Below are 106,028 nucleotides of genomic sequence, written 5' to 3'. Positions count from 1 at the left end.
AAGCAGAGATGAAGAATAAACCCTTGAAGAGACCCTAGAGCTGATGTGCCAACCTCAGAATGCCTTCCTCCTGAGTTCTTGAGATAATAAATGCTTGAGTATTTAAGCTACTGTTAATCAAGTGTCATTCACAACCCAGAGCATCCCTAAACGATCCAATTATATTATCTATTGTTATAATAGGTACTTCAAGCTCCCATCATAGTTCCTAACATGACTTGGACCAGGAAACCACATCTCTAAGTACAAAAGGGGCTTTATGAGGGGCAGTTCTTTGGACCAGGCCATACACAATGTAGTTGGGTCCCTCTTTTATTTTCTATAAAGACCTCCTCTACAGAAGAGTCCAGCACAATCAGCCAATGAAGGGCCTTTCATCCCACATGGTTCACAAAACGTTTCTCAGAGGCTCTGCCAGTACACCACCATATGTGCAGCCCCCTTGGCCAGTCCTATACCTCATATGCCTCAAATGTCATAGTAACACCATGTGGGGATTGTGTCCTGGGCATTCTGCTCTGCTTCAATGGAAAAACTTCTCCTGACTCTGAGAACTAGGTTTCACAATTGTCCATAAAGGCAGAGGGGGAGATCTGAACATGTGAGCAAATGCACAGAAAATGCTTAGCAAAGTGGCCAGTACCTAGTGATTTCTCAACAAAAGGCAGCTATTATTATCATGATCGTGACCATTATCATTATGTAACACAGTTGCTGTCGCTTCTAAATGCAGCTCTCCCACAAATGGATAAACATGCCCTGTACTTCTGAGTCTACCCACCCTTTATGGCTTCAAGGTAAGGAGTTGGTGTGGTCCCAGTGCAGGGAGAGAACAGCAGGTTCTGGGAGGTAAACAGGTGCCTGATGGGTAACATGGAAAAAGAGGCAGGACTTAGAGTGACCAGTCATAAGATGAGTCTGGGCCATGGTAAAGAATCACACTGTATCTTTCCAACCTGGGCAAAAAGTCAAGACGAATTTTATATTATTCATCACCCGACTGGTATTTATTGAGGTACATGGCAGGTGCTCAAAACTGTACTGCAAAATTCCCCTTGAAACCAAGGGAGCCCATGGCATATATACTGCAGAGGGGATTTATGGCTTGACTAAAGGCATTCATTCCAGGAAAACACCCTCAGGTTTCAGTTGCTCAGTTTGCTGGAATTCTGACTATGGCACCAAGCTGGAGGATCCTGAAGGACGCACACCAAGCTTCCCAAAGAGCTCTCCTCTAACATGTACACTCAGCTCTATAAACTAGCCACGCAACACATCCGAATGACGCTGGTGTCAAAGCAATGAGCGATCTCCTCGTGTACTGGGTATCCACCCAGCCCCAGTGGGGAGATACCTGGTGAGTAGTCCTATGCAAAGAGCGCAGGACAGCAGCCAGGAGATTTGCATCTCCATCTGCCCCCCTCTGCTGAGTCACTGCACAACTCCAGGCAGACCAGTGCAACTACCTGGACTGCTGATGGCCCATCTGTCAAGTGAGAGGGTTGGATTCAATGACTCCACTGATAGCTAGTTTCTTTTTATTTTTATTAATGCAAGTCCTTGCATGGCAATCCAAATTTACTGAACTACTGATGCTAAGTTATACGAAACTGCACCACTTTAGTCAAGGCTTTTAGTTTACATTTGTCCACCTCAAAGGAGTTGCAACATTAGGTTGGTCAATTTAAATATCGTGACTCCCTGTTGGACAGACACATAATCTTTACACCCAAACGTTAATGCATACAAAGCAACGAGGCATTGTTAAATAAAACAACAATAGTTCCTGCAACTTAGGCCTTGTGACTAATTAAGCATGATTAAAATGACTTCCCACATTCACATCCACGGTACTCGTCCACCATTTAATATCTCAACCAAAATGTTACATGTGTAAAACAATCACTAACATACAAAAATACCAAACCTCTGTATTTGATATTGCAAATACACTCATGCATGAGCAATCAAGGGATTCACAGTGAGAATCCCCAGCTGCAGAAGCCTGAAAATGATTTACAAAAATTGTTCAATCATTTAAAAAACCATTTGAAAACATACACTTCTTGTTGAAGACCCCCACTGTGCACACAACTATAAAATTGTTCCCTATGTAAACAAAAAAGGAAACATATAATAAGAGATTTGAAAAGTCTGGACATTTCCTTCCCAACAGATATTAAAGGCAACATCTTAAAAGTTAAGGCATTACACTGAAAAGGACTATAATATTTTAAAGACAAGTGCTAGATTTTGACCTTGTGCCTTTCCTACAACTCTTTCATCTTCCAAGTCACACTTTTACCAACCAGAATCATTGGCACATCATCAGTGTCTACCAGCTCTTGTAAGTCATTAAATGCGGACCATGCTGTGATGGAATGAACTAATGCAAAGCCTTGTCCATTTTTCATGTACAAATGCCTCATTGCTGTAAATTGTTCTGTTTCTGCAGTATCCAAGATTTCAAGCATACACTGTTGAGCATCTATTGAACTTGCTTCCTATAAGAATCCTATATTGTAGGGTCAGATTTTTCAACAAAAATTCCTTAAACAAACTGGACAGTCAAAGCAGATTTTCCAACTCTTCCTGAGCCAAGAACAACTAGCTTATACTCACACATGGTGCAAACTTGTCAAAAACTACTACCTCTCTCGCTGTCACCAGGTGTCTGCAGCCAGCATCACCCAGCACCTAGCACTCCCTCTGGGTCGCTGCTCCCAGCACCGCGAGGTCCTGCAGCTGCCGCCCGCCGCCACTCAGGCTGGTTTATACGCTTGACTCTCCAGAGACAGTTTACTTTATGTGTCACTGTGGCTAGCCACAGTACAGGGTATATGGTCAAACATTATTCTGGATGTTTCTGTGAGGGCATTTTTGGATGAGGTTAACATTTAATCTGTGAACTTTGAGTCAAGTAGATTGCCTTCCATCATGTAGATGAACACCATGCAATTAGCTATAGCCTGAATAGAACAAAAACTGACCTCCCCAGAGAAGAGGGAATTCTGTAGCAGGTGGCCTTTGCACTTGCACCGCATCTCTTCCCTGGCTCTCCAGCCTGCCAGCCTAGCCTGCAGATTTAGTTTAGATTCACCAAGCATCCACTGTTACTGGAGTGCATTCCTTCAAAAAAAAACCACATTGTGTGTTGTGTGTGTCTACACCCTGTTGGTTCTGTGACTCTAGAGAACGCTGACTAATACATCCCCCTGACTAATACATCCCCCATATACTCCTTTCCCATTCTAAGATTCCAGAAGTCTGTATGGTAGCAGGGGGAGGTTAGGCCCATTTCTCATCCACCTCCCCAGGGCAAGGATGTCAACGTGATCAGGACAACGTCCTCTTTCAGGAGGACTTGTGCAATGGGTCTCCTCTGCACAGCAACAAGTACCAGTAGTTCCAGAACTGGTACACCAAGTACTGTGGGGGTATGGAGAGAGGAAAATCCATACAAACACAGCCAAGAGGGAACCCAGAAAGGGAGGTTATGAAGACAGCTTCACATTCCACCAGTTTTGCATCTTCTGTTGGGATCATCCCAGCTGCCTTCCCCAGTGTGATGAGTGTGATGCCCCAGAGGCAGGAGCAGGGTTCTTACTGGTGACTGATGAGGGGTCACGACAGAGTGGAGCACCTGCTGCCAAGGAGACAGGAGGCTGTATCTGCAAGACACCATTTGGGGGAAAGAAGGAAGGAGCGAGAGCAGGAGCAGGCTGCAGTGAAATCCACCTGAGGACCACAGCAACTCAAAAGAGCCTGCCCACCCCAGTTGTTGTCTGGAAGCCCCTGAACACTTGCACACCTCTGCTTTTACACACTCTGAGCAGGTCTCAGCAGCAGCCTTCAGAGCCAGAGAGGCCACAGCTGGCAGGCAGCAGCTCGTTCTCAGGCCCCTCTGGCGCCTCTGCTTCCCACACAGGCCTTGGATGTGCCCTGTTCTGTCCAAGGTCCTCTTCTCTTCCGTAGACCCTTCCAGGGTGTCCCATTCACACCCAAGGCTTCAATCACCAACCCCACGTGGTGAGCCCCACACCTAGACACCCAGCCCGTCTGCTCTCCGGTGCTCCTGACCAGAGCTCCCCGGGGATGTGAGCTCCACGACAGCAGGCGTGGCCTCCTCTTGTTCTCGGCTGCACCTCGCACCTGCATCAGTTCCTGGAACATAACTAGTCATTAATGAATATCCATTGAATCAATGAATGAACCTTCATCCAGCAGCCTTTAGATATCTCTACTTGACCTCTGGGACTCAGCAAGTATGAAGCCAAACAGTCTTTGCCCCAAAACCTGTGTTCTCCATTTGGTTGATTTGTTCAAAAGTCCAGTTCCTGGTTTAGTCCCCAAATCATCTCTTACCTCCTTTGTTCTGCATTGTCCCCCACTTTCAGGGAGTCTCCACGGTCTATCTTCCCAGGATCTCTTAGCTCTTCAGAGTTCTCTCTCCCCACCTGGAGAAAGGACACAGCACCCATCATTCCTGTTGTATTACAGTCACCTGTTTACTTTTCTTCTTTTCAAACTAAACAATAGGTCATGTGATGGAAAAAACCGAGGTGCTGAAATTTATCTGGGTGTGTGGTGGATGTGAGAGAGGAGGAGAGGGAGGTAATTCCCAGAATCTGAGTGCCCTCTTCTTATTTTGGGAAAATCCTGCATTGAGTGAGAGTTGGTGGGAGGTAGGGCCTCGACTCCCCCTGCAGAAGCCAGTGGGGCCGGACACACCGTTCCCTGCAGTCATAACCACATGATGCAACCTTACCCACTTGGAGGCCTCCACCCAGGAGCTCAAAGCTGGAGGGAGGACAGAGGCAGTTTCATTCAGAGTGTATTCATGCTCTAGCCGCTGGCAGTGCTGTCCCAGCAGAGTGGCACCCACAGACTGCCCTACGGTGGCCCCTTGGCTGTGTTCTCTGCAGTCTGGCTCCCTCGGTCCCTGCCTGTTGACCAAGCCCTGTTCTCCAGCTTCCCATCAATTCTGAGAGGTGACCAGTATCCTTCTGACACATCCCTTTTATAAACAAGTTCAATTAGAGGTGGCTTCTAGTCTGTAACTACATCTCTGACTGAGATACCGGTCTTAGCTGACTAACCCCAGCATCTACCAGAGTGCCTGGTATCTAACAGGTAATCAGTGTGTGAACGAATAAATGAAAGAAGGAAGAAAGGAAGGGAAGAAAGACAGCCACTCTCATTCTTTTTTGGCCTTTGACCCCTTCTCAGGTGGACTTGGAAATAGAGAGAGAAAGGTTGGGAAATTATGGACCACTATATGTATATGAGCCTCAGGGTTTATTTCATTTTGTTTGGCAGTAGAATACTCCTTCTTTACTGGCTGCCTCTGGGAGTCCTTGAGGAATGTGAGAAAATATAATATCCCAAACCTTGATAAATCACTAGTATTCAACATGCTCCAGACAGTAAGTTTATAGCCAAGTTCCAAATTCTAGGATGACAGTGACTATAACATGACTCCCAGTCACAGTAGGGAAAGCCCAAGGGAAGAGAAGAGTAGGGTCTGAGTGACTGTGGAGAGATGCAATCAGGAGCTGAGAATCTGAGAAAGCACATAAATAGAGCCTGTAAAATTCCCATGCTTTATAAAAACCAGCAGTTGGCATCAATTGGCATAAGTTTTCCGAAAACCATACTGGCATTCCCTTTGACCTAGAAATTCCACTTCTAAGCATCTATCTTAAGGAAGCAATTAGAAATATGGATGACTTATGTATAAAAATAGTCATGCTAACATTATTTATAACCAGAAAAAAAACTGGGAGCAATTTAATGTTTAATATTAAGAACTGAGTAAAACATCTCATGGCTATAATGGAATATTAGGCAGCCATTAAAAATAATGTTCACAAAGAGGTCTTAAAGCTATGGGAAAATGTGACATAATGTTATTCATACAAAACCACAAGACAACACAAGATATATGCAAAACCACACATATAGAACTTGATCACCAAGAAAAGTATTCTATATTAGACAAAGGATGGAAAGAAACTATCCAAGTGTTGACAAGGGTTGTCTCTACATGGTAGGATGTGTTTGGATCATCAACCCCTTCAAAGTTTAGGATGACAACCCATGACTTACCAAGACTCACTAATTCCATCGGGACTCTCTGAGCTCTGAGTAGTTCCTATAGGTATATTTGTTAATAGGTCCAGCATCTTAGCACATCCAACACAGAGAAACAGGTACGTGTATCACTGAATTAATACATTTCTAAACAAATATAGAAATATAGGAGCTTCTCTTCACTCAGTAAACAGTAAAACCTTTTTATTAATCTTGGTTTCTCCTTTCAACAACATAACAAAATGTTAGAAAAAAGCTCATATAAGTAATTTAAATATCCTTGTCACCAAACTATTACACAGCCAAGTTCAACAAACTCCGGGTCTGCTCCAGCTTGTTCTGCATTGCACATAAAATAGACTGTTGGTATTAATTGCCTCAGTAGCAATAAGAACAATAACATTTGTGAAAATAATAATAGATCAGGCATCCAGATTGGCAAGGAAGAAGTTAAATTGTCACTGTTTGCAGATGTCACGATATTGTACATAAAAAACCCTAAAGAATCCACTCCAAAACAACTAAATCTAATATCTGAATTCAGCAAAATTGCAGGATAGAAAATTAATACACAGAAATCTGTTGCATTCCTATACACTAACGATGAACTAGCAGAAAGAGAAATCAGGAAAACAATTCCATTCACAATTGCATCAAAAAGAATAAAATACCTAGGAATAAACCAACCAAAGAAGTGAAAGACCTATACCATGAAAACTATAAGACACTCATGAGAGAAATTAAAGAAGATACCAATAAATGGAAACACATCCTGTGCTCATGGATAGGTAGAATTAATATTGTCAAAATGGCCATTCTGCCTAAAGAAATCTACAGATTCAATGCAATCCCTATCAAAATACCAACAGCATTCTTCAAGGAACTAGAGCAAATCATTCTAAAATTTATATGGAACCACAAAAGACCCCAAATAGCCAAAACAATCCTGAGAAGGAAGAATAAAGTTGGGGGGATTATACTCCCCAACTTCAAGGTCTCCTACAAAGCCATAGTAATCAAGATAATTTGGTACTGGCACAAGAACAGACCCATAGACCAATGGAACAGACTAGAGAGCCCAGATATAAACCCAAGCATATATGGTCAATTAATAAATGATAAAGGAGCCATGGGTATACAATGGGGAAATGACAGCCTCTTCAGCAACTGGTGTTGGCAAAACTGGACAGCTACATGTAAGAGAATAAAACTGGATTATTGTCTAACCCCATACACAAAAGTAAGCTCAAAATGGATCAAAAACCTGAATGTAAGTCATGAAACCATAAAACTCTTAGAAAACAACATAGGCAAAAATCTCTTGAATATAAACATGGGCAACTTTTTCCTGAACGCATCTCCTCAGGCAAGAGAAACAAAATAAAAAATGAACAAATGGGACTGCATCATGCTGAAAAGCTTCAGTACAGCAAAGGACACCATCAGCAGAACAAAAATGCATCCTACAGTATGGGAGAATATATTTGTAAATGACATATCCAACAAGGGGTTAACATCCAAAATATATAAAGAACTCACACACCTCAACAGCCAAAAAGCAAATAACCCTATTAAAAAATGGGCAGAGGATATGAACAGATACTTCCCCAAAGAAGAAATTCAGATGGCCAATAGGCACATAAAAAGATGCTCCACATCGCTAATCATCAGGGAAATGCAAATTAAACTACAATGAGATATGAAATACCACCTCACACCAGTTAGGATGGCCAGCATGGAAAAGACTAAGAACAACAAATGCTGGCAAGGATGCAGAGAAAGGGGAACTCTCCTACACTGCTGGTGGGAATGTAAACTAGTTCAACCATTTTGGAAAACAATATGGAGGTTCCTCAAAAAACTAAAAATAGAAATTCCATTTGACCCAGGAATCCCACTCCTAGGAATTTACCCAAAGAAAATAACTTCTCAGATTCAAAAAGACATATGCACCACTATATTTATCACAGCATTATTTACAATAGCCAAGACATGGAAGCAACCTAAGTGTCCATCTGTAGATGAATGGATAAAGAAGATGTGGTACATATATACAATGGAATAATATTCAGCCATAAGAAAGAAACAAATCCTACCATTTGCAACAACCTGGACAGAGCTGGAGGACATTATGGTCAGTGAAATAAGCCAGGTGGAGAAAGACAAGTGCCATATGATTTCCCTCATTTGTGGAGTATAACAACAAAGCTAAACTGAAGGAACAAAATAGCAGCAGAACTCACAGACTCCAAGAAGGAACTAGTGGTTACCAAAGGGGATGGGTGGGGGAGGGCGGATGGGGAGGGAGGGAGAAGGGGATTGTGGGGTATCATGATTGGTGCCCATGGTGTGTGTGGGGTCATGGGGAAGACAGTGTAGCTCAGAGAAGACAAATAGGGATTTTGCAGTATCTTACTACACTGATGGACAGTAAATGCAATGGGGTATGAGGGGGACTCGATAATAAGGGTGAATGTAATAACCACATTGTTTTTCTTGTAGAACCTTCATAAGATTGTATATCAATGGTACCTTAATAATAAATAAATAAATAAATAAGTAAGTAAATAAATAAATAAATAGCTCACTTTGTGCCAAGCATCAAACTCCTTATTTCTTCTAACATTCACAAGAATCCACACAGGAACTGAGGCACAGAGAGGCTGAATAGCCTGCACCTAATCACACAGCTAATAATGGTAGAGCTGGGCTCCAACCCAGGCAGTCTTTCTCAGAGAGCTCTACGGACTCCCTTCACCATGCATACAGTTCTATCTCAGCTCCAGCTATGTCTCCAAGGATGAGATTGTGCTTCACATCCCCCAGCAAATACCACTCTTGAACATCTGCTCTCAGCATCCTGAGATTGTTTTGTACCTCAAAACTGTTTTTTTAAAATCTCTACCTTCGTTTCTCTAAGCATAGTGCTTTGACTTTTTCAAATTAAGAATCTGTACCATTTTCTAATGTGATCCTTGATCACTACTTTTAGCTTTCTTAGAAACGTTTGAAAGTACCAAATCCCCCCCTTTTAAAATGTTTCCAGATTTTTAAAAGCCTACCTAGAGGAAGCAGAGTGAAATCATTACTAACTGCTTATTACATGGTCAAGTACATAATATTATTGTAATAAAGGGAAATTATTTTAACGCGCTAAGAGCATGTGTGCCTAATGGTGGAATTTGTTGGCAACAGTCTGATGAAGAAGATGCTCGGGGTTAGATTGTCTTCTATGGGAAGTAAAAGAAATCAAATAAAAACTAATCCTCATCACTTTTCCAGGGTTGGGAAGTGGGAACCCACTGCAATTTCTACCTAATGACTTAGTCTGCCAGGAATTTGCCTGGTCTACTTTCAAAGGGTTGTCTTCCTGAGTCTCGTTGTGGAGAAAGTGGTGACTCCCAAGAAGTAACTCCAAAACAACAAAACTGAGGTAAGGAAATGAGAGGAAAATGGAGGTAGCATCTAGTGTAATGGAGCTAAATTCCAGCTCTGACGATAAGATGCAGAGAGATATTGTCCAATTGATAAGATGTTATTGACAGACAAAGAGATAAAGGTGTAATAACATTTAGGTTTATGTTTGTAACCATGACATCAATTTGTAAAAATTAATGCCAGAAGGTGGGGTAGTGTGTCCCTCTAGGAAGTGGGGAGGTGGGGCTGGGGAGAGAGGAAATCTATTTAATTTTACATATACCCTTCTTTGCTATTTGAAATCTTAAATCAGAAACATGTATTATTACTATAATAGAAAAATAAAAGGGCCAAAATTATAAAAATGTATATATACATATATATGTGTCCATCTGTCCATCTATGTGTATACATGTCCATACACATGTACATATGGAAACATGAATATACATGAATATATGCACATACATATATACACATCCATCCTTTTGGATATTTTTTTCTTTTGAGGGTGTTCATAAAACTCACATAGGTACCTATTTTCAGACAGCTAATGACACCTTTTATCTTTTTTTAATTGGAATATAGTTGATAGTACAATACTATATTGGTTATATATATATAACATAGTGATTTGAAAATTACATACACTATTAAACTATTGCTGCCTTTTAATCAAGATCTGTATGCTTTCAAAAAGAAAAAAAGTCACTCTGAGAACTTCTAGTCAAAGATCCTTTTATTGCAGGTAGAAAACACCCCCTGCCAGTAACATTTATAGAGTAGCTACAAGTACCAGAAGACACGGTGCTAGGCCTTGAGACACAGGGATGAATAACTCTAGCAGCTTCTAATTAAGATGAGGGACAAAAATATAACTGGCTAACTACATACAACACAAAGGCAGCAAGTGGCAAAACTAAAGAACAATTACTCAAGACTCTGCCAAAAAAAGCCTCCAAATTCAGGTATGAGCTCTGCCTTGTGAGAGAGGTGTTCTGGAAGGCAGAGAACCTGAAGGTACTTCCATTTGTCCAGAGGTTTGGGACCCTAGAGATCCCCCTCAGTTCTTCCTCCCTGTCATCTGGCTCCAGCCAGTTCAAGGTCAAAGCAGAGCCCAGGAGTCCGGATGCAAAGAGAAAGGCTTTCCTGGTCTCTGCTTCATGACCGATAGGTTTTTTAGGAGCCCAAGGGCATTATTAGTCTTCCTAGAGCCTAGACCCCTGGAAGTCTAGGCTCACAAATGAGTCTTATTCTTCCTTATGAACTGAGAGGCACACAAATGGGCCTAAGAGTATGAAAAGTGTGGAAACCTCCGTTGATCAGCAAAACAGCAATATGGTGCATTTTTCACTCATCAGATTGGTAACATTTCTAAAGACTGAGCAAATCCAGGGTGTTGTTGAGGATATGAGGAAAAATGCACACTCATTCACCCCTGGTTGGCTTACAAACTGGCTTAGACTATTAGTAGAGCAATTTAAAAGAATTCAAATACAAATTCTTCAACCTACAACTGCATGAGAGTATAGGGGCAAAATGCTCACACACATGTTGACAAGCACAGAAAATACAAACAACCTAAATGCCCGTGGATAAAGAAATGGAAAAATCAACTGCAACATATCCATACCTGGGAATAGCAGTTAAAAAGAATAAGCAGACCTCTTTGCCTTCTCGTGGATATAATGATAAATGAAGAGTGCAAGTATCATAACAGTGGAGTGTGATATTACATATTTTTAAAGCTATGTGTTGTGTGAATGCAAATGGATAAGAGAGTGGTTGCCTGTTTTTGTTGTGTAAAATTTTACAACATGTATTCATATTTCACATCTTTAATTTTTTTTAAGTGAAAGAAAAATAAAATATGAAAATAGAAAGTCACAAGAATTTTTAAGTCAAAAGTAGACAAGCTGGCTGCCAGGAGCTCTTATTGGTGAATTCAGCTCAGTCCAGGTGCTGGTCTTCAGCCTGACAGGCTGAGACTTGATTATATCATACCTCAGAGTGGTTTAGTCTCTCAGCAGCAAAATCAAACTAACTGAACTTGCAAGAGATTGAGGGAGAAATATCAATTTTTCAACCTCAGCACTATTGGCTTTGGGCAGGATCATCACTGTTGCCTATGATGGGGACATTGTGATATGGTGAGCAGCGCCCCCGGCCTCTACTCTCTAGCTGCTAGTATCACACCACTCCCCACTCCCCCCACCAATGCTCTTCTAACCAAAAACATAGGTATTGCCAAATGATCCCTGTGAGGGTGTTGCCAGAATTGTTCCCAGTTGAGAACCGCTGATTGACAGAGAGAAATATAACTGCTGAGGAAGGCAGACGTTGTCACTGCAGGAAGAGGACATGCACAACCAAACTACAACAGAGGGCGCTTGGAGATCTGGAAGTTAGAACAAGGGCAGTTGTTTTTTTTTTTAATATGATTTACTTATTTGATGGCTTTGACCTGGAATAGGAAAATCCCTGCCGCTGGGCAGTGTTTGGGGTGGGCCCTGCGGGCTGTCTCCCGTCCCACCCACCCTGAGTAAGGGTGCCCTTTCTGATCAACACTTTCTCCCAGAGCCACCAATGTTGTCAGTTGTGTTAATGCTTCTCAAACCTGCCAAGGGCCACACACGCGTGCAAAGCTATGGAAGCAGGCCACCTCTAGGCAGGCAGAGCTCCAAATGTCCCACCATGAGCACAGCATTTCTTTGACACTGTTTCACCTTAAAAGCCCACATGATGTTGACTTCTGCTGTATATCATATTTACATATTTATTTTAACAAAAAATAAATAAATTTTCCAAATCCTAAAGAATAGGGAAGGGAACTTTGGGAAGGTACACAAGTTTATCCTCCAGCTTCCGGCACTCCCAGGACCATCCCAAGACACACAACTTCCAGTTCTTCCTTCATCTTATCTGAGGAGAGTATTTCAGAGGGCTTGGTAAAGGTTCAAAGTTACTTGGGGAACCATCTCTCTCTAGGGTGCCTCCTGCACCCACCTGGCCTCTTCAAGTGTACTATTTACACTCCCATCTTTCCCAGTGCCTGGACTGAGTAGCTCCCAGCCTCTGCCCCAGCTGAGCTCCAGCAACAACATCAACAAGGGGGTGACATGCTAGCCTTGACTGTCTGCGGTGGAATTCTAGTTAGGACATCTGAGTGGCTTATTTTGGTTTCAAGCAATAGACCCTCCTGAGATTTTTTTTTTCTTTCAGAAATTCTCTTACCAAGAGAGAAATCAAGGGAGAAAGAAATGCGGGGGAGGCTCTATTTCTAAATCAGACTTCCTTGGCATTTTATTTTCTCTTATTTAAGGGATTTCATGTTTCAATTGGGGGTGGGGCATTACATAAAGGAGTATATTTCAATCATGGCTCATTTAAAGCATGTATCAAGACTGACTTTTGCTGGGGACAGTGGACATAGGAATATATAAGAGAAAGGAAAAACATAGTAGACAAGGTGCACAAGAAATGCTGAACCTCCTTTGTTAGTTCTGAGGACACGGTGTTGGACCCTGCAGTGCTGGGGTGTGCCTAGAATCTCCTGAGGTTGCAGTCTGGATTTCAGAAATCTCATTTCAGTATCTTCTGGAAACGCAAATTCTTTTCTTGTTCCCATCTCTCCTCTTCCAATCCCTTCTTTGCTGGTATCTCATAAGTATAAAATCTAAGAAAGGACAGAGCTAGATACATCCCTTTCCTCTGATTCTTCCCAAAACTGGGATGGAATTTCATGTTTTGCCATTGCCTTCCTTACCCAATTCTATATGTAACTCTGTCGCACATCTGTCCTTAAATGGTTTTTGAGTAGAACAAGATTTTCTATTTTTACATTTTCCTTTAAAAACCACCAAGAGAAAGGAGCTCTGAATCTTCACCTTTTCTTCCCTCCAGAACATTTTTCAAGGACTCAAATCTCAATCTACTTACTCATCCTCAGGGCCACAACAATGTCTAGGGAGGAAAGACCCAAAGTGATGGCAAACGTAGAGCCCCTTTGAAAGTTAGGTTTGTGGAGAGAGAAATGTGCCGTTGGTTCCTGCAGTTGCCAGGGGAAAACAGTCAGCCTCACTGGGGCCTGTTTATGCAGAGAGGAGGCAGGGAGAGATGGGAGGTCCAGTTCTGGGAGGCTGTGTTCCAGGCTAGGAAAAGTAAGGTCCAGCACCAATTAGTTGGCATGCCAGAACAGAAAACTAATCCAGGCCACTTCAGCCCTGACAGAGAAATCAGGCAGGAAAAGATCTCACCACCATGAGGCCAATAATGCACCAGGGTTAAGGGTGGCTGTTCTGGAGACAGGCAACTTGGGTTTGGCCCCTGCTCTGTCATTGCATTAACTGCAAGTTACTTAGTCTCTCTTTGCTTCAATTTTTCCCTATTTGAAATGGTGGTAATAGCATTGTCTAGTTCAACAAATGTTTATGAATGCCTGAAATATGGCAGACATTCTTCTAGATGCTGAGGGCATGGGCGGGCAGTGGGGAGTCAACAACTCATGTCAGCGCTCTGGGGCAATTTGCATCCTAGAGAGGAGTGACAAGCTCCAAAGACATGCATAGGACAATTTCTACAACAAATGCTATAAAGAAAATAAAACAGCATGATGGGGAAAGGGAGTAGTGAAAATCCAAACTGATATGAATGATGGAAACAACCAGCCACGTGACGATGAGGAAAAGTGTGTCTGGCAGAACCCATGGCAGAGGGTGTTTCATAAGGACTCAGTGAGATAAAGTATGGAAAACCTCAGTGCGGTACCAGACTCCACAACAAATGCAGGCAGCCGTTATGATCCCAACGGCTTGGAAACGTTCCCAGAGTTCGGTCACTAGGAAGCTGGGAGAGGGAATGTCCAGGACATTGGGCAGGAAATTGAAGCCCAAGAGTTGACTATATAACCTCAGCCATGGAGGCTGGATGGGACGAAGGAAGCATGGGCAGCCATGAAGGAGACTGTGGGCAGCTGGAGAGCCCGTGTCCTGTCTTGAAGGAGCAGCTGGGATGCACTCCACTTCCCCCAGTCACCCTGGTCCCTGGGCTTGAGTTTGCCATCAGGGACCCCACATAGCATTCCTCCCAGCTCACCTGCCCGTGGACCTCCCTCTCTGTGCCTGGGCTGCCTTTGCCAGCCTGTCCTGGACTCCCGGGCAGGAGGTGGCCAACAAGTCAAAGAACATCTGTCTAGTTATCCTGTTTTATAGATAGGGAAACAGGGGCCCAGAGAGGTGACAGGAAACACAACTATTCCCTGAAAGTGAACTGAAGACCACACCTCCCTGGGCTAAAAAGGCTGCCTTGTTCCACCTTGGCTCCCTCTACATCTGTGTGTCGCTCAAGATGTGGTGTGCACAGAACAGTAAGAGGAAAGGAGACACCTGCCCAGCCAACCCACCCCAGTGACCCACGGGATCACTGATGTCAGAGCGTGACTATCCCCCATACCTAAATAAATGAAACCACAGGCTTTTGGAATCATTGGAAGTATATTTTGGCAGGTTGTGGGGATGGAGTGGTAGCCATGGTATTATAACTATCAGGAGTATTGAGCAGGGCAAGACGTCAGAGCACAGCCCTAGAAAACAGATCTGGTTAAATAAACAATGCAGTCTTCCAAAGAGTGTTGATGGTATAGCCACAAACACAGAATCGCAGAGGAAGAGGAAACCAAGAGCAGTAACGATGTCCCCTTCTAACTGAAAATTGCTTTCACAATCCTTGTCCCAGACAGTTTATAGAGGAGAAAACCACACCCCAAAAGGTTAGCTGAGATGCTGTGTCTCCCATGCGCTCTGCCCTTGTAGAAGTCAAAGCGTGTGGTATCTGAGATGTCTTCCATTTGTGGGGAGCACAAGGCTCTTGCCATGAACAATGAGGGAGTAGCACAATATGCTCAGCACTGCCCCACGAGGACCTGCCGGTCGGTGCTGCAGGCTTTTGGACAGCCTGTAATTTCTGGATGGCATTGTGCTCTTTTCACCTGTAGGGTTTTGTAAATACTATTTCCTCAGCCTAAAATTCTATTCCTCACTCCTCTTCACACTCCCTCATTCACCTGGATAAGTGCTATTCATTTTGTCTGCTTAAGATTTTCAACTTAGGTATCACCTCCTCCAGGAAGCCTTCTCTGACACCTGTGGTTTGTTGCCCCATCCCTGGTTTGGCAAAAATGCCTCTTAGAGCATTCACCAACCACAGTGTCCTATAATGACTTGATTGTGTTTCTGTGTCCCCGATTAGACTGTGTCTCATGATGGCAGAGGCTTTGTCGCATTTCCTGGCCTCATAAGGTACTCAGTAAGTCGTCATGTACAGAATCATGAAACCCTCTCAGAGATCACAGTGTGGTAGGAAAGCTCATTGCCTGGGGTGTTGACCCACAGCAGACTCTCACCCTGAGAGCTCCAGGCCTCTTATGGCTCGTCCTCTCTCGTTTAGGAATTTCTATCCTCCCTTATTGTCAACAACTCCATGTTAGTCAGATGAGATCTGGATAATGCCAACCCATTCCGGAGCCAGCCAGCTCCTCTCTGCAGACTGGGCACCAGTCCATCTGATTTTCTCCCTTCCATTGGCAGGAGAGGTCCAAAAGCAGCCAGAAAACCAGTCTTGGGAATGTTTGGCCTTTCCAGGCCCTTGGGATTAAAGTCTAAAAATCTGACCCAGGGAATCAAGCTAATAACCCATTCCCCTATTGACTGGGGGGGATTCCTTGAGTTCACTTAGCTACCTTGGCCCACATGTCTCTTCCTGCTTGTTCTCCCTGTTCTTTATCACCATTTGGAGGCTAATTCTTATTTTTGATGGTGACTCTATGTAGAAGCTATGGTGAATACCTTTTGGGGTATATGCCCAGTTTTACATGACTCCTTAGGCCTACCATTTACCGGCATACCTCATATCTGCCCTCTCATTGGTGTTGGGCAGACCAGGATTGGACACCTGAACCCACTGGAGCTGACTGTGATCTCTCATCTAGGAATTGGGACTAAGACAGTCCAACTCAGTCTGAGTTGGTCTCTCAAATGGAGGTGGTGTAAACTGAGGAGCTGTATGGTGGCCTTCTCACAATTGCTTAGTAGACTAGCAAGCATAAGGCTAGTCTGAAGAGAAAGAAAAAGGAACCAGAGGTACTGGATTAAGATGTCTGGATTGGTGTTTTCATTCCTGGTTGCAGCCCATTCTGTCCTATAGATACCTCTTCAACATTCAACAACTATCCATTGAGCACCTACTGTGTGCTAAGCATGAGGCTCTGAGCACTTGTTCTAAGTGCTGGGAAAAAAACAGACATACTCTCTGCCCTCATACAGTATACAGTCTAACTAATCAAATGGTACAAACTAAATATGTAATCACATACTGGTTTAATTGCTATGAAAGAAAAGTACAGGTGATCAAAATATATATATATATATGTAACGGGAAGACCTGACCTTGTCTGGAGATCCAGGAAGGCTTCCCTAAGGGAGCGCCACTTGGAAGAACACGAGACAGAATGGGACCTGTGGACGATAAGATGATTCCTCCACCAAACCAGCGCAGCAGAAGCAGGGCTTCCGGAAAGGAGGAGACCGTGAGGACGTAAGATGAATGGTAACAGAGAAGGTCCTGGGCCCTCCACAGACTGCGGAAGCATAATTCAAGTCTGTCTTACCTGGATACTAGGAAGCAAGATGATACCCGGTCCATCTGATGTAATTGGCTGGGTGGTACCTAAGCACCGGGAGTGTTTAAACTCCTCAGCTGACGCTGACGTGCAGCGATAGTGAGCCACTGACTTGGGGGCCTCAGCAAGAGCCTAGCTGGCAGCCAAACTGTGACTTTATGGCAGTCCCAATCCTCGAAGTGGTGGAACTTCCCCAGCATCATCGACTCACCCATTCCCGTAATCAAATCTTGCACACTGCGCATCATATCTGAAGAGGTCTCTGCCGTGAGGCATGCTGGGAACTTAGACGAGAGAAAGAGAGGGAGACCCTGAACCAGCCTGAAGTGTGATCCAGGCTCATTAACTGGGAAAGAAGAAGAGCTCAGCTTCCAGGGAAACAAACAGGTGTAAGGCGAAAAAAGCGGAGGAGGGAAGATGGGTGGACTAGAGCTCACAGAACTGAGGACAACTCTCCTTAGCCACCTTGACTCGGTGCGTGTCACAGAACACCAGAAATTTAGGGAACAGAAAACCAAGCAAGGGCCAGATGGTAGTGTGAGGTGTCAATGGCTGCAGCAGTGGTGTGCTGGTAAATGTTTAACAACCCATTCTCAGGGGAAAGCCCTGGTTTGCAGCATTTGCCCATTTGCATGGTGTCAATACTCCCACCACAGCCAAGTTCAAGTTACCAAGGTGACATTGCTCAAAGCAGGGTGGGAAGAGATGCACACAGATGTCACTCGGGAACTGGTGAGAATTGGCTCCGCACGGTGCTGGCCACATCAGGTAACCTGAATGAGTTGTGCAGGCTGGGATCATCCAGGAACTCTAAGTATCCAGCTTTCAAACTTGGTCTTTGGCATATGTACTAAATAGCACTTTCTGTTAATTAGCATTATAAATGTTAGAGGGGAAAGATTCTTTGTACTCTACTTTCCCTGCTGCCCAAGGAGGGTGAATCCCAAAGAGTATGTGTCTGGATACCTAGAGAAGCTACCAACAGGGATGGAGGCTATTTAGGGAGGGAGGAGAGATGAGGTCACTAGTGTTGAGAGAGAAACTTTGGGAAAAGAACAGAGATGCTGAAAAAATGGGAAATGTGATCATCCAGATTTCCCTAAGAAATCTTCGATAAAGTCTGTGTTTCACACCAGAACTTTTGGAATTAAGTTTGATTTGAAGGAAGGATCCAGTAAGGTGCTGAGTTTGGTCTCAAGTTTGACACACAGTGAGAGAAGGGGCTGCCCATCGGGGTGCAGTCACATTCAGATTAGATGGAAAAGAACAATAATAACACAACAGCCCCACATGCTGAGCACTGACCACACTGTTCTACTCATTTTACGAACACACTAGACCATTTAATAGCACAACATCCCTCTGTGGGAGGACTGTACAGATGAGCAACTGATTTGAACTCAGACAGGCTGGTCCCAGAGCCGTAGCTTGATTGCACTCTACTACCTCTCATGGTAGTGTATGAATGACAATCTATCTTTTTAGACAAACAGTGTATATTTCAATATAAAACATCTTAGATCTTTGTGATTAGGATGCTTGATCTACAGTTCCGATGTGCCCAGGAGAGCAGGCAACCTGATAGCCCTTTGGGTAAGCATTGCTTTGAAGTGAAATGAAAGCCTTACAGGACTGTAAGGGGGTGGGGGTGGTTAGTCATCAGTCAGGGAGTTGGATATTTACCTCCTGGGACTCCTAAAATCACAACAGAAATGCACTGTGCACCAACTGCATGCAATTCAATTCCACAGACATTACTATGCACCCTTTGAGGGCCTCAGTGAGGAGGATGACAGTCTCCTGTACATCTCGCCAGCCAGGGGGACAGGCAGTGAGTGAAATGGGCCCTTTAACTCAGTGACAGGGAAGTGGGCGCATGGGCAGCAAATAAATACGTGCAGCTCAGGACATGGCACAGAAATCACAGGAACGTCTGGGCTTTGAGGGATTCACACAGGCACAGATGGAGGAGGAGTGAGGGCATGCGGGGAAGGAGAAGCCCAGGCAGAGGTGCAGAGGTGGGACAGACCAGGGCAAGGAGCCAGCCATGGGTACCAGGCGTGAGTGTAAGGCTCTGAATCAGACACTCTCTGGGAGCTCTCAGGCTTCTCCGTTGTTCTATGGGAGTGAAACCATGATAGAATGGTAACAAAATTATTATGAAAATCTGAAAAGTCAACAGGACTATTTTCATTTTGACTAAGAGCATCTTAACATTTAAGTAAAACTAAGCATACTTCCACTAACTTTAATTAATAATAATTAATGAATAATGAACCAATTCATTGGGATTAAAATTTTAAAGGCAGAGTAGAGCTACTCTGCACAGATCTGGGGCACCGTCACATCTCTGCCCCTCCCTCCTGACACCCCATCTTAATTTTTACTTCCTTCCTTGGCTCAGTTCTTGAGGCTCTACATGCCCTCAGTATTCCGGGCTCCCTTCCATGTTGTCCTTTTAAGGATGTACTTTCCTGATCGTGTCTTCTGTCAAAAGATCGTGTCTTTTCTATCTTCTGTGTTCCAGGCCCTTGGAGTCAGATAACCCTAACTGAAGCTCAGGTCATAATGGTTAGTTATGATCTTCAGTGGGAATACATGGGCTTCGAAACCAAAAGTGCAGGTAATGGGAGCATTCCAGGCCAGTAAGAGAGATTGGGGAGGGTCTTCCAATTCCCCTCAAACCACACCTGATTGGAGACTCCTCAGTCCACCTACAGGGCCAGCATTGGTTGGGGAAATTTCTTTAGGAAACCATAGGCCAAATTTCAAAGTAAAAGGTAGAACATGGCTAAAATGTCCTTTCTGCCCTCCTGTGCCCTCACCCTGTTTTCCTTCCTCCCCTGAAGAATGCAGAGATGTTTTTGGAATGTAATTCTAGATCACTCAGGCTATCAAGTTACATTTCATCTGGCACTCCAGGCAGGCTGGCTGAGCCAGCATCAAGGGAGACCGGAGGTGGGGGAGGGAGGAAAAAGCCACAGGGAAGAACTGAGTAAAAAGGAAGGAGACGACAGGAGGAGCTTATGGAGGCAGACCAGGTGACCTGGGCCCAGCAGGTTCACTTCTGAGCCGTGTCCATCTGAAGGCCGAGGGCACTGCCAACAGCCCTATGGGAATCTCCAGCATTTCCTAATTGCCTTGGCCAGAGTCCAGTACACTCATTTGCTAGGCATTTCACTGTTTACAGAGCCCTTCCCAGACAGAATGCCTCATAACAGTCCTGGGACAAGGACTCCTGCTGATAATATCAGCATTATGCAGAGGAGTAAACTGAGGCTGAGAAATCCAATGATTCGCCCTAGGCTGCTCAGAAGGAAAACTGGGACTTCACTCTAGGTCCACTCATTTTAAAGCCAGTCCTCTCCCACCTGCTCTTCTTTCTTCTCCAGTAGCTTGGTCAAATGACTATCTAGAATTCTCTTTCATCCTACTTAGCTGATATCCTCTCAGCATCTACTATGAACTAGTATCTGGTACTAGGCAATATCATAGGACATAAAGAAATGGGAAAAAAAACTTGTCCTCTCTCCTCAAGTTACTTGCAAGCTTGAAAGATTTTGAAATAATGGTACAGAGCTTTCTGGCTTATGCACTTTCAAACAACCGTGAACACCACCCTCCTTCAGAACTTCCCTACAGTGATTCATTCAACAAATGTCCCAAGGCCTGCTCTGTGCCAGGCCCTGTCCTAGGTGCTGAGGTTATAACTAGGTCAGGACAGTTAAGGCCCTTGCTCTCATGTGGCTTACATTCTAATGACGGGTGATGAGTGAGACACCAGAAAAATACACAAGTGCGTGTTGAAACTAAAACAGATGCAAACAGAACTTCTCTTGGGCAAAAACAAGCTCAGATTATATGAACGTCAAGCTGAGCTTCACAAATCAGCCTACAACCTTCTAAATTAATACCAAGAGTTGGTTCTCCATTTACCAGAGCACATAAAAACAAGTCCCTTTATTACAAAACCACATAAAATGCCACGTGAGAGCCCAGTCAAAAGTCAAACTGGGAGGGACTGTTGCAAGACTGAAGGAAAGATGTTTTTGCTAATAAACCGCAGCTCCATCTTCAAGGCCATAATGAATACAGAGCCTGAGAAAAGGGCAGATTCATTCAGGTGGGAATGATCTGGGAAGATGATATTATCATTATAACTTCAGGGTCGAATTGGAGACTCTTGTAAATCAAAATTAAATTACACTTTCAGTATCACAAGTAAGGATTTCAACTTCCAGAATGTCAAAACGTGTTTGTTCACATGGCTTCTATAATTCAAAAGAAAATGCCGTTTGAAGCTACCCCCAGCCCACCCCACAGAAAGTGTTCTCTCTTTGAACTTGATGCACTTGACATCCACTGTTCTTATGGGGCAATTAACCATGCACAGCCCATGAACTCGAACTGTTGTCTTGCATTGTTCCTTATCTCTTCCAGTGGTGAACTTCTCATGCAATGATGATTCAACTACCAACTGGTTTACAAGGAACAGCTCTCACCCTTGTGCTGTTTTAACTTGGCACTATAAATTAGCCTTCATTTAGGCCACAATTCATTGAGTGACTACTACATGTGCAGCACTGCATTAGACACTGGGGAGGTAGCCTTCTTGGAGAATTCAGACTACAGGAAGAGAGAAATAGTAGCCATCATTCAAATGAGTCTATAGTTATGCATGACACATTGACGCAAGTGCAGGAAAATAATTCAGTTCCATGAGAATGGATCACATTCAGGAAAGCCATTCTGGATGGGAAGCAAGGTAAGGATTCTCTAAGAAAGAGGAACTAGAATGGAGATGGGAAGCAGGAAAAACGTATAAAGGGAGGCAAGAGACTTAGATGGATCCTTGTAGAACTTCCCTTAAAAGCAATGGCAAGCCATGGAGGGGTATGCAGCTCAGAGCAATATGATGGGATTTGCACATCCAAAAGGTCTGCCTGCAGGGCAGAGTGGCCTTCTCTAAACATTCTCCAAACATCCTTAAGTTTTGTGTACACACCTTTGACTTACATAAATGTATCTATTGTATATTTGTATATTCATTTATATTTCACAGTTCATGCACATTATAAAACATACAAATATAGAAATTTTCAAAAGGGAGTTAATGATAAAAGAAATCATTTTTAAAGTTTTGTCTTAACAAAATACCAATAATTGTTGAAGCAGAGCAATAGGGCATATGGAGTTCTATTATTATATTTTCTATTTTGTGTATGTTTGAAAATGTCCACAAAGAAAAATTTTTTTTTAAGTCTTGAAAATTATTATGATGACTATATCACAAGTTAATATCTCAAAGCACAATATATACTTAGGGTTAGGTTTGTTACCAACAATAGCAGATGTTTGTCTATACTTCATCTAATATTTTTGATCAGTCTGAATTTGGGCAGCAGCTTGGTGTCAGCCTTAATTAGGCCATCACTGTCTTCTTTATTCATTCTAGGAGGTGAAATGGCTCAGCCATTAGCTTATTGTTCCCTCTTGCTTGCCTTTAGTATTATCTTCAATCTACGAATATGATGCCCAAATCCTTTTAAGTAGCTTGTCCATTTTTTGAAAGGTCATTTAATTAAAACTATTTACTGTTACCCACAAAACAGGCTTCTGGAGAAGATAGAAACTACCGTGCATTGTAACACACTGAGAGCAAATGGGCAGAGGACCTGAATAGACATATCTCCAAAGAAGACATAGACCTGGGCAACAGGTACAGGGAAAGGAGTTCAGTTTCATTTATCATCAGGAAATGCAATTCAAACCATAATGAGACATCACCTCCCACCTGTTAGGATGGCTATTATCAGAAAGATGAAAGGTAACAAGTGCTGGTGAGTATGTGGAGAACAGGGAACACTTGCACACCATTTGTGGAGTGTAAATTGGTACAGCCACTATAGAAATAGTACTAACGTTTCTCAAAATATTAAAAATAGAACTAACCTAAGATGCATCAATCCCACATCTGGGTATATAACCAGGTGAAATGAAATCAGGATCTCAAAGTAATATCTGCACCCCCATGTTCATCACAGCATTACTCACAACAGTTGAGATATGGTAACAACCTAAATCCACTGATGGATGAATAGATAAAGAAAATATGGAGTATATATTATTCAGCCTTAAAAAACAAGGAAATCCTGCCATTTGCAACAACATGGATGTACCTGGGGACTTTGTGCTAAATGAAATAAGTCAGATGCAGAAAGACAAATACTAAATGATCTTACTGATACGTAGAATCTGAAATAGTCAAACTCATAGAAACAGAGAGGAGAAATGGTGGTTACCAGGAGCTCAAAGATGAGGGAAATGGGGAGATTTGGTCAAGGAGGTCAAAGTTTCATTTATACAAGATGGACCTAGAGGGTATTATGCTAAATGAAATAAGTTGAGTGGAGAAAGACAAATACCATATGATTTCATTTGTGGAATATAAAAACAAAATGAAACAAAATGAGCAAAATAGCAGTAGACTCAGACACTGAGAAGTGACTGGTGGTTACCGTGGGAGAGGGGCTGTGGTGGGTGGGTAGGGAGTGGGGGGGGATAAAAGGGCGCAAGTTCTCAGTCATAATAAAGGTTGGTCATGGGGATGCTAGTACAGCAGGGAGATACAGCCAATGATTCCGTAACATCTTCCTGTGTTGACAATAACTGCACTAGATGGGGTGAGGATTTAATAGAATGGGTAACTGGTGAACCACTGTGTTGTATACTTGAAACCAATATAAGATTGTTTATCAACAAAACTTCAATGTAAAAAAAAGGTATTTAGAAGAGTACCATGGACTTAATGCTGGATTGAGTACGGGGCAGGAGAGGGCACAAGAGCACTCCTGGGTTTCTGTTCTGCACCTATGCAAAGAAAGTATATATATTCAAATGCTGAATTACAATAGAACATTGACATAAAATTGAAACCTCTTTGTGCCGTTTTAAAGGATCATTCATATTCCCAGTGCTTATGGTGATATGTTCTCTGCTTGGGTTTCCTAATAGCTCTACTTTAGAGAGAGGACATCAGGATTTTGCTTAGCTAATCTCACTTGTGGGAAGCTTCCAATTTTGAACCCCTAACCCAGGCACAATCTAAGAGACAATACACCTCATGATATTCAAGCTGCACATTCAAGCCTCGGCAGTGTTGCCCACACCCCAGGTGTCTGACTCAGATGAGATGTCAGTCCTTCCCCTCCCACCACCAAGAACCTGCTTCCCCGACAGGAAGCCCTCTATGTGAGGGTGGGCAAAGGTGGATAAAATGAGCCCCTGGTATGCACCAAGCAGATGGCCATCTCCTGTAGTTTGATTGTAGAGGCTCCAGAAAAATCAAGCCCCAGAGTCCAAATTCTGTCTTTCATCCACATGGCACTACTACCTGAGATTCCACACCCCCTTGGAAATGAATTACTTTGCATTAAATATCATCTCCCAGGCATTCTGAGGGTAGTGAAACATTATCAGGCACCTTAATGTGAATGGGTTTATCAAATTACTTTCTCAGTGGCAGGAAAAGCCCAGGTTTCACAAGAATGTTGTATGTCCAGGGAAGATGGAAATTAACATGCAAGAAAGCCCTAAAGCCCTAAATACAAACATCATTGATGTGCACTTGCCACATTACCAAACTTCAAGGGGCAGAGATGCTTCCTCCCTCCCATAAGCCCATTCCCCCAACAAGGGAAAGTATACTGTCCTAAAATACAGAAGGATAATGACAATATTGTTAAGAACTTTAAAAATCTCTAAGTTACTCAGCAATTATGAGTGCCAGGCACTTGGAAAAAGCAATCTCCATGCAAAATATCACTTGTCCCTTACCATAGCTCCATGAGGTAGATAACTATGATTGCCTGTATTTTACAGATGAGCAAAGAACAGATAGTTAATTATTTGTATAAGGTAACACAGCATGACTGATGGAGCCACTATTTATTCAAGCAGGATATTGCAGTAAAGAAAAGTGTACCAAGAATCACTTGAGTTTGAAGTTCAGCTATACCAGTCAATAGCTATGTGAACTTGAGCCTATTTCCTCCTCTATCTGAAGAGGAACCAGACGTCAACAGGCTCCTCCCAGCTCTGACACCCTACGACTCTACTGAGACATAACCTTCTCTCCACCGGTCCTCCCATCCAGCCAGACACTTTCTCTTGAACACAGTTTAAATTAACCACTCTGCTCTAGCTCGAAGGAACAGACGCTGTTTTCCGAGGGCAACCAGGTGTTATAATGGTCGTCTTTCTTTAATTCTTAAGTTAAACTGAAGAAAGTTACTCGAGTGCTAATAAGACCAAATCCTGGGCATTCAAAGGGTTGAGTGGAAAAAGAAATATCAACCTGCTGAGCGGAATGGCCATGTGAAGTTCCGCCGCTGTGTGCTGGCCCTGAGTTGCTGTAACCAAGGCTTGGGCAGGCTGAGCGCTGCAGCTGTTACATCAGCTGCGAACTATTCACGTCTCTCAACTCTCAGAGTTACTCTGCTTTTGGCAGAATTGCCTTCCGCAAAGACACATGACAGATGGCCTGGGGTCCCCACTTAGCACCCAGGTCAGCCATAATGACAGTCCTTGCTACAGACAACTTTTCAGAAGAGAAAGTGCCTTCCTTTATCAACTGGAGTCTTCAAATGGGCCTGCCTCTTGTTGACTTCTTCTCAAGTCTTTTGAGAATCCCAGGAAAATGCCACTCAGCAACTACCTGGCTCGGCCACGGGGTTATAAATCTCAGCTTTGCCTCTTTATTAAGAACACCTGGGCTGAAATCTCAGCTTTGCCACTTAATTAAGAACATCACATATGTTAAGTCGCCTAACACCTCCAAGCCTCAGCCTCCTCACCTGGAAAATGGAGATTATAGGACTTTACAGGGTCATTGAAAATAACAACATAAGAGATTATTTATATGGGAACATGTCTAGTACAGAGTTCACATACATCAAGCATTCATCAAACATCAATTTAAAAATAAACATTTGTTAAATCTGAATCATAAATTGTAAGTCTCAGTGCCTGGAAGAGGAAAGTTAAAGATTTTTGTCACCCAGAGGGAACGATTTTAGAATTCTGCAGCCCTCAAAAGTAATTGAAAATTTAACTCCTTTTATTCTGCAAGTCTTTATTGAGTACCTATTATGTACCAGGTATTGTTCTAGGTGCTGAGGATACAGACATGAACAGCACACACAAGAACTTGCTCCTATGGAATTTATTTAGTGTAAGCTATTTGAAATTTCAAAAGTTTAAATCTCTTTGAGGACAACAGTCATCTTAAGTTGTTAGGCCATTAAGGAAAACCCAGCCTCCAGACTCTAAGCATGGACCCAACAGAGGGCAGCCACATGCTTTTGTAACACTTTTCTTGGTGGCCCTAACAGAGAGCACATTCCCAGGCTAGAGGACTATGGCTCTGACCCAGTGTGACATTTCTTATGTCCTCAGGTATCTTTTCTGGCCTGAATGGACAGCAGTATAGTGTAACACAGTCTTTCTTTACCCAAGCATGTTCCTTATGATATGACTAGATGACCAATAAGAAATCAGTTATTTGTTCACACAAGTTCAAGAAACAATGGATTGAACAAAGTTCAAAAAGTTTCTTTGCTGCAGGCCTTCTCAGAGCCTTCAGTAAGCTACGGTACTGGTGAATCTCAGAGATGATAGTGTGCAGCCTTTGGCCAAAGTGCTGCTTTGACCATAAAACACTTCTTAGTTCCAGAGTGGATGGTAAGTCCAGCCTCCCACAGTACCTATTTTTGGACATGCTGGATTCTTGGAAAGAAGTCAGGAGCCCAGAGTTCTGGTCCCAGTGAGCCACTGTCTCATAGTGATCCCAGGGAAGTCAAATCACCTCCATAGGTCTTAGCAAATGTATTTTGTGCTGTCAAAGTGGGGCAGGAGGGTGATGAAGAGAAGGGAGGGAGCTGGACTCCCTCACCTCAAAGGTCTCTTTCAGGAAAACCAGTTTATCATCTGGAAGGTCACCAAGCTCCCTGGTGTACAGCAGGCTCATGACTGTGTGCGCTGGCCAGTGTGTTCCAGTGGCCCCACAACACTCAAGACCCCTGGGTTTGACTCTGATCATACTTCATCCCCAGATCACTCCCACTTCTTCACCTCAATCCTATCAGCTCTTGAAAGAATCACTCAGTAGCTTGTGTTAGCAGCCAAGTGGAGCCTTAAAGATGCTCCAGGACAAACAAGAAGAGTCAGGCCAATTTCACCTGAACCATTTCTGGAGGACTATTATTAAAAATTATACATATAATATGAGCTAATGTTTTTAACTTCATCAAGCCTACATGCTTGATGTCATTCTCTTGATAGAAGATAGATATGATAATAGAAATATAGACACAGGTACAGATATAGATAAAGGTATAGATGCAGATATAGATAGATCCATCTATCTATCATCCATCAAGAAACAGAGATTAGAGCCTGGAGAAAATATAACAAAATATTAGCAGTGGTTTTCTTTGGATTATGGACAATGGTTGATTACCACTTTCTTATTTAAACTTTTCTACATTTTCCAAATGTCTGTCAGTAAGCATGTATTATTTTTATGATACAACAACAAAACTAACTCCTCCTCCTTTTTTAGAGTCATCTAGCACAGGTCAGCAGATTTCTGTCAGTTTGCCCCAGCAAGAGTCCTCTGCATTCCTGTCTACCATTACCTTGGCTTGTTTCCTGATCTTCAGCACCAACTCCCAAGCACAGAGTTTAATAGCTCTCCAACTGAGTTCCTGGGATTTCCATGTGACCTGCTGCTATGGGCTTATACAAGCCCCAAGGTCTGTGAGTGGCCACGTTGCAGATGTATAGATTCTCCACTGCATGACACCATGGTTACAATGAACATAGATGACAATGTGAATGGCACCGCCTGAGTTGTGCAGTGCACAGTCCATACAACCACACAAGATGGTCCTGTCTGGTGCCCTGAGCCATTGTCTGGATCGTCTAAACATTTTGCTGAGTAAAGTGCTACTCAGAAGAATGGAAGTAGTTGGGCTTGGAGAGCCATATATCTAATTTATCAAAGCATGGGCTCCAAAATCAGATTGCCTCAGTTATACACTGACTCTATACCCCTTAGTGGTTGAGTGACCTCAAAGTACCTAACTTCTCCATTATTACTGTTTCACTTTCTTTACCTATAAAGTGAAATAATACTAGTACTTACTCACTAATGTTGTCCGGAGGATTAAATGCAGTTATTATAAAGCACTTAATAAATTTTGTATCCCATGATAAGTGCTCAATAAATGTTAACTATTATAACAATGATTTCCTTGGAAGTTACACACAGAAACCTAGAGACAAGGTCATCATGCTAATTAAATCTTGCATTCTTAGCTTTTTCTGAGTGGGATGTGTGTGGGGTTCAGGAGGGCAGCAGAGGAGGGGTGAGTTCCATGGGGCCAGAATTGAGTCACGGTGCTCCCCAAGGCAGCACAGGGTTCAGAGAGCCCGAAGGTCAAGCTGAATCAGGTTGGCTAGGGTTGCTGCCTAAGAACAGACACCAACAGCAAAGGCAAGAGACACAGAGGAGGTGGGGGTTATGAAGCAAGGCTGGAGCTTCTGATGGAAAAGGTGCTGGGGCCTCAGGGGAGGCAGAACCAAGGGTCAGGGAGGGGCCCACGAATCATTGCTGGGACCTCCTTGGGATGCTCTCACCATGTAGAGAGTGGATCTGTTGGACCTCCTTAAATAGTGTGAAAGACTTTTTCTTTCTACGGTAATTAGGACTGGCTCCAGCTGTGAGCTTTGAAAACAACTATAGTCACACCTGCTTGAACAAGATAAAATTTCTCACTCAAGTCAAGGTGTAAATGTAGAAATTCCAAGGCTGATCTGTGACCCTGCTACTTCGAGGTCATACCTCCACCTTCTCTAGGTGTGGCCTCATGCTCAAGGTCCACTTGGCATCCTGATCCGGGCAGCGGATGGAAGAGATGAAGAAGGAGGGGTGGGGGATGAGGGGTGGAGTGGAGCACTGCCCAGATTCCCAGAACTCAGTCCACACGGCCACTCCACCTGCACCCAGAACTCAGTCATTGGCACCGCTGGATGCAAAGAAGGTTAAGCAATGTCCTTTTTATTCTGGGCAGCATATTAGCTTCCCATCGCTGTTGTAACAGATTGCCATAAACTTGATGGTTTGAAACAACATAAATTTATTCTCTTATGGTTCTAGAGGTCAGGAATCTGAAACAGGTCTCACTGGCATAAAATCAAGGTATGGACAAGACTGGGTTTCCTTCTGGAGGCTCTCGGGAGAATCCATGTCTTGCCTTTACCGGCTTCTGGAGGTCACCCACATTCCTCAGGCCGGGGTCCCCTTCCACCTTCAAAACCAGCCCTGGCCAAGCAAGTCTCTGTCCCAGGGCCACTCTCTGGGTCTGACTCCTCTGCCACCTTCTTCCCCACTTAAGGATTTCTGTGATTACAAAGGTCCACCTGGATACAGAATCATCTCCTTATTTTAAGGCCACCTGACTACCTTCCTTTATGTAATCTATAACCTTAATTCCTCCTTGCCATGGAACATAACATATTCATAGGTTCTGGGGATTAGGATGTGGACACCTTTGGGGGAGTATTATTCTGCTTACCATGGCAGCCATGACAAAATAAAATTCCATCACTACAGAAGAAAGGCAGGAGGACAGGCCACACTCCCCAACAGGGCTATGATCTCAGAGAGCAGGCGTCACAACCCCTGCCCCCCGGCTCTGCCACGCTGATGGCACAGGAGGTGCTCACTGCGGAGGTCATCCTTTGTCTGCCCGGCATCTCTGAGGGATCCCTACTCTATGTGCAGTCCAGGCGGCACAGGTGGGACAGCCCCCCATCCTCTCCCATTCTGGTGGTACTAACCAGAATTCTCCTGGGTGGAGCGATTGCTTCAGGACATGGGCATGTGAGCCAAGCCAGGTCAACTGTGCCATTGCTGATGCTTGGGCTGGTATTTTGGGAATGATGCTCTCCCTTATTTCTAGGATCACCAGATCTGAGGACAAGTGAAGCTGAGAGGTGCAACTGGCCACCTTTGTCACCGCTGAGAAAAGCCTGCCTGGTACTGAAGCCAACACAGAGGTGAGCAAGGATGTGAAATGGAGAGAAAGAGACAGAGGCAGAGGGAACCTCCAGCCATGCCCACAATCTGAGAAGCACCTCAGAGCTTTTCCCACACGTGGGCCAATAAATTCCCTCTGTTCTTTTATTTTTCCTTAGATTAAGCTGAGTTTCTTTCACTTACAGCCAAGAGTCTTGACTCAAGAAATACTTGTTGGGGCAAGTCATAACTTCTTAGAGCCCTGAATTGTCTCCTAAATCCCAGTTCTCAAATGCTAGAAGTCAGTAATCAAGACTCATGAGACCCTTCCAGCTTTTACATGCCCTAGTAGATATTCAAACATCCTGGCCTCACTTGGCTTTAGCTCAGCCTAAAGGCATCTACAATGTCCCCAAGTCACTTATTCTGTACGGGGTCCTTCCTGGCAGCTAGACTCTTCTTTATGCATCCATTGGGAACACTAACAAATACTCTGGGGTAAGTGGAGACCTCCGTGGCTCTTGTAAGGACATCCACATGGAAACTCGTGGCAGCAGGAAAAAGCAAGGATATGAGAGAGACAGAAAGAACAGCTTTCATTCTTTGAGTGGCAGCTGCAAGAGCCTGCAGTCATTTGTTCTCTCCCACAGCCCAGCCCAGCACAGCTTTTCCTGGCCTGGGTCCCTCTCCACAGTTTTAACTCTTGGTGCTGTTCCAGATGAAAAACACTCCTTGAAATGTTACCTGAAGCAGGAATACCACTTTTAGGGAATCCAGTCATTGAGAAAGACATTTAGGAGAAACAACCAGGCCCTAGCCATCCACTGTCCAGGATGTCAGAATCAGAGCCCTTCTGAGTTGCAATAGGCACAAAGGAACTAATGAATTTTACAAAGCACCTGGGAAGCTGAAATATAAGTGTTTCATTTCAAAATTTCCTGCCAGTAGTGTGCCTGGCTGGCTCAAGAGAGCAGCTGTGGACATCTCTTCCCACACTTTGTTTACCAGCACTTTTAAGTTTTCCCAGGTGAATGGGACCTCTGCTATTCAGGGCTGGAAAGCCTATAAGACCCATCTGGATTGTGATGTCTGTAAAAAAAAGCAACACCCTCTTAGGTCATTCCTTAAGTGAGAAATTAATCCTATTAACCTTGGTATTTTGACTAAAATCACATGTAAAATCCTAGTAATAACTAGCATTTACAGAATGCTTCCCACATACCAGACATTTTACACCATTATCTCCTCTAGACATAACTACAACCTACCATGGGGCCTTATTATCCCCATTTTACAAACCCAGAGAGGATCAGTTGTCCAGGGATTCACTTACAAGATGGTATATGCTCAAAACCAACCCAATATTACTGAATGAGTTTGTCAATAAAAGTACCTAGCAGTTACTCAAAACGAATGGCTCACTGTCAACATATGTTGAGAGTGCACATCCCTGCTTCCCATGGAGCAGCTCCATCTTTATTTATCTTCTATTTGAATCTGTTCTGAGAAAAGTCCCATGGTGACACATAGTTTGACCACCACCAGGGTTGTAAAAAGCGTCCAGATCCTGGGGAGAGAAAAGGCCTGGGATTAAATTATGGCTCACCCACCACCTCACTGTGAGACCTTGGATAAGTCAAATCACTAGGCTGAGCTTCAGTTTTCTCATATGAAAATGGAGCTAGGAACCTACCTTTCTGGAGTTTTGTAAGGATTTGGGGTAATATTTGTAAAGCATGCAGCACTGAGCACACGTAAGTGCTCAAGGTGTAGTGTTAACCAGTAATCAGGTACAATAAATAACTGATGGATCTGAGAAAGAGTGATGGGTCCGATGAATGCGAGGATGGTGAGGGCAGAGAATCCGCTGAAAGAAGGCCTGGGAGAGGGTGCCCTTAAGGGACCGGATGGCCATCAAGGTAGGGAGGAGGCTGCAGAGTGGACAAGGGGCTGTAGACGGAGAATTGAGAGCCAAGGAAGACAAAGGATTCCACTACCAGTGGGCCAAGGCCTCCACACCCTGGAACCCGAGAGCTGGCTGGAGGCAGAAGCCCTTGTAAGACCTCTCTTCCAGCACCAAGACTCTGAGTTGATTCCCATGCAGAGGGACTGAGACCCAAGCAAGTGAACTTGCTCACTTGCTCTTCCATCACCAGATAAACAGCCCCTCTGCCTCCTCCCCGCCCCATCCCCACACAGCTCTCAGGAGACTGAGTAGAAACGTTCTCTAACGCCTCCTCTCCTTGCAAAGCCATGGGAAGGAGGCCCTTTAAAAAGCAACTGTTCAGCCTCACAAACATGTCATAAATTCACAACCAGTTCTTCACATTCTTTGTGTTTTTATGTGATACATCTAATATAGGTCAACCCTTGACTTTGAACCCACGTCTGCTGGGTCCAAGTTACTAAGAAGTAGCTGTTCACAGGAGATTTTATTACTACCTATTACCTTTGTGTGGACTGGGCAGTTGCTTCTTTCTCATTTACCTCCAAGAAAAATATGTTCCCTGATGCACTCAGACAAAACACTGTATATATTTGATATACTTTTTACTTTTCTGAAGAAGTTGCTCTACTTCTGGTAAAATACTGTCTAACCTAGATTTCCTAGTGGCCAGCTAGCCTTAATGGTTTCAGAGTAGCGGCCAGTGCATAGGAACCTACGTCTGTTTCTTTCTCTCAGAATGAATGGGCTCCAGACAAGGGCCGTCTGATTGGGCCCAGCAGGCCCATTGCAAATTCTACCCATAAGATTCATGAACCACAAAATGGGAGGGGAGCCAGCTTGTGATTAACCAGCATTCAACTAGCTAGAACCCTCAGTTAACCAGAACTTTGTACTTGACATCAAAGGAAAGAAGTTAATACTGAGGAGTTAGCTTTAGAAACAAACACCTTCCAGTGTCTGTTATAGCTAATACCTACTGGGAGTTTATGGGGTGCCAGACACAATGCTAAGGAGTGTATATACACTATCTATTAATCCTTACAACCACCCTTGAAGGAAGTGATGTTATCGTCCCCATTTTACAGATCAGAAAACTGAAATTTAGAGTGTGGTTAGGTCACCTGCCCAGTCACACAAGACTGCCCTTGGATCCAGGACTCTGACTCTAGGACCCACAAGGTTAACTTACACCATCCTGTTCTGGAAAATCAGTAAATTCAGGTCCAGTGTTTACACCTTCAACAGAGACATCTAGAACTAAGAAGAGCCTACTCGTGCCTTCTTTTTACAGTTGAGGAACTGGATTCCCAAAGAAAGGAAAGAGTCAGCCTGTGGGCACCCAGCCAGCAACTGAAAGAGCCAGGATTTGAAACAAGGTCAGCCCTCAGGGCAGTACTCAGAGGATGCACCTTCAGAAGGATGGCACAGCCACGTTCCTCAGTTTCCACAGCAGCCCTCTCTGCCATTCCTGGTGCTCATCAAAATAGGACAGTGATATTTTGGACAGATTTTCAACAAGAAAATTTGGAGGGGTGTTAAGTTAGCTACTTAATTAACTTTTCAATTTATCGGTCAAGTAGCAGGATCTAGTTGAAGGTTCCTTTGGGTGTTAGATTCAATAAATCAACACAATAGCTACATTCATTAAGTGCACACAGTGCACCAAGTCCTGACCCATTTACACATTTTAACTTAGCTAATCCTCACACAACTTGATGACATGGACTGATAATATTATTCCCATTTCATAGGTGATGACATTGAGGCCCAAAGAAATTAAGCCTTGCTCAGGGTCCGCTAATTTACCTAATATTTTTATATTACTGTTTCCATGTATATTTTCTTATGTGCTGTCATAACAAGCTTGTACTTCACAGATGAATGAATTATTCTTTTTATCACCTCCACATTAGAGATGCAGGAGCAAAGCTTTGTCTTAGCCCTGTCACTTTCGAGCTCTGTAAGCCTGAAAGCCTGAGCATGTGCTTTACCTCTCTAGGTCCCAATTTCTATAACTTTGTCAGGGTAGAACTGGATTCTCCCTAAGAGGCCCCCGGCTGGAATACCCAAGATAACAGAGAGATGGCCTTGATCTCTGGAATGTACTTCTCCTATGTTCTGACAAACCTGTAGACTCTTGGCTTAAATATGCGGAGGTTGGCATCTCCTTACTGGTTGTGAATAATTATGCAGCTTAATTATCCATGTGTCCCAGGGCAGAGGAAGATGTGTGCATTTTTACACTGGTCCAATCAAAGACTGCTTAATTCAGATGAGGTCTCTCCCATGGTACAATAACTCTGTCTCTATGAGCACCAGATGGGTGATCTGGGGTCAGCTTTCCTTGAGGTGATGTTGAGGAATGACCCAGGGAGTTCACTCATGAAAAGTGCCAGGGATATTAACCAAGGAAAAGGCCACGTGTTTCTCAAGATAGTCCCATTTAGTGTAGAGGGTAGCAGATGGGCACTGCCATCAGGCCACTACTGTCAAAGTTTAAAGCAGCAGGGAAACGCTCCAGTCGCAAGTGCATGTCAAGATCAGAGCCTGAAGATCTCATGTTTTTCTGGGTATTTTTGTTTTATGTTCTCTTTTTCTTAAGGCACTCAATTCTGTTTATTTAAAAGGGCACTATGTTCTAGCAGGATTTGCTTTTAAAATAAAAGGTAAGGGGTAGATAAGAAATTAATAAGCCTCTTGAGTACATGATGACCTGTCATAGCTTGACACCTTACATTTTGAGAGTGGGGAGTAGATGAAAAATAACACACTAAGGCTTTCCCTGACTCAAAAGGTTGAGAGAACTGGGCATTTTGTCAGAAGCTAGCAAACAACTATAATGTATCCCTTTTAGAGAGAGCTGGCTTTCCATCTATTACTAGAATAAAAATTATTTTTTTTCTACCAAATCTTGCTGTCCTAGAGAATTCCCTACTAAAAGTGCTGGGGTAAGGCCAAGCCCACCGCCACTACAGATGCCTACAAGGCTAGATACTCACTTTCCCAGCTTCCCTTGCAGCTAAGCCACAACCAATTAGATGGACCCATAGACTCAATCAGAAGCAGGTATTACGGAGAAGTAGAGCCAATGGAAAAGACACTGGTGAGGCCAGCAGCAGTGTCTGAATCCAGAGACAGGGATGGCACAGTGGTACATTGACAGTGTCCCCTGTTCAGAGGGGATGTCAGAAGTATCCTCAACAGGCTGCTTCTCAGCACGATTTGGGCCTTGGTCCTGGTGGCCATCTTACCTCCCTCATTCCAGTTCATTTGCTAATCCTGGGTCTTTCTGCTGATTCTATGAGCTCTTCAATAGCCTTTTGATAATCTTTTTTTCTCACATCAGCCAGACTTGGTTTCTGTTGTTTATAATTAGGAACGCTGATGGATGTGCTAGTTACCGGACTTGGGCAGATGACTTAATTTCCCTGACCCTCAGCTTCCCCATCTATAAAATGGAGTCATACTCCTGCCTTTCATTTATTCATTCTGCAAATATGTGATCTTTAACTACCTACTAGCTGCTAGGTATTGTCTAAGCTCTCTTGTGTTCAAAGGTTTATAATCTGATGGGAAAGACAGATATTAACAAAACACCACAGAAATAACTTATTACAATTATGTAAGATTCTAGGGAAAATTCATAGCAGCATAAGTCATAATAGCCCCAAACAAGGCAAATATATATCAACCGATGAATGGAGAAACAAAAGGTGGTATATCCATACAATGGAATATTATTCAGTCTTAAAAGGGATTGAAGTATTGATATGTGCTACATGATGAACCCTGAAAACATTTACTAAGTGAAAGAAGATAGAAACAGAAGACCACATAATGTGTGATTCCGTTTATAAGAAAAGTCCAGATTAGGCAAACCTATGGAGACAGAAAGTCTATTCGTGGTTTCCAGGGGCTAGGAGGAGGGCTGAATTGGGAGCGATTGCTAAAAGTGACAGTGTTACCTTTGGGTGGTAAAAATGTTCTGGAATTAGATAGTAGCAAGGGTTGCACAAACCTGTGACTATACTAAGAACCACTGAATTGTACACTTTAAAAGAGTCCATTTTAAGGTACGCGTAGTTTCTCCCTAGAGGGCTCTCACTCTTGTTCCATTCCTCCTCACTGCTTCCCTCTGTGCCCTGTCTCACCTAATGCTGACAGTCTCCCTCAGTGGTGCTCCGAAAGACAGCGTCTGATAACCCTAAATGCACACACTTCTGGCTTAGCAGCCCCTTTCAGAAAGAACTCCCTCTCCCCGGGTCTCTCTAAATCAATTCCAGAAAGGATCCTGATTGGCTCTGCTGAGGTCACATGCCCATCTATGGACTAATCACATGTTGGGGAGAGGAGGCATGAGTTGGTAGAACTATGACTGGCTCAGCCTGGTTACCTGGCAACTCCTGTAGACAGGGAGGTGGACACAGTGATTAACAAGCCCCACCAGAACCATGTGGATTGGGGGAAATTTTCCCCCAAAGGAAGGGAGAGGCTGTTACTAAAAGATGGGATGAGATGGCATGCTTGACAACCAATATCTATCATGCTTCACCATGATGACTATAGAAAATAACCTGTTCTAAGGGCTCCAGAAAAGCCTCCCTAAGAATATTTAAGATAAGACCTAGAGACTGAGTAAAAACTGGTGAAATAAAATCCAGTATCCGAGGAAGAATGCCACAGGTGGAGGGAATACCTCTCGAGATAAGATATGTTAAAATGCATCATCAGCTCTAAATCACTAAGGAATTAAGTTACTACTCCAGGACCCAGGAATCCTGCCTCCCAGACTGGGTCTCTCTCTGTTCTGCAGAGCTGTGGCTTCAAACACCCTCTGCCTCAGGTTGCCTGCAGCAGCTCCATCCTGAGAGCCATCACTGCCGGTGAGCAACGTACGTGAGTCTTGAAGACTCTCCAGCTGTTTGGTATCACAAGCAAAATAAATGCCATTTCATGTCTAATGTTCCAGCCCTCTTCTCACATAAAAGTTGCAAGCAGATATTTTAATAGTTTTCACTTTCATCTAGGTAAGACTGTGCTAAGGGTGATAAGATCAGTTCGAACACACTGCTTGCATCTTGGAACGCTCTGCACAGCAAGTTTGTTTTGTTTTGTTTTGTTTTAATGTTAAAAGGGAGGGTGGGGGGATTGCCAGACTGTGCTGACACAGATGCACAGACTTTATGGGGCTGGAAGAGAACATAAGTCATCCATACGTTCATCTTAAAGACAGGGAAATCAAGAAGTACTAACAGGCGTCAGTGACCTGGTCAGAGCCACGCAGATGCTCCTGTCCCCTCAGCTGCCCGAATCTGGCTAAGTCAGGACACATTTGGTTGCAAATAACAGAAGCCAGTGAAAAGTCCACTGGCAGGGGCTCAAAAATGTTGTCAGGACACACTCTCACTCTCCTCTTGAGGTAGACACTGTCCTGGACTGCCCAGGACTGAGGGCCTTCCTAGGATATGGGACTCTAAGCTTTAAAATCAGGACAGTCTGGGACGAATGGGTCACTCTCGTCTCTTTCTTCAGCTGTGCTGTCCTCTGTGCTTGCTCCAGTCTCTCCATCTGCTTTCCTGCCTGCAGCCTCAGGGTATGCTCTGCCCTCTCAGCACCTCCTACAGGAAAGAGCCTCCCCAATTCCTTTTAGAGAAATGACTACACAAGCCCACACACCGGTCACTGTTCATTGGTATTATTTGATGCCTGAGTATGATGCTTGGAATGGTATTACAAGATATATGTAAGATAACATGCATTCTACATATAAGATATATACAAGATAAATAGGTGACTGATAGGTAACTGTCTAACAAGATGTACAACCCAGGAACTGGGTAACAAGATGGTGCTGGTGGCCCAGTAAGAAATTGTTCCGGAACCTAGATGTCAGATCTAGATGAAATATCTTGACAAAGGCACATTTGCAACCATATAAAGGGATGCTGAAGGAGTTTTGACAGGACTGCACCTGGAGAGGCAGAATCCCATCACCACAAACTCAAATGCATATCCCAAGAGGAAATGGAGTGACTCAAACACCCAACACATCCTCAAGCCTGAAGCCTCCTGCTCCACTTTGCTGAGAATGTCCCCCCATGCTCGTCACAAGAGATTGTGGCATCTACAAGACTGAGGGTCGGTTTCCCCAAGAATGGCTCACCTGGGCCACATGCCCACCTGTCACCGGCAGGTGGGGCAGCCTCTTCCACCAGTGCACATCTGTTAAGTATCAAGGGGGGTGCTGTTGCCAACAGAAGGGGTCAAGGGATTTCTGAGTAATCAGAAACAAGCCTGTCTCCCACCTCTGCGTGCTGCTTAACCCTGCTGACCTGGTATATTAATCTCCCGGCCATTGTGAAGGTGACCCACGTAAATAGTAGAGAATTTTGGGTTAAACATGGCAGAGTGGAAAAGGTGAGGACATGAAGTCAAAAGAAGGCAAGGGTGGGGGTTAAACCTCCTCCTTGTCCCTCACCAGCTGTGCTGAGTATTTCCCGTGTACCCCTCCAGACCCAGCTCTCTGCCCTTCTCTGCCTTGCTCTCCTCTGGAGCCTGCATCATTGGGCTCTCTCACCTTCTAGCTTCTGGTCAGGCTTATCAGTGGGAGGCACAGGGGAGACTGAAAGGCAGGAAAAAAGTGAGATCAGGGCATTTATTCCCCTTGGCACCTTTCTCCCAAGTCACTGGGACTTGGCTTTACCTTTCTACAAAGGCCACAGTTCCTGTCTGGTGGCCGTCTCCTATAGTCATGGCTCCTCACTCCTGGCTCCTGTAAATGCCCCCACCCACTTGCCCCTGTGAGCCAACGGGCGGGAATACTCCTTCCCACTGTATCCCCACTGTGTCCCCACCATCCTTTGTTAGTTTCCCTTACCCTGCCCATACCATTATAAGTTGTCCCTTTACTAAGCTGTTCTCACCTCCCCATCTGAGTGGGCCATCTGTTCCCTGCAGGGACCCCAAGTGATATCCCAGCTCAGAATGAGGATAACGTTTCTTGCCTCTCATGGCAGTTATGGGATAACATATGGAGCCCAACACGTTGCCTGGCACATGGCAGACATTACTGTCTTCCATCATCAGAATGAGCTCCTCCAGCCCACGGACCTCACTTTATTCATCTCTGAATCAGCAGCACCTAGCTCTGTGCGTGCTTCACTCCATGTGCTCAATGAATGTTATTTTATGGGTTGTCAGTCTGGTGTTGACCCTTCTCCCTTCCCTTTGGTTCTGGAAATTAAATAAGAAAAATAAGGTAGCACTTACATCGTCCTCTGGCATCTACCAATCCCAGAGCTTAGAGTGTTGGTCTGCATGTTGTATCTTATATTTTTTCATTGTTGCCAAAGGAACTATTTTGCCAGCCATGATCCAAGTGCTTTCTCTAGAAAAACCCTGCTAAGGAGGAATGCCACATAAACATGGTGGTCCTGCTCCGATATCTGGAGACTTGCTACAGTATTCGGAAATAGCACTGTGGAAGTATTGGTTTCCTCAGCACTAGGGGTCCTAATGCTGCTTTAGCCTTTACAGCTGTTTAAAGCACAAGGAGATAGAGTGCCCTGTCCATGAGGACGGACACACTGGTCTCTACATGTCCCAGCATTGCAGGGCCAAACAGAAGATTCTCACCTCATCTCCAGAGGGCTCTCTATGGCAGAAGAGGATCTTCCCAATCAGGCCCTGACTTGCCCTCCAGCCTCATTTCCTATCTCCCTCCACGCCACCCCTGCCCCAGCAAAACTGAGTCAACGCCTTCTCCCAAACCCCACAGGCACTCTCACCCCTGCAAGGCTTTGCCTTCCGCCCAAATGTCATCCTTCCTTGTCCTTTATCCAGTGAAATGAGGTTTAGCCTTCAAATGTCACCTCTTCTATGGAACCCTTCATGATTTTCCCATAACACAGTAAATTCCTTCCTCCTCTATGCTCCTCTGCTATTTTGCACACAGATACCATACATTATATTTTATTGCAATAGGCCTGTCTCCCAATAGATGAGCATAATCTCTAGCACTTATTAAGTATCTACTATGTGCCTGCTGTTCCATGCACATCTCATTTACTTCTCACAGCAAGTATGCAGTAGGTCTCTAAACTGCAAATGCCATGACTGAAAAGGCGGAGACCATCTGAGTAGGTATTTTGTGGTGCTAGGTTATTGTTTTGTTTTGGGGTTTTGTGCTTGTCTGTTTTTTGGGTTTTTATTTTGCTTTTTTGTTTGTCTTCAGTGTATTTTGGAGAGTTGTTTTTTTTTTTTCTATGCATTTTTTTCTTTCTGTCTTATATCTCCAGTGCCTAGCATTGGCACACAGTAAGCATTCAACAAATACTTGCTGAATGAATGAAAGTCAGTGTTAGTTCTACTTACGGGAACATGCAAAAGCGAAGACTTGAATGAACATGCTCATGGCTCTCTTGCTGTGCCCCGTTTGTGCCTGGTGGACAAAGGCCACCTTCATTCATCTTTGTTTTAGTACCAGATAAAACCTTGAAGAAGGAATAAATGGGTGCTTGCTTACGGCATATGCATATTCCAAGGGATTACAATGATGACAGCTAATTGACAAAAAGGTAGAATAACACTAAATCCTACCACATGAGCATCAACTTTCTCATTTATGACATAGAAATGATGTTATTTGCCATAACTGATGATGGGAAGAAAGTATATCTGCCTAAATTTCTAAAATAAAAGAGACTTAAAATAACCCCTTCCTCTTCTTTTGTTATTATCATTGGCCTGACTTCTTCCCAGAAGGCTGCATGTAAATCAAACATTTGTAGATCAAACTGATTTAAATACTGTAGGAACCCTTACTTTTTAAAGAAACAATAGCTTGTAGTAAAATGAAGACTGCTTCAACAAAATAAATAAAATGGTAATTATATGCTTCAATCTGCTCCTAATTTGTGTCACACAGAGGCCCAGCAGGATTAAATGGTTTAACGTAAGAGATTATAATGAAGGGAGCAATTGAAGAGATATGGATAGAGTTAAAGAGTTCAGGGATTCTACAAGAAATTAGGGCAGGAAGCTGTTGCTACCTCTGGGTCTTTAGGGGCAAAAGAAAGGAAGTGATTTTGCAAAATCAATGAGAGATGAAATAAGGGCAGAGGAGCTGCCTGGCAGCAACCAAGATAATGGAAGGGCTAAAACTGTGGTGCTGAAGCAAAGAGGGAAAGAGAAATAAATCTCTCTCTCTAATCTTTGGCTAGTAACTATCATCAATCAAACCCAACCAGAAACCAGAGAACAAGGGAGCCCGGTGAGGTGGTTTGTAGGGCTCAGCCTCCTGGCACCTGCAGGAGGACAGGGAGCAGGTTGGAGGGAAGGAAAGGGGCAGGATGCTGAGAGTAACCTGCCTGATCTGCCCCTTTGGCATCCATCTTGTCCCTCATTCAGCTAAAGAAACTCATCCCCAACAGCACCGAGACACGAAGTCCAATAAACTGCCGTGTCATGGTAAGGAGATGCCAAGGCAGTCACACTTGCCCCTGGAACCTGACTCGCAACATACCTTTCACTCAAGGTAGCAGAAAGGCGAGCAGAAAAAGCAAACTATGAGAACCAGAAAAGACAGCTACCGTCAAACCTCCCTTGCTGGTCATGAAATGAAAATCACTGATTCTTCTTCCACTGCCTTTCCACCTTCTCCTTTCCCTCAACATCTCAGGTGGATGGAGTTTTCTACCCAACAGGATGAGTCCACCCACTCATTTCCACAGGATCCACTAAGAGCCCTTAGTGACCGTACTTACTGGGCTGTCGGTTTTCCACTAACCATGACTATCGTATATGAGAGGCTAAGAGGTGACCCAGTGAGTCTTCTGGGCTCTGGATAGGCTTTTCTTGCCTTCACTGGGTGACAACAACCTAATTTCCCTTGCTAATCAGAATCAGTCTCTCCAGTCAGTACAGTAACCTTCTTTCTGCCTGTTGGTTCAGTGGCATGAGGAACCTGAAATGGCCAGGGACGATTTCAGCTTCAACTTTAATGGAACTACGTTTCCGTGTTCCCTGGTGGAAACCAGGGCCTCCAAACACAACAATCCAAGATTTCAGGGATGGGAAACCAAAATGTTCTAAGTGGGTTGTTAGGTGTAATAGTTTAAAAATGAGATGGGGTACCAACCTCCCTGCTTGGTTCCAAGACTGCATGTTCTGGACATGGGGGACCACAATATTTACCACATTCTATGGAACAGGAGGCCCAAACTTTTAAGATGTTATTCCCCAGCAGTCTTTAGGAGGTCATTCTATAGCTCTGTCAAGCATCTGAGTGATGGGTTGCACAGTAACATCAGCAAATTTTGTCAGCAAGAACCCAGTACTATATTTCTTTTGCCATAAAGTGAATTCCTTGTTATTTAGGGGTGATACTGGGTAGGATACCACTACAATCCAAGTCCCTCCAGACTACACCATAGCAGCTATATTTACAACCAGTCAGCTATGTCTCTGGTCCTAATTCTCATTTACATAAAAGAAGAATTTTCTTCTTCAGGCCTAGCTGTCCATTCTCTCTGTCCTTACCCTGTTGCCTTCATGCAACCTTTGGGAGGCAGAATGGCATCCTCAGGAGAGCACAAGTCTGGGTCAAAAATCCTGGATTCAAAGCCCAGCTCTGCCACTCATGAGCTGTGTGATTCTAACTATGCAGTTTCCTTGCAAATAAAATAGTGATATTATATGTACCTTGTAGGATTTGGGGCTGAACTAGATAAACCAATATTGATAAAAGTCAGACCCACGATAAGCATTCAAAAAACATGACTCCCTTCCTCCTGCCTTCAAACTTAATTCCACATCTGAAGCATCAATTTTTGAAACTGTTTATAACACAATGCATACCTTAGGGAATTTTATAAAATGCCACCCGTTGAACTTTCTCTGGACTCAGCCTTGCTGCCCTGATGATGCTCATGCCATGGATTTATAAGAAAAATCTACAGTGCTATGCATTTCAATTTTTCATCTCCTACTTTCACACATGGACAGCTCAACATTCTTCTCTGTCTCAATGTTTTTAAATCTGCCAGTTTTAACTAAGCCAAAATCCCCTGTCTGGGCTTACGTCCAGTTTTCTCAGCAAATGATTTCTTTTGGTAAGTCCTAATACTTACAAATCATCCTCTCTGGTCTAATTCAACCCTTGGCCTGAGTGCACACATCAGCACGAGACTGCAGGGACTTGGGAGGAGGTGCGGCAAGTGTGTGTTTGTGTGTTACCGGCCTCTGAATACCTCTCCCACAGCAAGTCCCACACTGCACAGTTATTTGCAAGCAATAGAAATCAACCCTGGCTCTCCTGAGCACAGAGATTTTACTGGAAGACTACCGAAATCCATTGCATTGGCAAGAGGGTATATAGTCATGGAAAGCTGAGGCAAGAATGGACAGAGCCCAAGAGAGCCAGACGGCCAGGACCATGGTAAAGCTGCCGCAGCAGGGTCAGCACCCTTCCAATGACACTGCCAGGAATACCCTCCAACGAGGTGCCACCAGCCTCCTGCCGCTACTCCCCCAGACAGTGTGTGATCAGTCAAGCCTGAGTCACATGCTTGCCCCTGGCTGGACAGCAGGGAGCAAGAACTAGTCCCTTTATGTCCTATGTTTGGAAGTCAGCAATACCTTCCACCAAGGCACAGTGCCTCCCCCTAAATCAGGGGCTAGCAGGTGGTATAACTAGATGGTAAAAGGTATATACAAAACACATTTTCAGCACCCGCCCATTCACTTGTTGGTTTTAGGCAATTTCATCCTTTGCTTACTTGTTTAAAAGAAAATTTATTTTAACTTATTTGTAGTAAGAATAGCACTATATATATTTATAACATTTTTTAAGCCATGTGGAAATGGAACATTTCATTTCATGGTACAGGACTCTGTGCTGTAACCACTGGCAGAGGAAAACCACCTTATTCAGATGGATCAGATAGGTGAGAGCAAAAAGAGATGATCCCTTCCGGACATTGTTCCAAATGGAGTTCCTGCCTCTTCTCTGGGCAAGCCCAGGCAATCAGGAAGAAGTCCTTCCCCAGGGCAGAGGAAACACAGTGTTCTATTCTTGGCCCTGAAACCAATGAAAGTGAGGTCTCAGAACAATAAGATTTAGTCCTCAGCCTTCCATCCAACCATTTTTCATCTTTCACCTGAACTAGAATCTTGTAAGCCCTCCTTGGCACATCCCTTTCTTCAGCCCTTGCATGTGATGGACCACCGAGTCCTGCAGTGTGTGCCTCCTACACAAGCCTCAGGTCCACCCTCTCCTCACCACCCAGCTTCCTGGCTCTGATGTTCTCCATCAGTTAGGACATCCTCCTAGCCTGCCTCCTGTCTCCTGCCCGTGTCTTCCATCCATCCATCGCTCTACCCACCTAGAGATACCTACCTACAGCACAATCTACCCAGCTCATCCCCTGCTTACAGCTCTTCTGTGGCTCCAAGATGTCAGATAAAGCCCGGGCTTTTGACCAGTCCTCACTGAGCCCTCTGCAATGTGGCCCTGCCCCTCTCCATCCCCAGCTTGCCTCACTCTCTGGCTCACACTCTGAACTTACCACACCAAACAGCGCTCCCCTCCTCTTGCCCCGTTCCTCCTGTCTCCTCTACCTGGATGCCCTCCTCTCTCCCATCTTTATCGCCATTTGCTTCATCAGTTTCTATTCATCCTTTAAGACCCAGCTTAGCAGCAGTTCTGAGAAGCCTCACCTGACCATATCAGTTGGCTTAGGTGCTTTATCCTCGCGGATTCCAAAGAAACCCCATGCCAATCTGTCACTGCACCTGCCGCATGGTTTTAGGGATACATACTTATGTGTCTCTCTCCTAATGGCCTTCCACTCCTTGAGGGTAGGTGTTCATCTCTGTGTTCCCTAAGCTGCTTTATAAAAGTACCAGGAACACAACAAGGGCATGATGTAGCCCTACTGAGGCACTGAATGAAATTTTACAGCCTGTAAAGGGATCAAAAACAGAACCAAATACGGCCACTCCTTTTGCTTATTTGACAGGAGGGGAAAAAAATCTAATTTATATACCATCTCTTCAGTAAATACACAATTTGAAGACATTTAGCAAGGGGTTTTATCGAATTCCACTTTTAGGAAAGCAGATGTTTAAAACTAAATTAGCTCTTAAATTACTATCAACAGTAAGCCCTGGTTGAAAATATGATGTCCCTAAGAGACTGAATTTTTCAGGCTGTAGTCAGAATGGAAAAGAAGATGAGCATGCTGTACTTCTTTTTAAATTACTTTCTTATTCCTGAAATGAATGTACTATTGTTTACAAGAAATCATGGGTTCATTTTATTTTTATTGAATCATCTGAGGCAAACAGTAAAATGGTTTTCAGCTCATGGACCACAATTTCTAGGCTACAGCTTAGAAATTCAGTTCCACATACACTGAGACCTCATATGTGCCAGGCATCAGGCATACAGTAGTGAGCAGAACAGATGCACTACAGAAAACAGAACTATGTTGTATGGTCATATGCAAACTATTTTGGCATTGTTTCTGCGGGAAAATAATGGGTAAGAAACACAGATATACAAACCACCCAAGAAAAAGGACAGGACTGAACTCTACTTTTCTATTTCCCAATGAAAATTTGTGATCATTAATTGTATCATAGAATCATACATCTCTATAACACATGTGTATATAAAAGTGAAAACTGAACACTGAACACTTTAAGTGACTTCTTCAGGTTTTGGCAAATCAGTAGCTAACTCAAATAAGGAAATACATTTAATGTGGTTCACAAGCCACTTCTTTAATCACTAGATTTGATGAGTCAAAATACTAGGTGATTATTGCAATTTGTCAAAGTATAACAGGCAGCACATCTGCATTCAATAGGATGGTCAGGTCAAGACTTACAAAGGCACGTGATTTTGCAAATCTGCTGTTTTTCTAGGATCCTGCTTGGTTTTGAAGAATAGCCAAGAAATCCTTTTTTTTGTACTCTTTCAGCCAAACTCATTGATGAGAAGTCCTGATAAAATCCAATCACTGGAATGTGTAAATCAGAGGATTTGAATTTTACTTCCAAAGATACTTTTCTCAAGGACATTGCTCAATACAGAGAGAATAATAGAATATTCTAACCCTACTCCTTTGGTCTGTTAGTGCCCAATTCCCAGGGCTGCTAACTAGCTCTATGTTCTTGTGAGGCTCTCTTTTTTGGGCCTTCTTACCTACCCTTCTTATAGGTAAAAGGAGGGAACTGGCTAGGTAACCTCTAAAAGTCTGTTCAAGCAGATCCTTGAATAAGTGGTTCACATATCTAAGCCTCAGTCTCTTCATCTATAAAGTGGGGATAAAAATACCTACCGTGCAAAGTTATGAGAACATTAGTGATAATAAGTAAACCACCAGACACCAGGTCTAGATGAATTTCAGTCCAAGCTATTTTTTCACATGAGAAATTGCTGAACTAAAATTGGCTATTCAACCTTTCAAGATACTATTTGAAAGATATAGATAGGCTGGTTTTAACCAATTCAGGCACTAATACTATATTTTAAAGCTTTATATCCATAACAAATTTAACATCCCCATTTTTTTTAAAGACTCTAGACATCTGGGCTATTGGTGTAAATGTTGTGCTTTTATTCATTTCTCCCTATATTATATGAAAGTTAAAAGCCTGGTCTCCAAATCCTTTTTGCTATTTATCAAAAGAAAGAAAAAAATTTTCATTAAAATTGAAAAATTGGGCTATGTAAAAAGGAGGATTATAGCAAAATGCCCTTGATGTTCTCTCAAAAACAGAACCAGGCCCACATTTGAGGAATACCAAATGATTCTCATTAAAGTAATGAGAATATTTTCAGTGACCCCCATGTGCCTGACCAGTTTTAATTTAGTTGGCAGGAGTCACGGCAGCCAGAGACCCAAAAATAACACACAGCCAGAAGTTCCTGCTGAAACACACCTAACAGATATATTTCACACTGTTTCAAGGATGCCCCACCCTAGACAGACAGGTTGTATGGTCATATGCAAACTATTTTGGCATTAAACTTACATCCCTTGTGACAACAGGGACAGGTTGAATTTAATATATTGAGTTTCCTTTAGCTCTTCCTTCAAAAAATTCACTCTAACTTGAACAGGGTGAGCCAATAGATTTGGTTGATTCCAGCCCCTGCCCCACCCAACAAGCTAAAGTTATTTTTAACTTACAACTACTGCTGATAAGTATTTTTTTAATACCCTTTCAGAAAGAGAAACTATGAAAAACAAAATGCCATTGCATTTCAGTGAGAAGTAGTCCCTCAGCCAGGCTATAAACGGATGTCATTTTTGGTTAGAAGCAATGGAGCACTTCTTATTTATCAAGTTTTTCAGTCCTTTCTACAAATGATTTCTCTGAACAGCCTTATGAGGCAATGGGCAAGCTAAAATTATGCTGTTTACCTTTGAAAATGTAGTTTTCTGAACAGAATAAAGCTCCATTTTAATAGTTCAAGTGCAATAAATAGTAACTAATAATATGCAGGCTGTCATTTCATTGTACAATCCATTCCAATAGACATGTTTTCCCATATCTGGAAATTAGCTGAGTGAGGTACGCTCTATGTCCTCACAACGTAAAATTTGGTGTGAAAGATAGACATGGAGTTAAGCAAGGAAAAGATGGAGGTTCAAACTTTGCATAAAGATAATAATATTAATCACCATTGGCATTGGCACCATTATAGGTACTTTACACATATTACCTCAATAATCCTCCTAATACCCTCTGAATAATATTATTCCCATTTCACAAATGAGGAAAGTGTGGCACAGACAAGTTAAGGAACTTGCCTAAGGTCACACTGCTATTTAAGTGGGGAAGTATAATTTGAACCCAGTAAATGTGGCTTCAACTGGGGTCAGTGAGAGACCTGGGTACCAGCTTGGGTTGTACCATACACTAGCTGGGATATCTTAGTCTACTTAACTTCTCTGAGCCTCAGAATCCTCATCTGTAAAACAGGAAATGCCTGAAAGGCTTTTATGAGGAGTATTAAATAGGATTATGTTTGCAAACTGCTCGGCACAGTATCTTCAGCATAAGGGGAACAAGTGCATTAAAACATATTTTTCTAAGATGCCACCTTTTGACCAACTTCCCTATTTGCCCCCAACAACTGGTATAGTACCACTCTTGGAGAATTCAGCTATGCAGGGTAGGACTGGGGATGGCCAACCCACTTCCTCCCTATCCTCCTATGTTCTTAGAGGTAATAAGAAGTCAATAGGGGAAAACATGGGAATAACAGCATCCCAGGGTAATTCAACAACATTTACTGAGTTAGTTATTCATTGCCTGTTATGTACCAAGCACCATGACAGACATTGTGGTGACCAAGCCCTCAGACACAACCTCACCCAGCCCCTTTAGGGGAGAAGCACATATCACAAAATCAAATAGCCAGCACACACCCCAGGTAATCCGTTATACGAAGTTTTTCAGGAGAGGCAGCAGTTCGGTGCCCACACAATGGAACTCACAGCTACAGTGCTCACATTGTGTGTACTGCTGAAACCATCAGGCCACACTGGTCCTCCCTAGGCTGGCCTTGTGAAATTCTTGGGGTATCCTTCTGCCTCTATATCTTCAGTCTGAAGCTATGAATAACACTGATACTTCCCCTTTGTGATTTTCAAATACTCTGCCACAATAAGGCTTCTAATCACAGAGCATCTGCAAAGTCAAGCGAACATCTGATATGAAGGTAACTGTTTTAAACATGGCCTAGCATATTCTTTATCTTGAGGTGCTCAGAATTACAAGGTTTCCTAGTAGAAACCGTGTGTTTGAAGGAGTTTCAAGTTAAGATTTTTAATGTGTGAAATCTAAAGTAGTCACTCATACTTCAGAAGGAGCTTAGAGTAAGATATGATAGCCACAACTTTTTTTTTTTTTGAGAAGGAGGCTAGAGCTGAAGGACTAGAGACAAACACTGAGGCTTCCTGAGATTAGCTCTTAGCCAAAAAGTACCCCCCAAAATGTGATTTCCTACTTGTGCCAGAATTTTAGAAGTTAAAAAACACTTTCACAAACTTTCAGCCACTCAACCCTTTGTAGTAGTAAGCTACTGACACAAAATGCTTTGTAATAAAAGATCACAGTAATCTTTTTTTTTGAAGTATCATTGATATACAATCTTACATTGGTTTCACATGTACGACACAGTGGTTCAATAGTTACCCATATTATTAAATCCTCACCCCCTCTAGTGCAGTTACTATCTGCCAACGTAGAAAGATGTTGCAGAATCACTGACTATACTCTCCATGCTGTACTACCTTACCATTCCTGTGGCCAGCTTATACTGTGATTGCGAATTACACAACAATCTTTTACTGGCATGCAACCATAAACATTTATTTCTTGCTAATATATTGCAGGGCCACTGGGGCATCTGATCCACATGTCCCGTCCTGGGACCAAGGCTCGAGGAGCAGTGGCTACGCATGATATGCTCTTGTCATGGCACTGGTAGAGACACACAGGACAAACCCAACCAGACAAGCACACACATCACATCCTCTGTGCACATCACATTCACCAGCATCCCATTGGCCAAAGCAAGTCACATGGCTGAGCCCAAGGTCAAGAGGGAAGAACATAACACCAAGAGGCCATGTGCCACGTGGGTGCACAGAATGACCAAAGAGGAGGAAATGATACCAATAACCCCATTTTGCACTCTTCCTAAACAACCCTGAATGGCAGGCATTCTCAGCTCTGTTATTTATTGACAGCTAAGGATATCGAGCCTCTAGAATTTAAGAATCATTCATCCAGGCCAGGGAGGCAATATGTTGCTCTAGCAAAATTAGAACTCAAATATTCTGTCTTCCGTGGTTTCTACAGACATGTAGCTTACTAACTAGTATGCAGCTTTAAACATCACATCCCTTAATTAGAAGCCCTTGCTAATAGATATTCGTGTCCTCCAAGAAAGGGCAGACCCAACATCAGCTCATCTGTTAGCATGATCATAGTGTTGCTTGTTTGTTTAGGACTTTCTGCAGTGTTTTTACAAGTTATTTTTACTATTACTACACTAATAAATTATTTATGGTGGGAAACCTGAATCAGAAAACTCTGGCTACTTGAAAAACAGACTTTTTAAAAACAACTCCTCCCCCCTCCAGCATGTACGCTCCCAAGGCACACATAATTTCTTTACCTACTCTGAGCCTTAAAGGTTGCAGTCCCTGGGACAGAAGATATTGATGGCTGCACAGGAAGGAATATGGAAGAATCAAGTTTAACCCTAATTCTTGAGCATGGAATTTTTACTCTGCTGGGACTACTCTGAGCCATCTAATCGCAGAACAGATCAGACTGTGAAGCATCCTAACAAGTAGTCATGAAGGGCAAGAAACCACCCTGACACCAGCAGCCTCCCACATGCATTCACCCATTCAAACAGCAGACAGTTATTGAAGGTCTCCTCTGGGCCTAGCAAGATGCTGGGGCACCCCTCCAACAGACCAGCTCTCACTGGGTTACATTCTGCAAAAATTACCTTCCCCCCCGAAAAGCAAAACTAAACAGGGTAATTTCAGATTGCAATAAGGTTGTAAAACACTAGCCATGTGACTCCAGGTAATTCCAGGCGTAACTTCTCTGGGTCCTCATCCGGCCAGCTATAGGCCTCCCATCCCGGTGGCGGTGGGCAGTTACGAAGATTAGGTTCATAGGCTAACGTCTGCCAGCTGTTGAGTTCACCCCACTTTAATCCCCATCATCAGGGCCCAAGGGCATCTGGGCCCCTCTCCCTTAACGCTCACCAAAACTAAAAACAAAGCTCCTGGCCTGTTATTTCCAGAGAGGACTGAACGGCGCAGAGGCCCCTGAGCACGGGAAGAGAAGGGCACAGTGGCTCCTCAAAACAGAAGCCCAGCGCCGGGCGCCCGAGAGCGAGGTGTGGACAGTGAGCGGGGCTCAGACACCCCTAACCTGCCCCCGCGGGGCTCTGCCCTGGTGGTCAGAGTGTGATGGGGACTGCCCTGCTCTCCACTCCCACCCCGAGAGGACCAGAGGTGCCCGGCCTCCTTCTCCTTCCTCCTTTGCCACCCGGGAGACAGGCGTGACAGCGTGAACCACGTTAACAGCAGTTCGGGGGCAGGGTGGGGTGGGGGGACTGGGTGCTCCCCTCCTCGGCCCAAGAGCCGAGTTCGGGCAGTGAGAGAGGCCAGGAGGCTGTGACGCACTGTGCCCAGAGCGCTGCTCCGACTGCGGGGCTCGATTATGACGGCTCGGGGTGCAAGGGGGACCCCCGCCAGGGAGGGACCCGGACGCCGCTCTGGCCTCCTCTTCCCTGCACTCGGCCGAGCACGGAGCCGCAAGAGGACCGGGCGCGGCCTCCCGAGAGCCTGGCACTGCTCTCCCCGGGCCGGCAGCTGCGCCCTGGCGGCGGGGAGGGCGCGCGGAGGGGCCCGGGGCGGCCGGGCAGCGGGAGCCACAGCCTCACTGCGCCGCGTCGTTTCCTCCCGCCTGCGGGACCACGGCCAGAGGAGTGGGAGCCGCGGGCGCCTCGGAAAACAGGCCGAGCCCATAAACAAAGCCACGTGGCCTCTGGGCTGAGGGGGCCGGGCTAAGAGCGGGCGGCTCTTCCGGCAACACAGAGCGGCGGCCAGCGGCCCGGGATAAATACTGCAGCCGGGCTGCGGCGCGGCACTCCCGCCAGCCCCGCGCACCGTGTGACCCTCCCCGGCGCCCGCGCCCCTGCGAGCGCAGGTCCCCCGCTCCGCACCCCGAACCTGCCGCCCTCCACGCCAGTCCCCTGCAGCCGCCCCCCTCGCCGGGCCAGCACCCCTAGCATCCGCCCAGGGCGACGCGTCCCCGAGGTCGCCGGTCAGTCCTGTCCGTCGGTCGCGTCCGTCCGTCCATCGCGCCCGCGAGCGGTGCCATGCCATTCCTCGGGCAGGACTGGCGGTCACCCGGGCAGAACTGGGTGAAGACGGCCGATGGCTGGAAGCGCTTCCTGGATGAGAAGAGCGGCAGCTTCGTGAGCGACCTCAGCAGGTCAGTGGATCTGCCACCAACTTCCAGCCCCACAAAACAGACCCGGGCTGGTTTCGGGGACTTGGGGCAGGTGAATGGGGGGCAGGTAGGGCTGGAACTGAGTGAAAAGGGAGCTTCTGCCTGGGGGAACGGGAATGAGTTGCCCGGGTTTCTGCAGAGGTCGCCAGAGCACGGGATTCCGGGAATTTGGTTTCTCTTATTGTTCAAGGTCAGCGTCTCTAAGTGGGCACGACCCCTTACAGAGCCCCGGGTCTGTGAGTATCTGACGACAAATGCAGATTTTGTCTGCAGTGGTCAAACTCAGGGTCCCCTGCGGTCAGGACACTGGAGTTGCGTAGTTTGCGTGTGCGGGGGTGCGGGCCCGCGGGCTGAGCGCCTTTCACCGCCGGAACGGCGGGACTCGGAGCGCCCCAGCCCTGTGGTCACGAACCGGGTGACAGAATTGGATACGGGTCCCGCCCGGAGCACCTCCGGCTCTTCCCACACATTGGCGACCACGGAGTGGGCAGGGGGCATGAGTAACGAGGAAGGCGCGTCCAGATGGGCCCTGGGGCCCCAGCGCCTCCTGGGCGGACTTGCCAGCACTGGTTATGACTAGGAGCTGCGGAGGAGGGAAGGGAGGCAGGGAATGAAACCCACAGGCCTTCTGCTGCTGGGGGAACGAAGCATTTGCACTTGGTTCCTCAGTGGCCCTTTCAATGCATTTTCTTAGTACAGTAAGTGTGCCCCCATTTCAGGTGATGCTGTCAACTGCAGAAAAGCCCACCTGGTTCCAGCGAGTCCCTGGACTCGAGGTCCCACCTGAGCCTCCGTCAGCCTGGTGTAAAATCTCAGGTCCGCTGAGGTCCGCTAAACTGGTGCTCTGCTTCCCTAATAACACAGAAGTGCCAACTAATAAGTTTCGTGGTCTGGAATCTGTCAGTCAGGTATCTCAACAGTTAGTTCCAGATCCTTGCCATTTGGGGCATGTGAGGAGAGCAGTGAACATGGGTCCAGAGGAGATCCGTGCAGCCCAGTCACCTTGGGTGCCTTTTTCTCTGGCTTTGGCTTAAAATATGGTCCCCCAGCCCTTAAATTTACTTCAATTGAGAGTTCTGTAATTGGGCCAAGTTCCCACTTACTGAGATTTACCAGTGATGGTTTGGTTGAGCCCTTGGTGCTCAATTTTAGGAAAACTCTCAAGAAAATAGGGTTATTGTGATGACCTCCAGCACCCCGATACCCCCATCTGTTTGTGATTTGTAAAGCATCAAACTCCTTTTGTCTTCTAATGAAAAAAACAAAGTTTTTAATTTGGGGGGGTCTGTCAGTGTCAGGAGACAAGACCATACTGACTTTCATGTTAAAGATACTTTGGGTCAGTCCCTGGGGAGTTTTGGGAGCATTACAGGGAAATCTTATTTATGGAAAATGAGATAATTTGCTTACAGAGAAATTAAAAGACCATCTGCTGTCCCTAGACTAATCTTTTAGGTACTCAAGTTACCAATTATGCCTAAATTATTTTCCCTAGACTGGAAACTTCCTTCTGTTTTAGTCAAGTAGAAGCTTCCTTCCTTCCTCTTTCCTAAGGATGGATGATCTAATATTTTGGTACTTTATTCCTGCATAACAGTTCAGGTTCTTACTAGGGAGGTGCAGAAATGATCTGCTCAACCGTGTCACAAGGCTCACCCAAATATAACTGTAAGATGCTTCTCAGTGCAAAACAGACCACTGGGTTCAGCAGGGGAGGATGCAAACTGCAGAGCCTCTGGTTTGTACACAGATCCCCACTGCATCTGCTCCGGGAGATAAGCTGGTATCACTCCCCTTTAGAAGCATGTAGTGGTGCCTCTCTCTCCACAGTGTGGGAGACCTGATGATGGTTTTAACTTACCACGAAAGTTTAACCGAGGCTGGGCTCAGGTAGTTTACCACCCCCTTGTCCCCATTGTGAACCTCCTTTCTGCCCTCCCGCTGGGCACTGCCCCCCATCATTATCAGTGACCAAGGGGTAGAGTGACCACCTGTGGCTCTTCGATGAGTCAGAGTTTAGGAATCATTCGGTAGCTTCTAGCAGAGCAGCTAGCTGTTTGTTTTTGGAGTATTTTTCTCCCCAGCAATTGTAAATAATCCTTTCCCTACTTAGCATGCATAGTCTGCCAACTTCTTAAAAGCAGCTGGCCTTCGAGACCTGGGTCTGTAGTCTCAGATATCCCCACTCTTTTCAGTCTTGGTGATGTTTCTCTGTGATGTCAGGTTTGGGCTGGGTGCCTGCCTACACAGGTGAAGCTGAATGCCTCTCCTGTTGGGAAAAAACAAAAGGCAAGCCCTTTCAAAAGGGGTAGAGAGCATGTGAAACAGAGGCCTACAGGGGCAGGGTGCTCTGCTCCAAATCCACACACAGTTCTGTGAGCTGCCAGAACAGGCAAGAGTCGGGGATGAAGGTGCGTTTGGTGTGTTCCAACCTGGGGATAGCGTTTAGTATTGAAGCACTCCTTCTCTGGACTCTGTTGGCCATTCCCTCTTTAATCCCGGAGCCCTGCCAGCAGCAGAAATGTTACAAAGCCCATTGCAGCTAAGTGCCCCAAAGTGAGGTCATGGGAGAATTTCAGATACACTTAAACAGCGCCCCTTGTTAAAAAATCGAAACTATGAAAAAAAAAATCGAAACTATGTAAGGTAGAAGAGGATGACAAGTGTTAAATTGGGTTGGCAGATTAAAAATTCAAGGAAACAGCTTGGCATGAATTGGGTGATCCAAGAATGCTTCAAGGAAGTGGTGGCAGAGGCAGCAGGCAAGCCCTTATCACCAACAAGCCCTGTCCTAGGCCCATCCTGCCCTGAGGATGAGTAATGTCAGCTTTCTGTTCCTGAGCCACTGTCTCCAGCCTACAGTACTGCAGTTGAAGCCTTGAGTGTTGCTTTCCAGTACAGCTGAGGGTGAACCAGGAAGCTGGAGGTCCACCTTGGTGGCCTGGATGAGTAGTGCATAAGAAAATAATAATAATAATTAAGATTTTTATGAGTGTTTACTGTCTGTGTACAAGGCACTGTTTCAAAAGCTTTATACAGTAGGCTGTTTGTTTTATGAGAACAATTCAGGTACCAGTCATGTGAGTTTAATGACTTGTGTATGTAATGGAGCAAATTAGCATAAAATCTCATTGGCCATAATCTGTAGCTAAACCCTGTGGAGCAGGCCACAGCTTTCTTAAATGGCCTGATACTGCAAATGAAATAAGAAATAGGGCTTCATGGTTTTTTCTGCTGTTCCTTTATCTCTGCTGCCAAAAATGTTCTGATTTTGAAATCTTTCCACCTTGTGTAAAGTTTTTTTTTAAGTATATTGGTATGTGTGTAACAATAATATAGGGCTGGGAGAGGTCTTTTTTCTTATTTTAGGCCTATAAAAATCAAGATTAGTAAGAACTGACTACAAATAGCAACTTACTGGCTATTACTGAATTTAATGAGGAAAGCAGCTTCTTAACATGGTTTTGCTTATTTTTAAAAAATGTAAGTGTCATGGTTCCTAAATGGTGGTAGCTTTTCCTGTTAAATTTTCAGTTGTAATTTTCCATTGGCTTTGCATTTCTTTGAAATAGACATAATTAAACTCTCAAAATAGCCTCTAGCAGAATGGATTATGGCTTAAAAGAAAACATAAGCAGGCAACACAAATAAACCCATAGCCCTTCCTTCCAAGCCCCACCTCTGGAGTCCAAAACCTACTAACCAAGTGAAAAGTACAGGGTTTCTCTTTGGTTAAAGCTTTTCTACATACTACAGTGGGAGAGCATCATCAATTATGTCAAATTCTTCTTAAGCTAGCTTTGGAAATGAGTCACTTGGGCTTAAAGCAGGTTATTGTCATTTCTGTGAAGAAAGCAAGTGCTCAAATTCCTTTGAGGAATGTTTTCAATTAGAAAAGAATAAGATGAAATGTAAATATTTAAAAATTCTAAGGAATGGCCACAATCTATGGACCAGGCTCTGAAAATTTTCCACTAAACCTTGCATGTGTGATTGAGAATAAGACAGCTTCGTTTTATGGTTCTCTATATGTGGAATTTGGACTGTACGATTTTGTGGGTGTGGGTGTTTCCTTTAAAAATAAGCCTTCGTGGGGTATTTTTACACACAAAATGTCCTAACTTTGCGTTCTAAAGCTGTTCTCCACTTTGGTACATTTGGACCAATCAAATGATCTTCTTTTTCCCTTCTCCTGAAATTTCTTAAGTTAGTTTTAAGGACTCAGAGTTCTTCTCCACCTTTTTTCTGCCCGTCTTTTCCTCCTGACCTTGGCGCAGATAACTGGTTGGTGGTTTTGTACCCCTTTCATCATGCAAGTGGACAGACAGACACTCCAGTGTGACACAAAGCCTGGCCCCAAACATTCACCCTTGGCTTGCTTAAGAAAGTACCTCTAAGAGAGGACATTTCTGCAGTAATCTCTGTGAAACCTAAAAATATCCTGTTTCCCTGAATGAAAAAGACACAGCTAACGATATTAAGAAACTCAGTAGATGGTATCAAGCTTGGCCTTACAAGGGAAGATTAACAAATGACTGATTAGCCATCGAGCTTATCCCTGTGGGTCCAGAAACAGTGAGTATATTGTTGGTGATGTCACATGTAAGCATTTTAGCAAGATACTTACTGTACTTATTAAAGTGCTACTTGAGAGACTATTGTAACAGATAACAGAAATTTTTTCAGACCCTCTTTTCTTATTTACCATTTATATAATGTTCATGGAATGGAGAAGTGCCAGTGTACCTCATTTAACCCAACGGATACATGTTCAAAAAAGATATAAATCAATCGCATTTTAAATTCAGTAGAGAAACTCAGAAATTTAAAGTACTCCAACATATGGGTGGTGTAAGAAAAAAACCCTAATTTATGTTTTGCTGGTTGGTGTTGTAAATCCTGCCTTGTGCAAACATACCCCAAGAAGAACCTATCTTCTCATTAGACCTCAGTATTTCTCCTGCATCCCTTCTGTGGAAACTCGCCGAAGATTTACTCTGAAGTTGCATTATATAATATAATAGTACTTAGCCCCCAAATGATAGCTCAGCCTGCTGAGGGAAATATGCACCAGGCCCAAGTTGAACCTTGCATCCCTCAGAAACCTGTGAATTAGGCAGTTCTGTCTTTTCACCCTTATACATTTATGAATTGTGAATCCAGCTTGTTTCATTTAGGACCCAAGGTCTTCACCTCGCAGCAGGATGCCTAGTGTTAGTCAAGGAATTACATGTAACCTAAACAACTAGCATTATCCACCAAATACCTCCTAGAAATGGAGTTTGTAAGTCAGATTTTTGTAAATGGGATCATGTTTTAAAGGCATAATAGAAGCATGATCATTAAAAGAACTTTGGGTACACTTTAAACAATGAAATGTATCTTCATAAAGCTGTTTTTTAAAAAGCAGCTTAGGCAGTAGACTCATAGAGCTGAGAATTGACTAGTGGTTACCAAGGGGGAGGGGTTGGGCCAGGCTGGCAGGGAGTGTGAGGGGGTAAAGGGGCACAGTACTTTGCAATCACAATATAAGTTGGTCACGGGGACTGTAGTACAGCCTGGAGAATAGTCAATGATTCTGTAACATCTATGTTGATAGACAGTAACTGCACTATAGAGAATGAGAATTTTATAATGTGGATAACTTGTTGAACCACTGTATGGTACATTTGAAACCAATGTAAGATTGGGTATCAATACTTCAATAAAAGAAAAAGGCAGCTTAGAGTGGATGTTTGTGCAAAATGAAGGCATTGTGTACTACAGTGAATCTAGTAATCACCCTTCCCCGCCTCCTCCCTCTCACCCCACATTCACCATTTTGCTTAAAGTAATATTGTAGTATCCTGCATTGCCCTTAGTTAGAGTGCACGGCTGTGTGTCAATTACAATGGCAGGCACTGTTGAGAATTCAAAAGAAGTAGAAGCCCCCATCCCTGCCTTCCACAGAGATCTGATAATATTTCACCCTAAAAGGGGGGAAGTCTGTGCCTATATACACTTCTCTTGAGAGATTTTTATTGTTTTGTTTGAGAAGCATGTATGTTTGTGTTTTATAACCCAGTAGGTTATTTATAGAAACAGCTCATATTAAAGTATAGCTGTTACAGCTCATCCCCTCTTGTCTTCTGTTATCCCTAGTTACTGCAACAAGGAAGTGTACAATAAGGAGAATCTTTTCAACAGCCTAAACTATGATGTGGCAGCCAAGAAGAGAAAGAAGGACATGCTGAACAGCAAAACCAAAACTCAGTGTAAGCCCTTTGTTTTGAACTAAAGAAGAAAGCTATTTGAAGATCGTTATGATTGGTTTTTTGAAAAAAAAAAATCACACCTCAAATGTTAGACATCTGCTTTAATGTTTACTGTGTCATTGACAGAGGTTACTGGGATCTTTGCACTCAGAAACCTGGCTGTGCATTTTATGAGCAAGATTAATGTGTTCTTTATCGCCTTGTTTATAAGTCAGTTGCTAGCTGAGGTGTTTTTTTTCCCCTGCTTGTCACTTACAGTTGACATAGTTAATTTAGTCATTATACAATGATCGCTCAGCTGAGTCAGTTCCAGTGAGTGCTTTTATTTTTTTGTACTGTGTTCTGAGGCTTTGCAAATAGATTTGTGTCTCCCTCTTTCCTCATATAAGCACTATTAACATTTCTAGATGCTGTATGTAAGAGTACAGAGTTCTATTAATAAGAAGGAATTACAGATCTTTAGTTTAATCCATCTGTACTGCTTGGTTTCCTCGTGCTCTCTGTTTCATTTCTACTTTTTATGGCCTTGTATAAGTTGTAGGCTTGGCATTTAAAATAACCTTGTACTTGAGTATTTGATGTTTTCCAATTGGGAGCTTTGGTATACTAAATCTATCAAAGATTTGGAGTGCTTCAGACAAAGTATATTAACTCCAGCATTTAGACATTGCAGAAATTAGGCATTTGCATCCTCTTAGATTGTCAGTAGAGTCTTTGTATTTTTTGTCAAAACTTTTTGCACTTTTGAATAAATGAAAAAGAAGTTAGTTTAAAATCTTGGCATGTTGCAAATTTTAAAACTGTGTTATTTGTTTTTTGCTTTGTTTTGGTTTTTCTTTGTCTCTGTAGATTTCCACCAAGAAAAATGGATCTATGTTCACAAAGGAAGTACTAAAGAGGTGAGCATCCATCTACTTATTAAAGAGTATGTATAGCTTTATGCCCCTCCCCATAAGGTAGGGGTAAATTTGGCAACAATATTACTTCAAATCATGACTGTCTTCTTGGGTGTGGGTGGTGGTGGCAAGCAGCCCACTACCCAGCCAACCACCAAAGTTTGGGGCTATACAGGGAGGTGACTAGGTGGACTTCCCAGTCATCCAGGGAGATAGTGTGTGTAAAAGTGCTTTATAAAGATGATACACCATCTCAAATGCATTACTATGAAGCCCTGGCCTTTCCCTCAGGACAGTGCCTCTCCCTTGTTCTAAGATCTCTTCAGACTTCAACTCAGTTAAGTTGTAGCCCTGGACAAGACATTTTAATAACTACATTTTAATGGCACTTTATAAAGCCCTTTTGTGTACATCTTCTCTCTGCTCAGACATTTGCTTAGATAGTTAGGATGAAGACAGAACGATAGAATTTCTATCACTGTCAGGGACCTTGGTGAACATCTAGTTCCCTCAGTGATTCAAGGCCCTGAGAGGGCCAGTGATACACCCAAAACCATCCAGATTACTCAGAGCAGAACTGGGACTGAGTCAGGGCTCTCTACTCCCAGTTCCTTATGTGGTCATAGGTAAAAGATCAAAACTTCTTTTGCTTCCTCATGAAGCCTTAAAAACACTGCTGATGATCACAGCAAGAAAAGTGGTGCAAGGTGGCGGAGTTGACACAAAGGGTCTAATTCTCCTCCCAGGAGTATGCTACAATGACCGACCATCAGCTCACACGTCATATATCTAGCTCCAAACCTTTCCTAGATAAGCAACTACTTGTGATTTTCCCCTTCTAGTGCATGCAGAGAACAAGGGCCCCAACGTGGTACATGAAGAGGGGTGTTTGACATGACTAGAGCAGCCACCATACTACCCATCTTTGTGGCTCACAGGGGGCACCCTGAAAGAGCTTATCTTGGCACAGGAAAGAAGCAAATGGCCATAGGCTGCCTAAGTCAGTCATCAAGCATTTCAGTAGAATCCAGGCAGATTGTTCTGGAGAGTGACCTCTGCACCCTGTTTCCACATCCAGCGCCATGGATATTGCACTTTGGGGGAAGCATTCAACAGGCTGGACTTCTCAACTGCCATTCTGGATTCCAGAAGGTTTAACTACGTTGTACGGGTAAGTCTCCATAGACAATCCTGACTCTCAAGCTGAAGTGTCTTTCCAGGTTGTCTTGAAGAAGTTTCCCCCAATAAATAACTTCTTAGGACCCTGAGAATGTTGAAGAAAGCAGAAAATGGACTCCTCCATTCCCCCTTCCCTGAGGTACTCCAGGTTCTTACTTGGACCCCATTAGGATGTTCATGAGACCGGCCATGACTGACAAGGCCTATGTAATACTTCCATGAGCCACTCCCAGCTCCGCGGATAAATTGGAGACCGTTGGAGGCAGCCAGGGCTAGGGCCCAGCACTAAGCGAGCTGCAAAGCACTTGGGCTTGTTTGAAAAACCTCCTGCATCTCTGGTTGTTCTTACAATTGTCCTCCTCCTTGTCCTGCGTTAGGTGACTAGGTGACCCCCAGGCATTCTTGGTTTAGGCCACAAAACCGATGAGTTCAAAGCACCTCAGTGCTTCTTTCCCATGACTCCCTAAGATCCCACCTCCAAGTGACAACAGAATTCAGTCCTATATTCACTGAAAGCTTGAAACTACTTGAGTCCCTTGCTTTCCATTTTAAACCCAATGTTGGAAAAAAAAAAGTTCTTAATAAGCTTCTAGCAAAATATTAATGATAAAGGCAGTAAAGCAAGTAAGTCTATGACCTTCAGGTCAGTGATTCTTTTTAACTGGCTTATTGTGGCTGTTTCCCCTGTAAGCTACCTTGTGCATTTTCGTCAGTGGTGCAGCCTGGGAGATAGCAGCCATTTGGATTTTAGGTGCAGAAACAGGAGGGAATTTACCCCGCGGGTGTTGGCTGTTTGGGCATTTTCTTCTTCCTGGGTGGTTGTGCCTCTCAGTGCCAGGTCACTGAGTCAGATGATTGCAAAGGCTCAGCCAGAGCTGTGACATTCAAGCCCCCTTGAGGCCTGGACCATTCACCTGTCATCTGGGCAGATGCAGACCTGGCTGTCCCAGCTGACCTGATAAAAACCCAGGCCTCCTTGTAGGTTAGAAGCTCTGAGTAGACCTGTCCACTCTTCAGCTGAGCCCTTATTCCAATTCAAATGGGATGAAAATGAGACCTTCTTGACGCAATGTTTGTGTCATTCAGTGTGACTGTGCCACATCCGGGAGGTCACTGCGCCCCGCAACCCAGTCCAGGCTGGACACAAGCCCAGGAAGATCAGGAAACTCTGTTGCTAAGAATATGAAGTTTCCATCTCCTAGGTGTTAGAGGAAGGCACCAGGTCTGATGTCTTGATTACAAAATAGTTTTTAGATGGTTCTCCTTCCTACCTGTTTTCTCTTTCACAAGAAATAAAATAGGATCATAATAGTGAAAATCTATTTCATGCAGTTATGTGCATTATCACCTTTCTCCTTTCATTAACTCTATGAAGTGTAGGTACTTTTATTACCTGTTTAAACAAATGGAGGTGCCCCACGGTAAAACAATTTGTCCAAGGTCATGAAGCTATATAAGCAACAAAATCGGGATCTGAAATCTGGGCAGTCTTAGAGTCCATACACTATGTGAGCGAAGGATCAAAAGTAAAACAGATCAGATCCTAGCTCCCCCACTTTAAAGCAATGTCAGCCTAAGATTCAGCTTGCCCGCTGTAAGGGGACTTAGAATAACCTCAACTTCACAGGTAGCATGCAATTCAGTAATATATTATCTGTGGAAATACTCTGCAGAGCAGAATCTATTATTTCAAGTCAGCTACTAATACTTACTAATGCTGATTCTCCCTAAAATGCCTTGTCAATTGAACTGATGAAAAATGTTTTTCTGCTTAAAAAATAATTAGTGGGGAATCTTGCACTTGATTAAGACTCTGCACAGAGAACTTGTGTCTGATAGGATCTAATTATAAAATACATCATGAGCACTTTCCCTTAAATAATCTTTTAAGTTATGGAAACTGCTGAATGCCTTCAAAGTTGTTAGGTTCAGAAATAGTGGAAAAACATTCTATTTTGGAAGGAACAATCTTTTTTTCCCCTTCACTGTTACAGCCCTCTGTAATTTGAGAAATAATATGTTATTTTTATAAAGAGCTTAAAAAACTTTAATGATAGACACCACGTTTTGAGGGTTTTCTTCTAAGGAACTCAATACACTTCTCATATATTCTTCTTATCCTTAAATCAACTTTGCAAAGTAGCTTGCCAGTATGTTATCCCAGCTTACTACTTTGACCTAATCGTTTCTTAATATTACAATGATTCCTTAGTTCCAGTAAGAAACCAAACCCACTTTGAAGGCCTTAAAATTTTTTTTAAATTTCTTTAAAAACAAAGTGCATTTTTAAAAAATGTATTGTGTTCATGCCAGCTGTCATCTTCCAAGAAAGAGACATGCAGAGGGAAAAAAAGAGATGGCTGACACTGCTATCTCAAAATTTTATAATTTTTGCCAATAAATATGAACATTTTGTCAAATTTTTGGAATCAAAAATTTTGAATATAAATGAGAAGTTTTTATATAGCATTTGTACCTCATTTTAATTGGCATCAAGCTATTCTCATTGTCTCTACACACTCGCCAATGTTTAAATACAACTTTGTACGTTTTAATCATGATTTAAACTCTTTAGAAGCAGCAACGTGCCCATTTAGGAAAGGCCATTTAAGAAGTTGTTTTACACCATATGCCTCAAGACCAACACATTTTGGAAATTTCCCTGGGGAGCTGGCAAGGATTCCAGGGGCTGGGCCAGCGGTGGCCTGGAACTGGGTAACCATGAGGAGGTGGAAGCTGACTAACTCACCAGGGCACAGAGAGGCCAGCAGAGAAAGCAGGTCTCCAGTAAACTAGGAGATGGCTTCCGAGACCACAGAGCCACTCCCAGTTCTCTGAAGTGAACCTGCTGTGGCCCAGTGGTTCTCAACCCTGGCTGCAGTTAGACTCACCCTCGACGCTTCATCTGCAGAAGCACTCCTCGGGAATGCCTGATTTGATTATTGAGGGTGGCCCCCAGGCATTGCTAATTAAATTTATCCTCCTGACAATCCCAGTATGCTTTTAAGTTTGCAAGCCAGTTCAGAAACTACTTGGGAGCTCAAATGTTAATATTTTGCGTACTGGGGTCTTAAATAGAGGACTTTAATGCTTTAGTGCTAGGATGACTTTTGATGTGGTCCTCCCAGCTCAGTGGGATAATAATGTGGCCAAGTACACAGTAACTGTACATGCCATCTTTGGGCCAGGAGGGTCCTGGAGAACCTTGAGCACTGGGTTTCCTGACGGGAACGAACTGACCCAAATGTGCTAGTGGATAGGAAGGAAGAATAAAAGCCTGCAACCCCACTCTCTGTCCCTCTGCAGCAAAGAATATCACAACCTTAACCAGTATAAATTCTTATTCTTTCCTGCATTACCACCCTATGTCCATTTGAATGTGTCCTGCAAGTTACTGCATTTCTACCACCACTAAAAGCCTTTTCCAAAAATATGTTTTAGTTTAACTTGACTGGTGGTTTGGCAAACGAAAGGCTCAAATATGGCACTGTGACTCACAGTCAAAACCAATGCCTTAAATTAAGGGCGTGCTGCTGCCAAACCCCTAGTGGGGCATGATGTACATGAGCAGCCTGGCCCCGTCTCCAGGTTCCTCTGCCACAGAGACCTTGCGTTAATTTGGTACTGCACACACTCGGTGGCCTTCCTCAACAGAGGGTGGCCCCTGTCACCTGGGTCTTAAAAACTGTGGTCCCTCTTTCCTTTGGGACTGTAAAGCTGGAATGGAGAGAAAGAGGTCAGCTGCCACAATGGCAGTGAAGTCAAGAGAACAGAGCCCTGAGCCTGTCTGAGAATGACTCACAGAACTGGGGTGGAATTGTGACTCCACTGCGGGACAGGAACACTGGGATCACAGGTGGGTCCTTCAAGAGTGCTGATTAGGCTGCGAGTGACTTCACAGGAGAAAGTCCGCATCCCTTGGCATTCCTGGCCTTCTCAATCATAATAAGCATTCGGGCAAGCAGATCCTACAGTGCCCACAGAAGCAGGGGCATGCATCCAGAAGTGGGAGCTACCTGAAAAAGTGGGGAAGTCTATGTAACTGCAGAAGTAATGGGGTGCTTGCAGAAGTAGGAGAGATGTGGGGTTACCTGATGGTGGCTGAGAGCCCAGAACAATGGTGTTTTTGACCCATGGACTACTAAGTAAATAAGTCATTTAAGTATATGTTCTCAATTTATGTGTATTCATTTGTACATAGACCTATAAAGGGTGCTAACAATGGTATCTACCCCATCCTGTTGCTGTGAGAATTTAAACTGAATCTCAGGCTTTTGAACAGTGCCTGGTACAAGGTGAGCACTCAGCATCACTTGTTATTACTATCCTCTGGTTAGGTTCCTAATTACAGGCATTAGAAAACACACAAACATAGAAGTTAAAGATGAAAATATAAAGACAGATGTATTATGATTTTCCCACCTGATTTTCTCTCCCACCCCATTTTGGAGACTGCTGGATCAAAGGGATGCCCGTTTGTATAAATTTGCTCTTGAGAACTCAGAATCTAAACATATTCCACCATGGGCCCAGAAATATATTTAACACTAGAATTCTACCTAGTTTCTAGGCTGTCGGGTGCTTATTATGCAAGGACTATGCTAAATTGGATAGGTGAGCTGAGTTTCAAGTGCCAATTCAGCATTTAATTTTTTCTCATCCGAGAAGGGATGTTCCTGAGAGCATTTGACACTATACTCTAAGTTGCTCTGTTTGAGGATAAGAGAGAGGTGTACTTTAAGTACCTGTAAGCTTGGATCTGAAGGGTCCTTGAATACTAAAGGAAGAGTTCTCCAACAGCAAGGAAGTGATAGCATCCTCTGCCAGGTCCCCATACAGCACAAATTGCTTGTGAGGCATGGCCAGGATTTGGTGAGGTAGAGAGGTGAGGAAGGCTTGGCAGGGAAAACTGGCATTAGCAGAAACCAGGAGAAGGGAAAGGACAGAAGTGGAGGGAAGGGATGGTGGGCCAGGGGTCAAGAGCAATGTGATAGCCAACCTCAGGGGACTGTAGAGAGTGCTGGAGTAGAGAGGGTTTCAGCAGGATCACTGAGGCCGACAGAGCTGCTTAGGTTGATGCAACAGGGAGTAAGACGCCACTGCAAGTTCAAAAATACATGGGATGGATGGAAGACAAAAAGGCAAGTTTCTTTCAGCTGACAATACAATTAATTTGTGTAAACTTGGCCCTCCTTCTTAGGATTTTAATGCCCTCGGTTAGAGAGATGTTTCACTTGCAAATAATATTTACCCAATCTTGACGTGCATGAAGATTATTAATGTAGCTGAAATCTTCTCTCTTCCAACCTGTCAGTGTTCAAGCTCAAAGTCAGGACAAAACTTTACAGGTTTTAAATCTGTGTTACCCATTGAGTAAATAAGGAAGTACACACCGTTGGTGCAGAGGCACCACCCAATGTAACCAAGAGTTCATTGCAAAAGACAGTTGTTTTGTGGCCACCTGGCCTGGGTATTGAGCATGTGAGAAATCACAGAGGCTTCTTGAAGCTTCTTCCCTACCTTGATAATCCTGTGGAATGTTTTCCAATCAGACATATAATTGAAACTGCAGAGCCCACTGTCACAGGAAATGGAATTTAGGGATAAATTATGTTCTTAACAATACTCTATGCAAGACAGAGTATGCTTGGGCTTAGTCTCTTCATTAAGCTCAGCGTGGTTTTTGTCTCAAACTGACAGAAAGGGTAGCGGTTGCTTTTAATGATGCTTTTGAAGCCCCAATTATTTAGTGTTCCTCTAGATCTCAGCTGTCTGCCCTCCTGGAAAGTGTTTGTGTTATGTTTGCATCATAAGTAATCTCTTCCTGGGGACTGGACCCCATATGAATACCAGCCCAACAGTCCAGACCTTCTACCATTTACCTTGACTATGTCATTTGACCATCATGAACCTCCTCACCTCTAGAGGAGGAATTTGGCTGTACTGTTTCCCAAGTCCCTTCCAGCTCCTTGAGTCTAACAGAGAAATGTATTAGAAAATAAATATTGGTTGAGTGCCTCCCTTGTTGCCAGGCTGGGGTAGAGTGGTAAAACAACCCCTGCTGTCTTAAGGTTCCTATCCCAATTAGACAATCAACAAGTACATAAACAAGATCATTTCAGTTATGTATAAATGGAACTGAGAAGAACAGTGGAACCATAGTAAGATAAAGATGGTGACTGGGAGGTCTCCATGGAGGATGGTCTGGGAAGGTCCCCCTGAGCAGGCCACATTTGAACTGAGATGCGAAGGGTGGGAAGAGCCATCATGTGAAGACACGGCAAAGACAAAGGAAGGTGGGGGTGAGCTGAGCCTGTGCAGGGAACCAAAGGCGGGCTGTGTGGCCAGAGCAGAATGAGTTGGGGAAGCACTGTACAAAATGAAGCTGGAGAAGGGACATGTACCAGATCAGGGAGGACCTTGCCAGTCATGGAAAGGAGTTCAGATTTTTTTTTCTCTATGCAAAGGGAAGCCGTTTGAGGGTTTCAAGCAGAGAAGTGACATGACTGATGTATTTTTTAAAGTATGAATGCTATGATGAACTAAAGGAAGAAAAGATAAGAAATCTGCTTTTTCTGTGGGTACAGGAAGATAGGAGGAAACTCTGTCTTCTGCCCATTCATGTTCCACACATCACTTCAAACTGTGGTTGATATCTGCTCCAAGATTCGTTATATGATATTGCTTGCAACTAGGTTTTTTTGCTCCAAAACTAGCATGAGCCAAAGCTCAAGGGCAAGGATGTGGTTTGGCATGTGGTGACCACCATCCCTTCCTCCAGTAGCCCAGAACCATTCCTGTATTGCACGGTAGTCACTGCAAATCACGCCGGATACCGTAATGATACCATGGAATTCATGAGCCGAGAGCTCTCCCTCTTCCTCCCCCTTTGCCCGCCTACCTTTCCTTACACAGCCACAGATTACTGGCACCTGAGTTAAAATTTGCCCAGCTGAAAACAAACAGGCATTCCCATACAAGATCTTTTCCCCTGCTCTCTTTTTCTCTTGTGGTTTAGGGGTAAAGAATCCAACTGGGTAAGTCATCTTGGTAGGTAAACTGCTAGATATAATCCTACTCCCCTAAGCACACAGCTCTCTTAACGCAGAAATAAAATTAATGATTTCTGCCCTCTTTACCATTAGTTCCACATGGGACTACCTTACGGCTTATAGGTTATGCTGACATGGAAAATAAACCTAAATGTTTTTTTAGGTTTTTTGTAGACAAACCCAAATATGTTGTTAACACTTTCTGGGCATTATTTCTCCCTTAATGTTAACAGCTGATTATATGTTACAATGTAGTATTGATATAAAATTTCCAGATTCTTTGCCAGAACATAACAATACATGATATTGCTACTATTTTTAGGGTAAAGTTTGGCTGTAGATGCAAATTTGATTGGCCTTAACAAACTGAGGTCCTTGAGCTACTAAAATGCATGTTCTCTGTTAGACACATCTGGGCTCAAGTCCTGGCTCCACCCCTTCCTACTGCTGGATTGCCTTTAGGGAGTTACTTAACATCTCTGAACTGCTGTATCCTCTTTCATCAAATGGAGAACCCGCCTCATTGGGTTGTCATTGAAGATTAAACACGATCACACATGTGAAGTGCTTAAAACAGCCACTGGCTATGCACTCCTATGTTTATCGCAGCACTATTTACAATAGCCAAGAAATGGAAGCAATCTAAGTGTCCAGTAGATGAATGGGTAAAGAAGATGTGGTACATATACACAATGGAATATTATTCAGCCATAAGAAGAAAACAAATCCTACCATTTGCAACAACATGGATGGAGCTAGAGGGCATTATACTCAGTGAAATAAGCCAGGTGGAGAAAGACAAGTATCAAATGATTTCACTCATCTGTGGTGTATAAGAACAAAGAAAAAACTGAAGGAACAAAACAGCAGCAGACTCACAGAACCCAAGAATGGACTAACAGTTACCAAAGGAAAAGGGACTGGGGAGGATGGGTGGGAAGGGAGGGATAATGGGGATAATGGGGCATTACGATTAGCACACATAATGTAGGTGGGGAGCACACGGGAAAGGCAGTATATACAGAGAAGACAAGTAATGATTCTATAGCATCTTACTACGCTGATGGACAGTGACTGTAATGGAGTATGTGGGGGGGACTTGATAATAGGGGGAGTCTAGTAACCATAATGTTCAAGTAATTGTACAGTAACGATATCAAAATAAAATTAAAAAAAACAAAAAAACAGCCATTGGCATGTAATAAACACCCATTATTGTTAGCAAGGTCAGAAGTTAAGACTTCATAGTAGATGCAACTATGTAAGTCACAAAATATATCAACATTAACTTTTATCAACAGATAGGGAACTATTAAATGTATCACAAACATAAAAATGACAGGCAGGAATTTTAAACTTGAAAGAATTTAAGAATTTGGTTGACAATACATAAAATTGAAATACAGGGATCCCAAAGGTCTCTTAAGCCAGCTGTACTTTACCCTACTAATTCATTATGCCCTCCTGGCAGTAATTTTACCTAGTAATATTCTCTATATTATGATTAAAATGAATGATAATAATTAGAGTATAGTCTTTATACCAGGCACTATTACAAGTGCTATAGGAACTCCTTTCATCTTCACAGCACTCTGAAGTGGGTGCTATTATTATGTGCATTTTGCAGATGAGGAAACTGAGGCAGGCAGTTTGGCTCTGGAGCCATCACTCTTAAATTCTGTTTTATAACAGAAGTTGGCAAAGTGTGGCTCTAGGGCCAAATCTGACCCCCCATCTGTTTTTGTAAATAAAGTTTTATTCGAACACTGCCACACCTATTTATTTACATATTATCTAAGAGGGCTTTTTCACTACAGCTACCGAGTTGAGTAGTTGCAACAAAGACTATGTGTCCCACAAAGCATAAAATATTTATTTTCTGTCGTTTTATAGAAAAAATTTGCTAACCCTTGCTAGCAACTTTAACCTTCACTAAAAGATAGGGATTTGGGAGGGGGAAAAATAATACCTTATAATAATATGCCCTGTATTTGGTACTTACAGTGGGTTTTTACATATTTATCTCATTTGCTTATCATAACAACCTGTGAAGTAGGTAGTCTTTCTATTTCCATTTCAGAAACTGGAATGAAGAAACGAGTTCAGAGAGGTTAAATGACTTATACCATAGACTAGAAGTAAACTCCATGAGTCTAGGAATCATGTGTTGTTATCATTATATCCATGTATGTACCACAATGTTGGGGCAGAGTAGACACTCAGAAAATACTTGCTACATGAAAGACAGTTGTAAAGATCACCGAGCTAGAGAATCTAGGTCTCCTCCTATTACAGGGTCCTTTCTCCTGACCTCACAGCTTCCTGGCAGTGAAAAGAGGGACATTCTCATAAGACGGGATTAAAAAGGGTAGTTGACATGTCATTCTGCTGTCAATTGACACTTTTGCTGGTGTATTCCTCCTCCTCCTTAGTCAAATATCACCTGGATCAGACCAGAGAGCTTTTGCTTTTTCCCTAAATGCATAGTCATAGCTTTGAGTTTTCTTGTCCTTGTGATTGGTACATTTTTAGACAAGATTAACACTGACACCCTCATGAGATGGCAGTCACATGGAACCCGGGTTTTGGCTGGATTTCAGGCAGAGCTCTGCCTGCCCTCTTCCACCCCATGATGAGTCATAGTGCACAGCCAACTGCCCTTCAGAGAGCAACTCAAGGCTTTTGTTTTCTTTCATCTTGCTCAGTGCTGGTCATGTGAGGCTTAGGGTATTAATAGACCATCAGCTTGGCCTTCCGAATCTTGTTGTTAGTCAGGGAGATAAATGAAAGGTTTGGCCAGTCCCTTTGTGCCATTTTTCACTCCTCTTGAGTATCACGTGCTGGTTGGTGATAGAATTGAACCAAAGAGGCAGAGGGCATTCAGTGTGGTCACCACCCAGGGACGTGGCCTCTACTGATGTTTGGACTTTTTGCCTCTCTTAGCAGGCACTTGGTCAACTCCTGACTTCCAACCCTAGGTCACAAGAACTAATCTCAACAGCCCAGCCCCAGCCTTTTCTGCCTTCTTCTCCCAGTCAGGTATCCCTCCCTGCATACGTGAGTGACAGACACATAAGCCAGGCAGGAAAAGGCTTGGGTTTTTTTTTTTTTCCTTAACTTAAACTATGTTCAGGAATTAAGTCTGTTCACAGTTTGACAGGCTCCTAAGGGGCTCCATACTGACAAAAGTTTTAAACAAATGCCTTGGAAGCAGAGGTTCTTTGAATTGCCCAGGGCTCTGAGCCAAAAGTTTCAGTTCTCTGCAGCCCCATCTTTAGAATGTCACTTTGCTGTTCCCTCAGCCTTAATTCCAGTGCCCAGCACAATGTCCCACTCAGTATTTACTGACCTCAAGTGAGGCTGGGCTGGGGCTTGGCCAGGCAATGACACTCCCTTGGAAAGTTTCCTAGGAGCAGGGATTCAAGCTTTAATGTAAAAAGCAGTGGTGGGGTGGGGTTGGGGGGTAGGGTGGTCTTGAGTCTCTAGGTTTAGTACACTAAGTCCAAGGCTAGCTTTACTTGGGAGCCTGCTGGGTTCCAGTAAAACTAATTACTTTTACTTTATATCAACCTCTTTTGTTTGATAACTGTGAAAGCATCAAGTATGTTGAGAAGGACTGCTGAGTCTTCCCGCTTTTGGGGGAGTATTTTGGTAAGGTTTAGGCTCTTGAGCCTCACTTTGCTCATCTGTTTAATGGGCTGAACTAAATCATTTCTAAGATGCCCTTCTAATCATTTTTCAACAATAGAAATCTTTGATTTTTTTATATCTTGCCACATCTGTAAATAATCTTACTATTGAAGAAAGACTGAGCTAAGAATATACCAACTTAAATTATTATCTTTATTTCTTTTTTTTGGTGATAATGGAGATGGGAGGGATGGGACACACTCCTTTAACAAACAAACCAACCTTTATTGCCACCTAAATCTGTGCCAGCACTGTGCTAAGGTCTTCATATGCATTCCCTCATTTAAAGTTCTGAACAATCTCGGGGACTCTAAGTATTATTAGGACAGAAGAAGAAACTGGGGCACCAAGAAATTTAGTAAGTTGCCCATAGACACAGAGCTCACCAGTGGTCAAATTAAGATTTGAACCTAGAGCTAAGAACTACAAGGATCCTAACCTCCAAACAGAAATATGTATATATATACCATATATCCCTGAATTTCTTTCTCATCTTTCTACACAAAGTTAAGTGCAATGGAAGATTCTCATTAATAGACATTTTTATTGAGCACTGCATAAGCAGGATAAGAACTGCCACTTCCTTGGAAAGTGCACATCACTGATGACCATCAGCTTTTAGGTGGTGCCTTGAGAGCAGGTGGTGCCAGGGGGAAGAAGTTCAAGTAGGGGTAGAATTCCCAGTGGGAGTGATTATGTTCAACCCAAACACTCACAGGTCATCGGAGGTTTTGTTCCCTTCAGAGTACCTCCGCTTTACTTGCTGGAGTAGGACAAGTACAACGAATTCACCGTGGCTGAAGCCAAACTCTTTATATTTAAGAGAAAAAAGCAATTAAATATTCAGCCTGATTCCTGGGTTTTGAATTACCCCCATTTGTCTTTCACTTTGAACATCTGCTTTTTATTGCATTAAGGCTCTGTCTGCCATTTATCTCTCCCCGTCAGTCTGTATCTACGTGTCATGTGACTCAAAAGTAAAGATTAGAGGAGAAAAATATCTCTGTATTCTAAGCCTAGCAACTTCTATTTTTATCCACAGCTGTTGGAACTGATAGCAAAGTCACAGCTTACATCCTTGAGTGGCATTGCCCAAAAGAACTTCATGAACATTTTGGAAAAAGTGGTACTGAAAGGTGAGCTCTCTCTCAATCTGTCACCCCTTTTTATAGGCCTGGGGATGGGCAGATGGATTGTCCAAGAAAGTGGACATGTCATTAGATTTAAAGGAACGTGAGTGATGGAAATGAGTAACTCCAGATGCATTTCAGGGGTACCAGATTCCAGTTCAGAAAGGAGTGCCACTCATGCTCATGACAAAGGGTGAGCCCATCACCCTCCTGTCCTTCTATTGGGATTATGCATTGCCCTGCTGTAAGCCTCTCAGGCTTAGTGCAGGCACCTGTCCCAACCTTGGCTACCAAGACTCTGGATTCCAAATCCCTAGAAAATTGAACTGTGTACAAGGCAGAGTAGAGTCACAAACTATTTGAGCAAGGGGAACTTTAGGGAACTTTAGAGGGAACTCCCTGACTCAACTAACTCATTGTATATACTGGGAAGCGGAGGCCTGTGAGAAAGAGTGATTACCCATAATCCCACAGAGTCAGCCAGACAGGATTAGAATCCAAGTTCTTGACCCCTGGAGCCGTGCTCCTACTACTGACCACCTAAAAGAAACATCACTTCTGGGCAAAAGAAACTGCTTTCAGATCAGGTGAGTCATTGGTGCTGGTGGAACAATGAAAGAGAAAGAGTCTTTGTAGAAAACTAGGGAGTAGAAAACAAAGAGGGACCTAGATAGTGGAAACTCTACCCAGTAACCTCAAGGGCAGACGCTTGGCCAAGTGTAGAATAAATACTAGAGAGAAAGAAAACCGTATCCCCAGAGGTAGTACCAGGTAACATGAGCAGAATAAAGAAGAAGAAAGGCCCACTTATAGAGTGTTCCAGTATCATAACTGTTATTACTTCTTTTTCTTCCCCACTTAAGTCCTTGAAGACCAGCAAAACATTAGACTAATAAGGGAATTACTCCAGACCCTCTACACGTCCTTATGTACACTGGTTCAGAGAGTCGGCAAGTCTGTGCTGGTCGGGAACATCAACATGTGGGTGTACCGAATGGAGACGATTCTACACTGGCAGCAGCAGCTGAACAACATCCAAATTACCAGGGTAAGCGGGGCTGGCAAGCCTGGCTTCTTCCTCCAGGAAGGGCTTGAGGCGGCTCCTCTGCAGAGATGCTGGGCAGTCTCGCCAGGACTTTAAATCCACTCTGGTGATGGAGGGGTCTGGACTGCTCTGCTCTTTCTGACACTCTCTATGGGGTACTGAGAGCAGGGTGAGGGACTTCGGGGTAAAGGGAGGGTGGGAAGATAAAGTTGGCAAAACAGGACCAAAGTATGTGAGATGACAGTCAACAGAAACATGTGGAAACTGGAGGCTTGGATTTGGGGGCAATGATGGCTACACCACTGAAACCTTTAGGCAGATTCAGAGATCTCTCTTTGCCCATTTCCCCTTAAAGAATGACCTGTTTAGAGCCATAGAATGCTGCCTTGAACACAACAGAGCTGTGATGGCAGTGGCTTGGAGAACTGGTACCAACCTTTTAAAATTCTAGTTCCAGTTATTAGTGGTTATGACAAAGTCTTTGATTAAAGACTGTGAACATACACATAAGAAAAGAGATGAGCAATTCTCACTCAAAGCAAAACAAAACAAAACAAAAAAAATGTTTAAGGCCCTGCCTATATCATTATATTACCAGCTCAACTACTATCAGTAGTTGCTTTTGGCTTTTAAAGCATTCACTTGGCCCTCAACTCTTGCCCTGTTACTAGTGAGCAGGAGGACTAGGACCCACAAAACATGTGAGCAATCCATGGTGTCATCTCTCACGGCTCACTAATGGGCAGACACTTAGGCAGCTCACGCAGCACTTGGCTGCTTATCTAATCACTGACTGCGGTTTTAAGTGGTTCCGGGACCCAAGCTGGGAAAGTTTGGGTCTCCCCGTCTCTCGAGAATGTAACATGAGAAAACCTCTTTGACCTCTTTTAAATATTTTACTCCATGAAGTTTTCAAAATGCACTGTCCTTCACTTTACTGTTAGTAACCTCTCTGGGCCTTCGTTTCTTAAGCGCTGAAGCAGAGGGAATAATTAGAAGTCTCAGTTATGTGACTCCCTTAGAATCACTTAGGCTACAGCTCCCACACTTCCACACTCCTGCACACATGGAGCAGAGCATGAGCCCAGAGGATCTTCCAAAAGCCATCTCAATTATTTGATTACTTTAAGAGAGTGTGGGTATTATGAACATTTTTCTGATTTACTCTAGTAATTTACCCCATCCCCATCTCTCAATTGTAGGCATAGTTGGACAGTGTGAATTTGAGACCCAAACTCCCAGCTTATTTCTCACAGAAAACCCATGTATACCTCCTACCTGAATTCTGGTATTCTCTATAGCCTGGACTTAACGCTTACTGTTTTATCGAAGCCTGGGAGACAGTTACCCAGCCAGTGATATAATAAGCAAGCCCCATTTGTCTCAAGTGCTCTTCAGCAACTTTGGGGCACCCATTTGGATTTTTGGCCACGACTGCCCATGAATTTTGCACGTCCATGAGCTTACTTCCCTAGAAACCCTGGGGTTGCGACACACAAACACTCTGGGTGGTAGCCACTGTAGGTGCTCTTACCTTCATAGTGCCAGAGTGGAGAGGGGACCAGAGAAACCCAGTGACTTTCCCTGAGCTTGACAGCAATTAGGGCCAGAGCTAAGGCCAGAACCTGGTCTCCTCAGTCCTAAAATGGTGAAGGTTTCTTAACATCAGTGCTTTTGAAACTTTTTTCAACCCAGGTTTCTTCCAACTACACATTCAATAATCCAGTTTTTTGCAGACCTTTTAAATCCCATAAAATCCCATACAGGACAGATCAAACACTGACGTTCATCTCGCTCTCCCCTCTGCTCATGGCCCTGCATCCAGGCCAAACTATTCTCTGCACATTCTAAGCTTGGTCCTGCCTCAGGGCTTTTGAGCTTGCTGCCTCCTCTGCCCATCCGGTCTGCTGGAGCCACTATCATCTCACCTTCTTCTATTACCATCTGAAATTATACATATATTCACTTTCCTGTCTCCACCCACTGGCTTATAAACACCACAAAAAAAGGGCACTACCATCTTGGCCTCTCCTCTCTTGCCTCTACCTTACACAAGAGCAGAAAGCAGCTAATAAATATTAGATGAATGAATGAATGAAGGGATGTCTCCCCCTGCCTGAAATACTTGTTCAGAGTTAAGAGGAATACAATTGGAACACGTCCTGTATGGATGTTAGGGGCAGTAATGCCTACCACATAGCCCTGGTGTAAGATTTAGTAAGTTTACATATAGAAAGTGCTTGTGTCCTTGCTATATATCAGGAAGCGTCCGCCATGGAGTATGCATGGAGACACAGTATGCAAATGTGTCAGCAGTGGACACTCAGTTCTAAGTCCTTCACATATATTAACTCATCAAGTGAATAATTACAAGCAGGAGCCATTATAATAGCTAGTATTTATTGGGCACTATGCTAAGTACTTCTATGCATTATCTCATCCTCTCTGCCCAGCGACGCTATAGGATATGCTTTTCCTCATTTTATAAATGAGAAATATTAGATGGAGTAGTTGAGAATAGTCTGGCCTGGGCGTCACTACAGGTAAGATGCAGCATGTGGACTGAACCCAGGCCTGTCTACGGGGGCTGTGCTTTTTCCCACTGCCCCCTCCTCCCTTATGCCTTCCTTCCCAATCCTCCTTGGGTCTGAGCAGCATTATTTTGAGAGCAGTGCTAGAAACCCATGGAGCTCTAAAGAGCTTTTCACACAAATATCCAACTCTCCAGAGGAAAGAAAGATTGAGAGAGAGAGGACTTAGTTACTTCAGTCTGAACTATATTTTAAAACTTACTTAACAGTTTGGACCAAAGAGAAGTATGTTATTACACAAAAATGTTAAGGTGACATTTAGAGCATAATTGCTTTGTATTGGCCAAAGTTCTATCAGTATCTTCCCAGCACATAAACTAGTTTTCTTTCAAAATATGATATCTAATTCTGTAGAACCAATTTTTATTGGCAAAAATAATTAATAAAGGATGAAGGGGAAAAAAAACTGAGAGAACTGATTTCTAGGGGAAAAAATCAAATAGAATCACTGTACTGTGGGCGAAGTAGTGTTGGAGCATGTGAGGGCAGGATGGACATAAAAGGATTTTAGTCAACTGCTCAATGAGAGGGGCAAGAGTGGCTTTTAAAAATACATTTATATTCAAAAAGAAGGCACGCAAGCAGTTACCATGTATCAGGAGTGAGGGCTCAGCATGGGGTCTGGGCAAGGATTTTGGAAAAGTTCAGGTTTGAAAATTTGAAAGTGAACTCTGCCAAGTGGACTTTAATAGGAGTTCATGTAATAATTGGCCTGGGAGTTTTAACCAAAAAAGTAGATGCTTTGAAGTGCTGGAAACAAAAAGAAAACCTCATGGCAGTTTTATTAGCTCATATGATCAGCAGCAGATGATAAATGACAAATAGGTCTAGGACGTTCAGCAGTCCAGCGAAGTCCTGGATTTCGCTAACAATTGAAAGTTCAGCCCAGCAGCCTGACCAATATAAACTGTCAAGTCATAGATACAACTGATGAGTTACAAGGCTGAAGCTGCTCCAAATCTGCAGGAGCTGGAAGGGACCTTCGGAGTCTTCTAAACCGATTCATTTTGGACATGGGGAAATTGAGGCCCGGACTCCCCAAGGCACCTGGGATCCATATATGCTGCTTGTCCATCCCACCTTCCTCCCATGCCACCTCCCCTTCTTCTCCATGGCCCCCTTCCCAAGGCTCTCGGCCACCTTCCCTCTATACACCTGTCCTGCTTTGCAGGGGACACAGGTGGGAACTGCCAAGACTGCACATCGCCCTGAAATCCTGTGTGTTTGGGCTTTGATGTGCCTCAAACCAAGTTTAGTTCCCTAAGAACTTGGGGAGGGAATTTGATACCCATTCCCAGAATGTTTTCCCTGAGCTAAAGAAGGGTTTCTTCATCCTGGTTTTTTTTTCCTGTAACTCCCACAGAGAGGACAGAACATTGAGCTAAAAATGTCAGTAGTAAAAAATCAAGTAGTTAATCAATCAAGTCAAAAATCAGGACTAGCATGAGAAGGACAAAGTACATTCTCAGGTGATTTGTGCTGACTTCTTATCCAAATGGTAGCATCCAGTTGCTGTTCAAGAGATATCAGCAAATAACTAGTGAGGATCTCCTGTGTACAGACTGTTCCCAGAGCACTTTGTGCTTAACTCCTTGATAGCATTAAACGTATTGTTCAATAATTATTTGCTTATGTTTCTGAGTTTCTTGCCCTCAAAAGAAGTCATTTGTGCTGGGCTAGTCTGCAAGGATATGAAATTAGATCCTGCCTTCAAGGACCTAGGTCTAGGTAGGGTAATACGAGCTCATCCGAATTTAAACAATAAAGGGTTTAAATATAAGTTCAGGGATGTAATAGAAGACGATCCTGGAAAACCTCAGGACTAATGGTCAATATTTTATCCACAGACAAGGAGTTTTCAAAATGTTCTATGGAGTCATAGGTTTGACTAGAGATGCCCCTGTGGATGGTGGCAGTTGGGCCATGGATTCTGGACCAGCCATTCCCAAAGCACAATTACACACCCTGACACAGGGCCCTTTTGTTGTTTTGTCTACTTATTTATTTGGGTGCCATTCACCACCACCACCACCCAATATTTATTGAGTGCCTAGTGTATGCCAGGCATTCTTCTAGACTCTAAGGATGAAGCAATGAAAAAAGACAAAAATTCCTGCCTCAAAGGAGCTTACATTTTATTGTATTTTATTATTATTATTATTTTTGGTATCACTAATCTACAATTACATGAAGGACATTATGTTTACTAGGCTCCCCCCTTCACCAAGTCCCCCCCACATACCCCTTCAGAAGGAGCTTACATTTTAGCTGGAATATTCCAGTCAAGGTTTCTTTTGGAAAAGTTTTGCATTACTTAACAAAAGGGAGATTTTTGCAATAAATATCTGAAAGAGATCTGAGGAATTCTAGGAAGATGCAATGAATAAAGCCTAAGGTAGTCACAAAAGCAGAAAAGGCCTTTCAGAGGAAGTGGGTTTGAACTGGATCTGAGGAAAAGTAACATCAGACGGGCAGAGAGGACTAGGCAGAGGACGGGCCTAGTGGGCAACGTGCTGGATGCCAGCAAGAAAACCTGCTTGGAGAGATCAGTGGTCACAAGGGGTCAGTGGGATCTGAGGCTGGGGTGGCAGGCAGGGCACCCTGTCCAGTGCAGCGAGCCCTGGAGGGAGATAGAGAATTTTGTAATTGAGTGAACTGAGTAAATTGAAGCACAGGAATCCAACATCTGCTATTTGGAGAAACTTAAAAAATAAAAGTATAAAGCTTTGTGAAACAGGAAAATCCCTCTGGCATCATTCAGCTTGAGCTGCTCCAGGCTATTCTTCTTGGGTCTCACCCATCAGTCCTGTTTCTGCATTTAGGGCAGGGAGAATTGCTAGTGGAGGAGGAGGGGACCGCTGTAGCCCTGGAGGACGTCACTTGGTGAACTGCTGCCCTCTGCCCCCGCAGCTTACAACTCATCGTCACCCTTCTCCCCACAGCCTGCCTTCAAAGGCCTCACCTTCACTGACCTGCCTCTGTGCTTACAACTCAACATCATGCAGAGGCTGAGCGATGGGCGGGACCTGGTCAGCCTGGGCCAGGTGGCCCCCGACCTGCATGTGCTCAGTGAGGACCGGCTCCTGTGGAAGAGGCTCTGTCAGTACCACTTCTCAGAGCGCCAGGTCAGTGGAGCCCAGTAGGCATCCCCCTCCCTTTTCTGCCCAGACTTCCATGGTGTTCCTGTTAAGCATAATGTGTGGGTTCCCCTCTCTCCAGGGCTCCCTGGTTGACAGGGAAAAACAGTCCAAGGAGTTTCTAAATAATGTATGTGAGGGGATTTCTTTATAGGTGGTTTTAATGGGAAACAAAAATTTTAACCAACTCACACTTTACAACTTGCTCAAAAAAAATTCATAAAGTGGCACCAAACCTTCTTTTCTAAAGTAACTTACAAAAACTAACTTAATTTTATGCTATTTTATAAAGCACTTTTACAGATATTACTTCATTTTATTCTCACAGCCCAGGGAAGTGTAAGTATCATTATGCTCACGTGAAACACATGAAGAGACTAAGCCCACAATGGCTGTGTCATATCCAAATTAGTAAAGTGCCTCTCCAGGTGAGGAAACTGGCCTTGAATTTGAATTCCACCCAACCCCAGCTCTAGGCCTGCCTCCCCTCTTCATGCTACCTCGGGGTTTTTCCCCAGTTTCTTTATATAGATGTGTGAGTTCATCAAGTTCTGCTCATGTAAGCCACCAATATTTAAATAGGAAATAGAGCCACTGTACCAAGCAATTACGCATCTCCCTGTAAATAATCACTCAAGCCTGTAGCAAAGAAGATTTAAGTTTACTGAGTTCACCTAAACATTAAAGGATTACCAGTGGCAGTTTACTAGGAGTCACCAGGAAGATGTGACCAGACACTTGCTTCTCTTAAAGACTGTTAATCAGCTTGGGTTTAACTGGGTTTAACCGGCCCAGAAGGTGCTCCTTTTTATCTTGTCTATTTTTTTCCCTGGCTATTGCAGGGTATAGATGGAAAAGGGGGAAAGGCGACATGAACAGAACTTTTCAGAACCAGAAAACCACAAAGCGTCTTCTTGATGAACTCTCCTGCAACTACTTTTATTTGTTTGATATTTAGATCCGCAAGCGATTGATTTTGTCAGACAAAGGCCAGCTGGATTGGAAGAAAATGTATTTTAAACTTGTGCGATGTTACCCACGGAGAGAGCAGTATGGAGACACCCTTCAGCTTTGCAAACATTGTCACATTCTTTCTTGGAAGGTATGTGTCTCAAGGTGGCTGCCACAGACCCCCAGCCCACCCCATCCCAGCCCCTAAGAGCCAAGAGCACCAGAATGGCAATGCCAAATCCTTCCCTACTTTTCATGATTGCAGCCCCAGCTAAAGATGATGGCAAAACTGATCCAGTCCCTGGGAAGAAAAATATTCAAAACCTTAACTTCCTTTGCCCCCAGTGTATATTTTTTCGGCAACACACCCACTCCCAAGTTCTCCCATCTCTTTGTGCACAGGTACACACACACACAGACACACACACATGCACACACGCATGCACGCCAATCTCTTAAGTTTTTCCAGAACTTATGGTATTCTTGCAGAGGAATGTTGTTTTGAGGTTGGGCAATGCCTTACAGTGCTACAAGCCAGTGAGATGCTTCTGAGAGCTCAAACCTGACCATGATGTTCCTTTCCAGGGCACTGACCACCCGTGCACAGCCAATAACCCGCAGAGCTGCTCCGTTTCACTTTCACCCCAGGACTTTATCAACTTATTCAAGTTCTGAATCCCAGCACATGACAACACTTTGGAAGGGTTCCCCTGCTGATTGGATGGCTGGGAATACAGAGTTTGGACACTTCATTTGTAAATAGTGTACATTTTAAACATTGGCTCGAAACTTCTGAGATAAGTCATTGAGAGGACATTGGAGGGGAGAGATGCAGTTCCTGGCTGGGAATTTAAGAATATGGACTTCTCATTAGAATTGGTATGGAAAAACAGAAATACTGTAAATAAACTTTTTTCCTAATGATTTTCCAGCAAGACTATAGAGGCAGGAATTCTGTTGCATCGGTGAAAATGGAATTCTTTTGATGTTCATTGAAACTCCTTTATAGTTCCCCAGAGATGTGGAAGAAAATGGCAAAATTCACATACAAGATAGAACACTCTGTTTACAATGTGAAAATTTGTTTTAAAGAAGAAGAAAACTACATATGAGAAATCCCTGGGCTTTGGTTTTGATTTTGGGTTTGTTTTGAAAAGGCAAAGGAAGCATCACCCAGTTTAAACACGCCTGGGCAGGGCCTCATCTGGCGAAGATATCACACAATAGTCTACCTCGGAAAGCATACAGTGCTCTCTTTGACAAAGTGCGTTGTCCACTAGGCAGTGTCTGTTTTTCTTGTCTTTTCATCATATAAAAAGTGATTTAAAATAGGAAGGGGTTTGGAAAGCAATACTAATGTTTCAGATTTCTTTTTTAGGTGCCTAGGGCACCCTTTGGAGTCGCCTGTTTTCTAGAACAACCCAAAAACACATACGCCTCTTTTCCTTTTACGTTGTAGCTCGTTCAGGGCAACATAAGGCCAACCTAAGACCAATTAAAAACAGTCCCAGAGAAAGGCCTGCCACAGAAAAGAGAGAATTAGTCACTCAATAGCTGTGAAGAGTCATTCCTGTTTAACTTTTTGGCTTGTCTGGGCTTCTCGGAGTAGCTTCGTGGATAAGCTATCTCTGTGGACTGGTTGGAGCCAGAGTGCTGATAAAGGATTGTAAAACAGGTTTTATGTATCAGCTAAACAGTTTACCGGCTGCTGTTCCTCTTGGCGGGTGATGAGCTGAGGAGCTTTCTTTTCTTTATGTCCAACATCAAAATTCAGTCAACCTGAGCCAGGGCTTCTTGCAGGGGTGATGAAATAAGGCCTGGAGTTTCAGCCAAATAGGGAACAGAGGTCCTGTGAGTTCATCCTAAACATGCTCCATACCCCAGGGGATCTTGCTAGGCAAATATCAGCAGGTAATTACATGGAAGTATGGAAATCTCAGGACTTAATGAGCTTATTGTCAAATATTCCTGGGAGTGGTGGTGGTGGGGCCAGGGTGGGGGGTGTATGTTTTTGTTTTTTACTTGTTATAGAATTTTGCTTTTCTACAATGTACATATTTTTGAAGTTGTATTTGCTTTGCCCTTTTTTTTTTTTTCAAATGACATTGTCACCCTGCATGCCCTTGGTAAATACCTGAACCTGAAATAGAAACTTGATTCACATACATGTTGAGAAACAGTATATTCTTAGGGGTTGAACCTTGGGGTGCCCTGAAGAGGAGAGAGATGGTTAAGCATGTACAGTAACAAGCCAGAGGACCAGCCAGGGCCTCTTCATGCCTGTACCTGATAACACAACCTAAATAACCAGCATTCTGAGCAGAAGCCAACCACCAGTCAGTGCTCCTCACTTTGCAATGTTTGTGCCTGCACCAGGGTTCCTCAATATTTATTTTCATATTACTCCACTAAGAAGAAAAAATTAAATTGAATTTAAATTCTTCCTAATGAAAAAAGTAAAGAATATTACTGGGTAAGGTTGAGCTTTGGAGGGCCACAAACCACTGTAATATCTAAGGGGTTTTTGCTACTCCCCCCTACCCCCCCACACCCACACCCCAAGTAAAGTCACATTGAGCCTGCAGGACCTTGGTTGTCAAATAAGAAGCTAGTTCTTCCATAATTCAGATAGGTTCTCTCAGATGTCTCAGCTTCCTTAAAGATGTGGGATGGAGCTGGTTTTATTTTGCTTGAAAGCTCTGGAAATTGATGTTTTTAGGTTTAGGCATTTATGGTCATCACATCTCCCCACCAACTCATAACCTCTGCCTCTTTGTGCTGATCGAGTTGGTGGGAAGTCTTCGGCACCTGCAGCTTTGTGGTCCCAGGAATGTTGCCTTCTTTGGACTCTCAGCACAAAACTGGCAAACCTGTCTCATCTGGACTGTCTGCAATGCTCTGAGTGCACATCTTACTACACCAGGCAGCAGGTGTAGCTGGGCCAGATGACCCCTACCACAAGTGACAGGCTTAGTTTTTGAAATGTTTACCTAGGTGGTGCCCCTGGGCTCTCCCTGTCTCGTTTGGCATTTCTGGAGGTGGTCTATGACTGGGTCAAGGACATCATTTAAGGGAAAAAGAAACACTTGTGGTTCTCCTCCATTGGAAGAGAAGAAAAAGGAAGGAAATGGCAGGTGGAGAGGGAGAGAGAAAGGAATAGAAATGGCAAATCTTTGATGCTGTGATTTGCATGAGAGCAAGGGAGAAGAGCGTGGAGGGTGTAGAGCATCTGTGCATGGTAGCAGTTAAGCATGGCTAGAGCCTCACATATAAGTAAAGTGAGTTGAAAAGAAAATTCTTGTTCCCTGGGCACTCATCATCTGTAGAATTTCTACTAGCAAACCTTCCCAGGACAAGCTAAAAAAAAAGTGAAGAATCCCTGTCTCACAACCATTGGTCTAAAAGCCAGAAGGGACATGACAATGGAAATTGCTGGGAGAGACAGAATGCTCTACTCTCTTTGATCTACTTTTCTACCCTCACACCAACCCTGTAATGTAGAATTTAAAATTGACATCAAATATAAAGTAATTTGGACATCTAGGGAAGGAAAGAGGACAGTGTGAGCAAGGATATTATGATTTGGTCCAACTTACAGGTTTCTGAGCAAGGAGCCTAGAGTCTCTTGAGAGTAGGCATTTGGGGAAAGGGCAATATGTGAAGTTTAGGAGTGCTCACTTTATTGTAATATCCAGAAAAGAAGTCCAATGACATCTTAAACTAGATTGCATTATTACTCAACATTGTTACTTTCAGTGGATGGATCAGTCACATGGGACAAGTGGCAGAAAACTCCCAGGTAAAAACATACCCAGGGTGTCAGTTGTGAGATGACATCTGTTTAGTGATGATCAATCTTACATTGAAGGGCTCAGATATTTTAGACAGGGTGGGTTTACAAAACTCTCAATGCAAAAGTGGGGTTTACTTGGTAATAGCAAAGTAAAGTTATGAGCATGTTATTGCCACAGTTTCCATTTTTGTGGTTTTTCAAAAACTTTTTCATGAAGAACTTGGAATTAGCAGAGGCTCCTTCCTTGTTTCTGTTGTTTTTATGTGGGAGAAGAGAAAGAGCTTGGAATTGTATTTTTCCAAGCAAGTACTGTGATTTATAAGAAAGTCAATCATTATAAGACATGTTCAACAGTGTATCATTCTTATATCATTCTTAGTGTTTAATACAATGTTTATCATAAGACATGCACCTGAGTTTATATTTTTCTGCCAGGCTTTCAGACAATAATGTCCTGCTATGCAAACTCTCTATTTTATGTGTGAATTTTTTTAACTGTAATTTTATGGGTGAATTTTTTTAACTAACTATATCATCATTTTCTATGTTGACTTTTTTTTTTTTAATCTGTTTCCAACTGTCTGAGTCTGTGAACCATCCCTTCTGACTGGATGCTGGCCTAAAATCCTATTAGTGTTTAAACAGACCTCAGAAACACCCTGAACCTGTAGGCAAATTCAGAGACATGGCTCTTTGATATATCTTGGGCCCTTGATGTCTTCAATAAACAAGGTCGTAATTCCTTTAAACTCAGTGTTTTCTGTAGACGCTTTCTTCTCTGTTTTGTTAAGGACAGTAAACCCTCTATGGTTTTCCAAGGGAAGGAAACTCCTACCCCAGACTCTAGCATTGGAAGGGAGGTTAGAGATGGTGGAGTCTGGCACTCCGCCAGTTTTTCAAGATGAAGTAAGGGGTCTAGAATATTCAGGGGTCATGCCTCAGCCCACCAGATACTTAGTGGTGGATCTGCGTATAAACCTGGGGTTTTCTGAGGCCTTGACTTTGTGTCCCCTGCCCCAGCACCTTTTGCTGTGGCTGGAAACATAATGACACCCCATGTGATTCTTCTCAAGATCTTCACTGTGGAAGGCAAGCGCATGGGTCCACAGTTAGGCATTTGGCCATTAACTTTTCCAAATATTTTAAGTCCCTGATTCTTCCTGGAGAAGTTAAGGAGCCACTTAACATTTTTATAAACCTCTGATGCTGTTGTGAGCACAACATTCTAGTGCATATAATATTCTCTTCCTAAAACAAGTGGGGTATTTTGACAAATTCATTTTTCCCTGGGTACTTATAACTTAATTATAAAGGGGACCCTAAAGACAGATAGCAGCTGAGGAGTCAGCTTGCTTTCTAGAAACAGAGGTTCTGATGGTAACCAAGCAGGAATCATTTCCTCTCCCCTTAGACTAAGACGTACATTTAGTCCATCCCATCCATTTCCCCATTTTCGGATACCTGCTGTGAAATCTGGTGAACTTCTGTCCCAGTGGAAGTTCACACTCTGCTAAGCCTCATCTTCATTAAGCAGAGGGGAATTATTCCAAGAGGCAGCAAGGAGAAGGGACCACAAATATTTGTGACTTTGTCTACTGGACATTTTTTCAAAGTGTCGTTGAACTCACTCAGCAAACAAAACTTCCTGAAGTTTCCCAAAACTTGGGCCCTTCTCCATTGTCCAAAAATGGATGGCTGCTCTAAAATTCTGAACTTCTTGAAACTCCATCTGCTACAACATTAATTCTGAAGTTTGAACATGACTTTTTCTGTCTTTGAGTACAGAAATGTTTGTTTAATTAATGATGAACAGGTCTGTTAAACAGAAGGCTCCAAGCAGTGCTCTGCACTTGAGAGCTTTTGGCACCATCTTTATTCTACCAAGTGCCAATTACCCCAGCCAAAGGGGATGTATATAAAGTCCATGTCCTAAGCTTAGAAGCTTTGCTTTTTTAATGAAAAATACTATAGGGGGTTGAACATTGTAACTAAAAGTATAAGGTTAGACCAATTACATGCAAAGATGTTTATTTACTATTGTGTGAGCTGAGTCCATCTGTATAAATTATTGGCACACTTTTCTTGCATGATGAACTGATTTTTTTATAGTTGTTTGTACCAGACAGTGGCATATTTTTGTAAAAATTTTTGACACTGAATTGCAATAAATGTTTTTCCAACAACACACACTGGTGAATTTTTGGTGTGTGTCAATTCAAACTGGTTTTTATCCTGCTGAGTATGATTATCTTCTGCATGGTGAGGCTTACTCTTCCTTCTCCGAGAAACTGGTTATCATTGTTGTAAAAATTCTAGGCATACACAGAAAAGCTTGCTGCTGAGTAACAACCTGAGTCAATAATACAGCATTATGCTTAAATGGGATATTCCCACTTACTTTGTGTGTAGCAGAATGACTAGGGAAGAATGAACTGTGAAGTCAATATCAGTTTATATATTAACGGACCCATTTATTGAACAGCTACTATATGCTATATCCTGTACAAGGCACTGGGATAGGAGATGAACAAGACAGATACGGTCCCTGCCTTAATGGAACTTAGATTCTAGTGGGAAAAGTAAAAAAATAAAGTAGGAAAAAATTTTAATTCATAAGAAGTGCTATGAAGGGAATAAATAAGGGTCTGAATTACAGAAGAACAAGGGGAACCTGTTCAAGAGAAACTGAGCTAGGGGGCTTCTCTAAGGAAGTGATTTTGAAGCTAAGACCTGAAAGATGACCAGGAGCCAACCTGAGACAATGAGGGCATGATCGTTCCAGAAAGAGGTAATGGCTCACTCAAGGTTCAGATCCTGGTCCTGCCACTTACCTTTGTCATCTTCTTAACCCCTTTCTGCCTCAATTTCCTTGACTTCAAAATGGTAGTAATAAATCTATCTCTTATGGTTGTGAGGGTTAAATAACTAATACATGTTAAGTGCTTAGAGCTGGGCACATAGTAAGTTCAATAAATGCTAACAATTCTGACTCCCTGAGTGAGCAGGGTCTGAGGATAGGGTTAGGAATTGCACTGCATTTCCAGTTAGGTGTGATTTGCTCAGGTGACTAACTTGTGGGTGACCGACTTACTCGATACATTTTCTATGGAATACACTCTGACCCTGCCATTAACTCTCCATTAGAAAATGATTTTTGTTTAAAAAAGTCACATAAGAGTAATTAGAGATAATTTTTTTTTAACTTCCACCAGGATCACAAAATCTCATCTTTGCCTAAATACCCCATGTATGCTTTGTTCAGGCTGTTCCATCTACCTAGAATGTTGTTCCCCTGGTAATAAGCATCTGTTCCTCCATAGAGCCACCTCCTCATTGAAGCTGCATCCAATTGAGTAAATCTCATCTGCCATAACACTTTTATGAAAGTGGACTTTGTTACATTGTATTCTTGCTTAGGACTGGGGCCTACCTAGTACCTAGCACCATGTTGGTGCTGAATGAATTAATAAACCCACACATACATTCATAAAATGCTTTTGAAAATCTCACTTATAATTATATACTTATACTCAACTAGAATAAGAATCAGTGTGAGTTTATGTGCACAGAACTATTTATAGCTGCTTCATTAAAAATTAATGATAGTTGAAAAAGTAACAAATGCAGAGGTCTAGTTTTCATTAAAGTTTTTTAAGTTCAACTAAATATAAGTCTAGTAAATTTCCATATAAAATAAGAGGGCCTTTTATTACTTTGATAAACTCCAATTGAACAGACTAAAATCCCTTTAAAACAAGTCCCTTTTACAAACTTAATAGAAATTCCTTTAAACATTTTAAAGGGGCAATTGTAAATCTAATACATTTGCTTTTTTTCAATAAGCACTTCAAATACCTGCTCAGATAACCTTCAACACTAATAAGCAAAACACTCCCAAGTATATTAATAACTTTTAAGTTTAATTAATTAAGGGTAAATATACCTCAAATACTCTAAAAAGCTATAATGTTAAAATTAGTGAAACATTGACAGATAGTAACCACACTAGTGGGGGTGACAATTTAATACTATGGGTAACTGTTAAACCAGTGTTGTATATTTGAAATCAATATAAGACTGTACATCAAAGATACTTCAGGGGGCGCTCAAGATGGCAGGGTGAGTAGGGCAGTGGAAATCTCCTCCCAAAATCATATATATTTTGAAAATACAGCAAATACAACAATTCCTAAAAGAGAGACCATAAGATACAGTACAACAGGCACGCTACACTACATCTGCAAGAACTCAGCATCTCACAAAAAGGGTAAGATACAAAGTCATGACCCGGTGGGACCCAAACACTCCCCCGACCCCAGCTCACCCGCAAGAGGAAAAGAATCAGAGTGGGGAGGGAGTGGAAGCACAGGACTGCTAAATAACCAGCCCTAGTAATCTGCACAGGGAGCACAGACACACTTTGCATGGTATACTGGATATTAGAGAAACAGAAAAGTAAAATCTGAGACAGGGATGCGAGTGGGTCCCCACAGCCAGCTCCCCTGGGACAAAGAAAAGCAGGTGCTTTAAAAGTCTTAAAGGGACAAGGGTTTAACAGGTGGACAAAATCATACCAGCACACTCAGCCCAGCAGGCTGGAATCTTAAGGAACTTCAGGCACCCTAATCCCCTGGGTGGCAATGCAGCTCCGAACCCCTCACTGTAATAAGCAGCCTGCCACTCCTTCCCCCCACCAGTGCGGCAAGCAAATGGATGACCAGCCACTGCTGCAGACCAGCCGGGGAGCAGCCCCACCCATAGCAACCACACAGTCTTCTCCCAGTGTGCAGCTAACCGGACCAGACCCAGAGGCTGCTGCCTATGCATAGTGCCCTGCACAGGAAAAGGAAGCCAGCGGAAGGTCCAGAAAGCATGAAGGAGCACCGTTCTTGCAGGAGAACACACCCGGCACATCTGCGACCCCCTACAGTGCCCTAGACTATCCCGACGGCCACCCCGCCCACGGCAGCTCAGGGGATTAACCCAGAGACTGCTCCCTGTGTGCGAGTAACTGGCACAGGCAGTGGAGAAGGGCAAGGCAGGCGATGAGCAACCAGGAAGGGACTTTGTTCTCCCAGCAGACACAGACGCCACTTGCCAGCAATCATTTGTATTGCCATGAAAAGGCAGAAGAATCTGGTCCAGTTCAAAATCACTTAATGCCAGAGAGAGGGCCTGGCAAGATAGATATAACCAATCTTCGAGAAAAAGAATTCAAAATAAAAGTTATAACTATGCTGATAGAGCTGCAGAGAAATATTCAAGAGCAAAGGGATGAAGTCTATAGGGAGATAACAGAAATGAAACAATCAATAGAAGGACTAAAGAGCTGACTGGATGAGATGCAAGAGACTGGTAAAGGAATATAAATCAGAGAACAGGAATACAGAGAAGCTGAGGCAGGGAGAGATAAAAGGATCTCTAGGAATGAAAGAATATTAAGAGAACTGCGACCAATCCAAATGGAACAATATTCACATTATGGGAGTTCCAGAAGAAGAAGAAGAGAGAAAAAGAGATAGAAAGTGTCTTTGAAGAAATAATGGATGAAAACTTTCCCAAGCTGGGGAAGGAAATAGTCTTTCAGACCATGGAAACCCACAGATCTCCCAACAAAAGGGACCCAAGGAGGACAACACCAACACATATAATAATTAAAATGGCAAAGATCAAAGACAAGGACAGGGTATTAAAGGCAGCTACAGAGAGAAAAAAGATCACCTACAAAGGAAAACCCATCAGGCTATCATCAGACTACTCAACAGAAACCTTACAGGACAGAAGAGAATGGCATGATATATTTAATGCAATTAAACAGAAGGGCCTTGAACCAAGAATACTGTATCTAGCAAGGTTCTCATTAAATTTGAAGGAGGGATTAAACAATTTCCAGATAAGCATAAGTTGCTGGAATTTGCTGGAATGAACCACCTCTACAGGGTATTTTAAAGGGACTGCTCTAGATGGAAGTACTCCTAGGACTAAATAGATGTCACCAAAGAAAATAAAATCACAGGAAAGAAAGCAGACCAACCAAATACTAACTAAAAGCAAAATATAAAATCAGCTATCCACAAAAGCAGTCAAGGGAAACACAAAAGAGTACAGAATAAAACACCTAACATATAGAGTAGAGGAGGAAGAAGAAGGGAGAGAAATAAAGAATCATCAGACTGTGTTTATAATAGTGTAATAAGTGAATTAAAGTTAGATGGTTAGATAGTAAACAAGCTACCCTTGAACCTTTGGTAACCATGAACTCAAAGCCAGCAATGGCAATAAGTACATATCTATCAATAATCACCCTAAATGTAAATGGCCTGAATGCACCAATCAAAAGAGACAGAGTAATAGAATGGATAAAAAAGCAAGACCCACCTATATGCTGCTTACAACAGACTCACCTCAAACCCAAAGACATACACAGACTAAAAGTGAAGGGATGGAAAAAGATATTTCACACAAACAACAGGGAGAAAAAAGCAGGTGTGGCAGTACTTGCATCAGACAAAATAGACTTCAAAACAAAGAAAGTCACAAGAGATAAAGAAGGACATTACATAATGATAAAGGGGTCAGTCCAACAAGAGGATATAACCATTCTAAATATATATGCACCCAACACAGGAGCACCGACATATGTGAAACAAATACTAACAGAATTAAAGGAGGAAATAGAATGCAATGCATTCATTTTAGGAGACTTCAACACACCACTCACTCCAAAGGACATATCAACCAGAAGAAAATAACTAAGGACACACAGCCACTGAACAACACACTAGAACAGATGAACCTAACAGACATTAACAGAACTCTACACCCCAAAGCAGCAGGATACACATTCTTCTAAAGTGCACATGGAACATTCTCCAGAATAGACCACATACTAGGCCACTAAAAGAGCCTCAGTAAATTCAAAAAGATTGAAATTCTACCAACCAGCTTCTCAGATCACAAACATATAAAACTATAAATAAATTGTACAAAGAAAACAAAAAGGCTCACAAACACATTGAGGCTTAACAACATGTTCCAACATAATCAATGGATCAATGACCAAATTAAAACAGAGATCAAGCAATATATGGAGACAAATGACAACAACAGCACAAAACCCCACTTCTATGGGACTCAGCAAAGGCAGTTCTAAGAGGAAAGTACATAGCAATCCAGGCACATTTAAAGAAGGAAGAACAATCCCAAATGAACAGTCTAACATCGCAATTATTGAAACTGGAAAAAGAAAAACAAATGAGGCCCAAAGTCAGCAGAAGGAGGGACATACTAAAGATCAGAGAAGAAATAAATAAAATTGAGAAGAATAAAACAATAGAAAAAATCAATGAAACCAAGAGCTGGTTCTTTGAGAAAATAAACAAAATAGATAAACCCCTAGCCAGACTTATTAAGAGAAAAGGAGAATCTACACACATAAACAGAATCAGAAATGAGAAAGGAAGAATTATGATGGATCCCACAGAATCACAAAGAACTATTAGAGAATACTATGAAAATCTATATGCTAACAAGCTGGATAACCAGAAGAAATGGACAACTTCCTAGAAAAATACAACCTTCCAAGACTGACAAAGGAAGAAACACAAAATTTAAACAGACCAATTACCAGCAATGAAATTGAATTGGTAATCAAAAAACTACCCAAAAACAAAACACCCGGGCCAGATGGATTCACCACTGAATTTTATCAGACATTTAGAGAAGACATAATACCCATTCTACTTAAAGTTTTCCAAAAAATAGAGGAGGAGGGAATACTTCCAAACTCATTCTATGAAGCCAGCATCACTCTAATACCAAAACCAGGCAAAGACCCCACAAAAAAAGAAAATTAGAGACCAATATCCCTGATGAACGTAGATGCAAAAATACTCAACAAAATATTAGCAAACCGAATTCAAAAACACATCAAGAGGATCATACAGTATGACCAAGTGGGATTCATCTCAGAGATGCAAGGGTGGTAAAACACTCGAAAATCCATCAACATCATCCACCATATAAACAAAAAGAAGGACAAAAACCACATGATCATCTCCACAGATGCTGAAAAAGCCTTCGACAAAATTCAACATCCATTCATGATAAAAACTCTCAACAAAATGGGTATAGAGGGAAAGTACCTCAACATAATAAAGGCCATATATGACAAACCCACAGCCAACATCATACTTAATAGCAAGAAGCTGAAAGCTTTTCACCTAAGATCAGGAACAAGACAGGGATGCCCATTCTCCCAATTTTATTCAACATAGTACTGGAGGTCCTAGGCACGGCAATCAGACAAAACAAAGAAATAAAGGGCATCAAGATTGGTAAGGAAGAAGTCAAACTGTCACTACTTGCAGATGACATAATAGTACATAAAAAACCCTAAAGAATCCACTCTAAAACTACTAGAACTAATACCTGAATTCAGCAAAGTAGCGGGATACAACATTAATACACAGTAATCTGTTGCTTTCCTATACACTAACGATGAACTATCAGAAAAAGAAATCAGGAAAACAATTCCATTCAAAATTGCATCAAAAAGAATAAAATACCCCATGGATATACAAGGGGGAAATGACGGCCTCTTCAACAGCTGGTGTTGGCCAAACTGGACAGCTACATGTAAGAGAATGAAACTGGATCATTGTCTAACCCCATATACAAAAGTAAATTCAAAATGGATCAAAGACCTGAATGTAAGTCATGAAACCATAAAACTCTTAGAAAAACACACAGGCAAAAATCTCTTGGACATAAACATGAGTGACTTCTTCATGAACATATCTCCCCGGGCAAGGGAAACAAAAGCAAAAATGAACAAGTGGGACTATATCAAGCTGAAAAGCTTCTGTACAGCAAAGGACACTATCAATAGAACAAAAAGGCATCCTACAGTATGGGAGAATATATTCATAAATGACATATCTGATAAAGGGTTAACATCCAAAATATATAGAGAGCTCATGCACCTCAACAAACAAAAAGCAAATAATCCAATTAAAGAACAGACAGAGGAGCTGAACAGACACTTCTCCAAAGAAGAAATTCAGATGGCCACAGGCACATGAAAAGATGCTCCACATTGCTAATCATCAGAGAAATGAAAATTAAAACCACAATGAGATATCACCTCACACCAGTAAGGATCGCCACCATCCAAAAGACAAACAACAAATGTTAGTGTAGATGTGGAGAAAAGGGAACTCTCCTACACTGCTGGTGGGAATGTATTTTAGTTCAACCATTGTGGAAAGCAGTTTGGAGGTTCCTCAAAAAACTCAAAATAGAAATACCATTTGACCCAGGAATTCGACTCCTAGGAATTTACCCTAAGAACACAGCAGCCCAGTTTGAAAAATACATATTATGCACCCCTATGTTTATCGCAGCACTATTCACAATAGCCAAGAAATGGAAGCAACCTAAGTGTCCATCAGTTGATGAATGGATAAAGAAGATGTGGTACATATACACAATGGAATATTATTCAGCCAAAGAAAACAAATCCTACCATTTGCAACAACATGGATGGAGCTAGAGGGTATTATGCTCAGTGAAATAAGCCAGGCAGAGAAAGACAAGTACCCAATGATTTCACTCATCTGTGGAGTATAAGAACAAAGAAAAAACTGAAGGAACAAAACAGCAGCAGACTCACAGAACCCAAGAATGGACTAACAGTTACCAAGGGGAAAGGGACTGGGGAGGATGGATGGGAAGGGAGGGAGAAGGGGAAAAAGGGGCATTAAGATTAGCACACATAATTGGGGGGAGGCGGGGGCATGGGGAAGGTAGTACAACACAGAGAAGACAGGTAGTGACTCTATCGCATCTTACTACACTGATGGACAGTGACTGTAATGGGGTATGTGGCCGGGACTTGATAATAGGGGGAGTCTAGTAACCATAATGTTGCTCATGTAATTGTACATTAATGATACAAAAAAAAGGTACTTCAATAAAAAAAATAGTGAAATATTCACAACTTTCCATTTAAAATCTTATCTTACACTAATTCCTTAATTCCTTATTTTAAATGGAAATCATGAGGCCACCATGCCAAGCAGAATCATGGCTCCCCAAAGGTGTCACTTCCTAATCCCTAGAACTTGTGAACATGGCAAAGGGGAAATTGCAGGTGTGATTAAATTAAGCACTTTAAGATAAGGAGATTATCCTGGACTACCTAGGTGGGCCCAATGTAATCATAAGAGTCCTTAAAAGTGGTAGAGGGAAGTAGAATAGGTCAGAGTGATGGGATGTGAAGAAGACTCCTCCTGCCATTGCTGGCCTTAAGGATGGAAAAGATGACATGAGCCAAGGACTGAGGGAAACGTCTATAATCTCAAAAAAGCAAGGGAACAACTCTTCCCCTGGAGCCTGCAGAAAGGTACTTAGTGCCACCAACACCTTGACCTTGGCCCAGTGAGACCTGTGCAGGACTTCTGACCTTCTGATGGATTTGTGTTGTCTTAAGCCACTGAATCTGTGGCAGTTTGTTAGAGCAGTAATAGGAACTAATACAGTTAACCTGACAGATTTGCCAGCAGCCCAGCCCTACAAAGCTTTTCCCTAAGTTTTGCCCCTTCAGACAAATTCCCACTGACTCTTCTGCTGCATGTCCCATACTCCAGTCTGGGTTAGAGTCTGTCTGCAAATGAAAGGCATAAAGGTCTTTATAGCCTAATTCATTAGCAAGAGTTATTTTGACTGCCCAGATAAATGGACCTACAAAAGCTAGACAGATGAGCTCTCCCTCTCAGGGGTAGATGTAAAGTTGTCTCCCTCCTATTCTACAAAGGCTTGATTGAGGTTAACACCAATCACACTGCTGCCCAAGAGACGTCCCAGGGAATCAAAGATCCAAATTCTCCCGAATAAGCAATGTTTAGGAAGCAGCAGTGTCCTAGGCGCTGGGGCAGCCATTCAGAAGAGCTCTGCCCTTGCCTTCAAGGAACCTACTGACAAGGCAAGTGGCTGAGAGGGGCAAGAGAATGTACATCAACTACAATACAAGGTCCAAGTTCCAAATGCCCTGAGTGAAGTACCAAGTGCCAGAGGAATTCAAAGAGGAAGAACTGAGTTCCTGCTTCTGAAAAGGAGAACGATGTGGGATAAGTCACAAACTCACAACATACTCATCCTGAGTCAGTGTGAACAAGGCTCGTTTGGACTCTGGGAGACAAGGACTGTGGCTTCAGGGCCAGAAACCAAGACTTATGACCCAAGCCCATTTGGTGGTATCAATAGGTTTCTTGACAAACACACACACATAGAGGGACACACTCTGAATATTGGGCAGATTTCCCTCTTGAATGGAACTAAAGCTCTCTGTGTACCCTAGGGTCCCAGTGCCTAAGCCTTGTCATTGTTCTAGGAAACTAACAGAAGCCCAGTGAACCACAAGTCCCTTCAGGAAGCTCTATGGTAGTTAATTTTATGTGTCAACTTGGCTAGGCCATGGTACCCATTTTTTTGGTCAAACAAAGACCAAGATAGTGCTATGAAGGTTATTTTTTAGATGTAATTAACATTTAAATCAGTAGACCTTGAGTAAAACAGATTACCCTTCATAATGTAGTGGACTTTAGCCAATTGTTGAAGGACTTAAGAGAAAAAGACTGACATCCCCCCAAAGAAAGGAATTCTGCTTCCAATCTGCCTTCAGACTCGATACTACAAAATCAACTCTTCCCTGGGTCTCCAGGCTGCCAGCCTGCACTGTAGATTTCAGACTTCCAGCTCCACAACTGTGTGAACCAATTCCTTAGAATTCCTTAGAATAAATCTAGATGGATGGATAGATAGATAGATAGATAGATAGATAGATAGATAGATAGATAGATTGATTGATAGATAGATGAAGGAGATGGATGGAAGGACAGGAGAAAAGAAAGAAAGGGAGGAAGGAAGGAAGGGAGGGAGGGAGGGTAGGAAGGAGGGAGGGAGGGAGGGAGGGAGGAAGGAAGATGATGGATTTTAAGGACTAAAAATTTCTATATAGAAAGATACACAGGGGAGCCAAGATGGTGGCGTGAGTAGAACAGCGGAAATCTCCTCCCAAAACCACATATATCTATCAAAATATAACGAAGACAACTCTTCCTAGAATAAAGACGAGAAGACACAGGACACCATCCAGACCACATCCACACCTGCGAGAACTCAGTGCCTCGTAAAGGGGGTAAGATACAAGCCCCGGACCAGCGGGACCCGAGCGCCCCTCCCCCCAGCTCCCGGCGGGAGAAGAGCAGGCAGAGCGGGAGGGAGACGGAGCCCAGGACTGCCGAACACCCAGCCCCAGCCATCCGGGCCAGAGCGCAGACACAGTACGTGCCAAGGGGGCCCTGGATACTAGGGAAACAGGGCAGCAAGAACAGTGAGCGGGCACCAGAGGCCTGGTGCCGGACGACATAAGAAAAGTGAGTGGCCATTTTTTTTTTTTAATGTTTTGTTTTGGCGAGCGCTTTTTGTAAGTCTTAAAGGGATAGGGACCCCAATACTAGGGAAACAGGGCAGCAAGACCGGTGAGCAGATGCCTGAGGCTGGTGCAGGAGAGTAAAGAAAAACGAGCGGCCATTTTTAATTTATTTTTTAAATTTTTTTAATTTCACAATTATTATTTTTTTTTGTGGTCGTTGTTTTGTTTTGGCGGGTGCTTTTTGGAAGTCTTAAAGGGGCAGGCAGGACACTTAATCCAGAGGTAGAGAATCCGGGGATCTCTGGGCACCCTAACCCCTGGGCTGCAGGAAGCAGGGAGGCCCCTTACAGAGATAAATAGCCTCCCAGCAGCTCCTGCTCCAACGCGACTCCACCATTTTGGAGCAGCTGCCCGAGCCAGGCCACGCCCACAGCAACAGCGGAGATTAACTCCATAGCAGCTGGGCAGGAAGCAGAAGCACTGTCTGTGTGCAGCTACCCAGCACAAGACACTAGAGGTCGCTGTTCTCCCAGGAGAGGAGGGCCACAAACCAACAAGAAGGGAAGTTCTTCTGGCCGTCACTCGTCCCAGCTCTGGAAACTATTCCTATCACCATGAAAAGGCAAAGCTACAGGCAGACAAAGATCACAGAGACAACACCAGAGAAGGAGACAGACCTAAACAGTCTTCATGAAAAAGAATTCAAAATAAGAATCATAAACATGCTGACAGAGATGCAGAGAAATACACAAGAGAGATGGGATGAAGTCCGGAGGGAGATCACAGATGCCAGAAAGGAGATCACAGAAATGAAACAAACTCTGGAAGGGTTTATAAGCAGAATTGATAGGATGCAAGAGGCCATTGATGGAATTGAAACCAGAGAACAGGAACGCAGAGAAGCTGACATAGAGAGAGATAAAAGAATCTACAGGAATGAAACAATGTTAAGAGAACTGTGTGACCAATCCAAAAGGAACAATATCCGTATTATAGGGGTACCAGAAGAAGAAGAGAGAGGAAAAGGGATGGAAAGTATATTGGAAGAAATAATTGCTGAAAACTTCCCCAAACTGGGGGAGGAAATAATCGAACAGACCACGGAAATACACAGAACCCCCAACAGAAAGGATCCAAGGAGGACAACACCAAGACACATAATAATTAAAATGGCAAAGATCAAGGACAAGGAAAGAGTTTTAAAGGCAGCTAGAGAGAAAAAGATCACCTATAAAGGAAAACCCACCAGGCTAACATCAGACTTCTCGACAGAAACCTTACAGGCCAGAAGAGAATGGCATGATATATTAAATGCAATGAAACAGAAGGGCCTTGAACCAAGGATACTGTATCCAGCATGACTATCATTCAAATATGATGGTGGGATTAAACAATTCCCAGACAAACAAAAGCTGAGGGATTGTGCTTCCCACAAACCACCTCTACAGAACATCTTACAGGGACTGCTCTAGATGGGAGCACTCCTAGAAAGAGCACAGCACAAAACACCCAACATATGAAGAATGGAGGAGAAGGAATAAGAAGGGAAAGAAGAAAAGAATCTCCAGACAGTGTATATAACAGCTCAATAAGCGAGCTAAGTTAGGCAGTAAGATACTAAAGAGGCTAACCTTGAACCTTTGGTAACAACGAATTTAAAGCCTGCAATGGCAATAAGTACATATCTTTCAATAGTCACCCTAAATGTTAATGGACTGAATGCACCAATCAAAAGACACAGAGTAATAGAATGGATAAAAAAGCAAGACCCATCTATATGCTGCTTACAAGAAACTCACCTCAAACCCAAAGACATGTACAGACTAAAAGTCAAGAGATGGAAAAACATATTTCAGGCAAACAACAGCGAGAAGAAAGCAGGGGTTGCAGTACTAATATCAGACAAAATAGACTTCAACACAAAGAAAGTAACAAGAGATAAAGACGGACACTACATAATGATAATGGGCTCAGTCCAACAAGAGGATATAACCACTCTATATATATATGCACCCAACACAGGAGCCCCAGCATATGTGAAACAAATACTAACAGAACTAAAGGGGGAAATAGACCGCAATGCATTCATTCTAGGAGACTTCAACACACCACTCACCCCAAAGGATAGATCCACTGGGCAGAAAATAAGTAAGGACACGGAAGCACTGAACAACACAGTAGAGCAGATGGACCTAATAGACATCTATAGAACTCTACATCCAAAAGCAACAGCATATACATTCTTCTCGAGTGCACATGGAACATTCTCCAGAATAGACCACATACTAGGCCACAAAAAGAGCCTCAGTAAATTCCAAAAGATTGAAATCCTATCAACCAACTTTTCAGACCAGAAACGCATAAAACTAGAAATAAACGGTACAAAGAAAGCAAAAAGGCTCACAAACACATGGAGGCTTAACAACACGCTCCAAAATAATCAATGGATCAATGACCAAATCAAAATGGAGATCCAGCAATATATGGAAAAAAATGACAACAACAACACTAACCCCAACTTCTGTGGGACACAGCAAAAGCAATCTTAAGAGGAAAGTATATAGCAATCCAAGCATATTTAAAAAAGTAAGAACAATCCCAAATGAATGGTCTAATGTCACAATTATTGAAATTGGAAAAAGAAGAACAAATGAGGCCTAAGGTCAGCAGAAGGAGGGACATAATAAAGATCAGAGAAGAAATAAATAAAATTGAGAATAAAACAATAGAAAAAATCAATGAAATCAAGAGCTGCGTCGTTGAGAAAATAAACAAAATAGATAAGCCTCTAGCCAGACTTATTAAGAGGAGAAGAGTCAACACAAATCAACAGTATCAGAAACGAGAAAGGAAAAATCACGACGGACCCCACAGAAATACAAAGAATTATTAGAGAATACTATGAAAACCTCTATGCTAACAAGCTGGGAAACCTAGGAGAAATGGACAACTTCCTAGAAAAATACAACCTTCCAAGACTGACCCAGAAAGAAACAGAAAATCTAAACAGACCAATTACCAACAACGAAATTGAAGGTAATCAAAAAACTACCAAAGAACAAAACCCCCGGGCCAGATGGATTTACCTCGGAATTTTATCAGACATACAGGGAAGACATAATACCCATTCTCCTTACAGTTTTCCAAAAAACAGAGGAGGAGGGGATACTCCCAAACTCATTCTATGAAGCTAACATCACCCTAATACCAAAACCAGGCAAAGACCCCACCAAAAAAGAAAACTACAGACCAATATCCCTGATGAACGTAGATGCAAAAATACTCAACAAAATATTAGCAAACCGAATTCAAAAAGACATCAAAAGGATCATACACCATGACCAAGTGGGATTCATCCCAGGGATGCAAGGATGGTACAACATTCGAAAGTCCATCAACATCATCCACCACATCAACAAAAAGAAAGACAAAAACCACGTGAGCATCTCCATAGATGCTGAAAAAGCATTTGACAAAGTTCAACATCCATTCATGATAAAAACTCTCAGCAAAATGGGAATAGAGGACAAGTACCTCAACATAATAAAGGCCATCTACGATAAACCCACAGCCAACATTATATTGAACAGCGAGAAGCTGAAAGCATTTCCTCTGAGATCGGGAACTAGACAGGGATGCCCACTCTCTCCACTGTTACTTAACATAGTACTGGAGGTCCTAGCCACAGCAATCAGACAAAACAAAGAAATACAAGGAATCCAGATTGGTAAAGAAGAAGTTCAACTGTCACTATTTGCAGATGACATGATACTGTACATAAAAAACCCTAAAGACTCCACCCTAAAACTACTAGAACTGATATCGGAATACAGCAAAGTTGCAGGATACAAAATCAACACACAGAAATCTGTGGCTTTCCTATACACTAGCAATGAACCAACAGAAAGAGAAATCAGGAAAACAACTCCATTCACAATTGCATCAAAAAAAATAAAATACCTAGGAATAAACCTAACCAAAGAAGTGAAAGACTTATACTCTGAAAACTACAAGTCACTCTTAAGAGAAATTAAAGGGGACACTAACAGATGGAAACTCATCCCATGCTCGTGGCTAGGAAGAATTAATATCGTCAAAATGGCCATCCTGCCCAAAGCAATATACAGATTTGATGCAATCCCTATGAAACTACCAGCAACATTCTTCAATGAACTAGAAGAAATAATTCAAAAATTCATATGGAAACACCAAAAACCCCGAATAGCCAAAGCAATCCTGAGAAAGAAGAATAAAGTAGGGGGGATCTCACTCCCCAACTTCAAGCTCTACTATAAAGCCATAGTAATCAAGACAATTTGGTACTGGCACAAGAACAGAGCCACAGACCAATGGAACAGACTAGAGAATCCAGACATTAACCCAGACATATATGGTCAATTAATATTTGATAAAGGAGCCATGGACATACAATGGCAAAATGACAATCTCTTCTACAGATGGTGCTGGCAAAACTGGACAGCTACATGTAGGAGAATGAAACTGGACCATTGTCTAACCCCATATACAAAAGTAAACTCAAAATGGATCAAAGACCTGAATGTAAGTCATGAAACCATTAAACTCTTGGAAGAAAACATAGGCAAAAACCTCTTAGACATAAACATGAGTGACCTCTTCTTGAACATATCTCCCCGGGCAAGGAAAACAACAGCAAAAATGAACAAGTGGGACTATATTAAGCTGAAAAGCTTCTGTACAGCAAAAGACACCATCAATAGAACAAAAAGGAACCCTACAGTATGGGAGAATATATTTGAAAATGACAGATCCGATAAAGGCTTGACGTCCAGAATATATAAAGAGCTCACACGCCTCAACAAACAAAAAACAAATAACCCAATTAAAAAATGGGCAGAGGAACTGAACAGACAGTTCTCCAAAAAAGAAATACAGATGGCCAACAGACACATGAAAAGATGCTCCACATCGCTAATTATCAGAGAAATGCAAAGTAAAACTACAATGAGGTATCACCTCACACCAGTAAGGATGGCTGCCATCCAAAAGACAAACAACAACAAATGTTGGCGAGGCTGTGGAGAAAGGGGAACCCTCCTACACTGCTGGTGGGAATGTAAATTAGTTCAACCATTGTGGAAAGCAGTATGGAGGTACATCAAAATGCTCAAAACAGACTTACCATTTGACCCAGGAATTCCACTCCTAGGAATTTACCCTAAGAATGCAGCAATCAAGTATGAGAAAGACCAGTGCACCCCTATGTTTATCGCAGCACTATTTACAATAGCCAAGAATTGGAAGCAACCCAAATGTCCATCGATAGATGAATGGATAAAGAAGATGTGGTACATATACACAATGGAATACTACTCAGCCATAAGAAAAGGGCAAATCCTACCATTTGCAGCAACATGGATGGAGCTGGAGGGTATTATGCTCAGTGAAACAAGCCAAGTGGAGAAAGAGAAATACCAAATGATTTCACTCATCTGTGGAATATAAGAACAAAGGAAAAACTGAAGGAACAAACAGCAACAGAATCACAGAACTCAAGAATGGACTAACAGGTACCAAAGGGAAAGGGAATGGGGAGGATGGGTGGGTAGGGAGGGATAAGGGGGGTGGAGAAGAAGGGGGGTATTAAGATTAGCATGCATGGGGGGGGAGGAAGGGGAAGGCTGTACAACACAGAGAAGGCAAGTAGTGATTCTACAACATTTGCTATGGTGATGGACAGTGACTGTAAAGAGGTTTATAGGGGGGACCTGGTATAGGGGAGAGCCTAGTAAACATAATACTCGTCATGTAAGTGTAGATTAATGACACCAAAAAAAAAAAAAAAGGCATCTCCTGTGTGGAGACCTCCAATGAGTTCTACACAAGGGTATAAAAGGCATATAAAAGTGTAGGCAAAGAGTCTGTTTGTGTTTATACAGAGGATCAAAGCCTAATTGGGCTACCCTGAAAATGAACTAAGATACGATATGAAAAAGAACTTCCAACATCAGCACTCTCGGGAAGACTCATGACAGAAGATGATCATAAAAAATCCCTAACAAAGATCCACGCACTGCTACAGCTATAGATGCACTCATCCCACCAGTTCCTGGACTTGCCATGGGAATGAAGAAGGAGATATCTAAGCTGGCCTGTGCATACAGTAAAACAGCAAATTTGACTGGATCTATACTGTCAGAACTCAACCAAGAATTAGGAGAAGTGCAATTTGCAGCGCTCCAAAATCTTGCGACTATAGACTATCTACTGTTAAAAGAACATAAGGGATGTGAACATCCCCCAGGAATGGGTTGTTTTAATTTGTCTGATTTCTCTCAGACTGTTCAAGTTCAGTTGGACAATATCCACCATATCATAGATAAGTTTTCACAAATGCCTAAGGTGCCTAACTGGTTTTCTTGGTTTCACTGGAGATGGCTGGTAATTACAGGTATGCTTTGGTTATGTAGCTATACTCCTATTATGTTAATGTGTGTGCGCAATTTAAGTAGTAGTTTAAAACCTATACATGCTGAAGTTACTCTACAAGAAGATATGTCAAAGAAATAATCAATCTTCCCATGTTTTCTTCTGCCTGCTACTTCTATAGCTTTTCTTCTTCTTTCCTAATTACAACCCTTAAATAGAATTCGTGCCTCATATCGAAAATTACCGAGTATCATAATTCTTCCAAGTGGTAAAGATACCTCAAGACAAATGTTGGGTATAGAAGCCACAGGGCATAAATCTGCAAAGAAGTAAAAAGCTAACCTTTTCAAACAATAAGGCTTCTCCCTCACTTACCAACTTTACATTTCCCTGTATGGCCCCGGAAGATGACTGGTTAGCCAGAGACGGGTAAGATTCCTCAAGGGAGGAACAACCTAAGACAGGCACAGTCGCAGGGGGGCCATCAGGTGAGAAATTGGGGAGCAACAGAGGTGAGGCTTAGAACCTCAGCCCCCCTGTTCTGAGAGAAATCTTCTGCATACGTGGATGTTTTATTGCCCTTGTCTAGCTTGGATTAACACATAGTCTACAGGCACACACCAGATCATCTACATTTGCTCTCTTACAACACTAAACTATGTTTTCTACCTTTATCTTGTATCTACCTACCACTTCAGCATTTTATTTAAAATAATAATAATAAAGAGAGAAATGTGGTATCCACATATAAGTCAAGTATAAAAATCAAATGAGTATTCATATTTGAACTGACTGTTTATAGTTCATAATGCATGAGAAAAACCAAAAGTTTCTGTGATGACTGCCCTTGTACTGCTCACCATGTAACTTATTCAATATGTAAGAATTTGTTCTCCATGTAAGAACTTGTTCATTATGCTTCAGAAGATTGGAGACTGACGAAAATTAGGCTTGGGGTGGATTAATGATTGTGCATTGAGCATTGACTCCCCTATACAGAATTTTATTGTTGTTAACAACCATTTGATCAATAAATATGAGAGATGCCCTCACAACAACAACAACAACAAAAAAGTACACACTTCCAATGGTAAAATAAATAAGTAACCGGGATGTAATGTATAGCATAAGGAATATAGTCAAAATATGGTAACAACTTGGTATGGTGATAGCTGGTACCTAGAATTATCATGTATATAAATGTTGAATCACTGTGTTGTACACCTGAAACTAATGTAGTGTAATACTGTGTGTCAACTACCCTTCAATAAAAAATAATTATCTACAAAAAAAAAAAAAAGATATACACACACATATATGTATAAAGAGATATACTGTATAAATCTATATAGAGATAGAGCAATACATATCTTACTGCTTCTGTATCTCTGCAGAACCCTGACTAATACAAACTCCTAGAAAGAGAACAAGGGCAAGGAAAGTCTAGAGGAAGCCTTCAAGAGGGCAGGAGGGAAAGGGAGAAAAACCAAGTGTGAGTGGAATCTAGCGGCTGCAAGAGGCAGCCAGCCAATCACCACATCCTGAGAAATATTTGGCAGATGCCAAAGAGTGTGACAAAATAGTCAAGTCACCCACATTAAAGTGTTGGAGTGGTCCCACTTTCTTGTACTTTTTAAACTTATATTTAATTGCTTTAATTATACTTAACTATTAAGTTTTTTCTTAATTTCAAAGTTATTCCAAGGAACCCTTACCTTCCTTCAGCGAGGCAGCACAGCATAGCGATTCAGAGCAAAGAATCTGAAGCCAATCTGCCTGGGCTGAAACCCCGCCCACCTCTTCCTGCTGTACTGGGCAGTGTGCTGAACCTTGACATGCCCCCTGACCTATAAAGTGAGGGTGATGACGAATTGCTGTAAGGAGTCAGCTGTTGCATTGAACATGATTAAGACATTTTGTGTGGTTAGAGCAATGCTTAACCCATAGTAAGCTTTATATAAACATTCATTATTATTATTAATGAATATTATACATTATATTAATTAATATACATTAAGTACTTAATGTATATTAATTAATATACATTATATTAATTAATATACATTAAGCCCCCTCTCCATTTTTTGTTTTGTACTATGTGCTCTAGGCACAAAAACCATGTACTGTATATAAACTATTAAAAGAAGCATAATGAGTAAGTCAATAATGCACACGATCCTCATCTTAGCTTATCATTTAAAACAGTGGTCTCTAACTATCCCACCAATAAATCTTTCTTAAGCATAAACCCAATGTATGTGTATTCATTTACCTGTGAAATACAGGCAGGCACGAATATCATAAACTAATATTTCAAAGCATAATGGACACTTAAGAGGAGAGTTCTCATTAGTAATGATGGCTATAAATCCATATTTTGAATAATTGTGATCATTTTGAATTTTTGGCCCATTTTTGGTCAGACTTCATTAGCTTATCATTGTTTTTACCTCCTACTGCAGCCAGTGAAGAGGCTCTCCCAGGAAGAGCGCCGTGTTAGTGCTGACATTTTCCTTTATGTCTGCAATAGCAGTTTCTTCACTCTGCTCTTTCTTTGCAAGAAACTTCTTTAAGCATTTATCCATTTTGGGAGATTTTGTTTACTTAAAACTAGACACTATTACCTATAAATCCATTTAGCCAGCCACACAATCCATTAGCAGTACGCCACAGTACACCAAAAACAAATGACTGACTGACAGTACCACTGGCCTCCATACCACATTGAGGTCCAGGTGCCTTGGGTACTGACATGACACCTGAGGCCTGATGGGTAGACGGAGAGGACCAGTATCAGTCTGGATATTAAACATTTGTAAAGCTTTTGTGCTGCTTGTTCTCTGTGTGTCCCTAAAGATCTACTCTCCACTTCTCTGCCCAGTTCCATGCCCCCGGGGGCTGACTGCAAAGGGCTGCATCTCCCAGACTCTTGCCAGTTGGTATCTGGTTGGGTAGCCCAATGGAAGGTGCCGGCAGAGACCAGAGAACAAAAGAGAGAGTTTGGGGTCTTTCTTGTACTCCCTCTTCGCTGGTCACAAATCTCTGACAGAAGCTGCATCCCTCCTCCACAGAAAGCCTCCTCTCCAAGCCTGGGAGAAGTGATTCCCAGTGTTCCCGCCTCTGGGAACCTCAGCATCCTTTGTGTTCCCTTAATCCTTCCCACACCTCTTCAAGCAGACCCTTCATTT

The 106,028-nt window shown here is 42.9% G+C and overlaps 1 protein-coding gene across 1 annotated transcript; it reads left to right on the top strand.

Moving 5' to 3' along the window:
* The first annotated feature begins 52,004 nt into the window (after positions 1-52,004).
* On the top strand, positions 52,005-86,183 carry FBXO32 (F-box protein 32). Its single transcript, XM_036883095.2, has 9 exons — positions 52,005-52,260; positions 58,420-58,532; positions 59,382-59,431; positions 60,507-60,599; positions 72,392-72,485; positions 73,343-73,527; positions 79,058-79,240; positions 80,211-80,354; positions 80,789-86,183. Exons 1-9 carry the CDS (start codon positions 52,145-52,147, stop codon positions 80,876-80,878), a joined length of 1,068 nt encoding a protein of 355 aa, XP_036738990.1. The 5' UTR covers positions 52,005-52,144; the 3' UTR covers positions 80,879-86,183.
* The last annotated feature ends 19,845 nt before the right edge of the window (positions 86,184-106,028 follow it).

The sequence above is a fragment of the Manis pentadactyla genome, chromosome 3 (genome assembly GCF_030020395.1).
Source record: "Manis pentadactyla isolate mManPen7 chromosome 3, mManPen7.hap1, whole genome shotgun sequence".
NCBI classification, from domain to species: Eukaryota; Metazoa; Chordata; class Mammalia; order Pholidota; family Manidae; genus Manis; species Manis pentadactyla.
The sequence above is the reverse complement of the archived record's forward strand: the minus strand, read 5'-3'. Positions and strand labels throughout refer to the sequence as shown.

Excerpts from the sequence above, each read along its gene's own strand:
- FBXO32 (XM_036883095.2), top strand. The coding sequence starts at position 52,145 with ATGCCATTCCTCGGGCAGGACTGGCGGTCACCCGGGCAGAACTGGGTG. Across the intron at positions 52,261-58,419 it reads TTCGTGAGCGACCTCAGCAG|TTACTGCAACAAGGAAGTGT; the intron begins GTCAGTGGATCT and ends TGTTATCCCTAG. Across the intron at positions 72,486-73,342 it reads GGAAAAAGTGGTACTGAAAG|TCCTTGAAGACCAGCAAAAC; the intron begins GTGAGCTCTCTC and ends TCCCCACTTAAG.